Genomic DNA, 144,179 nt, shown 5'->3' on the forward strand with positions numbered 1-144,179 from the left:
CTGGTAAACTCAGCCCGTCGCCTATTATATTTCAGTAGGGATGGGCGCTAATAATAATATTTAAAGGGCTTCACCTGAGGCTTCCTAAAAAACCCCTAAAATAAATGAATGGGGGGGGTTAATTTTTTCAAACCTTATTTTTTGGGCATGTTTACACATATCCCAACTTACACCTAACTGGATTCAGCCAAATTCATTGTGTTTTTAGGACAACAGAGCAAGTTTGAATAAAATTATAGGCGACTTTCTCCATAGCAGCTGAGAGCTTTCTTTCATTCAGACCTGTTTCATTTGGCTTAGTGTCCTGACATTAATAATACTTCGCAAAAAAATATACGGGGGGGGGGTCATAAATTGGAGCATGGTTTTGGAGAGAAAAATCAGAAAAATAGGGGGTCATAAATTTTTGATGACCACAGATAGGCCTAGTGTTTATTTTGTTCAAAAAGACTGATTTCAATACAATTTTAGCCTGTTTAAGGGGTAATTGTGTTTCGGTGGGGGGAAGTCATAAATAATTTGTTGTCGAAATAGGGGGTCGCAATTTAAATGACGCCAACTTTCTGTAAATTTGCCCCACCCCCTTTCAAAGAAAATGATAGCCCCCTAAATTGATCTTTCAAGTGACTATTTGTGCTGAAATTTTTTGACTCTCACCGCTTGGAGGGGGTGCCAAATTAATTGTTTTGTATCCTCCATCATTTTGGCGCCCCTAAATGTGGCGCCCAGGGCATGTGCCCCCCCCCCCTTGCTACGCCACTGGGCTTGGGTCACGGTAATCTATGTTTTTCAGTTTATGCTTTCAAGCAATGGTTAGGGACCATTCACAAACACTTGTTTTGTGAGGGGGGGCTGATGCAAAAGGAGGACCCAGAATTTTTTATCCCTCTGAAGGGGGGGGGCCTTTAAAAATATCACCTAAATTTTTCTCATAGAACATGAGTTTACACTAATTTCTATGGGGTTGATGTTCAATTTTCATGGCCAAAGGGAAGGGGGGGGGGGGGGAGGCAGCTGAAAATAATTTTAGGTCCTCAAGGGGGCCCCTGAAAAAATAGGCCTATGTGAAATTTTCTTTTTTCATCTGAAGGTCCCCTGTTACTTAAATTACATCCATAAAATTGAAAGGTAATATCATTCATCTCAAAATTCAGCTATGAAAACAGTATGTCATTTAAAGGGTCCCAACCAGGCTCGTAGCCAGGAGGATCGACACCCCCAAAAAAAAAAAGATTTAGCAAAAGTATACAAAAAGTCCCAAAATTTAAGAATTTGTGAGCGTAGCGAGCAAAAAAATCAGATTTTTTAACACATTTTTGGTCAAAAAAGGTCCAAATTGGGGGAAGAAAGTCAATTTTTCACAAAATTGCCCCCCCCCCCTTGGAAAAAAGTCCATATTTTTCAAAATCAGCCTGGCTACGGGCCTGGTCCCAACTTGTGACATACAGCCATATATTTAAAAGCCACATTTATAAAGCCAAAATAGGACAATTTACATAAAATTGTAAATCTCTAATAGCTAAAACATTTGAATGGGGGCTTCTACTTTGTCGATATTGTTCTCCCTGTTTTTGCCCAAGTTTTCATTTCAAAAATATCTTGATTTTAGCCACATTGATTATTAATGTGAAATAATATTAGTAAGAACAGTCAGGAAGGGTTTCTGTCCATTTTAAGCAGAAATAATAAGGTAAAGAAACCCCATTTCGCTATTTTTTGGGCCATTTAATAACGTCTTTAAATAATGACATTATGTCAAAATCGCTCTGTTTACCTGACAAAGGCACAGCAAATTTATCTAAATTCCATTTAGGGGTAGGTTATAATTATACATATGTGTAAACATTGCAAATGCCAAAAAATTCAGGTTAAAAAAAAAAATATTAATTTCAGATTATAAGACCGTACATCATATAATACACAATTTTATCTTCTTTTTGTTTTTACACTTACCGCTGGTATCACTAAATGGGCCCTTTGTTTATTTCTTTGAAAACACAATTAAGGCAAAAAAAAAAAAAAAGGTTTGTCTCAAAGCTCACGAGAAATTTAAAAACAAATGCGAAATGCGATTAATTTTTTTATTTTATTTTATTTTTCCGACTTTTTTTCATGGTATTTTGAGAAAAAAGTCTGATTTTTGCCGATTTTTTCTGGAAAAAACTTTTAAAAATTATTTTTTTGAAATAAAAAAATTCGCAGATTTGTTTTTTTGTCAAATCATGGATTTTACAAACGCATGCACGCAAGCTTTGAGATTTAATCTTTTTTTTTTTTTTTTTTTTTGGCCTAATCATCTGTTACTCCTTGGGAGACACAGAAATATTACAGAAGATCCAAAAAGTAATTATTTATTCATTGTTTATTGAAGAAATTCCATCAATACAAATGTACTGATCTCCCTGGAAGACACGATAATAATACAAACATAATAACATGATAATATGAAATACTGAAATACTTCTTTCAGATGCAAAATTTCACAGAATCTATTATAGTGAAACATGAAAATAAAGTTTGGGCTTGGCACCTCAAGTTTGAGGGAGTAAATGTAGTGATGAGGTTGTTGATCAGACCACTGTCCTTTAAACAGGGGCATAGCCAGCTTTCGTATGTGGCCCATACACAATCAATTTGATTGATCAATATTGGGGACCCTAGATACAGGACTGAATACAAAATATTATTTCTCTTCAATATTATTGTAGAAATCTACTCTAGTTTGATTTATACTCGATTCATTTTACCTCGACAGTCGCGGGGGTCCTTTCGAATGTTCCAATGAGTTAAATATATAGGGCCCAAACATACGCTAGAGTGCACACAATTTTCTTACAAAATATGGCCAATTCAGAGAGAAAATCTTGTTTGTCGTATAGGACCTACTAATAGACAATTACTTTTTGTTGATTGCTGAGCTATATCTTTTCACTAATAGATACCTCATAATGTTTTCCCATGTTGAAAGCTGACAAGCTATTTTAAGTTGCTTTAAAGAGATCACAAATATGCACACAGTATAGACAATTGAATGAAGACGATTTATTTTTGCTAGGATTTCATTTAATATAACTATTTTTTATTTTAATATATACAGCTCAACTGATCATACTTTTCCTACATTCGACCTTGCATGATTTTTGAGTTGACACAGTCATGAAAATAACTATAGATACTTGACAGACCATTAGTAGCCCAGTTCTGAACCTTTTCATTGATCATTCATAACAATAGGTATCTGATGGATCAGTGAAGATAAGAAGGGATTATAATATATCCGTAACCTTGATATTATAGTACATCTCGAGGAAAAAGTGCAATGGACATGTTTTCATTTTATGTTTCAAATATCCTGCGCATGAAAATTGAGTATTTAACCCAAAATGGAAAATGGAACAATTTATTGGAAATCTGTTTTAACAGATTTTTTTGACATCTTTTTCTGCACTGTATTATACCTAAATTAAGAAATTTGATAAATATTCAAAGAAAATATAGGTCATCCAAAAATGTTGATTTTTACACATTTTGGGGCAAAAAAGGAAAAATAAGCAAAAATACCAAAATCTGTTTTAACAGCTTCATTCATCAAGTCATAACAAACGGCCTACATGCTTAATTTCTAATAAAATATTGAAATTGTGAAAAATATAGGTATTTATTGATTTTCATGTTTTTTCTTGCAAATATGCTAATAATATGCAAATTATGAAATTGCAAAATAAAGTTTCTACATAGTATACATCTTTCAAATGTGATGTTCAAAATGACAGACATCAAAAAGAGATTCGATGAAATGTAAAGGTGTAGTAACAATTTTGGCATGGACTGTCTGGTTAGGAAAAGTACGGTAAGTTGAGCTGTACCTCATACCTAAATCAAGAACATATGAAAATTTTGTAAAGGCCATAAATATATGCACTCATGCATATGGAAACAAACATGATAAAGTTAATCTGTTATTTTCATTCTCGATCATTAACCTTTGGAACATTTCACATGCATGCTGTTTGTCTCAATCTTGGGCCATCGTGAAACTGTAGAACGAGTGGTCAGCGTAGATATTGAATGAAATTGATTCCCATCACATCAATTTAAAGCTGCAACCTTTTTTTTAAATACTGGTTACCAGCGACTTAAAATGTATAATGTATAACAAATAATTGATGGTTGGACAATAAAGTCACTATTGATGTTCGTGTGTACAGTGCACAATGAGAGATTTTGTATCCACTCTTGTATCTAGGGTCTTTGATATTGATCAATCAAATTGATCATGTATAGGCCGCATTAGGATTGAGGTGGGGAATAAAATTTTGGGGCAATTCCCGTTTGCATCATTTTTTTTATATTAAGAGACTGTGCATGTTAAGCCTTCAAGCTCCCAAAAAAGGCTTTATTGGGACTGTGTCGTATGTAGCCTGCACAAATTTGGTATTTCACACTATGTTTGCCCATGATTAGGGTGAATTTTGGTGGGAAATGGGCTCCTTTCCCCTTTTCTTTCAATTTACAAAATTATTACACCTACACCAAAAAGCCCCCCCAGGTTTTTTTTTTAAATAGTGATAACCCTTTAGCTTTCCTCTTCTCTATTAAGGCATGTCGGAGTCTTCACACCATATATTTCCAGATTTGGTAATTTTGCATTTTATTTTTGCAGTGTAATACATTGAACTTGAAATGAGTCACGGAAGCTACTGGTCACATTTATATTTCCATGATGTATTGCAGTTCTTTAGCCTTTTTACCAAGGCTAAATAACTTCAATATGCCAGGCTGTTTTTCTTTCTCAAGCTCGCTCACTTACTTCTTTAAATGTATGCACATATGTGATGCAATCAAGCAAAATCAGTCGGAACTTGGAAATATTTTAATATTTCCAAGAAACTGAAAATCTATAAGAAACTGAAAATTAAAAAATTTTCAGTTTCTTATAGGATAGTAAAAAGCATTTACAAAGCTGCATTTTGCAGAAAACCCCATTGAAATTGAACAACCAGTTCCAAAGATTTGAGCAATTAAAGAGTTTCCAAAACAAGAAACCAAAGGAAATTTTCCTTTGTTTGGCTACAATGTTTATCTCAGTCAAAATCAATATTTCCGAGTTCCGACTGATTTTGCTTGATGGCTTCACATACTCAGCATGCAGATCCCTTGCCTCAATCAAATACACCCACAAAAAACATAATGTGTATAGTACTGCAGACAGAGTATTCTAACTACGTACACCATTACTAGTTTGCAGTTTGCCTAGAAGCCTTGACAAGTTCATAATTAGATTATATCTGCTCTGTGTTAGTCTATGAAACATTTTGGAATTTCCTCCAAATTGGAGGGGCCAATCAGAAACAGTTGCTGTGTTAATCTGGAAAGAAAGGTAAGAATTTAGTTGAAATGAAAACTGAAATGATTTCCAAGGGAAATTTAGTGTCCTTCCTGATTTGGTGGTAGCACCAGTTCTGTCTGGTGTAAATCAAGTGAGTCATTATGTAAAAGTAGTATACACTTGTTCAGCGACAAAAAACCCAAAAAAACCCTGTTTTACGGGCAGTAGGGTCAGTCGGCCTGAATTTTTTTCTAGAGGCTAAAATGACCCTAAAATATCACCAAAAGCTTGAAAATTTGGCATAAATTTGATCATTTGATGATATTTATAAAATGCTCTGAATTCTTATCAAAAATTTTCAATAAAAATCAATACGTACATTTTGGCCCCAAAACAGCATGTAGTTTAATTAACACCCATAAAATAATGGAATGATCCTGTTTTTGAAACAGATTGACTGCACTCCCATGGTATGTTACATAATCAATTAACAACTTAAAAAAGTTACAATTTGAAATTACTTGGTACTCTAGGTCGGTAAACATGAGTAAAATTTAATCTTTCCCTAGAGAAGTCCTTTCCAGAGGGCTGAGCTTTTGAAATTCTAGTGAGTGCCATCTTCAGAGCAACTAAATAAACATGATGATGCACCTTATATACACTAGGGGAACTGTCAGTAGGACATGTCAAAGTGATTGACATAAAGTGTCAAGAGGAGGGATGTCAAAATGATGGACAGTTCCCCTAGTGTATATAAGGCGCATCATCATGTTTATTTAGTTGCTCTGAAGATGGCACTCGATAGTTCCGAAAGCTCAGCCCTCTGAAAAGGACTTTTTGCCATGCATAGGTTAGTTCTGAGGCACGCATTTGTCTGAGATATTTGGCAGTACATTTTTTGCTAAATTTAAAAAAAAACATATCACTAAAAGTATGTTTTAAAAGACATATTTCATTACATGTAGTGTAAGATTTCACAGTGCTATGCATTGGATTATAAAATCTTTGCAGATTTTGAGACAGATATATTTTTCTTGTTTTATCACAGTGCATTGTGGGATTGGTGCATTTTTTTTATGTTATTGGTTAATTTAGTCCTCCTTCCTCTGTTCAAGTTTTACTTCTTCACTATCAAAGAGTCTTTTTTGTTTTTACAAGCCGACGACGGAACGTCGGCTTGTTCTGTCTTCTTCCAATTCTTCTTACAAGCCGACGACGGATGTCGGCTTGTTCTGTCTCTTCTCAATTCTTCTTCTTTCTTCTGGCAACTCGTGACATTTTGCGTGACTTGCCACGTTTCGCCCTAGCTCTCTTATGCTTCGACAGATTTCAACCATACTTGAACCAAATGACCACTGGACTAGGCCGAACCTTCCATTTCACTTTGACCTTGCTGTGACCTTTGACCTAGCTATAATGGTACAAAATGTGATTTCACAAAAATGCTACTCCTTCCACAAATTTCATGCAATGATCATGTGACTCATGCATATGAATCAACATGTGGCAGTGCTTAAAACTTCCTAAAAAGAATTGAGGTCAAAGGTCATTAAGGGGTCATTTCCGGTCTGAAAGCTAAAAATATTCAAAAAATCACTGTCTTCACAAATTAAATAGCAGAGAGTCGCCATTAGCACACATGCATTGCTACTAGCCAGGGTCTTTAGGATGCCTACAGTTTTGGGGTCAAAGGTCATTAAGGGGTTACTTCCGGTCAAAAACCAAAAAGTTCAAAAATTTTTTATCTCAAAATGTAAACAGACCAGAGTAATATAACCATCATACATGAATCAGTGTTACCTGATGTATGCATAGTATTTTTATTTTGGGGGTCAAAGGTCATTAAGGGGTCACTTCCTGTTTTTAACTAAATAACTTCAAGAATTTTTATCTCGACAACTAAACATAGTAGAATTTTTTTTTAAAATTGGAACAATGCATTTTGTCTGTGTACATAGGTTTTTTTTTTTTCATTGAGGTCAAAGGTCATTAAGGGGTCAAAAGGTCAATCAAAATTAAAAAAATCAAAATCCATGTTTAAGTTCGATTAAGCTGAAATTCACCAGGAATATTTCTTATGACATCCTAAGCACAATGTAAGAGCAGTTGACCCCATCCGTAACCCAGGGGTCAAGTTATAGGGTCAAATTGCGGCTTGTATTCAGCGTCCTGTTGACTCTAGTTTCTTTCTTTCTTACCTAGCCGGGACACCGGCTAGGTCTTGTGATGCTATCGGATCTTTCTTCGTCTTCTTTCTTCTGGCAACAAATTTCAAAATGCTTCTTCTCCTACATGTTACATCCTACAATGACGTCACTTGCACATATGCATCAGCTATATCCAGTGTCTATAGGATATTCACAAATTTGGGGTCAAAGGTCATGAAGGGTTCATTTCCGTATAAAACCAAATATCTTCAAAATGCTTCTTCTGCCACAAATTACATAGTACGATGATGTCACTTACACATATGCATCGGCTATTACAGGTACACAAAAGTTATTCTCCGATTTTGGGTCAAAGGTCATTAAGGGGTCATTTCCGGTCTGAAAGCTAAAAATATTCAAAAATCACTGTTGTTACAAATTACATAGCAGAGTGTTGTCATTAGCACACATGCATTGTTACTAACCAGGGTCTTTGGGGTGTCTACAGTTTTGGGGTCAAAGGTCATTAAGGGGTCGCTTCCGGTCAAAAACCAAAAATCATCAAATATTTTCATTTTTTTTTATCTCAAAACGTAACCAGACCAGAGTGACATAAACTTCATATATGCATTAGTGTTACCCGATGTATGTACGGTATTTTTATTTTTTTTTTTTTTTTTTTTTTATTTGTTATTTCCGGTTTTAAGCTAAATAACTTTAAGAATTTTTATCTCCATAACTAAGCATAGTAGATTTTTTTAATTTAAACTGTAACAATGCATTTTCTTGGTGTATATGAGGGTTTTTTTATATTGGGGTCAAAGGTCATTAAGGAGGTCAAAACGTCAAATTTGCAATTTTTTTTAATTACGGAAAAGTAGCTGTATCTCAGCCTATATGGAACACAGATAAAGCCCCTACATGCTACAGTGATGCACCATTGGTGTGAGATGTCCATAATAGCCGGTCAAAGGTCAAACTTTAAGTTAAGACTGGCATTTCCGGACCCGGCTAGGTCCAGATCTGTAACCAGATCTAGTTTCTTCTTTCTTCTGGCAACCAATCAACTGCATCTAGCTCCGCAAGGGATTGACAGATTTCAACCAAACTTAACCCAAAAGATCACTGGGCTAGGCCAAACCTTCCATTTGACTTTGACCTTGCTGTGACCTTTGACCTAGCTATAATGGTCAAAAATGTGATTTCACAAAAAATGCTACTCCTTCCACAAATTTCATGCGATGAGGACATGGTTATATCATGTGACTCGACTTTAGTCGGTGTCTATAGGGTGTGCTCAGATAAGGGGTCAAAGGTCATTAAGGGGTCATTTCCGGTCAAAATCTAAAAATATTCAACAAATCACTGTCTTTACAAATTACATAGCAGAAAGTCGCCATTAGCACACATGCATTGCTACTAGCCAGGGTCTTTAGGATGCCTACAGTTTTGGGGTCAAAGGTCATTAAGGGGTTACTTCCGGTCAAAAACCAAAATGTTCAAAAAAATTTTATCTCAAAATGTAAACAAACCAGAGTAATATAACCATCATACATGAATCAGTGTTACCTGATGTATGCACGGTATTTTTATTTTGGGGGTCAAAGGTCATTAAGGGGTCACTTCCTGTTTTTAGCTAAATAACTTCAAGAATTTTTATCTCAACAACTAAACATAGTAGAATTTTTTAATTAAAAATGGAACAATGCATTTTGTTGGTGTACATAAGGTGTTTTTTTTTCATTGATGTCAAAGGTCACTAAGGGGTCAAAAGGTCAATCAAAAATTTAAAAAAAATCAAAATCCATGTATAAGTTCCGATTAAGCTAAAATTCACCCGGAATATTTCTTATGACATCCTAAGCACAATGCACGAGCAGTTGACCCCATCCGTGACCCAGGGGTCAGGTTATAGGGGTCAAATTCAAGAGTCGGCTTGTACCCGTTCTATGGAACGGCGGTTTCTAGTCTTCCTTTTCTTCTTCCCCGATCTGACATTTTCACCTTCAGCTGGTCTCTTTGTCTTCTTCTCTACATTGGTATCAGGCCTTTGACCTTTGACACAGTGATCCCATGCATCCAAGAAGTGAGTGGGTGCAGGCGATCCTGCCCACAATTCTCGCATCAGTAAGGATGTCAGCTGGCACGAAACTGGAAATATAAATAAAATATAAACTTTATATAATATTAACAGAGAACTTTTCCTGGTGGGTCATGGCTCTAGAGTGCAATTCAAGACATGAGACCCTAGTTTGTAACATTTACATTGTTTGACCTTGAGTTTATTAGGGACGTAGGTGCGTCTTTCATTGGTCATAGTATCGAATGATGCATGCTAATCTAATCATTATCTCCAGAGACTCGGAATTATGATATGCCATAGACTTTGTATTGTGATCATTTCGATCATTGGTTCATAACAAAGAAAGCGTGAGCAGGGGCAGTTATTCGCTGACGTAGTGCACGTTAGTATCCATTGGTTGCTGGTTCAAGCCTTGGCTCATACACCTATTCCGAATTATGATATGCCATAGGCTTTGTGTTGTGATCATTTCGATCAGTGGTTCATAACAAAGAAGGCGTAAGCCAGTTGACCTAGCAACGGTCATATTATAACATGTACTACGCCAGCGAATAGCACCCTCAACACCCATTATCTCCAGGGAATTATGCATAAAAACTTTTTCACAAAAAAAAAGCCACAACTAAATGCAATGCTAACAGGCCAAAGTGCCCATTTCATTTGGGCCAGACTTCTCCGAATGAACTTGTTGTGAGGGGGGGGGGGGGTGCTCAACACACAGTGAGACTATACTTTTCCATTTTTCAATGGAAAGGGCTCTGTTCTTCCATAACTTCTGTAAGTGTGTAATTTTTCAAATGTTTTACAAAATAACTTTTAAATTTCGAGTGAAAAAAGGGTATAACATGTTAACAACATTCATGAAAATATTTAATGCAAAAATCTTGATGCAAAACATGTTAGTGTTGACAAAATATTTTGAAAAAATGTTTGCCCAAAAATTTTTACAATAACATCATTATGATAACATTTCAAAAAAAATTATAGTGCTTTTTTATTACAAAACATTTAAAATGTTTTCATGACCTTTATAATAACCAGGCATTTAAAATGTTAAAACATTTTGATCAAAACCAAATCGCGCTTATATGACATATTTATAACATTTTAAAAACATTTTTATGTTTCATGGGCCTGCATGCAATCTCAATTTTTGTACCAATAAATTCAAACTCTTCAAACTACCACCATACCTGAATTACTTATGCCACCATCTTCTTCATGCACCAATTCTCTACACATCCTAAGAGGTTCTTTGTAAACCGTTTTCACAGCCTGTTCCAGACCAGACCTCTTCTGTTCGCTGGATGATACTAGGTTTGGTTCATGTTCTATCCAACTTACTAACTTCAGGAAAATCTGATTCACTATGTGCTTCTCACTCACTTTAAGGGACCTGTGAATGGGTGTATGAATACATATAGAGTAACTTACTTTTGTTATTGTAATTTCAGTTAATTAGTACTATCTACACTTCACTGAAGATTCATATCGCGGCCACCTGTTCAGGTACACATTCACCATCGCCATCACCAATGTTGCTACTGAACAGGATCCACCAGCAGTGGTACTGTACTGGTACTTCACTGCTACTCCCCTGGTATTGCACTGTAAGAACCTTGTCAATGGTGTACCTGTGTAGGCAGCCACAATAAAAATCTGTGCCCCCATGCATGAACCTGATATCCACAATTTTACACTTTTTGAGTTATAGTCATGGACGCGTAGAGTACACTATATCTGTCTTTGCTAAAAAAAAAATCAACATCTTGGATAACCAAACTTTTTATCTACAGAAGGCAGTATTATTTTTCTCACATATGCACTGTGTAAAAACTTCAAACCGATTTTCTCAGTTTAGTGTCTGTGTGGCATGCATGGGGCCACAGAAATCTGGTAATGTACTACATTGCTGGTTGCTAACTACATAACCACATACTGGTAACCTTATGAGGAAGTACCCAAATATACCAAACCAAGTAAAAATGCTGTATATACCAGGGCTCAAGTTTCAGGGAGGCCACCAAGGACATTGCCTGCCCTTTTTCAGTTTTGGCTTTGGTGCCCCAGATCTTTGTCAACTGATCAAGGCATTCTTCATCACTTGTTGGCCATGGTGCCCTTCTTTGTCTTTGCCCAGTATCCTTGAAAATGGGTGCCCCAATAAATTAAAATTCGAGGCCTGCTATATACAAAGACAGGTTTTTTGAATCAGTCTGCTCACAAAGTCAAAATGTTGTATCTACCAACATGTTATAAAATGGATACTGCTTTCTTACTTGGAGACAGGTGTATTTAAATCAGTCTGCTCACAAGTTAAAATGTTGTATCTACATGTAAATAACATAGCAGATACTACACTTTGATTTGGGAGACTAAAATTTAAAATAATTCTGCCCCAAAGTAAAAGAAAGTATATGCTGGCACTAAGCAAAGCAGATACTGTATTTGTACATGAGTAGAGCAGCAAAACAAATACATGATCAAGACGCATTAACAGGGTCAAATATTGAGCTGTTGGAAACTGCTTATCCACAAAAATAGCCTGTTTAGTACAATTCTAAAGCTTTTAGGGGCCTGAGCTTTCGATTCTAGTAAGATTTTTATCACAGAGATTCTGATTGGATCAAAAACTCTGGCCTCTAAAAACTTGGGATTTTAAAAAAAACATACAGCTCAAGACCCTTCCTTCTGTTATAGGTGCCAAAACCTGAATAATGATAATTTTTACAATTTTCCAAATGAGAAATCACTGAATAGGCCTTTAAGTATTCTTTTGTTGGGACTTTGACACACGCAGTAACAAAAAACAAATAATTTGTGTATATTACAAGCTGATGTGATGATGAAAAAAAAATCCTACCTGTGAAATCTACCGCTTGTATATAATGCAAGAAGCATCCTAACCACCTCTCTGCTCATCTCTTCATCAGCCTCAATCAAACGCTGCTGGATAGTAGCATTGTTATCCACTATCTCTTTCACAAATTGAAGAGAATCTTTCTTGTCATCGTCCGTCATCGTCACCTCGCCCAGAGTCGTGAGAATCCACTTTATTGTCAGCATGACAAACTGATTGTTGCTGGATACCAATTTGTCTGTTTTATGTTTGTCTGCTTCAGAGTTCGCTCTTGTGTCAATTGCTCTGTCATTGATATGATCACCAGAACTTACTTCTCCACTAGTTCTCAATTTACTGCCTGCTTTGATTTGATCAATTTCCATAGGGCAGCTTTCATCAATGACTCTATTTGCTTGCCGACTCTTGCCCCCTTCCTTGGTTACATCCAAAGCTCCTTGATGTGCTTTCTTCCCCTCAGTTCTTGCAGAACCATTCCCTTCGTAACTACCATCCTTACACTGGCTATACTCTGTCCTATCTGAAAACGGCCTCCAGCAGGTGACGATACTCACTGTAGCCTGATGACATCTCTCATACAGATGACCTCCTCGTTGATAAACGTAGTCCAATGCACCATCATTTTCTCCATTAGTACCCTTCATTTTTGATCCCGCTTCGGTCATCGTGCTTGCATCCCTCGCAACAGATGTGAGATCTTCAAGAAGCTGTTTTTTCCTTAGCACCCTGGCCAGGACAAAGAGCAGTTGCCTAATATGGTGTGCTCTTAGAGGAATCCCTTGTTGGTGGGCATGTGATGACAACTTTGGGTCTGTTGTTAGGTTCTTCTGGTACCGACAAGCACGACTGAGTGTTTCTAGATACACACGCAAAATAGCTGGTTTCACTACGGCCCTGAAGATAGAATTATTAGAAGAATAAAATGAGGAAGTTTCATACTACAGACAAGATTGATGAGTTCACTAATTAGTCTTTTCTGTCAGAATCACAACTAAGGCCAAAAAAAAAGAAGAAAAAAAAAAAAGAGGTTTGTCTCATGTCCCCTGCGCGAATTGGATTTCTGATGTTGAAAACGTTCAAAAATACAATTTTATTTCACAATTTTTATTTTATTTTCAAAAAAGGAAGACACATTGCTATTGGCAAAACATGCTGGGCCAAAACCGGTGACTTTTCAAGGGGGTAACCCCCCAACATCTGATTTATTGATCAAATAAAAAATAAAAACCTGCATACTGCATTGGATTTGTAATTGCTCAGGGACATGAGACAAACCTTTTTTTTGGCCTAAGCACTCAAACTTATACAGGGTGAAAGGTACATAACACAGCATTTTTTTCAAAGTATCTTTATAGTATCATTTTCTAAAATTCAACACACACTACATGTCATGCATATTACTTACATTTTTGTGAACCAATCTAGCAGCCTCATGCAGATGCTGAAGACTAGCTGGCATGATCCAGGCGGTAGCTTGCCTCGCCCATGACCCTTCTCCGTATCCTGTACATCAGTCCCATCTTCTCCGTTAGTAGCAACTGTTTCCGGGTTAGTTACTGTTTTTGTCTTTTTGCTCTGCAGTATGTCACTAATGGGGCTCTCTGAAGTGAATATTGACATTGTCAAAGTGCCTAATAGTGTGACAATAGACTCTATGATGGCAGTGTCACTAAAAAATAAAAGAGAGATAATTGGTATTAATCATGGGGTTATTTCATTCATATCCAATTCTTGCAATTTAGTTGAAAGGGGGGTGTATGAGAGGGATTTTGAGACAGCAATTGGTCTTTGTTAAAAAGACATTTCTTGTAAATCATTTGATATATCAGATCCACAGATTCTGTAGGGACTGTTATTTTTCGAATCTGAATATATCTTACACTTCCCATAATGCATGTCTCCCATTTCAATTTTCTGTACTGATATGCTAACTAGCGTAACATGGGATGCAAGTGACGAAATGTACCTTTAGCTAGGAACAGAGCACATCCAGAATCCTGCAAAATATGTTCATATCTTGACTATCCACCCATGTTGAACCAGTCTACTATCAAAATGAAAACAAAGGGAAGCTGGATCAAATGTAATATGTGAGTGTCATTAGATAAAATGAAGGGATGTATCATGTTGCAAAGGATTCTGGGAAGGGTAAGATATCTTCTCTGGTTTCCCACATGCTAATATTTGTTCTCACCTCATTTCCATGACATACATATCATTTGGTTGATTCTACCTGTTTCAGTAAGTGGGTCAGCCTACCACAGACGGTAAGGTAAGTATGCCATACATATACTTCCTATAATGGGCCATTCCAGTTGAAATCCATACACCCCATATGGAAGACATGTCCTTAATCTTCCACACAGGGTGTGTGAATTTCAAATGGGGTTATCTGAATGGGTGACTCCATTTGAAATCTACACCGTGTGTGTGGGAGATTAAGGTCATGACATCCATAGGGGTACGGGTGAATGGATTTCAACTGGAATAGCCCAATATAACACCTCATCTTTGCACATGTGTGCTTAGCTAAATTAAGCGTTGCATTAAATACCCCACATTGGTTTGAACTTTTTAACCTTCCCAAAACCAATGCATGAACTTTGACCTACCTATCAGTATTGATATGGGCATCTATCCATGTGAGTAAGCTATGCTGTCTAACAAGCTGATACGCAGCCTCCGGTATTGCACATGCTTTCCCTAGCAAGTCAAATATCTGGTTCTATATGTAAGCACAACAAAGAAGGTTGGTTCATTAACATATCATCAATAACACTATTGGGCTATTCCACTTGAAATCCATACACCCTGTATGGAAAACATGACCTTGAGCTTCAACACACGAGTGTGAATTTCAAATCTGGTTACATGAAGGCCCGCATGAATGGATGACTTCATTTGAAATCTACACCCCCTGTGCAGGAGATTAAGGTCATGTCTTCCATAGGGGGTGTATGGAATTCAACTTGAATAGCCAATTTCAACTCTTATTTGTTCCAATACCAAACACAATTAATAGACATATAAATTGAAAATCAAAATATCGTACTGGTATGGTGATTAATGCAAAAACATACTACATTCCCAAATTCCTGATGCGTCACAAGAAGTTTGCACTTACGATATAATTTTCATCTATTTTTATAGTTGTAAAGCACTTTAAACACTGTTTTTGAACTTACACAGCAAAATGACTATCTGTGTAATATCACTTGTCTGGCAGTAGTTTTTATCGATTTAGGCCAAAAAAAGATGTTTGTTTCTGGTCTCCCAGGAATGGAATTGATGATTTTGCTGGATATTTTCTTTAAACGAAAACCTGACGAACACCAAAAACAAAAAGAGCAAAAAAATAAGTTTTTTTCTTCACAATTTTATGAATGCATGCTTGTGACCAGAGACAAGCATTTTTTATGGCCTAATCAAACACCCGGCATACCACTTTCTACAAAATGCATCGTTATTGGGCAGGAAAAACCTTGTATGTACCTGTGGCCCCTGAATATGTTTAAAACAAAACTGTCAAGAGATTACATAGGAAGTTTTGCTTTAATCATGTTCAGGGGCCAGTGACACATAGGTTTTTCCTGCCCAACGATGACATATAACAACACAACTGACTTACATTCAAAGGTTCAGCACAGAGTACTGAGAGCTGGAATGCCAACAGAGTCTTGAAGATGCCTGTCTTGTCATACACCTGGAAGTCTTCTGCATCTCGGAAGCCATCTTGTAGAAGCTGCAGAAGCCAGTCTCTCTCTTTGCCATGCTAAAAAGAAATCATTAAATTACATTACATTGAAGTTAATTTCTTTAAAAACTTTTGTTTTCAAGTGCTTATGTTTCACTTCTTTGGTTTATAATAACTCATACAATAATGTTGTTCATCCATGCATGCTGCAGGTCTCCATTTTAACCAAGTAAAGTTTACCATTTTCCAGGCATAATATTTACAAGTGATTTTGCAATTTGCTTTGGCTTGATGGTTGGAAGCTGAAAACCTGATATTTCCCGGTAAAAACCGATATTACCTGGTCTGTTATTTACAGTCCAATCCTGCCCTACCTGGATAATAAGGCCAAAAAAAAAAAAAAAGGTTCGTCTCAAAGCTTATGCTGCAGCGTTTGTAAAATCCCACGATTTGACAAAAAACAAATGCGGAAATTTTTTTATTTCAAAATTTTTTTTTATAGTTTTTCCAGAATAAATCGGTGAAAATCAGACTTTTTTCTCAAAATACCATGAAAAAAGTCGGGAATAATAATAAAAAAAAAAAATCGCATTTCGCATTTCTTTTTAAATTTCTTGTGAGCTTTGAGACAAACCTTTTTTTTTTTTTTGACCTAAGTGAATGGTACCAACATTTTCCAGTAGATTTGTGTTATAAAACAATCAGAACATTGGCACAGCTGTTATCTGTATCTTGGGCTTGATGGTTAGAAACTGAAAACCTGAAATTTCCCAGTAAACACCGGTATTAACCGGTCTATTATTTACAGTCCAATCCTACCCTACCTGGATAATAAGTGAATGGCCCAACATTTACCTGTAGATTTGCACTATAAAACAGTCTGTAGAACATTGGCACAGCCGTCATCTGTATCTTGGGCCTGGATGGTTAGAAACTGAATACCTGATATTTCCCGGTAAACACCGGTATTACCCCGTGTGTCTTTTAGACTCCAATCCTACCCTACCTGGATAATAAGTGAATGGCCCAACATTTACCTGTAGATTTGCGCTATAAAACAGTCTGTAGAACATTGGCATGGCCGTCATCTGTATCTTGGGCTTGATGGTTAGAAACTGAATACCTGATATTTCCCGGTAAACACCGGTATTACCCGGTCTATTATTTACAGTCCAATCCTACCCTACCTGGATAATAAGTGAATGGCCCAACATTTACCTGTAGATTTGCGCTATAAAACAGTCTGTAGAACATTGGCATGGCCGTCATCTGTATCTTGGGCTTGATGGTTAGAAACTGAATACCTGATATTTCCCGGTAAACACCGGTATTACCTGGTCTGTTATTTACAGTCCAATCCTACCCTACCTGGAATGGCCTAACATCTTACCTGTAGATTTGCGCTATAAAACAGTCTGTAGAACATTGGCACAGCCGTCATCTGTATCTTGGGCTTGATGGTTAGAAACTGAACCAAAACCGGATAGATATGATGGGCTGGACTCATCATCACGTTAGCCAGGCGACCAACGAACAGCGCCACAATGTTGGGAAGTCTGCAGTTTGGTTCCGTAATCGAGTTGCGCAGGCATTCTATTATGTACATCAGCTTTTAGAAAACAAAGTGAACACACATGCATGAATACATGAGAAATCTGGAGTGAATTAAAATAAATATGTATCAAGATTCCACCAATGGGCTATTCTAGTTGAAATCCATACTTCCCCTATGGAAGACATAACCTTAATATCCCACACAGGGGGTGTAAATTTCAAAAGAAGTCACCCATTCAGGTAATCCTTCACACAAACTTGTTTTTTTTTGTTCTTAATTTGAAAGCTGTCTGCAATGGTTGGGTATAAATCTAGATATTACAAAATCGATAACATCATTATGAATTTGCAACAATATCCTCCTACATTATTACTATCACTTCATATCATCTTCCTATTGAGTAAGAGCTAGAGCATTAAGGGGGCACTACACCCCTGGCCAATTTTGTGCCGATTTTTGCATTTTTCTCAAAATAGTGCATTGGTGACAAGTAAGATATGTATATTATAGGGGCAAGGACTGCAACTACTGCACTGAAAATTCAGCAAATAAAGGCAAGTAGTTATGATTTATTGATCAAATATTGGTTTTCCCTCATTTTTGCATGTAACTCCACAACTGTTGTCTGTGTTGAAATAAAACTTCCGGTGCAGTAGTTGTAGTCTTTGCCCCTATAATATACATATCTTACTTGTCACCAATGCACTATAATTTTTGAGAAAAATGCAAAAATAGGCACAAAATTGGCCAGGGGTGTAGTACCCCCGTAAGTTACTGCGCCATGTATATGCATGTCATGCATACAATGTGCTGTGTTTGCTGCACAGAGTTATAACCTACTGCGCGGAACAAGTGTCATTGACAGGCAACAACCATCACATAATATTGTTTGAAAATACAAATACTCAATGGTAATCAACCAATGAAACAACTCAAATATTAGGTATGACTCACCTCCCGTTTCCCCATAAGCCTAGCTCCCATAAGGTGTTGATGATAGGCAGCTAATACATGATAAGCGGCAGTACGCATCTGTGCATTGTGACTTCCTAGGGCTGCAATGGTGTACTCCAAAGCATGACATTCAGCAAACTTCTTGCAGTCCACTACAGCTTCTACAAAAGACATATTAAAAGGTAAAAGTCACTAGACTAATTACATCACTCGTCTACACTGCGCATGTATTGTGTTGATGATAGGCAGCTAATACAAGATATGCGGCAGCACGCATCTACCCTAAAGCTAGTATCACCCAACTCTAATTGAAGCATGGTATTCCAGCTATTCATGATAGCTCACAATGATTGTTTTTATGGCATTGGTATTGGAAAGTATCAGTGATACTTTTAGGTATCGGCATTGGTTATCGCTACCCTAAAGCTAGTATCACCCAACCTAGCTAGTGCTCTAGCTACTCATGGTAGCTCATCACAATGATTGTTTTTATGGCATTGGTATTGGAAAGTATCAGTGATACTTTTGGGTATTGATATTGGTTATCACTACCCTAAAGCTAGTATTGCCCAACTCTAGTTGAAACACCGTATTCCAGCTACACATGATAGCTCACAATGATTGTTTTTATGGCATTGGTATTGGAAAGTATCAGTAATACTTTTAGGTATCTGCATTGGTTTTCGCTACCCTAAAGCTAGTATCTCCCAATTCTAGTTGAAACATGGTATTCCAGCTACTCATCAAAGCTCACAATGATTAATTTTTATGGTGACAATGTTTATACAAAAGTTTTGTTAACCCCATGAGAACTACCTGCCGATTTGCCAAAAAAAAAAGTTTCCATTATCAATTGGACCAACCAGCAACATTGTTAGAATAATTTTACCACACAAAAAAAATTGGGTGAATTATTTGCAAAGCTCCATTCTGATTGGTGATTAAAGTACAGATATCATGTAATTAACAAATCAGTGGCAATGTTAGATCGGCAGGTAGTGCTCAGGGGGTTAAGCTTACCTGGAGTCAACAAATGACTAAAGAGTGGAAGTAAAAAGCTTGGATCGTAACATTTTGCCATCTCCCTCACATACCAGGTATCATCATCATCACCATACTGTAAGAGGACAAAATATAAATCCACATGAAAAGTACAATAACTTGAATAAATTGAACTGGCCCATATTTTAAACTATGACAAAAATATTGGCCAGCCCATCCATTATGACACAATACTAGATCTAGGCAAATGACAAAAGAAAAAATCTTATCTTTTATTCTCATTCTTATTCAGTTTAAGTGTATTTTTTATAAGTTGTTTGCATCCAGACATTGTGTATCTGGGTAAACGTAGCTTTCACTATAGAGGAACTAAGTTATGGAATAACCTTCCAGTTGGTGTGCGTTTAGATTATGACTCTTTGAGTCTATTGTTTACAGTGGCGTAACTAGGGTCGGTAGCGCCCGGGGCAAGAAACAAAATTGGCGCCCTACCACCCCCAGAATTTCAGTTAATTCTTGAAAGAATTGCACGCGGAGCGCGCGAAATTTTGGACAAATAACTACCACTAATTAATTTTGGTTACTAGAATTTTGACTTTCGTCACTTGGAGGGGCGCAGAATCGATGCTGGCCCTGGCTGAATTGGTCAATTTGGCGCCTCCCTAACGGTAGCGCCCGGGCATGTTGCCCCCCTGCCCCCCTAGTTACGCCACTGATTGTTTAAGTAAGATTCATAATCGCATGATTGTTTTTCAATTTGTTATATTTATTATTTGTAATTTTGTATACTTATTTTGTTAACATTTTGTATGTAACAGTTATCTGGACCTCTTGGGAGACCAGTACATATGTATTGAAAGAGCTATCCAGAATAAAGAAAGATAAATAAATAAATAAGATAAATAAATAAATAAATATGAGCAAGCAACCTATCGATGTCCTCAAAGACAAGGGACTGGTATATGTCGATATGCTTGAGTGAACCCCATGCAACCACTACACTGTTCAATAGCCTTATTGTGATGTGACAGGAGATTTAAAAACACTAGCCCTGAACAAAATAAGTCCTGAACAAAAACAATGGAAATTGTGATGATGCGTGCACATACTGCCAGGCATTGACATCAGAGGTCAACTCATCTATATAAATGTAGCTCAACATGGGCAGATATACCACTATGTCCACAAATTATATACGAACAGTAGCTGGGATTACTTTACTGAAATTTTATCTCATTTTTAGGCCCATGAAAGTCAATTCCGAGTTTATCGTCCCTTTTTTTCCCAGGTTGGTGAGGTGACTTTTTCATTTTTCATTTTTCATTATTTCATCAGATTTCATTATTGACCTAAAGTGCATGTTGATTTAAAGCCACACTCATACATGTTATTTATAAACATGTTTTTATATGGGTAGGGACTAGAAAAGTTAGAAAAGAGCCTGGTTTTGGTTCCGAGTTATAAATTTATATGTTTTACAAACAAAAATATATGTTTCCAATTGCTAAAACTGGTGAAAACCCTGATACTTTGAAAATAATGAATTATTTTGGCATTTTTGAAAATTTGACGCGGGTGTTTTTGGTGTCCAAAAAGTGACGCGGGCGGGGGACGATAAACTCGGAATCAACTTTCACGCGCCTTATCTATAAAACCTGATATTACTGGAACAGAGATGCAACTCAGTTCAAAAACTAAAACTGGTGAGAAAACCTAAATAAACATGTGACTTTGGGCTAAAAAGTTCAAAACATACTGAAAATAAATGAAAATAAATGAAATTGTTACTAACACCATTTAAATAAAAACTGTTAATTCGAGGCATCTCTGTGATAATTTATTTATTTTAAATTCTTATTTAACCTAGGCTAACCAATCAATGCATTGGCACTGTTCTCCTTTGGTTCCCAGACAAAGGCATAGCTAGAGGTTGTGGCGCCCAGCGACAAGGATACAGAATGGTGCCACACAATTCCTGAAACAAGTGCCCACAGAGCGTGCACAGACTTACACAAATACCACTAATTTGCCTATATTCAAGTTGAATTTTGGTCATAATACAGTAATCGATTCACTGGCACTGTTCTCCGTTGCTTTACAGGCAGTGGTGTAGCTAGGGGGTTGTGGAGCTCTGGGACAAGGATACAGAATTCCTGAAACAAGTGCCCACAGAGCGTGCACATACTTACACAAATACCACTAATTTTAATCAAGTTGAATTTTGGTCATAAAACAGTAATCGATTCACTGGCACTGTTCTCCTTTGCTTCCCAGGCAGTGGGGTAGCTAGGGGGTTGTGGAGCTCTGGGACAAGGATACAGAATTCCTGAAACAAGTGCCCACAGAGCGTGCACATACTTACACAAATACCACTAATTTTAATCAAGTTGAATTTTGGTCATAAAACAGTAATCGATTCACTGGCACTGTTCTCCTTTGCTTCCCAGGCAGTGGGGTAGCTAGGGGGTTGTGGAGCTCTGGGACAAGGATACAGAATTCCTGAAACAAGTGCCCACAGAGCGTGCACATACTTACACAAATACCACTAATTTTAATCAAGTTGAATTTTGGTCATAATACAGTAATCGATTCACTGGCACTGTTCTCCTTTGCTTCCCAGGCAGTGGGGTAGCTAGGGGGTTGTGGAGCTCAAGGACAAGGATACAGAATGGTGCCTCACTATTCCTGAAACAAGTGGCTGCACAGCGTGCACAGACCTACACAAATAGAACTACAAATACCACTAATTTGGTTATAATCAAGTTGAATTTTGGTCATAAAACAGTCTTTGAAATGACTATTCAGGTTGATATGGGTGTGAAGCACCCAAACAGTTAAGATTTTTACCACATGGAAGGGGTGCCGAATCAATCTAGCGGGCACTGAATTGATCGATTCGTTGCCCCACTAAGAGGACACCCAGGGCACATGCCCTCCCATGCCCCCTTGCACTGTTTCCAGGTAAATAGCAACATGTCCCTGCATACCTCCATCAGATTCTTGTCCAGTGGGAAATTGAGAGCAGACTTATGAAGCCTCACAGGATCCAACAACTCCAACACCTCCCTCATAGTAGGCTGCTGCCACAGGTTCTGACCCAGAGCTTTACGTGATGCATGTTGGGTAATAGCAACTGGTCCCCACATGTATGGCCTGATGGACAATTACAAGTTTTAATAACAATGAAAAAGTGAGAATTTGTTCATTCTTTTCTAGCTCAATGGGCTCTTCCATTTAAAATCCACACTACCCCTGTGTAAGATTTTGGAAATATCTTCCACAGGGGGAGTATGAATTTCAAATAGAATTAGTACATTAGGCAGTTCCATTTGAATTTTATACACCCTCTGAGAAAGATTCAATCTTCCACAGAAGGAGGGTGAGTTTCAAAAAAAAAGTTGATTAATGCGCTTATTCCATTAGAAATTTATACTCCCCCTGTGAAGATATTTTAGTGTGGATTTTAAATGGAACGGCCCAATGCTGCTGTCACAAAAATAAAAACACATGAATACACTCTTTAATGTATAGGTATATTAAATGTAAAACTCAAAATCTTGAAATTAAAAACAATTCAAGCGACATATTAGACTATGCCATAGTCGATTTTTGATAAATAAACATATGTTATTAATCATGAGGAACGCATTCAGTTGAACTCGAAATAATACTTATATCTATGACATCAAAATACTAATAAATGGTTATGAAAAGGTTTATTATAATTATATTAGTGACAGTAACAGTAAACTACACGTAGGCTTATATTATTTAATGCAACATATTATAATGGCATAATTATAATGGCACTTCAAAACTGAACAATTCTGATTTTAGAATCTATCAGGTTATTTATCGCAAAAGCCCGAGTTAAAAATCGACTATGTCCATTGCCTTTTTAACAGGACTTTGACCGGGGACTTAGTCCTTAACACACACTGTCAATCATACTTGTTTATCAATCCAATTTAACCGCAAAGCACAAAACCTGTACGTACAAGACGCGCTCATGCACCTAGTACACAAAGCGCCGCTTAGTTGTGTACGATGTAGTCATCAATGGTAATGGTATGTGCTCGGAGGATTTAAACCATAATGAGATCTGGGCGACCAATCACAAGCCAGATCCATTTAAAGATGCATTACATCATGGCCAATTTTAGTTACAAGTCAAAGTAAGTAGTCCACTTGGGAAGCTAGTAAACAGAGGGAGTACGGTGACTGAAAAGATCAGATGTGAAATTCTATCAATTGCACACAATTAATACAAATCAGAGTTTTATGCTTAAATGTAATAGCCAAAGTATACAAAATGGGCAAGTGGACTACGGAGAAGTCTAGCGACCTAGTTCAAAATCAGCAAAGCACAAATATGACTAATATTTTTACAGTAGGTGTGTAAAAAAGGTTATTCCTTGATCAAACAATAATCAACACCCATCATACTGGCAGATCATTTCAAGAAATGTTTTAAATTTTGATAAGCACTTGTTTCCAACAAAGCAGTTACACAAATGTTCTGCTACATCTAGAGTTTTTTTACCAGATTCGCACACAGATTGTTCTTTTACCATTCATTTTATGGAGAAAACAGTACAGACAACATGCATTTATCTTGGTTCTACACAAATATTTGTAACAGTTTGTTCAGTGTCAAAGACATGGCTTTTGTGGGTGACTTTCCCAACCAGCACAAAAACAAAATGAGGAAAACAGAGGAAGAGGGAGAAAAATAACAGTGGTAAAAAGAGGGGGGATAAAAGAATGTAAAAACTGTTTTAAGCTTTCCTTGAGAAGTTTAAATATTTTTATTAAAAAAGTTCAATTCTTATGTTGGCAGACTGTTGTTTCAAAATAAAATTTAAAACAAATAATATTTACTTTATGTCAAGCATCAGAGGCAAGCTAAACAGAGACGGGGCCGGGATCTTCCAAGAATTTACTACGGTCTTTTAGAAACACCAAAATCATCCAAGTGTGAAGAAAACAGTCAGACAGTCATTACTGCCTGAGGATTGTAACAGTTAGGCACCAGAAACATATTTGTTCGATCTTTTCTTCGACCTTCGATGCTGCTTTGATGCTTGTTATTAATAAACTAACAACTAATTAATCAAACTTAATGCTAAATTTATATTGGTCAGTATCAATACAGGCAAAGATTCATATGTTATCACAATTAACAATAGTCATTTAATTGATTTCATAAATAAAAAGGATCGTCCAAGCATTGATGGTTGATCAAAAGATCAAACTAATTTGTTTCTATTGCCTTAGTTACTAAAAATATTAGCAGATAAATATTTATTTATTTCTTGGTTAAACGATTATACCTGTAATCCCACATGACTGCATTGTTTTTCTCATAGACATTCATCAAGGCCAGCAGGCGCCGGTCACAGTCACTCAAAGAAGCAGAATATGCACCCAAGAATACAGCAAAATGTGCCGTCTGGCAACAGGACGGCTCCAACTCGGCAATGATTAGCAACAGACGTGACAAGCATGCTGAAATTGATCACAGAATTCAAGATGTGACTAAAGATAACATAACGATACAGATTGAGGGTTTTAATAGGACAAGCATAAAGCTGTCTAGCTTCCACCAGCTAAAGGTAACATACAGTATACAAATTGAGGGTTTTTACGGGTATACCCCTCAGACAAGTATATAATAACTGTCAAGCTTCTGTCAGGATATGCCCTGACTTATTCAGAACAAAACTATTGGGAATTCTGCATGTAGACTTCCCCTAACCAAGTATCATTATAGGCTTCCTCTTGCCCAATGATATAGTACTGAAAATGGTGGCTCTGAAAAATAGTAGGTGCCTCTTTCATACTGGAGATTTGGTGGCTCTGAAAAGAGCCATTCAATCAGACTGCCCCTTGTCCACTAAAAGGTTGGTGGCTCTAAAAAGAGTTGTTCATATACAGAAGAATAAAAGAGCCATTCAAGTGAAATGCCCCTTTTTCACTGAAAGCTTTGTGACCCTGAAAAGATACAGATATTGTCTGATCATGAGGGAAATGATGCAAACTTTTTCCCTGAGGTGAACTGGAGAGTGTATAGGCCACTTGACATCATTGTTTATCAACAAAGGTGAGGGACTGGTCTATCGATATGCTTTAACAAACCACTACACTGTTTAATAGCTATATGAAATGTGATGGGTGATTTAAAATGCACATGACCTGAGCAAACTACAATGCGTACGCACATTGCAGGGCAAAGAACAATGGAAATTGCCATAATTTGCTCGCATACTGCCGGGCAATGCTGTCACATGCCAAGTGTTCTATAGGCCTACTGTAGGCCAGAGTAACTAAGAGGGGAGGGGGAATTTTTATTTTCAATATTTAGTTTCATATAATGTATACAAATATTCCCACACTGTAAACCACGCTAATAAACCACAAGCCAAGTGATATCTGCCAATGAGTGGAAGCAGTGTCACCTACATGACCAACATGACCAGGTCGCAATATCGCCCATGTTGGGACAAAAGTTGCTATAAAAATAACAAATGCCCTGTGGTGACATCTCCACAGGGCAATAGCCACCTTTTTAATTTTCCCTGCTGTGAAATATTGGGGAAATATATTTCATGTCATGTGATGTAGTATCCACCAATCAACTGAAAGAAATATTTTTATGCATTACATAATCAAAACACAATGGACCGATTTTTCGAAGCATGGCTAGTGGTCAGGCTTCTTATAAGCAGGCTTAAAGCCAATTAGTCCTATATACCAGTGGTTACAAATTCACATTGTATATCAGTTATCACCAAGAAAGATAAGTCAATAAAACATAAGAATGAGTTATTTCTGGTGCTAAAAGTTTAGGTTATGTATGTTGCTGGTTTTTTTTTACATAAGGTATTTAGCCATTTTATTATAAAATATTTCATGCATTATTGTTCACAGTTGGGATATGTGTTTTAAATTGGATTTTAGTGACAGTACTCAAAGTTGTTCTTTTTTTCAAAAAATTCCAGCTTCCACCCCTGGACATGTAATGGTGTATCATTTAACATCACAAAGACATCACAAACAAACAGAACTATCCTTACGTTTCACACTGAGAGCAGCCTCTTCTCCCTCGCTTTCCTCTGTTAGCATGGTTGGTAAGAACTTAGAATGACTGACTATCATCTGGTACAATCTCTCCAACGAGAACAACTTCTTTGCTTTCTGAGGATTGTCATAAAGCTTAATCACAAGTGATCCCAGTAGGTTGAGGAAGAGATGGCGGTCATACTCGTCTTTCAGGACGTATCTGATGAAGTCTTTCCATATTTGGGGAAACTCTGGACAAGAGGACAAGGAAATTGTGTCCTTAGTCTGAAAAATAAAATCATAGTTTTTGAAAACATTCATTAGGTTATTAAAAAGTATCAACTACTGTATAAATGGTGATTTTTGCGAGGGTTTCATTACCTCGAATTTCGCGAATGGAGTGCCAAGCGCAAAATTTACAACTCGCGAATGTATGTAATAATGTATTGTAGGTAAAAGGCAGGACCGAGTCATCGCAAAAATAACATTCATGAAAATATTTATGCAGTACGAGCTGCTGTCATCAATAAATGAGTACTACACCAGGCACAAAAAGAAACTCGTCAGTTATATTCATCCTTGCTGTTCAATAACTTGATAATTATGGATTATTCTGAAATATACATTTTGTTAATTGGACTTTTCTTTCTCATTCGACACCCTGTTCGTGAACATTGAGCAAAAATTGACCAAGATATGCGCCTCCAAACTCTCAAACCCCAAAATGAAAAGTTGCAATTTTAATGATTCAATTGTGCCTGTTACACTGTGTGCTTTATTGATTGGCCCGTAGTGCTTGTGTGCAATACAACGATGCGTTCCCATTGAAAATTGTTGAAAATGCAACTTTTGATTTTGGGGTTTGAGGCTTTGGAGGTGCATATCTTGGTCAATTTTTGTTCGTTTTTCACGAACAGGGTGTCAAATGAGAAAGCAAAGTCCAATTAACAAAATGTATATTTCAGAATAATCCAAAATTATCAAGTTATTGAACAGCAAGGATGAATATAACTGACGAGTTTCTTTTTGTGCCGATTGTATATAGTTTGGTTCAACTCAAGTTCGGTAGTGACTTACATGTAGGTGCGCATTTTGCTGGTCGCAGTTTCAAATCACATGCATTAAGTTAATCGCGCAGAGCATTTATACAGTATATATGCGTACAAGGCTGCCCCTAAACTTAAATGATGATAACATTTTAATTGGGGACCGAAAAAATTCAAAAGGACTCAAAATAAGTTTAAAATGTGCACAAGAAGTCCAGTATATCTTGTGCAATATTTTAAGCCATTTTAGCTTTTTGAGTCCCCCTATTAAAATGTTATCTTCTCCACTGGTGCCCCAATAGCTTGGATGCAAATTAGAGAATAAATGATCTATAGGATTTTGTCTTTTGCCTATCCAATATCGTGTCATAATGGATGGGCTGGCCAATATTTTTGAGTAGTGGATGCGGCGCAGCGTATCCACTACGATAAAAATATTGGCCAGCCCATCCATTATGACATGATATTGATAGGCAAAAGACAAAATCCTATCTTTTATTCTCATTCTTATTCAGTTTTAATGTAATTTTTGCGAGAAAAACTGCATTTTTCAGAAAAAATAAAGTTACTTTTGTGAGGACATCCCGTTGTTTTAAATGAACGAAACCATCACGAACATCTAAGCCGCCGAATCGCGTTCTTAGTTCTCGCAGACGTGTATTACGCTTAACGCATTATCGCGCGATCATTGAGGAGCAACAAGCGTGCCGCCGTTATGCGATGGCGAAGCGCCTGACTAATATCACTATCAACTATTGTGAGATATTATACACCAGAAAACCAATCAAATTATGTGAATTCTTTACAAGACGCACCCATTGAATAAGAATGGATGTTCCACCTTAACCTCCTACATGAATGATATTAGCTCAATCGGTAAGGCACTCAACTATTGTGTGAGAGGTGACAGGTTCAAATCCTGATGGTGCTAAGCACGCTCACATGTCTTAAAAAATAGTTAGCTTGAAATTTCCCTGGACAAGAGACTTACTGCTAATTGTCAGGGTTCGGTTTTTGCCGGCAAAAACAGGTTTTTGCCGTTGCCGGTGGCAAAAACTGGCAAAAACCTGTTTTTGCCAGTTTTTGCCTGGTTTAAACCGGCAAAAATGGCAAAAAATTGGCAAAAACTCAAATATAGTCACTCAAACATTAAAAAATAACACAGAAAGCTCATAAACAGCAGCACACAACTTTTAATGAATCATTCAACATAATTTTATGTCTCATCAAGTCCTTAAAATGAAAAAGTTTTGAATCTGATATATGCCACATTTCGGTTAAATGCACTTGAGCAACGAAAACGTATGCCTTTTATTTCTTAATAATAATATGTTATTTATAATTACAAAATCTGGCTTTGTTACACTCAGGAAATTATTTTTGTGACTTAATAATTTGTTTTGAGATGAAAACTAGAAACGTCGCGGTTTTCGATGCAATGCGTCGAATGGGATGCCTCCACCATGCGGCAATTTAAATGTGTACAAATCCATTTTTAGTAATTTGACCTCAGATGACCCCTGATGACCCCAAAATGACATGCCAAAAATTTGGCTCTAAATGTTGAATGTACCCACCAAGTTTCATGCCCATACGACCAATTTTATTCATTTGACCTTGGATGACCTCTGGGTGACCCCGAATGACCCCAAAATGACCTTCCAAAAATTGACTCTTAATGTTGACTGTACCCACCAAGTTTCATGCCCATACAACAGTTTTTAGTAATTTGACCTCAAATGACCTTTGACCTCAGTATATAACCTTGAACCCCACCCAAAAAAAAGTAGCCAGAGTTTTTGACCATGACCCACCTATCCTGAAAATCTGAAGTCAATCTGCCCATCCATGCTCGAGATACAGCATCCGGACGGAAGCTCGGATTTGACCTCAAATGACCTTTGACCTCAGTATATGACCTTGAAGCCCACCAAAAAAAAAGTAGCCAGAGTTTTTGACCATGACCCACCTATCCTGAAAATATGAAGTCAATCCGCCCATCCATGCCCGAGATACAGCATCCGGACGGACGGACGGAAGCTCGGACATTGCAAAAACAGTATGCCTCGCGGTGGAGGCATAAAAATGAACTATAGATCACTTTTTTAGTTTTTGCCATTTTTGCCGGCAAAAACCTGCGAACCCTGCTAATTGTATTATTGTAACCCGTACGAAATTAATCCTGGCTGCGAAGGTCAATTGTGGAATGTCTAGGGTGTGCGCTTCTTAGCTTCTTTCCTGTGTTTTTGTTTAATAGTTTGTAGAATGATATGGGGCCTTAGCGGTCAGCAACAACCTGTAAAGTGTGCTGAGGCTTGTGGATCAACGTTTCCCCAACATATCTACTGGCATATTTGATACTACTTTAATCAGTATGTCAAATTCCTTTGATATCCTTGAAAGTGACATAACAGATCCAAATATATCGTACAATGCTGAAAATCAATCTTTCAACCCACCCCAAACTTCTACACCAGTTAAAAATAAACATCCAAAGAAAAAGGACACAAACAAGAGAGAGAAAAGAAAGAATAAAAGCCAACCGCTCAAAGCCATGATAATAAACTGTGATGGCGTCCACTGGCCAAAAAGAAAAGCAGCTTTCCATGCTGCCATAAATGAACTAAATCCAGACGTTATCTTTGGATGCGAGTCCAAATTAAATCCGGATATGCCCACTTACTCAATCTTTCCTGATCACTTTAATGTTACAAGGAAAGATAGAAACTCCCATGGAGGAGGAGTGTTCTTGGCAACTCAAGACAACTTAATCGTTACTGATAGACATGAATTTGATACTTCGTGTGAAATTCTGTGGTCCACAATAGAAGTAAGTGGTGCCGGATGTTTACAGCTGGGAAGCTATTATCGCCCGCCAGACTCTGGCATTGAACCACTTGAAATCCTTCATGATAGTGTTGACAAAATTCGTTCATCAGAAAAGATAAAGAACTCAAACAACATAGTGCTCTGTGGAGACTTCAACCTTCCCGACATAAATTGGGAAAACGAGTCCGTCAAAGAGTTAAGTAAACGGAAAGGTTTCCACAATAAAGCCCTAGAGATAATAGGAGACATGGGCTTGACCCAACTTGTTACTCTGATCACAAGACCAGTGTCAAAAAATACTCTTGACTTGATATGTACGAACAATCCAAACATTATCACTAACATCAAAACATACCCTGGCATATGTGACCATGATATTGTTGTCTGTAACATCGATGTGTCTCCAAAACTCAGACACAAGCCTCCCAGAAAAATATATATGTATCAGAAAGCTGACACAGTCGCTCTTGAGGATATCCTCACAAAAGAAGCCACCATCTTCTTAAATGGTGAACCTGAAAAGTGTAGTGTTGATGAAAACTGGCTGAAGTTTAAACAAATAGTCCATACCAACATGGAAAAGTATATACCATATAAAATGTCAAAATCAAAACCATCATATCCATGGATAAATAGTCACATTGTAAGACAGATGAGAAAACGAGACAGCCTGTATCGCAAGGCAAAGAGAGCTGTTCCCCATTTAAAAGGCAAGATATGGAACTCATACAAAAAACAAAGAAATCTAGTTACCAAGCTTATCAGAGATAGCCACGATCAATATAAGTTAACTGTGCTGGGACCTAGTCTTGACTCGGACCCTAAAAGGTTCTGGTCCTACGTCCGTTCCCTCAGGAGAGAGTCTCTTGGTATACCACCACTGACTGTTGACAACAAAACCTTCTCCACTGATAATGGTATTGCAGAGACCTTAAACAATCAATTTACATCTGTATTCACAAGTGAATCCAAAAGCAACATTCCTGATAAAGGTCCATCCCCATACAGTGATATTCCAGATCTGAAAATTGAACTTGAAGGTGTCGTTAAACAACTTAAAGAACTAAACAGCAATAAAGCTGGTGGACCTGACAACATCCCAGCGCGTTTCTTACAAACCTATGTGGAACAACTTGGCCCCATTCTTCATTTCGTCTTCATGCAATCCTATGATTCTGGTTCCCTCCCATCTGAGTGGAAGAAAGCCCTTGTGAGTGGTGTCTTCAAGAAAGGAAATAAGTCATCCCCAGAAAACTATAGACCCATAAGTCTTACAAGTTACATGCATATCATGCAAAATTATGGAACATGTAATCTTGTCCCACACAGCCAAACACTTGGCTAAGCACAAGATAATCATAGATGAACAGCACGGTTTCCGTGAAAAGTTGTCCTGTGAAACACAACTAATCCAAGCCACTCAAGACTGGTCTGAGGTACTAAATCGGGGCAGCCAAGTCGATGTCTTGCTACTTGATTTTAGCAAGGCATTTGACAAGGTGCCCCACCTTCGTCTGCAAACAAAACTCCATCATTATGGCATCACGGGCAAGACATTGGGTTGGATCCAAGACTTCTTGACAGGGAGAGAGCAGAGTGTTGTAGTGAACGGTTGTCAATCAAAATGGAGCCCGGTCCGGTCTGGAGTCCCTCAAGGCTCAGTACTTGGGCCGACTCTCTTCCTTGTTTATATAAACGACATTGTGGCTGACGTAAATTCAACACTGCGGCTTTTTGCTGACGACAGCATACTATATAGGGAGATCAAAAGCACCAAGGACCAATCTATTCTTCAAGATGATCGGAGTAAAGTTTTTCAATGGGCCGACACATGGAAGATGTCCTTTAACGCAACCAAATGCCAGTCACTTTCCATAACACGCAAGACAAAGCCATTTTCCTACACATACCAGGTTGATGGGCACCACATTGAGGAAACAAACAGCCATAAATACCTTGGAGTCACCATCACCAAAACCCTTGACTGGAAGCAGCACATTAATACCGTTTCTGCCAGCGCACGTAGCACCCTTGGCGTATTGAGACTAAATCTCTCATCATGCCCGGCAGATGTTAAATCTCGTGCATACCAAGCCCTTGTAAGACCAAAGCTTGAGTACTCCTCTGCCGCATGGAATCCCTTCTCATCTGACCAGATAAATAAGATCGAAGCAGTGCAGCGTCAAGCGGCGAGATTTGTTCTAAATAATTACAACAGAACGGCTAGTGTTTCTGACATGCTTCTCAAACTGGAATGGGACTCACTTGCCACACGGAGACTATTACATCAATGCTCCATGTTTTACAAAATCCATCATGGCCTGGTGAATATTACCTTCCCCCTTGTGTAATACCATCCATTCGGCAAGGAAGAGCCAGTAACAGCCTGAGCTACCAGAATATCCACTCCAGAGTAAACGTATACCGCTACTCCTATTATGTCCGCACCATTCCTATATGGAATAGACTTCCAACCATGGCAGTTTCAGCACCCTCAGTTCGCCAGTTTCAAAGCTTGGCTCTACCAGTCCTGAGAGAGATGCTACCAACAGCCACCCTCCAGAAGTTGTAGATGTCCAGTTTTTTACTCGCACCCGTTGTATATATTGTGAGCACCAAGTGAGCACCTACGCACAGCACAGATTCCTCCTACGTCAAGCTTCTGCTTTATTGGAGTGTATCATATCAAGCATCAAGCATCAAGCATCTAGGTGTTGTACCCGTGTGTAGCACACTATAAATCACTGCGCTTTTGCTTTTTGTACTTACCCTTCTCCAACGTGAATGAACCCTTTCTACCAACTGTTCCATCATCCACGGCTTCTTAATCTCAAGCTTACATAGTGTGGTCATCTGCTGTAATTGCAGAGCCAAAAATATCACTTCATCATTGGGGTACAACTGAGTTATACATGATAGGTGGAAAAGACCATAGCTGAAAAGTAAATTTTCAAAATATTATTTCAAAGTTTTCATGGTTATTCCCAAGTAGAAGTACTGATGTAACTGCAATGGGTTTACACTATTTTTGAATGTATTGCTCTGCACTATAATCAGGATACACTCATCACCTGTGTATGTGTGTAATGATAGATTGACTACGACACCTCTCTTTTCAAAGCAGCCGATCTTACAGGTGCAGGTGATCAGCATAATGTGAAAATTCTATAGAATTACAACCACGACATTATCCCCATACAGCATAATGTAGAGTGCAGGGCAATACATTCAAAAATAGTGTAAACCCATTGCTATGGTAATTAATCCTGTTACATCACTACTTCTACATTGAATTGTGGTGACAATACAACACACCATACACTTCCTCTCATGCATAAATGGGTTATTCCAGTTGCAATCCATACACCTCCTATGGAAGACATGTCCTTAATCTCCCACACAGGGAGTGTAGATTTCAAATGGAGCCACCCATTCAGGTAACCCCGTTTGAAATTTATACTCCCTGTATGGAAGATTAAGGTCATGTCTTCCATATGGGATGTAAGGATTTTAACTGGAATAACCCTACGTGACATGATCTGATCCACACAGACTAAAAAGCAATATAAAAACTTCTACCATGTACATGTACAGCTTATTTTACTCTATGAACAGTTATTTCATTTTGTTTTTCAAATTTTCATCGAAAACCAAAATTATGCATCATAAAGTAATATTCAGATTTCCTTTTACAAATTAAGCGTACTGCTAATAGTCCAGCACGTATTATTTTTCACAAGGACCAATGCACGCGCTTGACGTCGCGCGCGTATACGCGATGGTTGTGCTGTCAAAGGAAATCTGAATATTACTTTATCAGTGCAAATTATGAAACTCTTTAAATTTTAGCTATCCAAATGTAAAATGTAGGTCAAATTAAAAAAAAATATATATATAAAAGCCCTCCTAGAACTTCAAATCTACATGTAGTAGTTTTTTAAGAGCTGAACTAATACTGAACAAATATGTTGTTACTTTGGTCCAAAAAATGGGTCAAATTTTTCAAGATTTTCTCAAAAACTGTCAGAGCATTTTTACATAAATCTGACATCACAGCTGGATTTATCAGGTGCTTTTCATTCTAATTATGTATACATTTATATAGTTTAGATTGACCCCTAAAATTCCTCATAATTCACTGACTTACACTCTTTGTTGACATTTAATAGCACAAGTTTTCAGACAGTGAAAGGTGGTGATAAACCCAAGTCGCAGGAATATGGCATACAAAATGCCATGCAATAATATGTTCAAGTTTGAAATATCACTGACATCACTCTCTCTTAACCCTGCCCCTCATCAGAAACCTTAACCATAACAGTAACTGTAATTTTATAGTCCTGTATGTCTAACAGCATGGGATATTGACAGCAGTGGCAGCACCAGGGAGTGGGGCCTGGGAGAACGTCTCTATCCTTACCCCTAGTCATTTAGTCAAAAATAAGAAAAAATTAAAATTTCTGAATTAAAAACATTGAAACTCATCGTCTGCTGGTATGATTACCCCTAACAGCTCCCCATTGTCTGCAGTAGACACCTATGTGGAGAGTTAAAAGAGTAGCCCATTCCAAGCTCAATTAGAATTGAAAATACTCACAATATGGTTCCATGTTCCAGACAGTTAGTCAATATTCTTCTTAGCAATCCTACCACAACCTTTGTTGTTGTCTTATGCATCCTGAACAGATAGGAGAACATAATCTTCATCCGAACCTGAACTCCAGATGACCTAAAATTGTCCTTATCCTCCATCTTGTCTGTAACAAATTGCTCTGATAACCATGGCCAGTACACATCCCATATTTGATTCAATGTGGCAACACCTACAAAAAGAGAAATCAAGTTTGGCTCCATATGGTAAAAGCTTACATGTATCTTATATTTACATGGGAGCACAGTGGCCTAATCGAATAGGGCGTTTGACTCATGGGACAACATGTTGTTTCCCTGGGAGAGACACCTTTTTTCACTTGTTCCACTCCACCCAGGAGTATAATGGGGAGTTGTTAGGGGTAATAATATCGACACTGTTGTTGTTAGCAGCCACATGGTGTAGTATATCCTACTGGCAGCAGAATAAATGTTAAGTGCTTTGAACAAATGTTACAGAAGTGCAGACCTGCCAACCTACTTAAGTCAAGAATGAGGGACATTGAGGCCAAAACCTTGCATAAGTACACAAACCAGATACCACCAAATTCAAAGACTTGAGGTGTGCAATAATTTCAGAATTCAGGGAAGGTTTTGCAGGTCTAAATTTATCACAATTGACTAAACAGAATGCTATAGCAAAATTTTAAAGTGAAATTTGCATCATTTCTGCTGTTCTTACATTTAAATTTGCCATCACTGAAATTTTCAGAAAACAGGATTGTCCCTCTTTTTCACTTTGGAAACCCCCAAATGAGGGACAGTCCCTCAAAATGAAGGACAGTTGGCAGGTCTGGAAGTGCTGTCATTTATTTAATTATTTACTTCACTACCATTTTATTTCCTTTTAGCATAATTTTGGTTAAACAAGAAGCCCCGTCTGGTCAGTTCTCCACAGAAGAACTAACTTACACCTGTTACTTTGATGACAGACAGAACAGAATTTACATGGATAAATTTTAATTGACTAATTCCCTAAGGAACTTGAACCAAAAGTGGGGCTTCCACTTTAATTTGGTACATTTTATGTAGTACAAGCACAATAGAAGTATATTGCATTATTAATTAGGGTTAATTTCTTGAAAAATTAAAATGAACTCTAATAGCCTCTATTTAATTATGCAGATTAAAATTAGCAAAATGCTAAATGTAATATTCTTCTATTGTACTTGTACTACATTATGTACCAAGTCTTATCTAGATAGTCCTTATAGGTAATTGTCAAATTAACTTTGCATAATTGGGAGTATAGAATTTACATCTTTGGCTTTGCTTTCAGTTTTCTGCTTAGCTAACTCTGGCATGATTGGATTTAGCAGAGCCAAACACCACCAACGGCAGCGAAGTGGCCAATTACGAAAAATTCGAAAAACATATACATATTTATGAGCTAATGGTGGCAATTGATTGGTCAGTCGTGTGTGACACAACAAAAATAAATTCAGCGCACTGATCTACATAAATAGACTATTGCCCGGCTAATATTTCTGCTATTCCCTAGAACCTCACTGCCAGCATCAAAGTTTGGCGTCAGAATTAAATTGCACGTCAGACCCCAATTGAACGTAATATTTTCACTGCAGTGTTTGCTTTCTAAAAGAAACCTTTTTAAGCTCAGTGGAGGGACAAAAATGTTTTAGGGGTGCAGAGAGTGAAATTTAGGAGGGGGGGGGGGGAAAATCAGAGAAATTTTCTGTGATTTTTCCTGATGGGGGGAAAATTGGGGAAACTAAATGGGGGTAAATGCCCTCCTTTTTATCCCCATTGGCACCACCACTGTTTAAGCTTACCGATATTGAAGAATTCATCTTCAAAATAGATACAAAAACATATCCGGGAAAATTTACCACCGCAGTACTGGCTACGGGCCTACCTGTAGCCAGTACCCTTGGTACAATAGTTTTCCCATGTTTCCGCTTTACCTGTAGATTTACTTGTGTTTTCCATCTCGGCATATTTCCGCACCACATGCAGTAGGACCACTTTGTTCTCGGTAAGTGACCTTTGACCTTCTTTGGTCAGACACCAGCTTTCAAAATTGCACTTTTGGGCAAAGCTGTATTCAATTAACCATGCTGCTACTTTAGCTCTGACCTGAAATTAAAAAATAAAGACACATATACATGTAGGTCAAATAAACTTTAAAGGGGTTATCAGTGATCTGCCAAACCAGACCTAGGGTTGCCAATTCGGCCAATATCGTGGGTCAAATAATCGACAAGTTGTCGAATTATTCTCTTAACCAAATATTTCTATGGGACAGGAAACTACTGGAAGTCGCGGGAGCTAATTTTGTAAAGTGGCCCAATTTTGTTCTTTAACCATTGGTTTCTTATGGGACAGGAAATTATTAAACGTTGCAGAAAAATCTTCAAAGGTCATCCAAATGGGCTACCAAATCAAGGGTTTGGCAACCCTGACCAACCCATGAAATTCATAAAATGTCAAATTTTTTGCATTTTTTTAAACAGGCATATAGATGTGCAAATAAAGCAGACAGATGGAAAAGGTGAAACCCATCTGGTAAAGACAAAATCTGATATCAAAATGAAGCTAAAATAAAAGTACTCCTGTACTTATTCATCATTTTTCTTTCTGCTTATATTAGTACTACATGAATGTATGAAAGAGGGTGGGGGTGTTTGTATGTATGTGATTGTATTTTATTAGATAAATTAGGAAACTTAGGCGAAGGTTAAGGGGGTGTTTGAGCATCTCTTCATTCAAATGTGTATGTTTTACTGTTATTGTATTGTATTTTTGAATGAGCTCTATTTTGATTGGTTACTCAGATGAGCAGCTCATGTAATCAACCAATCAGGGGCTCTGTACAATAATAGGGTTAACATACCTCTGTAGGGTTGTTCAGCAACTCACACAGCATCTCCTTGGTGGTAAATAAGACCTCCTCTTTACTGTTGTACAACATCATACTCTGAAGCGCCCTCCCAAACTCCTCACACCCAGTAGACTTCAATAGCTCTGCCAACAGACCTCCAATCCTTGGCTCAGTTTTACAATTGGAAGCTAATGCACAGATGACTCTTGTGAACAAATTCACATCCTTTGAATCAGTAGTGGAATTTGCATCTTTTGAATTGGTTCTGACGTCTGGTACGAGTAGTTTGGGTTGTTTCAGATACCGGCAGATGATGTCACTGATGTTACTTTGCTTGGCAAATGTTGACAGGCAAGTGAAGATCTTAACATCTGAGGCCCATGCATCAAATAAATCTTGGTCAAATGAGCTTACGGTATCAATGCTATCATCATCATCATCATCATTTTTGCTTTCATGCTGGGTGTCAGATTTGCGTTTACTCTCCTCTTCTGTACCAACTTGCGACTCATCTACTCCTAGTGGTGATAACCTATCATATGCATCAACAGCTTTCTTCAGATCGAAAAAAGTCATAACTGCATACGGATTGATATACTTCCCCAAATCCTCAACTGTAACCTCTCCTTGAAGCTTTGATAGAAACTTCAGTACATAGCCTGTTATGATCACTGCAATCTCATCTGGTTCCTCCACAGGGCATGGCGTATTCCTTTGTTCGCTCCACTGGTACCAGTATAGGCACATTGGATGTGTGAGCAAGATCGTGGCTAACTTTTGTAATGTGGGATCACTACCCTTGGGGATAAGTAATGAGATAATTCCTTTGGAGTCCTGGTCATGAGCTGATACTTCTGTTTTCAATTTGATGGTATGGTTGATGACTGTCAATATTAGAGTCATGTACTTGTGAACCACAGCTGTCAGAGTCCCACTGCGCATCTGGAAAAATATAAATCACCATGTGATTATTAACCCCATGAGAACTACCTGCCGATTGGCCAAAAAAAAGTTTTCATTATCAATTGGACCAATCAGCAACATTGTTAGGATAATTTCACCACACAAAAAATTGGGGTGAATTATTTACAAAGCTCCATTCTGACTGGTGATTAAAATGAAGATATCATGTAATTGACCAATCATAGAGAATGTTACATCGGCAGGTAGTGTTCAGGGGGTTAAAGCTTTAATACAACTGATGTTATTGACCCCTTTCAATCATCTCAAAACTACATTCAACCACCAAAGTGTGTGTTGCTTGACCGTACACCTAATAAGCGATGAAGCGCTTTCTTAATTACAGCCTACACTTTGTAAAATCCTTCTGGTGCATTGCTAGAAAAGTGTGTAAAATTTTTTTTAAATTTTTTCTCCTTGCTACAACCTACCTTAGACTTGTTCGGCATGTCCAATAATGTGTGAAGATACAACAAAATATGTCTTATAACAGGTACGACTTGTTCCTTGCTTAGCTGGGCTACTTTTTCCATTACACCAGACCAGATGTCTTCATTGAGCAGTGCCTGTGGACCACATTCAAAACAGGCTTGTAGTAAGGTGCTTAGTGTAGTGGCACTCTCCTTCAAGAGCTTCTTGACATGGACATCCGAGGGGTGTTTCTGAAGGAGATCAAATAAAATATTCATTAATCCTTACTACACCACATGCTATAAAATACTACAGCTGATAGCCACTGCACTTGTATGCAGCTCAAGTGATGTGATATGACACAATCACCGTACGTCTTATAGTTGTATATGCACGGATTCGTTGGCTGGGCTAGCAAAACACCAACACTGGTGGGCGACCTAGTGCTTGTCATGAGAGGGGTCTCTGGTTCGAATCCCACCCCAAGTAAACTTCTTTGTTCATCTTCTCTCTTTATTCCTCCATTCTTTCCCTTCCATTCGCCAAAGAGCACTTAGAGAATTAGGGTTAGAAGAGGCCATCCAACTTTTGGTTCAAGTTCCTCCTTAGGGAATTAGTCCAGGTTAAAATATATCCATGTATATTCTGTTCTGTCTGTCTGTCATCAAAGTAACAGGTGTAAGTCAGTTCATCTGTGGCAAACTGGCAAAGTTGGATGCCCCTTTAAAATATCCTGCTTAGGCAACAGAAACAAATGTTCTACAGGTCCAACTGACCCAGATTTTGGGATATATTTTATTTCATTTTGCTCATGAGTTGTCTGGGGGAAAATGGATTGATTTTGACTGAAAATATTGCACATTTTTCAAGCCTTGCCATCTAGAACTTAAAGGCGAGTGGTCACTCACTCGCTAGCATGATGCTAGTAGTATGTAGTGGTCGAATCACTCTCTATGTCAGAAAGATCATTCATACCAATATGAAACACTAAATAAAACAAACGAAGACGGGAAACAGTTGTACAGCAAATTTTAGGTACTGGGCGTACCTTCTTCAGGCTTTATTACATAATATTACAATATTACACACTTACGCGCTGTAGACACCCTCTCTTTCACTTTCAGGGATTAAGGCTAATTTATTACAATAAATCAAAAACTTTGAAAGTGCTGAAACTTGAATGTAAATTTGTTTCAATTTTGCATGATTCGCAGACAGCGATATTTAGTGTCTATGGTAGGTGGAAAATTGCTCACTAGAAAGTAAGTTTGGGCGAGTAGTGGCGAACAAAAGTGATCGATCGCCTCAAATGATGAGGCCTGATTTTTAAATCAGTCTTGTTACCAAAGTAAAAGACAGTATCTGCTGTGAGTTAACCACATGAGAACTACCTGCTGATTGGCCAAAATGGAGATTGTGTCCAATTTTGAACCAATCAAGGAGGGTATTAATAAGATCATCTGCAAATGCAAGTTTGACCACAAATAGTTTAAAGCCAATTGGCAATTGAAATGAGCATTTCAAGTTATCAACCAACCAGAAATGCTGTTTGATGACCAGTAGTGTCCAGGGGTTAACATAGCAGATACTGAGCTTTAACTTGGTTTTTACTTGATATTCACCTTGGGTGATTTCTTTCTCTTCTCTTCCAGCCATTTGCCAGTGTATCTCAACATCATCTTCCACTTCTCATTGGCTGGTTTCCCTTCAATCTCAGCATACTGTTGTACTAACAGACAAAGTGGCAGGGGATCTACTTGTTGGTGTAGTATGGTGGTCGTCACATTACTAATATATGCAGATATCGCTTCTGTAAAATCGATGAATTATTGCAAATATATAATATTACTATATGCAATAGCATTATGGCAACACAATCTTTTGTTGGTCGAAGCAACAAAAAAAATTGATTTACATTGTCTAAATCAATATAGTATTGAAAAATAACACTTTAATGTTTTGCAAAATTCTTTTCTAGACTTTCCCTTTTCTACTGAAATCTGCTGAATTCTTCACAAGCAATATCTCACCTGAGGATTGTATAGAAGTTTCTTGAGTAAATCGCTCCAAGGCCACAGGCAGCAAGGCACTACATGGTAAGGTGGGGTCTGGCCATAAGGTTCTCCAATCTGACTCCGATTCTGTCGATTCCATGCATTCAGTTTCCATGGTTGGCTCTATGTTGATGTCATGTACCTCTGGAATACCTGAAAAGTTGAAGATTATGATGATTTCTGAAGGTCACAATGTCTTGATTTTCAGGGCTTCAAATTTGGCAAGGATCAGATAATTGATTTACATACATATACATACATATAATATTTCTATAGCGCTTTTTCACAGTTCAAAGCGCTGCACAGTACAAATAAAAACAAATTAAATTACAACAATTCAAAAAGGTGGGTTTTAAGATGCCTTTTAAAGATCTGCAGTGACGGGGCCTCTCTGATGGAAGTGGGCAGTGAATTCCAGTGGCGAGGACCGTACACTGAAAAACCACGGTCACCTGCAGATCTTTTGGTCCTGGGAATAGCTAGTCTGGTAGCGTCCTTGGATGAGCGAAGATTACGTTTGCTGGAATGGGTGTTGTACATAGAAATTAGCTCAGACAAGTAGGTAGGGGCACTGTTATTGATACACTGATACATGAAAACAAGGATTTTGAAGTTAACTCGCTGCATGACTGGGAGCCAGTGAAGACGGGTGAGGTAAGGTGATATATGATCGCGCCTACGAATACCGAAAATCAAGCGAGCAGCTTTGTTTTGAATGCGTTGAATTTTCGCGAGTTGGGCTTCGTGATACCAGCAAGCAGCGAGTTACCATAATCGAGGCGGGAGCTCACAAGGGCTCGAATAACATGATGACAGTTTTCTTCATTGAGGTACCGCCTTATACGAGAAATATTTCGAGTTGAAAATTAAGAGTACGGCATAACCCATTTACATGATCTGACATAGACATAGTACTGACAAAAATAATACCAAGATTACGGACCTTATTAATAGATTTAACGGTAGTTGTACTTACTTTAAGACTAAGAGCATGAATAGATTTAAGGTTATGAGGTGAGCCTACAACAAAGAACTCTGTTTTCTCCATGTTTAACTTCAACTTAGCATGAGTCATCCAGCACTGAATATCAAGGATGCAGTTCTGAAGCCGATTTATAGCATCAATTTGATCAATGGGTTGTTTAGGGTTAAAAGCGTGTATAACTGAGTATCATCAGCGTAAATATGGTAAGAAAGTTTGTGCTACGAATGATCATGCCAAGAGGTAAAGTATAAATTGAAAAAGACAATGGTCCCATGACAGATCCTTGAGCCAGCCCACAGTCAAGGGAGACAGCAGCAGAAAAAGTGTCGTCGATGTTGACACGACTGTGTCTGTTAGACATGTATGATTGAAACCACTCTAGGGGTGGTCCAGAGACACCCATAGTACGAAGTCTGTGGATGAGGGTGGCATGATCGATGGTGTCAAAAGCTGCGGTGAGGTCTAACATGACCAGCAGCACAACGTTACTCCCTCATCCAGCTCATGCATAAAATCATTTTTAACTTTGAGCAAAGCAGTTTCTGTGCTGTGCCCTTGCCTGTAGGCTGACTGAAGGGGCTCACTGAGTTTGTTTGATGACAAATAATCTTTATATCTAGCTGCAACAATGTTCTCAATTACTTTGGATATGAATTGGATGTTAGAAATAGGCCTATAATTTTTCAACACATTAGGATCAAGAGACGGTTTTTTAAGAATGGGGGTGACAATAGCATTCTTGAGAGTAGTTGGAAAACTACCGGTGCACATAGAGACATTTACAATTTTGGTGATAATGGGCACAACAAGAGACAGGTTCTGTTTCAAGAGCCATGTAGGAAGCGGATCAATAGAACAGGTCTTGTTAGGAAGTTTGACCAAGACCTTTTCAACTTCCTCCAGAGACGTAGGTTCGAAAACATTCAACCTCTGCCCTGCTTGCTCATCACCTTCAATCTTGTAATCAATGTCATAATTGGGCATAACAACGGCATCTAAGTCCCTACGGATCTTGTCCGTTTTACTCTTGAAAAAGTTGGAAAAATGTTCACTCATGATATCTGAAGAGCTATAGACAGGCAATTGTTTGTTAGAATTGTTGAGCAAAGTATTAATGGTACGAAACAGATCTTTGTCATCCCCACTGGCTATTTTGTTTTTGAAAAACTCAGTTTTAGCACTCGTGATCATGTCGCTCACCAAGTGCAATTGATCAAGATAACATGTGCGATCGTGTTCTGACTGAGACTTTCTCCATTTTCTTTCAAGCCTTCTGCGAACTCGCCTAGCACAAGCAATGTCTTCATTAAACCATGGTAGCCGAGTGCGGGTGGACAAAGTAATTTGGTACAAACGACAGAAAAGTGGTTGACCAATTCATCCGCTGATTTTCGCACTGATTCTCCTAAACTTAACTGGCAAGAATCACTAGCCCACTAGCCCTGGCCAGTAGTTTTCTCCTCAGGCCAAGAGATTTTCCACCTGGATGGCTTAGTGGGCCAGTTGGGATTTTGGCACAATTATGAAATTATGTTGAAATATTAGAAACACAATGAGGTAGATAAATAATATTCTGCTACTTTTTATTTTCTAATTCATGAAACATTTCACAAATTTTCATGATCAAAATTTAGCCTAATCGATCATGATTGTTGCTTCAGTGACATTCTACGTTAACACGTTCAGGGACTTATTACTGCTTCGTATGTCTACCTCTGTACAAGTCGAATCATAGCGAATGAGTTTGTGAGAATCAATTTTGATGCACACAAAATACGGCAAAATTGAGCCCCTCATTTTGATTGCCAAGAAATAGACAAGAACATCATATAACTACGGCAATGTCAACAGACATACAAAATCTGTTAATTCAATTTCGGCGTTTTGACAATTTAAGAAATTTATAAGACTTGAAATGTATGTTAAACATTAATTAATTAGTTATTCAAATTGCTTCAACATTTTCTCTTTTTAATTGACATAATATTTAAGGCACTGGCATTGGAACAAAATAAATAAAAGGGACAAGATAATAAAAGATCAAAAGTCCTATTTTGATTTAAACAAGGCACTATGAAGGGTACCTTGTTCAAAACAACAGAACACTGTTAAACTGCCGGTTCTAACAGGGTGCCCGTCAGTCGACCAGCAGTTGGATTTTAAAGCCATCCCTAACCTACAGGGGCACGATGGTGACGCGGTACAGGCTCTACCTCGCAATCTGAGGTTAGCGAGTTTGAGCACCAGCGGCGCCATCGTGTTGTGCACTTAGTCAAAACTCTTTACCTCACTTGCCTCCCTCTCCGCAGGAGTGAAATGGGAAGCTGTTATGAATATTGCCCATTGAGCGCTGCCCAAAGGTATGAGCATGCCTTGGGCATTGTATGGCAGCTGACACATTCTAATGACAGCGGAATAAATGTAAAGCGCTTTGATATATGTGAAAGGCGCTATATAAATGTCAACATTTTTAACCAACCTCCTATGCTGAAAGCTTTAGTTGCTGCGGTGTCTCTTTGGATGCTTTGTTGCCGTGACGACTGACCCTCGGCCACACAGTCAGCTACTTTGTCATTATATGGATGTGGGTTCCTGATGGTCTTCGTTAGGCAGCTTTGTAAAAACTTCACAACCTCTGGCCTTTTGCTGGGGTCAAGGGTCATGATGTTTTGCAACCATAGGGTGACTTCTGATGGTGAATGCTCAAACAGACAAGTTTCCAATAAGATCTGATAAAATTGTAAAAAGGGAAATAATTAATGGTAAATGTGATTAGTTAAGATTTCTAATAAAATAAATATGATGAATGTATCTTGTAAAAGTGATATTTCAAAAACGCTTTTGAGCTGATCAATATTGCTATACAGGTACTATTGTGTACTTGAGCGCAGTGAGTCTTGCATGTATACACCAAAACTTTTCATGGCTAATCCCACATACATGTAGATGCTAAAAATATAACTAAATAGCATGGCCATGTTCATTACTCATATTGTTATTTGTCAGCATATAAAAACATTATTAAACAATCTTTTAACAAAAGGATTAAGGGGTGGGGTATGAACCTTTGGACAGTATTTATTGTGGGACATTAGAGCACATCAGACATATCGAATTGCATTCTGAATACGAAGAATGGCCTTCTGATATCAAATAATTTTGATCGCAATGTAATACACATTTTATGGCAAATCATTAAAAATTGATATTTTTGATATTTAACAGTACTTGAAGTAAACTTTATAAATCTGATGATTTCTACTTAAAGTGTATCTAGGTGGGATGAAAAGCCGACGATCAATTGAAAATTTTGACCTTTCGTATTGAAGATATGGATTTTTTTTCCAAAACACCAAAAAAACATTAGGTCTTTTGGGAAAAAAATCCATATCTTCAATATGAAAGGTCAAAATTTTCAATTGATCGTCGGCTTTTCCTCCCAGCTACATACACTTTAAGACTATATCATTAAATTTATAAAATTTATTTCGAGGACTGTTATATCTCCAAATGTGAAAAATATCAAATTTTAATAATTTGTCATAAAATTTGTATTATATCGTGAATTTCATAAAATGAAAATTATTTGATATCAGAAAGACAGTCTTCGTATTCAGAATGCAATTCGATAGTTCTGATGTGCTCTCATGTCCCACAAAAAATGCTGTAGAAACGCTCAAAACGCTCATTCCAGTTCCCTTAGTGGTACCTTTATAGCATTTGTATCATCCCAAAGAGAGGATAAAACACTTCCTATATTCTCTTGGTCAGGGTTGTTCCATCTATTGCACTTACCCACTTCTCACATCTGTCAAAGTTCTAAGCACAGAAAATACCAATTTGCCTTGTCTTGGTAATTATTTAAAGTTGATTTCCTGATAAGAAGCCAAACTTTTGGTTTTATCAAGAGGCATTTATTTTGTGGCACGTTTTGTGATTTCCCCCATTGAGTGCAACGGTAAGTGTCCCTTTCATGTCCGAGTGGGCAAGATTGAATAGCCAAATCTCAGCAAAAGCAACCAATGGGAAGAAGTGATCTATCGGAAGTGACGTCATGCCAGAGAGAGAGCGTGGCGCAATGGTTAGGGTACATTTGCCTTTAGTGCATGAGGTCCCGGTTCAATTCCTGGCGGTGGCGATTTGCTGGGATATTGACTTGGAAAAAGGGTTAATTGGCAACTTCTGTAGATTAAATTCAGACTGCCACTCTCCCCATAGGTCATTTAGAATTGGGTAAATGAATCATGAAAGTACTCCGTCCTTCGGAGGGGACGCTAAGCCATTGGTCCCGTGTGCAGAGAGCCACACCTGTACATGTATTTTGCAGCCAGTTTCGAAAAGAGTAGGGTGTTAACCCCTGACTGTTCCCAACCCGCCTTGGTGTTCAAATGGACCCCAATGGAAATAAGCTTCAATAGAGGCTTTCTTGGGTTATCCAGGGTTGTCAAAAACCCGAACAAATCAAATAAAGAAAATGTCGACCAACAGAATATGTATACTTACTTTCTCTACCAGCTTAGTGATATGTTCGTGCAATTCTGGTTGGTCGTGTGATGCAATCAATTCAGACAATAATCTGAACATCACTGTGCCTTCACCTCTGACCTGCAATAAATGGCAAAATCAATACTATTAAAATGGCTAGAATTGATTTTGAACTGGGGCAATGTGGAAGCCTGAAGTGAATACCAAGGATTCTAGAGTAATAATATACTATAGGATAAGCCAAACTCACACACTCAATGCGTAATCATGCTTGTGGTGGTATGTCTTGTGTAAGAGATTGGCCTTTGGAAGAGGTGATGCATATCTTTTTGCTCTGTAAAAAAAATCTAAATGGCGAAAAATGATGAACATTTGGTTGTATCATTCCATTACTATCATATTTTGAAAAACCAAGAAGCTGAGGTGTTAGCTCAATATGCTAGGAAAATATTCAAACCGATGCCCCTATGTTGACTTTGGCTAAATACACTGTATTTTTGCCGGAAAGGGTCCAAAATAATGGCAGTAGATGTGCACCGTCTTGGCAACATTTGGTGTACCAAACACCCCAGCAACTGTCAATCAAAATGTGGGATAAGTCTGTTTGACTATTTACGTAGTATGCACAACGTTGTCGTGCACACACATACTTAAATTTTAAGCTAACATTACTAGGTGTACCAAACTCCCTAGCAACTGTCACTCAAACTGCCGTGAAGTGACTTCACTTTTTATACAGAGATTGAATACGAGTGTCACAGCCCTAGCAGAGCTTTTCTGTAGAAAATTGATTATAACATTAAAATTGTCACCAATCTAGGTTACCTCTTTAAACCACCTGAATCTTCCAGCAGGAAACCCAGTAAGAAACCTCAAACAATGACACTGAAGCTGTAACAAGTCTGCTGATGATGACACTTCCCCCTCTCCTTTCAATACATTTTCGTTGCCTTTGAAGCGCCCGAATACACTGTGAACCATCAGGGTGAAGTCATGAGAGGTTTCTTCTACGGATGATGGCAGAACTTGCTGGTATGCGCATAATACCTCCATGAGCTTGGAGAGTATGTGAAGGTTGGATGGGGGTGGTAACTCTACAAAATGAAAATCAATACCAAAACAATTAAAGTCATATTGTAACAATGGGCAGTTCCATTTAAAATCCACACTACACCTGTGGAAGATTTTGGAAACACCTTCCACAGAGGGATTAGGAGTTTCAAATAGGATAGACAGTTGAGTAACTTCCATTTGAATTACTCACTCCAGTTGTGGAAGATATAGGTAAAGTCATAATAGAGGGGGAGTATGGGTTTCAAAATGATTAGCCTTGACTAATTACATTTCAAAACATACTCCCCCTGTGGAAGATATTTCCAAAATCTTCCATAGGGGTAGTGTGGATTTTAAATGGAATAATAGACCAATTGCTGAGGAGGACGCCCTCAAGCTTTGTCAAAATTCTGATTTTTACATAATTGTAATGTAAACTATGCACAAAAAGTATCCAAACACTTAAAACAAACACAATTTTTAAGGGATCGGATAGCAATGTTTGCACAGTATTTTTGTGGGACATGAGAGCACATCAGACATATCAAATTGCATTCTGAATACAAGGAGTGTCCTTCTGATATCAAATAATTTTGCATTTTTTTACTTTGGAAAATAATACACATTATTATTAAAAATTGATATTTTTGACATTTGACAGTCCTTGAAGTAAACTTTTTAAATCTAATAATAATTTATAACAATGATATGTACTTAAAGTGTATGTAGCTGGGAGGAAAGGCTGTCCATCATTTTGAAAGTTTTGACCTTATGTATTGAAGATGTACATTTTTCCCCAAAAGACTCTTTCTTCAGTAAAATTGTTCAAGAAGATTTTTTTAGGAATTATAAGAGTTAACAACACATCTAGGTGTTAAACAAGCTCAACATTTTATGGCAAAACATAATCCATGATACTAAAATTGTCCAACTCATCAAGGTCCTGACCATCTGAAAGAACATAGTAATATGTAAGGACAAGGTTACTTGCCCAAATCCTACTATAAACATTTAGTAATTGTTGGTATCTAGTTACTGCACAAACCTGCCCAGTTGGCAAAAATTTTAAAAAGCATGTGAATTCAGTCCAAAAAGCCCCCAAATGGGCTGAAAATAAATAAAAACACAGGAAATTGGACTCACAAAAAACCTGAATTTAGGTTAAAACCTGAAAAGTAGCATCTCTGAGGTCTACTTTTTCCGGAAAAGGACCACATTTTTGAAATCTCGCATCCTGCCCAAAATCCTGGCTGTATAGGCCTGATTGAAATTGATTTGCTAATACATAAGTGATAATCTTCATGTACAGTTATTGTCATGATTTGTAATGAGACACATTTAGGAATTTTTTTTTATTTTTGCAACTATCTAATCCTCGCGAAAATTACCACTTTGCGTATTTCTTCGAATAAACACCCCTGGGGGCATTGCATTTTCTAAACAGGGGGCGTTTATTAGAGGTAATTTTTATAATGATAATTCCAGTTAAAATCATTATGTAAGCTTAAAACTCATGCGGAAATGACAAACTATGAACTAGAAACACTGACTTCTGGTTCACTTCCGGGTTTCCTACCAGATTTTCGCCGATTATTGATGTTATTATCGACCATGTGTGCAACTTGGTAAGCTTACTACACAAGATAGCATGGAAATATCGGCATTTTTTAAACATCTTGGTTGAAAAAAGTGGTGGGGGACGTTTATTTGAGGGGGCGACTATTCGAGGAAATACGGTATGCATGTAGTAAATGCCTTACTGTTCTGATTTTCATCTGTTTCTTGCTTTGATGATCCTGCCAATTCTTCCTTCCATTTCCCCAATGCTCTCTGCCAGGTCGGCAACAGTGTGTTTACATCAGGAAGAACCTGTATTGACAAATCAAATACTAATAATTATTTTATTCGTATTCATATTTTATTTCCATCAAATTCAAATTTGAACAAATGCAGATGGTGTAAGTACAAGAAAAGATGCATGGGAATAGGGCTATTCCATATGAAATCCACGCTCCCCCTGTAGAAGAGGGAGTATAGGTTTCAAATAGAATATAGACAATTGGAATAATCACTCCAGTCATGGAAGATATTGGTAACGCCATACATATAATACAAGGGAGTATAATTAACCCTAGCCTACTAATTTGAAAAACATACTCCTTCTGTGGAAGATTTTTTTCTCAATCTTTCACAGGTGTATGGCAGATTTAAATTCAATATCAAATAACAAAAGCAACAGAACAATTACACTCACATCCATGTAACACAGAATACACAACAAGTATTCTATTCTAACCTTGCTTAAACAGGAAGCCCCGCTTGGCCAGTTCTCCACAGAAGAACTGACTTACACCTGTTACTTTGATGACAGACTGAACAGATTTTACATGGATAAATTTCAACTTTGACTAATTCCCTAAGGAACATGAACCAAAAGTGGGGCTTCCACTTTAAACTTCAAAATACTCTACATTTACAAAATACTGCACATTTACAACTCCACTAATTTGCTCACCATTTATAGGTTAATGAACGTGTATCACTTGTTGGGAGTGAAATTGTAGAAACTATTGAACCAGACTGAGATGATGATGCATGTAATCAACGAGCCCCGAAATGAATCAATCCTACGCGACGATAATGCGAGCGAAAGCACTGCACGTAGTACACAGAGTGCTATTATACACAATCAATGCACTACGCATACATTTCTAACTGTTTTTCTGATTGGCTGCTTTGATATAGGCATGTATGAAAATGTTGACTCCGATAATGACATATGTGATCCATCAGTGCATCACCTGTGCCCCTACATATAATTTCCAAGAGAATATCTGCGCACTGGTGTGCAAAGAATAAATAGTCAAAAAGTATGTGCATTATCACAGAAAAACCCCTTTCCTTATATAGCTTTTATTTCTGTGCTATATAGGTGCAGACTGCAGAGGGTCATCTATTGTCATAGTGCATCTGAGAACCTTGTTTTGGTAGCAAGATGGCGGATCCATGCAATGCGTCAGTATGGTTTTCCTGCCTTTGTAAACTTACTCTTTGAATGGCTGCATGATAGCTAGATGTTAAGTCCTGTCTGTCTGGACTGTTCCATTTGTTAAAGGCATCTGTGATCTTCTGGGCTTGAATCAACACAACCAGGATCGATTCCAGCAGTGTCAGGGCAACATTACCTCCTTGCTGCAAACAAAAGGTGAAAAAAAGTGATAAAAGTAGGTTTACAGTAAGAAAAACACATTCAGTCCATTTCAAGAACATTCTTAATCAAACCTTATCCAAAGGCCCTAAATTGAAGTATATATGTGACATGATCTATAGGGGAATGAGTCGGATGTCGCTAATATTGTTTTTGAGATATTGGCAAAAACAGTAGTCAAATTCTTTTGTTTTATATTGTTTTCAGCCATTGATAAATTTCTCATAACTCGGTAACCAGATGTCCAATTTTGATGAGGTTTGCATCAAAATGTAGCATTCATAAACTGCCAATTAAATGATGTAGAAAACTTAAAATTGAAAATTGCCGACATGTGACTCATTCCTCTTGATCCTGTCACATATTTGCATTTAAATTCTGGATAGATTTAAATTAATAAAATTATAACTTCCAAGATTGTAAATAAAATAATAAGAAGCTTTCTTGATTTTCCAGGGTCAAACCTGAACAAATCAAATGAAATATAAATAAATAATCAACCATTTCATTTGATTTGTTCAGGTTTGACCCTGGAAAATCCAAGACAGCCTCTCTTATGAAGCTTATTTCTGATGGGATCCACTTAAACACTGGGACAGGTTCGGAACAATTAGGTGTTGATACCCTACTCTTTTTGAATCTGACTGCCAGATACACACAGGTATGACTAGCTGTACACAGGACACACAGCTTAACGTCCCCCACAAAGTATGGAGTAATTTCATGATTCATTTAACCAATTTTAAATGAACCATGGAAAAGACCGGAGGTCTTACTTTTGTTTATATAATTGGCTAGGGTTAATTATACTCCCTTGTATTATGTATGGCCAGTATACAATGCGCCAGCTATAGAAACAGACTTGTTTAAAAAATATTGGTGGCCATAGTTGTAGATAGGGGGAGTATGGGTTTCAAAATAATTAACCATAGCTATATATGTGACACAATCTAGTCCATCGAGGCCAAAGGGGCCTTTTTTTAAATTGAGTTTCTGTAAGTTATTACCTTATATAAACATTAGGGTATCATATACTGAAAACATCAATGGTGTAGCATACTTGGTTCAAAAGTAATGGAGTCTTGTGATGTCTATTTTCTTTGGTAATTTATTGTTTTTTACTCCATATTTTTGCCATTATCTCAATTTCAAATTCTCTGCCTTTGGCCTCCATGGACCAGAATGTGTTCCAGGATCTGTGGCCACATATAGCAGTTCTTACCTTCAACCCTTGTGTAATCATGGTCTGTGTAAGGAATGCGGGTACTGTCGCCACCATCGCCATGGAAACCATCTTGGTGCTTGAGGGACTTTCCCTTATGTTGGTTACAATGGCACTTACTTGGATAGAGGAATACACCTAAACAAACAACAAAATATTGTTTTAGCATATTCATAAAAATTTAATCGTTTTCATTGAAAAGAGAATTATTTAATTTTAAACATAAGGGTTCAATTATGTCTGTAGGCCAACAATTGCCAATGTTATTTATATGAGCATGAATATGTTACATGAATTGTCGCATGTTTTGTGACTCGGCATTATCAATAGCTTCCTATGTCTTAACATGGATGTATAAAACATTCTAGACACTGTAAAAATGGAAATTTTTGTATGGTTCATTTTTCGTGCTTTGAATTGTTTCCCTCGTTTTTAAATCCGCGATTCTGAGTTTCCTTACATTGACGTAAACACAAAAGGAATATATTTGTGTGATGTTATTTTCGTGTTAGCAGCTTGGAACGTGGAAAGTGCAAAAAAAATATAGCACGAAAATTTTGACTTTTACATACCGAACCTGATACTGAAATCCTGCGTATGTGGTGAGTTGCGCCGCCCACTAGGAACTGCGACATAGCATCAAAGTCATACAGAAATCCTAGGGAAATAGTACTTCCAATAGTACCCCATTCCCTCATGAATCAGCTTTTTGACTGATTTGCAAAATAGTTACAATTATTTTTGGTCACATGATACTCCTTTAACCCTCTCCACGCGGGTGCCGACTGCAGACGACAAGTTTCAAAAATTTTAAAACTATTTCAAAAATTTCAGAATTGTAAAATTTCATGCCCATATTTAGAATCAGCATGTAAAATGCAATAAAATGAGTACAAACAAGCCTAGTATTGGTTCAGTGGTTCTTGAGATAGCTCTTGATATTATGAGAAAATGTCTCAAAACTTGAACTTTTTATGTCGGAGCCTGTGGCTAGCACGCAGAGCATTAACCAATTAATGAACGAGACTAATTAATAAAGGATATAATAACAGTCTCCATACCTTCATAATTATTGCCATATTCTTCTGCCAAACCACAGAGTTCCTTGGTGCAAAAGACAAACTAGATTTGCTGAGGTATGCTGCCAAGACATCAGGACATGTCTGCAAGATCTTTGTCACCAACTCTTCCACAAGACTATCCCTGTTCACTGTTTTCTTTTTAAGAGCAAACTTCAGCAAAGCAGCATTGTTTGATCTGAAAAAAGAATATGAGATGGTAAGCCTAAGCGTTTTTTTTTTATTATTATTTATAACAAAAAAATGCGCAGTAATTTATTAGTGCACTAGGCACAGGAACAATGCCTAGACGTTGATCCACAAGCCTCAGCACACTTTACAGGTTGTTGCTGACCACTATGGCTCCATATCATTCTATAAACCATTTAACAACAACTCGGGGATACAGGCCTTCACAGCCAGGTTCAGCTCCCCGAGTTTTGTACGGGTTACAACATGACAATAAGCAATAAGTTCCTTGTCCAGGGGAATTTCAAGCTAACAAGAGTGTACTAAACCACCGCCAGGGTTTGAACCCACAACCAGGGATTCAAATTCAACCGAATAAAAACCTCAGATCTTTTATTAATTTTTTTTAATAGCAGTTTTTCTCAACAAGCAAGGTTAGGGTCTACATAACTTAAAAAACATTTTTTTTAATTAAATTGTTTTTTCTTAATTTTAATACGGGTATCAGGTTACCCACCCGAAATTTACCTTGGGTACCCTAATACGTCATTACCCAATAGGTCACTGCCTTACTACTTACTTGCCGGATGTTCCCATAGTCTTATCATGGAAATTGATCCCGTGCTTCAGGTTACAAGTCACTTCCAGCAGGAATCCATGAACTAGCTGCCTCACTACCGCTTTACCATCATCTGCAGCCTGAAATGGAGAGTATGCCAAAGAATTGAACAGAAATCAAATTGGAACTGATCAGTGGGGGAAAAGGGGCAAGGGGAGCATTTGCCAAAACCCTCCAATTTTTTCTTTGCCCCCTCCAGTCGGGACAAAAAATCACAGAAAATCAAATATGTTGGGTCCATGCCCCTACAAGCACCGACCCAGGATCATTACTACACATGATTCTCCATCATTATGTGCAGGATCCAACTTCACATCATTGCAAACATGGACATTGTGTCGGACTTTTGAAAATATTAGCTGTGACTTAAATTGTGCGCTATAGCGCGACTGACCAGTATCCTGTGTACCCCGTCACTGTACTAATATGATCAAATTAAGCTCTGAAGTTCTAAAACAATCTCGATCAAAAGTTTGATTTGGACGTAACTGCGCAGTCTCAGTGCAACCAGAATGTGGTTGCAAAAGTCTGTCACTTTTTTCCATATAGTTTTCTCAGTCGTCAACCCAGATGGTTAACGAATGAGGGCAGCAGTCTATGTTGCAGACAATTTACCATTGCATCATGGGTAATATAAGGATGTGCTTACCTCCATGTCATTAACGCCCTGCCAATCATACAGTGATGCAATCTGGGGAAGTGTGTAGTCATTAAACAACTTCAGTTTCTGAGTCTTAGACACAGAAGAATTGCAGACTATATACTGTTGCATTGTGGGTATAATGAGATGCAAAGTTGACATCCTATCCTGACGGAGGCCCTTCAATATAGTCTTCATCAACTCTGAAAAGAGAAAAAAAGTTGTGTGAAGTTTTTGCATTTTCCTATGTGATTTTGGTAATTCAGAACAAAGGGAATAAACAGCATGGAAAGCATACATCAATATGGGGTGAACTTCACGCTTTGAACTTCACGCTTTGAACTTGTGTTTTGCAGTTTGATTTCAATATATGCATAAAGTATTGGTTGACTCTGGTAATTAATAATCCCAATGAATCCTAGTTCATTTACATATAGCAGAATGGAGGTGGATTGTTTATTCCTCTGGTATTATTATTATTATTTATTATTATTATAAAACAATTATATGACGCTCCACAAAGTACAGAGCGCCTTACAAGAAAACATATACAAAATCAATTCAAGCAAATGATTATACAAAGCAATTCCAACAATTGAAGCAATAACATACAAAAACAAGCAGCAAAACTAATCTGGATAAAGATGATTTTTGAGCATGCGCTTGAACCCAGACACCGACTCCATCTCTCTGTTTCCAGTAGGGAGCTCATTCCATATTTTGGGAGCACCTATGGCAAATGAAGCATCCCCAGCCTTTCTAAAAGAGCTGGGAGTATTACTCACTATGTACTTTTTTTCTGAATTATCAATGAGGCCTATATCAAAAAAGTCTCCAGTCATTTGCATACATGTTTTCATTACAAACTTGGTAGAAATAACATAAGAATACAAAATTCTTTAATATGACACCCTTTACCCTAGGGCTGCTAAGAATACTTAATTACGTTATTTTGCGCCATAATTTGCATATTTTGGCTCCAATTATTTTTTGACATTTTGAAAAAATCTAAAAAGTTTGTAACTTGTGTTCACTTCAAAATCTATCTAAGATATAGACTTGTGTACAAAACCAATGCATTTTTATATCTTCAATAGACTATGCAGTGAACACAAGTTACAAATCGGTCCCATTTGGATACAAACTTGTAATTTTTTAAAATCTTTTTTTCCAATTTTTTAAAAATCAACCACAAATGATTGCAGTACTTCACTCTAGGTCAAGGGACTCTCTAAACGCAAAATATTTTTAAAAAACACAATTTTTTATTTTTTTTTATTTTTTTATTTTCTTAATTTTTAATTTTTTTAATTTTTAAAAAAAAATTTTAAATGATGGTAGCACTTGTGATGTTAGGCCCAGAGACTCTCCAAATCCGCGGGAAAAAAAATTAAAAATCACAAAAAAAAAAATTAGATTTTATGCGTTTTTGGAAATCACAGATTTTTATGTTTTTGGAAAATCGGGGTGCGTTTTTTTTGGCCTCCAAAATCGCGTATTCTTAGCAGGTCTACTTTACCCCAAGAAAAGTTCATCTTTTGTCTCAAAGCTCCTGTATGCATTCGCTGAGAAGGGTTAGGGCTCTTGTATAATTGAGAACCCTAGGTTAGGGTTATGGCGAGGGTTAGTGTTTGGGTTAGGGTTACATCTTTGGGTACATAACAATCTTTGTTGGTTTTTTTGACTAATAACCCTTCGGACTAACAAGCCATAACCAACAGATTAGCCACAACATGACTACAGTCAGCTATAATAGCACTCTTTCTACTTACCTCTGTGTGTCAGGAGTTGTTCTATAATATGGCTATCCTTTGTAATCAAGAATGCCATGAGAAATCGCACCATGCACACACGGACATCCTCCTGCACCTGTAAATAAGCAAAATATATTGGTACGAACAAGTGGTTATGAATGAATCATATTTAGAAAACAGCTTTCATTTTTGCAAGAAATTTACAAACCATCTGTCGTCAGGATACTAATGATTTCAAATCCAAAGTTCAAACTATACCTTTTATCCGTTCTATTCAAGAGCAACAACAATCCCTCGTGGTCCATCCTAAACAGCGCCATCACCTCTTTTGCAGTAGCGGTACTATGCGTCACCATGGCAGCGAGAAGCTTTAAGGCAGACATGATGATCTTGGCAGTGTTGCTAGAATTTAACGCCCGGTAGATGTGCCGAATGTGCGCACGCAGGAGGAGGTTGACGATATGGACTGCTGTAGTGGCATGGTGGGGTAGATCATCTGTGATGCGCAGAAGGATCTGAGTAATCACATCAAAGATCTGTTTGTTCTGTTTAAAAAAATTTAAAAAAATACAAAATAACACAAGTTTATATTTAAATGTATTGAAGTTGCAAGTTTTATCATTTAAATGTATGATAGTGACTATTTGCTTTTAATCAGGACACGCTGTTTGATTTTGTGGTCCTCAAATGAGGAAAGTACACCTGAAAAGAAATAGCACTCCAAAACTAATGACACCACATGTTCATTATTTTGTAACACCATGTATAGTGTATAACATATCGTCTGGTACATTCTGAATAATTAGACTTCAGGTTTGGGTCATTGTAATCTGTTCTTTAAATGCTTTCCAGCAATATACTTTTAAAAGTACATACCTAAGATATATAACCCTGGTAACCATTCATCTCAAAATTGATGTTTTCAGTATGAAAACAGTTTGCCACGAAAGAGGGTCTCAACTTGTTATTCACAAATAAAGGGTTTGTCTTATGCTGGTTTCATAATACTGCTGCTTGCCTCTTTGACAACTAGTTTGCTTCACTGCGCAGTCACACCAGAAACTCTAGTGGTGACATGCAGCAAGCTGATATATCGATCACTCCACCGCTTTGACCAAAGTGACAGATCACTTGGAGTTGAATTCAAGTCAACTCGGGAGTGGTGCCGCTCTGACGTATGAAAACAAGATAAGATTTTTAGTGGCACTGAGCAAAAACATTGGCTTTCATAGTCATGCAGCTGCCACCCAAGCGCCGCTCTGCTTGCACAAAATAACAAGTAGTATGATAAAGCATCATGCCGCTCAGCGGCAGAAAGTATGAAACCAGCAATAGGGTGATCTTTTCCTTTATACACCCTCAGGACTAAATTATTACTTTTGCATCAAGGTTTACTTTTGAATCAAGGTTAAACAGCTGCCATACACTTTGAAGTCACGGTTTAATGTATTGGGAAGGAGGGCAGGGCTTCGATAAATGAGGGAAATTATAGGGTAAAAAACAAGGTTAAAACAACTTTTTGAAAAAACGGCTATTCTGCTAGGAAGTTTTTGTCTCAAAAAACAATTTAAAAATTATCGGAAAAGCAAGAAACCTTCATAAAATCGGCATCACTTCCGTCACCTAAAAAGATGATCAGATGACTGGAAAGTGGCAAAGAATTTGTGAAATGAGGGATTTTTTTAAAGCAAAATACATCATGTGTTTTGAGAAAACATGCCATCTTGAACAAATGCCAAATTGCATCATGCAGTAAAATACTGTCAAACATGCTTGACAATGCTTGATACGTGAGCGTAAATCACCGTCAAAACGAGCGTACATCAAGCGCTCGTGCTACGCGAAAGTTTGGGAGTTTGCATTACCGGTTTTATATTCAGCTATTTTACGTCAAAAAACAAACATTTCTTCTCCTACCTCACTAGGTGGTCGTTTTTCTGCATCCAGTAAACTCAAGATCTCTGCACACTGTGGTGACATTTGCAAGTATTCCCTGACGACATCTTGCTCACTTGAATCATCCTCATACTTGTGGCAGTATATAAGGAAATTCTTTAATGCTGAAAAACAAATAAAAAATGAAATATGCGATAAAATTACTCACTAACTCAGGTCTATTAAATAGGTATGCTAGGTGACTTTAAATTTGCCATCAAACTGATCATTTTATATATCAAATTAAAGCTCTTGAGTAAACAAAGCCAAAACTGAAAACCTTTTTTTCATAGCACTTTCCGTAGCAAAGTTACATCTTGTCAAAGTCAGATTGACTTTCATCAAAAAGATTCAGCTAGCAAAATTCCCCAAAACGGCATTTCGGGGGTGTTTCTAGATCTCAGTCTCATTATGATAGCAGCTTTTTTTAATGGAACTGCTATCAAAATCCCTCTAAAATTCCATGTGCGATTGTCTTATCACCATAAAAAATCATTTATTTGGGTCAAGTGAAGTATAGAAAACATATTTATGTAGGTTTCCTTCTTCGGCCAGTTGTTTTAAATTTCTATGTAAATTATGCATTGACATTTATCGGCAAATTTGACTGACTAGCAAATGTGTTAACTAAGGTTTGCCTGGGATACCTATATTAAATTTGACTGAATATTTGTGACAATTTGACTAGTTCCAAGCGGCAGATACATTGTAGGACTTTTGACAGATAGGAAGTCCTTTTCTTGCGTTCGGTGATGATCGAGTAGGCCGGGGCGTAGCTGGCACAGTAAACCGGTTATAATGAAAGACAAAGATAAAGAGAATTTATCGCGTCTGACGTCATCTGTCAATCAAACTCGAGCACGATTTGTTTACAAGTGTCGTGATGATGACTTGCTGAACACAGATTTATAACCGGGCGCCTTATTGTTAATTTTGCGCCTTTCGACATGCAAACCATCTCAAAAGTTAGGTCTTAATATAGTAGGAAACTTTCATAACCGAAGGCACCATGTCCTTGTAAAAGTACGGAATTTTTCGCCATTTGCTGCTATTCCTTTTCTCCGATCAGCACCAGATAGATCGGTCTTCCTTTTACGCGCTGATTAACCTGTGAAAACCAATCAAGGATCGTAATTGACAGTGACATCAGACGCGATAAATTCTTTTTATCTCGGTCTTTAATTATAACACTAATAACACTACATGTACAGTCAAGACTAGTCGGTATTATGCACTTTCAGTTTCTCACGCGTTTGAACGGGAATTGGATTGCGTACTTTTTCTATGTCTAGTGAGCAAATTTCTTCAATATTTTGAGAAAATGATGTCAAATTTTCTATTCTATATTGTTTGATAATAATGTCTTTTGCCAATAGTATGTTTAAAGTCGTAATTTTGTGTTTTTGATCGCAAAGATCGGATATTTTCGTTCCCGATTTGAATTCTGAACCCTTCGCAAGGGTGCCGATTTCGGCAGAACTTTGACGATAATTTTAGTCTAGATTTTTGGTTTTCCCTATAGCCGTGTACTCAATGCGCAGTCCCTAGCCGCCTAGTGAGTAGATTTTCTTGCAATATTTGGCCTATTTACCTTCAAATTTGATCCTTACATGTACTTTGATTCCAGAACAATATCCAGCGTAGTAAAAAAAAATTTTTGGCGTTTCTGATCGTCACGATGAAGCATTTTTCAGGACAAAAATGGTTGCTCAGTTCTTCGTCTCATTTGTTTTTGTCGTAGGCAGGTGGTAGGTTAGTCTCGGCACACACTGTATGTGTCTATAGGAAAGACGAGCGTTAGGACCGACGCAAATTGGCTGTGCAGAGACTATCGCTTGATGGTGATCAATGACGTATTTTCACGTAACTTAATCAACCAGTCCTTCAACTACTTACGCACGGTCATCGGGTTGTGCTTGTTCCGCCATGTTTATTGTTTTGAGATCGGGGCCTTGAGATTTAGGCTATTTTATTGGAACCAAAACAACAGCGGGAATCGTGTGTTAAATTGACATTGAAAAGAACAGGAGGGATCAGCGAAATTAACCTTTGTGCGCACGCGCAGTGAAATTTGTCATTTTTCATTCGTGATCATTTTTGTCGAACACGGGGAGAGAGGCGGCTTCTTAAATCATCTTTATTCGCCAAAATTCCAAATGATATTGCGTTTCAAGAATTTGGTAAGAATCCTAGTTAAGTTTCTGATTCTTATATGAGTACAGTTTTACATGCATCGTCCAAATTTCAAAGAAATTTTTTTAAATGCCACAGCGGCGCAAAGTCTTAAGCGTGTAAATCACATTCACACACAAAATGGGAAAAACGAGTCTCAGTGGACGAACGGCGTCCATGAGACTCAGCGAGTCTAGATAATTTTGCCTTTTTGGACACTAAAATGCATTCGATCCTTAATTTTGTTTCAACCGAGTCTTAAATTAGCAAGCACAATAAGGTTGGTACCACTTTTATAAACGGTACATTGATAAAATTTTTAAGATTTTTTTCGAGTTTCTAACCGGCGCAAATCGTTAAGTGTGTATTTCCCATTGACATCCAAAATGGCGTAAGCCAGTCCTTAATACATGAATATTAAATAATCATAGGTACGGCGTATATAGGACTGGCAATAGACTGCGGAACTCAGTCCTCAATGATAGTCAGTCATTTATCTTTTGGTCGTTATATGACTATCATTTGAGGGACTGAGTTGTTATAATATATCTTCCGAGGTGCAATTTCAGACAATAGCTGGGGATTAGTGGGGCAGAGGTTATCTATTGAATCCTTTCATGACCACTGAAGCATAGTCAAGTCTGCCAAGGACACTCGGTACAAATTGAAAGACCATCACAAAAGAATGCATGCATGTCAGGTCATCGACACCAATTTGGTGTTTGTTATGACACAAATTTGGTGTCTGTTATGCACCTCGAAATATGTACCTTAAAGTCTGTATCTCATGATCTAGACTTAGTACAAGGAACTTATACGATGTCCTCATTCACAAACTGATACTATCTGTCCATCGTATAAGACTGTTACCGCACGGCAACTGGTTGAAGGAATATTACACAGTCAAGAATAGGCTCCGTCATTTTTTTGTTCTGATCCCTCCCAGTCTCCCAAAACATCAAAACATCAAAAGCGTTGCACATTTACTTACTTAAGACTGTCCTTTTTCATATAACGCAGACAAAGTAGGTCTAAGCTACCCAGAAATGGTCAAATTTTGGCAAGAAATATCTCTGTGTAATCCTATGTAAGTCCCATAATCACATCGTTATCGGCGATCGTGATTTTTTTTTTCTGAAGTTTTGCTGGTACCCACTAGCGTCATGCATGTGACGTGACACAGCTAAAATAATCGACCGGAAATCGGGGATCATTAAAACGTCAACAAATTTCAAAACACACAAAGCAGTAAACTTAATGGCGAGCGGTCCGAATTTTGAGCCATACAAGTTTACGTGGTGAACTAATCTAGACTGGCAAGCAAGTCTAGTCAAGACTGTTATCAGCCAATTATCAGTGTCATGTCAGTGACAGTGTGATTGTTTATTCCCTGTGTGTTTACGCTCGTGTACGCGATATGCACAGCTCCGACCACGGAAGAAATAAAATATTAACTTTCTTTCGATAAATGCATGAATCATTGAACTTGAAATGAATGAAAATTTAAGCTTACCTGTAAACGCTTCTGCCCCTTCATTCAATTGCTTCCTGAACTCGTCACTCGAGAATTGAAGCTCTGCCATCTTAGTTGATTTTTCCGCATGTTGATCGCCTTTATTTGACGTTTTCAAAGCTATAGAATTCGTTAATTTCGACTTTTTTGTGTATTGATTTCCCTTCACATGGCCCTCACTGGGAGTCGCCATGTTTTTTAGTATTGGGCGGTATCTATAGCTATGGATGAGCGGTATCATATTCCCTGACTTTATAATTTTAAGCCGGGCTCTGGTTGCAACGTTTGGACAGTATTTTTTGTGGGATATAAGAACACATTAGGGGGATGTCATTTTCTTCGGTGGGGAGGGGGGGGAGGGTCATGAATATGTCGGTGACCGGAGTAAATTTTTTATGACCCCCCTCCCTATCGCAGGCAAATTTTTTTTACGACCCCCAAGTATCTTGGATCAAAATTTTATGACCCCCCTTCACAGACTCAAGACAAAATAATTATTCATTGCCGGAACGAGGAGCGCACCAAAACTTTAGAGCGAAGAAAGTGTGGGCCGTGTGCGTTAAAATTTAATTGTGTATGTAAAGAAGGCGTGTGGAGCGCACAAAAATTTTGCATTAGGCCTAGGCCTATATGACAAAAGATTGTGTGCACATTTTGATTGTTAAATTAAAAGAATGCGCACGGCAGAGTGCGAAAATTTTGAGTCACCAGCCCTTAATAATTCTATAACCCCCCTATTTTGGGTGTTAAAAAGTATAACCACCCTATATTTGGTCTAAAATTATATAACCCCCCCAGTATATTCATGCCCCCCCCCCCTTCCGAAGAAAATGACAGCCCCTTAGACATATTGAATTGCATAATACGAAGAATGTCCTTTTGATATCAAATAAATTTGATTTTTTTGAAATGCGCGATATAGGCTGCCCAAATGCCCCACCCCTGGCCCCGTTTTTTTTCGACAAAAATATATCAATTTTTCTAATTTGCCTGTTGCCATTAAAATAATGTAATAAAATAAAATAATGCGAATTTCAAAAAATAAAAATTATTTGATATCAGGAGGACATTCTTGATTGAAATTGAAAAAAAAAAAAACCTTCGTATTCAGCAGAATGCAATTTCATGTCTGATGTGCTCGTATGCATGTCCCACAAAAATACTGTGCAAACGTTGCCGAGCCCTTAAGGGAACTGGAATGAGCGTTTATTGCGTTTCGACAGCATTTTTTGTGGGACATGACTGAGAGCACATCAGACCTATCGAATTGTATTCTGAATACGAAGAATGTCTTTCTGATAGGCCTATCAAATAATTTTCATTTCATGAAATTTACGATATAATACAAATTTTATGACATAGGCTATTATTAACATTTGACATTTTCACATTTTGGAGATATAACAGTCCTCGAGGTAAATTTTATAAATTTAATGATATATAGTCTTAAAGTGTATGTAGCTGGGAGGAAAAGCCGACGATCAATTAAAAATTTTGACCTTTCATATTGAAGATATGGATTTTTTTCCCAAAAAGACCTAATTTTGTTTGGTGTTTTGGGAAAAAATCCATATATTCAATACGAAAGGTCCAAATTTTCAATTGATCGTCGGCTTTTCATCCCACCTACATACACTTTAAGTATAAATCATCAGATTTGTAAAGTTTACTTCGAGTAATGTTAAATATCAAAAATATCAATTTTTAATGATTTGCCATAAAAAGTGTATTAAATTGCGAATTTCAAAAAATCAAAATTATTTGATATCAGAAGGCCATTCTTCGTATACAGAATGCAATTCGATATGTCTGATGTGCTCTAATGTCCCACAATAAATAGGCCTACTGTCCAAACGTTCATACCCCTTCCCTTAAGCTGCTATCTACTGCTAGATAGCTTTTGTCAGATCATGTTTATATTGCTAGGCCTATATCAACTGAAGATCTAATTTCTGTCAGATCATAATGTTGCAAATCTACTGACGATAGCTTGTCAGATTGTATAAATGTTGTTAGGCCTATCTAGCCCTACTGAAGATAGCTTTTGTCAGATCATGTTAATGTTGCTATCTACTGAAGATAACTTTTGTCAGATCTTGTTAATGTTGCTATCTACTGAAGATAGCTTCTGCCACATCATGTCAATGTTGCTATCTACTGAAGATAGCTTCTGTCAGATTATGTTAATGTTGCTAATGAAGATAGCTTCTGTCAAATAATGTTAATGTTGCTATCTACTGAAGATAGCTTCTGTCAGATCACGTTAATATTGCTATCTACTGAAGATAGCTTCTGTCAGATCATGTTAATATTGCTATCTACTGAAGATAGCTTCTGTCAGATCATGTTAATATTGCTATCTACTGAAGATAGCTTCTGTCAGATCATATTAATGTTGCTATCTACTGAAATGAAGATAGCTTCTGTCAAATAATGTTAATGTTGCTATCTACTGAAGATAGCTTCTGTCAGATCATGTTAATGTTGTTACCTACTGAAGATAGCTTTTGTCAAATCATGTTAATGTTGCTATCTACTGAAGATAGCTTCTGTCAAATGTTAATGTTGCTATCTACTGAAGATAGCTTCTGTCAGATCATGTTAATATTGCTATCTACTGAAGATAGCTTCTGTCAGATCATGTTAATATTGCTATCTACTGAAGATAGCTTTTGTCAGATCATGTAAATGTTGCTATCTACTGAAGATAGCTTTTGTCAGACCATGTTAATGTTGCTATCTACTGAAGCTTCTGTCAGATCATGTTAATGTTGCTATCTACTGAAGATAGCTTTTGTCAAATCATGTTAATGTTGCTATCTACTGAAGATAGCTTCTGTCAAATGTTAATGTTGCTATCTACTGAAGATAGCTTCTGCCAGATCATGTTAATATTGCTATCTACTGAAGATAGCTTCTGTCAGATCATGTTAATATTGCTATCTACTGAAGATAGCTTTTGTCAGATCATGTAAATGTTGCTATCTACTGAAGATAGCTTTTGTCAGACCATGTTAATGTTGCTATCTACTGAAGATAGCTTTGTCAGACCATGTTAATGTTGCTATCTACTGAAGATAGCTTTTTCAGATTATGTTAATGTTGTTATCTACTGAAGATAGCTTCTGTCAAATAATGTTTATGTTGTTATCTACTGAAGATAGCTTTTGTCAGATTATGTTAATGTTGCTATCTACTGAAGATAGCTTTTTCAGATTATGTTAATGTTGCTATCTACTGAAGATAGCTTTTTCAGATTATGTTAATGTTGTTATCTACTGAAGATAGCTTTTTCAGATTATGTTAATGTTGCTATCTACTGAAGATAGCTTTTTCAGATTATGTTAATGTTGCTATCTACTGAAGATACTTTGAGGTTGAATTTTTCTCTGAGGGTGTATGAAATTTAAATTCACATGGAGCTGCCTAATAATGTTCATTCCATTTGAAATTCATACTCCCCCTGTGGAAGATATTTCCAAAATATTCAACAGGGGTAGTGTGGATTTTAAATAGAATAGCCCATTAACTCTTGTTACTTGCAGGGTGGATTTCACACAGTATGAAGACAACACATTATTTGACCACATCCAATTCTGATTACATCATTGTTACATTTATTATCCATCTACATAGAGCTCAGCGTTCAACAGTGCATGACAATATAGGTTATACTTTGAGTTGAATTACGTTTTACATCATGCTATCTACTGAAGATAGCTTCTGTAAAATGTTAATGTTGCTATCTACTGAAGATAGCTTCTGTCAGATCATGTTAATATTGCTATCTACTGAAGATAGCTTCTGTCAGATCATGTTAATATTGCTATCTACTGAAGATAGCTTTTGTCAGATCATGTAAATGTTGCTATCTACTGAAGATAGCTTTTGTCAGACCATGTTAATGTTGCTATCTACTGAAGCTTCTGTCAGATCATGTTAATGTTGCTATCTACTGAAGATAGCTTTTGTCAAATCATGTTAATGTTGCTATCTACTGAAGATAGCTTCTGTCAAATGTTAATGTTGCTATCTACTGAAGATAGCTTCTGCCAGATCATGTTAATATTGCTATCTACTGAAGATAGCTTCTGTCAGATCATGTTAATATTGCTATCTACTGAAGATAGCTTTTGTCAGATCATGTAAATGTTGCTATCTACTGAAGATAGCTTTTGTCAGACATGTTAATGTTGCTATCTACTGAAGCTTCTGTCAGATCATGTTAATGTTGCTATCTACTGAAGATAGCTTTTGTCAAATCATGTTAATGTTGCTATCTACTGAAGATAGCTTCTGTCAAATGTTAATGTTGCTATCTACTGAAGATAGCTTCTGCCAGATCATGTTAATATTGCTATCTACTGAAGATAGCTTCTGTCAGATCATGTTAATATTGCTATCTACTGAAGATAGCTTTTGTCAGATCATGTAAATGTTGCTATCTACTGAAGATAGCTTTTGTCAGACCATGTTAATGTTGCTATCTACTGAAGATAGCTTTGTCAGACCATGTTAATGTTGCTATCTACTGAAGATAGCTTTTTCAGATTATGTTAATGTTGTTATCTACTGAAGATAGCTTCTGTCAAATAATGTTTATGTTGTTATCTACTGAAGATAGCTTTTGTCAGATTATGTTAATGTTGCTATCTACTGAAGATAGCTTTTTCAGATTATGTTAATGTTGCTATCTACTGAAGATAGCTTTTTCAGATTATGTTAATGTTGTTATCTACTGAAGATAGCTTTTTCAGATTATGTTAATGTTGCTATCTACTGAAGATAGCTTTTTCAGATTATGTTAATGTTGCTATCTACTGAAGATAGCTTTTTCAGATTATGTTAATTGAAGATAGCTTCTGTCAAATAATGTTAATGTTGCTATCTACTGAAGATAGCTTCTGTCAGATCATGTTAATGTTGCTATCTACTGAAGATAGCTTTTCTCAGATCATGTTAATGTTGCTATCTACTGAAGATAGCTTGTCAAATAATGTTAATGTTGCTATCTACTGAAGATAGCTTCTGTCAAATAATGTTAATGTTGATACCTACTGAAGATAGCTTCTGTCAGATCATGTTAATGTCTTGCTATCTACTAAAGATAGCTTTTGTCAAATAATGTTAATGTTGCTATCTACTGAAGATAGCTTGTCAGATCATATTAATGTTGCTATCTACCGAAGATAGCTTCTGTCAAATAATGTTAATGTTGCTATCTACTGAAGATAGCTTCTGTCAGATTATGTTAATGTTGCTATCTACTGAAGATAGCTTCTGTAAGATCATATTAATGTTGCTATCTACTGAAGATAGCTTCTGTCAAATAATGTTAATGTTGCTATCTACTGAAGATAGCTTCTGTCAAATAATGTTAAATGTTGCTATCTACTGAAGATAGCCCTTGTCAGTTGCTGTTTACTGAAGATAATGTTGCTGTCTACTGAAGATAACTTGTCGGATTATATAAATATTGTTATCTACTGAGGATAGCTTCTAATATTACTAATTACTGTCGGGAAGAGTTTCTGTTTATTTTAAACTGAAATAACAAGTTAAAGTGAAAGAAATCCCACTGGTTATTTTGGCTGATTAACATGGAGTTCTATGGGGGACTTACAGACATTTAGGGTGAATATGGAGCATGTATAAACATTACAAATATGCCAGAAAATCAGGTTTGAATAGAATATAACCAATTTCATATTATAAGATCATACATTATGGCTTTAAACTGAGGATGCTTGAATCACAAAAAATTCCATTTAAAATCCACGCTACCCCTGTGGAAGATTTTGGAAATATCTTCCACAGGGGGGAGTATGAATTTCAAATGGAATGAACACATTCGCAGCTCCATTTGAAATTCACCTCCCTCAGTAGAAGATTCAGGTTGAATTTTTCTCTGAGGGTGTATGAAATTTAAATTCACATGGAGCTGCCTAATAATGTTCATTCCATTTGAAATTCATACTCCCCCTGTGGAAGATATTTCCAAAATATTCAACAGGGGTAGTGTGGATTTTAAATAGAATAGCCCATTAACTCTTGTTACTTGCAGGGTGGATTTCACACAGTATGAAGACAACACATTATTTGACCACATCCAATTCTGATTACATCATTGTTACATTTATTATCCATCTACATAGAGCTCAGCGTTCAACAGTGCATGACAATATAGGTTATACTTTGAGTTGAATTACGTTTTACATCAAGTTTGAGATTTTATCATGAAAAAAATAGCAGAGAAGCAATTTCAGTGTCATGGAATAACATCTTTTAAATCAAAAATCGATTCAAATTACATCATGGGGAAAGTGTTTGAAAGAGGGAAATGTTCACAGAATCAAAATTAAAAAAGATTCCGATTATGTTAAAACCCTTGCCCCCTCGCAAAGAATTTTCCCCATGGTTGATTTTGGATGTATGTTGTTCTATGAGATATTGTGCTTCCAATGACACCAACATATCTTCTGTACCTTTTTTTCCTGAACATCTTATTTTCTTTCAAGGTTATACACAGGTGTATAGCCAGTGACATAGCAATGATTTTAGGGTGGGAGTGGGGGGAGGAGGGTATCGCAACTTTCAAGGGGTAATTTTTTAATGACAAATATGGGTTAAAAAAGCTGACAAATATAAAATATCAAAATGGCCAGCACCGCACAGGATGAGGCAAGATGACCTGTGCAACACTAGATTTCTGTCCCAGAATGTTCAATAAAGCCCTTAAATATTACCAGTCTGCACCCTTTGAACTCCCTGGTTATACAACTAGATCCCAGCTGCAATACAGGGCTGTTGCTTTCCCTGATTTAATGTCTGACTAAATGAGATGACTTTCATTATTCATTATTTTGTTAACATTAATTATTTAACAAATACCAATAAAATATCGAAGGCAAGAAAATATATGTTTCCACACGATGCTATCAAAGTTGAAAAGAAGTTTTTCAGTAAATTGCAAAACTTTCGGATGTGGCATAAAAAAAGGTAATGTGGTGGGTGACGGGAAACTCACAATCACCTTTCAATGGCCTAACACATTTCCACTAAGAACCTTCCCTCCTCTGGGTGCAGAATGTATTGATGCAGGGCATTAGCACTCAGAAAGCTACTTGCTATTGCATGTTATCCAAGACCCATTTTGCCATTAATGTGCAGGTATCGATCGTTATGTGTTGAAATCAATAGCATAAATAGCTTATAGAGAACAGCAATATTATACATCTTGAAACTATAAAACACTATTGATGACATTAACACTGACACATCCATTTATTTGTGCAGAATATTACCCGTAACATCACCATAATACAATGGCTCCAGAACCGGAGGTACCCGCCGTACCCGGTACCCCCGAAAAAATTGTTGGTGCCTGTGGGCCAATTACAATAGGACCCCCATAATTTTGGCCTTTTTATTCTTCCAGAGCCTAGTATCATGATAATACTACAAAATACAGAGCCTTCATGGGTGCCTCCCCTTCAGCTAGGCACCTCTGACCAAACCACCTTGAAGGATGTTCAGAGTTATACTGTGACAGATTGATTACTGTATTAAATACACACACACTATATAGGTGAAAATTAAAACAGAGAGTAAATATTGAGTTGAAATTCACACTCCCTATGTAGAAGATTCAGGTCATGTCTGCCATAGAGGGTGTGTGGATTTCAACTGGAATAGCCCATTTTGTAAATTTTTACTCAAAGTTTCACTCCCATTAATTTAAACAGACACAAAGTGTACTATTCTTCATATTGTAAGTTTCTACTGCAAAGGCTGCTTTCAGCACAACATATGTGACCATGCACCACGAACCCAGTGTAAAGTCGCCAGTGCATATTCAGAGATATAGAACAATAAACCTTACAGAAATTAATAGAAAAAAAAGAAATTTCAAGAGAAAAATAGATATTTGAGGACCTAATTCCCAAACAAGACAAGTGATATATCATTTTAAAGCTTGTTTTTGGAGATTTCAACTGTTTAGTAAGAGAAGATACTAAGAATTGTGACTTTACATTGGGTTTGTCATAGATGGTCACATATAGCCACTGTGCAGAATTAATGGGGATATACACCACCCTCTGAGCTAAGCAATATCTAAATGTTTATGCTTGCATACCTGGCACAAAAACTAAGTACTCATAAACTTATGAACAATGGCAGCTTATAAAAACTCAGTATTTACTTTTGTGTTTAGGTGTATATTATTAGGTTAGGGAAGGAATCAAAATTCGACCTGCGGTTGACCACAGGTTCCATCCGGTTTCCATTGTTTAGAACAATAGAAACCGGACGGAACCAGAGGTGGGTCGAGTTTTGATTTCATCCCTTAGAATAGACTTTTTTTTTCAAATATTCAACTATCCCTTGGGGCTTTCTTTTTTTAAACAGTCTAGATACAATAAACAACATGATTGCAAATACATTTCTAGCTTGCCATAAATTGGCTAAGTCAATAAATTTCAGTTTCATACTTAATCATCTAGGCCCTATACACCACCATCTTGATAAATGACAATTGAATATATGAATACAAAAGCCACCCAAGTCCATACTAAAGTGTTGCTATACATAGGCCTGTCATATGTTTGAAAGAACAACTCAAATTAATCCTCTGTGTGTATTGAGCATGTGAAAAATAGCATGTATGAAAGAATCAACCCAAGTCCATGATTTGAGTCTTTTAACACATTGATTGAAATCCAGTATGTATAAAAGTCCACTTGTAACATCTTCATTGCTGGAGAGTGACTTTTGAAAAAAAAATGGGTTTAATCAAGGAAAGTGTGTGGTTTATATTACATGGCAGAATGCTTATCAACATTATACATAACTGTGTGCTTTATTTTGTATTATATTACTAGTGGTAATATCATTCCAACATTATTGTCTTTGTATATGATTCAAAAAACCACCCAAGTCCAGAATTTAAAATGAACCCCACGAAGTCCCTGAAATGCTAATCGTCATACCTAATACAGTTTAACCCACCCATTTGCATTTACAACTTACCATATTGACCAGGTAAATCTAACTGAAGGAATTAAAATGATACACAGGTTTTTTTCTCAAAATCACTTCCCATGGACTTGGGTGGGTTTTGGATTCATGTATTCAATTGTCTAATTTGCTGCCGTAGTGCACGTCAATAACCATTGGTTACTGGTTCAAGTAACTTCATACTTGTGGCTTCATACACCTGTTCCTATTATTTTATGATATGCCATAGGCTTTGTGTTGTGATCATTTCGATCAGTGGTTCGAAAGAAAGCATGAGCCAGTTGACCTAGCAACGGTCATATTCTAACATGCACTACGCCAGCGAATAGTTTGATCAGCTCGTAATTGTCGGGTCTTGTGACATCGAGGATTAATATCAATATATTTTATTTCAAGAATTGTCTTGTGACATCTCGCAATATAAGCATCACAAATTATAATTTAAGTCCTATACTTTGTCTACTTCCTGTAACACACAACATGTAGACCAGACAGGTCAACTATATCACTCCTTAATGTGGGTCTACTTTCTGGCATAGTGGTAAAAGCTAACAATTCTGACCAATTACGAGCTGATCAAACAATAAATGTTTAACCAATTTCAGGTGTCCCCATCAAAATATACATCTACCCAAGTCAATTCAAAAAAGTTATTTGAGTTACAAATACATGTGACTAATATGAGTGACTAATCACTTGTACAAGTAACTAATCACCTATACAAGTGACTAATATGAGTGACTAATCACCTATACAAGTGACTAATATGAGTGACTAATCACCTATACAAGTGACTAATATGAGTGACTAATCACCTATAAGTGACTAATCCCCTATACAAGTGAATAATATGAGTGACTAATCACCTTTACAAGTGACTAATCACCCATACAAGTGACTCATTTCCTATACAAATGACTAATCACCTATACAAGTGACTAATATGAGTGACTAATCACCTATACAAGTGACTAATATGAGTGACCAATCACCTATACAAGTGACTAATCACCTATACAAGTGACTAATATGAGTGACTAATCACCTATACAAGTGACTAATCATATTTCATAAATTATAACTGCTGAGTTTTTTCTTTGTTTTTGTAATTGTTGCCCTGAATTGTATGTATTTCAGCAGTGAAATCATTATAAATAAATTAAATAAAAATCATGTTTCATAATGTGTACATCCATATCAAACGGATGCACTTCAGCTGCTACATGTATCTCTTTTTATATAATAGCTAAGAATAAATACCAGACTCATCTCAAGTGGAGGTCACTTCAAATCATCCCTTAGTCATGTGGTTTAGGAATATTCTCTGTATTCCTTAACCATGTGAAGGGACCTCCACTTGAGATGAGTCTGGTATTTATTCCAAGTTATAGAGGCACATGTAGCAGCTGACAAGTGCATCCTTGTAAAGAACAGTGAATTAGCCCTAAAGGCACTACTGCCTTTCTTACAGTGCCTCTAATTGATTGATTACATTATATAATCATCTGAGTAACCAATCAAAACAGAGCTTTTAGATCACTTTGCAATTTTAAACTTACTCCAATTCAGCCTTACAAAATAGTGTACCTCAGGCTCTTATTGACAAAGGGCCTGAAATGGAACGATAATTTGCGCCTTTAAGCTTGAGGGTTACAAAAGTTTGCTCATGCAGTGTTTGGGGTACAACATGTTACGTAGGGATGCAATCATGTTTCACCGTTGTTCATCACCGTTCTGCATGGTTTATTTCGCGAGGGCAGCTCTAGTTGCCCTACATGTTTTAACAACGAAAACAAGCTAAAGACAGAAAATTTGACACTGGCGCATGCAAAATACATCCAGAGGTACACTATTCTGACTCCATGAGCGACATGCAAACATGGTGGGCTTGGTAAACATTATATTTTAATATCTCGCTTTAATTTGAAGGTGGTTCTCATTTTTATAAGTTACTCTTCTTAGATACCCCTGGTGCATTCCCAGTCACCGGCATGCCAGATTTAGCTACCAGATCTAGAACCTGCTCCGACGCTTCAATATGTCTGTTCTCGGTGTACATGCGGCTATTTTGGATGGTTGTGTCTAGGAAGTATCTAAAGTTACACATGATGCCACACGACTGCGTCATGCCACGTGGTGAAGTATCCGCAAGCCAATTCATACGCCACATTACTGCTCCATTGTGAAGGTGAAAATTAGCTGGAAGAGAAATTGGTTTGACAAAAAATGGTCATTGATTCTGATGTGCAACTCAGTGGTGTAGCCAAGGGGAGTAGATTCCCCTGTCGGATGTCTAGCCCCTTTTCCCTTCCCCTTCTTAAAAAAAAAAAAAAAAGGGTAATTAGTGGTGTAGCCAAGAGGGGTGCTTATCCATGTGGGACATTTGTGACGTGTCATATCAAAAGGAGACACTTTTGGGCAGGATAGTAAATGGAGAAATAGCCAAAAATCTGCCTGGGTGTGATATTTTCAAAATCTAGGTTTGTTGCGAATTTGTGATGTTTAATATTAATGTTTAAAATATTGTCTGATAGTTTCAGACCGGAATATGACTGGAATCTGGTATTTTTTGAGACATTTTTCAAGGTAATTCCTACTCTCAACATTGTCAATAATATTTCTAAAGGCCATTATCTCAATTTCCATTTATATAATACCATAACTTACGAACTCAATATCTTTGCTTAGGAATGTCCGATTTCATTGGGGAAAACGGCGTTGTGGAGTAAAATATCTCTATATTTAAGATATGTAAAAACCTCAAAATTGTTAACCCGCCCAAAAGTGTCTCCTTTTGACATGACACGTCACATTTTTCCTCATGTGGGATGCTGACTGCCATGAATTTTAGATTATTAGGCTTTTTTGCTCATATTCATCAAATGTTGCCCTCCAAGAAAGTTGCCTTGCTCCCTTTAAACCTCCCCCACCCCACGCAAAAACCTGGCTATGACACTGGTGTGACTTACAAAACAAACAAGACTGACAATTTTAAGCACTATATCAAGTTCAATAAGGCAGTTCTTGAACTACAAGTGTTGCCTGCTTTCCAGATTACCCTCCAAGTTGACCTTGAATGACCTTTTACTTCAGTTTGTGACCTTGAACTCTGTCATATTGCAGCTATAAGTATAACTCAAGTTTGGTTGCAACATCATGTGCGGCCATTTTTTAAAATTTTCGACCTATTTTACAATTTGATGTTAAACCTCATTATGTGACCTCGAAAACCATCATCACGTGAAAGTTTCCATAGTTACTTGCAGCCTGTTTGAATGTAGGGTATCACACTTATCTATGTCCCAATTGTTTGTTTTATGTTCAATTCCAGTTGAACACTGTTGAAATTGATAAATCCAGTTTAATTTTAAGCCTTAATGTACGATCTTTTTTCAGAATATACCTTTATTTTTTTCAAAACTGATGTTTTGGCATATTTGTAATACTTACACATGTTCCAACTTAAAATCTATGAGCAAACTGTCAAATTTGCCCGATTTATAGTACAACAGGATGATTTTCTGTTGGTCCAACATATTATCATAATTTTTAGATTATGATAATATCTCAGAATGACTCGCAAATCGTAGTCTCCTACGAAACCAGTTTGATTACGCTTCCTCCACATGTGGAGGGAGCGTAACCAAACTGGCTGCGTAGGAGACTAACTCTGAGGCTGCACTCGCCATCCTAATCCAAATAGTGCGAGATATTTCGAGTGATAGAGGTGAAGTTTATGATGTTGTTTCTTTGCAAATTCTCAATGTTTTTCGCGTCCAAATGTATTTGGAACTTTCATAATGATTGCATAGTATCATTTTGGAAGAAAAAAAGAAAAATCTAAAAATTTAAAAAGATCGTACATTAAGGCTTTAATACAATTTGGTCTAAAATTAGACAATTTTGTTTTCAAAATTGTCCACACACTTTCAACTTTTTAAAGATGGAAATGGTTGGATCTGGAATAATATAAACTGCTGAACTTGGGTTGGAATTCTGAAATCTTCCACAAGGGGGTGTGGTTTTTAAATGGCATAGTCCATTGTGAATTACATTGATTGCATGGAAATTTAAAGCTTGAAATGACTACACTGGTTGCTTCAAATGCCGTAGACATTACAACCACTGACATGCATACTGACATGAATAGAGGTAGTGGGTGGTAATGTAATTTGGTGCACTAGGCTATCGGTCGGAAGGTTGTAAGATCATGAGCGTTCTCATTTCTCATCTATCCCACTCATTGTGGCCCTAAACATAGTGCAGAGCATATAATGGTGATCCAGTGTACCAGATAAGCAATATCTGGACATGTTAAAGTTGCAGGACTTTTTGTAAAGAGCAGCACATCAGCCCAGGCCTGTTGTCTGTCACATTCAGCATTGAGGTCAACTTGCGCTGCTCTTAGGGGTTTGGCAGCATATTGGCCTGTGGCGCAGTTTGAGGGATGTCACCATCCAGAAAGCGTGGATAAATGCCGTTTTATTATTTAGTAATATTCTTCACTTACCAACTGGATCCAATGCATGTCCTCTATGTTTCTCAGCATATAAATACCTTTAAAATAAAAGATTAAAATAAGCAAGTTGAAATGTTGTTAATCTTTCTTAAATGTATTATATTTGGCCTATAATAAATGCCACAAGCATTTAAGTAATCAAATTTCTGGGGCACTCCTTACAATATAGTTAATGTAGATATCATATTCCAAAAACAACAAATCCTGAAGTTTATGAAGGCTAGTTTTGTGAATAAAATTCACAGAAAATGAAACAATTTTGCTATAAAATTAGATCGATTGAGCCCACTGGTCTAGCTATGAGTTTTAAAATATTGGATGAGACATAGTTGAGTCTAATATTTTAAACCTCATAGCGAGACCATTAAATACTGGGCGCAATGCATCCAATTTGATCATTATTATGTTTTGGATTGAATATTTTCACACACTTGAATTTATCAAAACAAAATACCGTCTCAAAATTTATTCATGACAATTTGATTGGCACAACATTTCAAATATTCTGTTATGCTTGTATGCATGACCGAAAAAACTTGGCGTTCATATCGTGAAAATCGTGTGGTGGTAGTGAAAAATATGTGTTGGCAAACAAACACTGTCAAAAGGTTAATTTGTATGCAACTGCGTAGTCTTGGACACAACTGAGCAGTCTCAGACCACCGGATTCTGGTGGATAGTCCCAACACTTTTTAACACATATGAATTTGTCAGTTGTGAATCTAGACTATTGAAAAACGAGGGCATCATTCATGCGTGTATTATTTTTTGGGGGGCTTTGGGGGTGCCCCTGGGGTAAACGAAGGGGCGGCAGAAGAATAAGGGGTCGCAAAAAGAATAAGGAAAGAAAAAATGGCGGAAAAAATTAGAAGAAGTATAAAAATTTGTGAAAAAATGGTACTATACATCAAAATGTGTTCTTTTAGGATGCTAGCGTCTATAATTTTTTTTTCTCTTTACTTTTCAAACCACCAAAAAAAAACTGAGTCAACCTTTTCGGGCTGTTGAGGAAGGGGCGGCAAAATTGAATTTTCTTCAGCCCCCCGGGGTAGGAGCGGCCACGGTACACCACTGTCATTCTATGTCAAGTATAAACCTACCTTGCACATAACCTCATCATTGGCTCCTTTAAGAACTCTACCAATTTATCTGAGTGTAACCAGTGACTTGTTACCAATAAGCGCTTCAACGTCTGCAAAGGAAGCTCCGATGGTTTGCCGGCTAATTCGTGAAGTGTTTCCAATTCTTTCTTCGTTAATAGCGGGTAGACCATATGACTCCCTAGGAAAGAGAGAAAAGAGAGAGAGAGAAAGAGAGGAAAGAGAAAACCCATGGCAAAGAACCAATATTAGATAAGTGTTTTTGCAAGAATACAGTAGAAACTGGATGTATTGGGATACTCCATTTGATAACCACAACCCTGTTGAAGAAGATTTTATAATTCGACAAAATTTAAAATTTTAACTACTCCAAATCCAACATTATTCATCCACAAATAGTGGAAAGGCATGCAAGATTTTGGAAGTCCAAATACAATTTACCAAATAAGGGCCAAATTTTGCTAAAATCCAACTTGATTTAATCATTTTTCAGCTAGATTGAACATAAAATGCCCAAAAATGTCCATGTGGATTGATCGGAATATAACATTGATTGTAAGATTACATTGTCATCTCCCACAGGGGGTGCAGTTGCTGAAATCTTTTAAAACAATTTTACTGGCACCAGGTTTGTTTACCTATATGTACTAAGCATTATATAAGAGGATGTTTTTAATCATACTTCTACCTTGGATGACCCCAAAATGACCTTGACATTTTTAATCCTTCCAATGTGACATTTCACCTTGTAAACAGATCCTTCACCAATGGGCAAAGTCCAGCATCATCAGTCAATGAAGGCCAATCATTCCATGAAGTGCAAGGTAGAGAGTAATTGCTTTAATTTGGCCACTTTGCACCTGTTACGGCATGTTTTTCAAAGTGCAGTCTTGATATCTTTTTCTTTTGAGTAAACTCAATAGCACCCACACTGTGTAATTTGTTAGACACACAGGTTCTAGAACGACGTGAGAATTCTCATTGCATACAAAACACAATGACCAGTGAGGGATCTGGTTTTGTAATCATCTGTGGCCTACACTGTCTCTTGACCTTTGACCCCAATGACCCTTACCTCTGAGGTGTTTGGCAATCTCCTGTGATAACCAGTCCTTGAATCCAGGAATAGGTGACATACTAGAGAATACAGTCAAGTGAGGGAAATCCCTCTGTAAGCATTGACCTTTGACCCACAATGACCCTTACCTCTGAGGTGTTTGGCAATCTCCTGTGTTAACCAGTCCTTGAATCCAGGAATAGGTGACATACTAGAGAATACAGTCAAGTGCGGGAAATCCCTCTGTAAGCGTTGTACCACACTTTTGATTAGATAGTTGCCGAGATCTACACCCTTTAGACCTGTATGGGAGTGAAGATAGATAATTTATTACATATTATAGTAATTTAGGCTAGGAAAAAAAACAAATTATTGGCGTAACCTGGCCTACCCTGATAAGCGAGGACCAAAATTATGCACGGTTGGGAAAACACCAACATTTTTCATTTGAGTGCCAAAATTACAGGTAAATTAAGTAATTTTTGGCCAAGCTGGAACATGTGTGTTGAGTACAAATTTCCAGCTTGAACAAAAGCTTAATAAAATATACATAAATAAATTTTGGATTTATATAGCGCCTTTTTCCAGATCTTAGAGGATTCAAAGCGCTGTAATTTCGCTGCCATGTTGAATCATCACAATCAGATCGCATCAATTAGGCTACGGCCGGTTGCAGCGCAAACCTATACGCACTTACATTGTAACATCCATCAATTTCCTGTGCAGCTCCCCGAATTCCATTGGGTGAAGGAAGCTTTGTTTGATAACCAAACAACTAATCACCAATTTTGAAAGCAGGAGGAAACCGGAGATCCCGGGAAAAAACTGCAAGAGCGAGCATGGAATCGGGATAAAACCAAGTGCACACAGTCCTTGGGCACGGCTGGGGACTGAACCTGGTACCACAGTGGTGCAAGGCGAGGAAACTACCGCTGCGCCAACCCGCTCTCCCACGACAGGTTCAACTGAAATTGAGATGTAAGTGTAATCTTCTACATGGGGGTGTGTGGATTGTGAATGGAATAGCCTCATGTATTTACCTGCTTGAGTTGAGCTAATAGAATAGAAGATTGCTGCCTGTGTGTTGTCTAATTCTTCTTGCTGTTGAGTTGGTTCTATTTCATCACCCATCTTCCCTAACCTGTTGCCTATTATTTCCTGTAAGTAAAATATTTTAAAGCAATAATGTGTGATTTGCATAAAGAATAGAATCCTACTTAAATGTTAGTTTTCACTGATCACATTGTCCTCTTTCAATTTTGAGCCAAACAAATGAGGTAAAATGAAGAAAATTGCTATTTCATTACAGTGCATACAATACATGTATTAGCTTGCCGATGATATTATTATCATGATTATTGGCGGAGATTCACATAGCTGGGACGTACAAACATGACAATAGAGATATGTACAAATTTTATATGTCAAGACGTAAGACGAATGGTGATATGCAAACAGTTTATACGTCACTGCTTCACTGATTCAATGATACACATGCACGCAATGTTTTTAAGGAAACAGATGCCAGTATACACCTTATCTTTCAGGTCAGCCAGTGCTTAGCGTGTTTTTGTCTAGATTTTTGTACACGGATTGCAAGCGAGAAACCATGAGATTCTTCGAGATCCTCATTTCACAACTAGCCAATTGAGCTCATTAGCGACCATGCTCACGACTGACCGTACACAGGCATTATTTTGTACAATTTCACTCCCAACAAGTTATACAAGTTTATTAACATATAAATATAACATGGTTCAGCGCGTGCGCATTGATGTGACACTTGTACATGTTAGTTGAACCAATCGGAGGTGCATAGAAACAATCGGACTGATTGATTCTAAGCCCTGGGTAATTCCTTGTTAAACGTAGAATTCAATTTGATTAAAATTTGGCATACTTATGATTAATATTTTTATTTGAATTGAAGTGTTTAAGAATGAGAATAAAGGTATTATTTTTAGCCACTGCCGTGCATCTATCGTCTCATATAACAAGGGCGACATCATTGTCAAAGACAATAACAAATCTATCTATATCTATCATTATCATCAAAACAACCTTTAATCTCTAAATAATACTCGCCTGTAAGTTGTTTGGTATATCTTTCATCAATGCACTGTGTAACACAATGATTGGCTCTGTCGGCATAGCACTGTGAGTAAACACAAAACATCTCCTATAGGGACCAACCCTCTGCTTCAGATCAAGCCAGCTACGGACTGGTACTACTGCCTCATACTCACTTATCTGTGCAGAAAAGCATGGTAAAATTTAGCGGGGGCACAAAGGTGGGAGTGGGGGATGAGAAAATGAGGACAGAAATCAGAACATTATATTAACCTAAAATTTGGCATTTTTAGCATAAAAGTGGGAATTTTCCCAATTTAAAAAATCATTTTAAATCCAGACTTAGTTTAGTTTTGGTCTGGTTTTTGTATTTGTTGAATGTGGTATTTAAAATAAAAATCAAGAATTCTCCCCTTCCCCGCAAGCCTGCCAATGCAACATAATAAATCAGCCATCAGTCTTATGTCTGGAAAGATTGAAATTATTGATAAAGACATAAACAAAATAATAATATTAGTCAGAAATTCCCAACCTTCACCTAATAATAATATTAGCTAGAGGCTTCACTTGGCTATTCCAGCTGAAATCCATACACCCCCTTAATCTTTCACACAGGTAGTGTGAATTTCAAATGGGGGGTTACCTGATATGGGTGATGCCATTTGAAATCTACACCCCCCACCCTGTGTGGGAGATTAAGGTCATGCTTTCCATAGGGGCTGATTCAAGTGGAATAGCCCATTACCTTTTGTAGCATGTCACATGAAGACTGCCATGTAATCTGTTGCATGTTGAGCAGACCAGCACAGAACCAATGCGATAACATCTCCTTCAACGTCTGGTTAAGCGCCCTCAAGTAATGATCATTACGAGGAGAATCTTGAAGAAGTTCCTACACAGTGAGAGATATATATGATCATGGATTATGGAGTGCTTAACATACTATGGGATAAGATATTTGTTTGAACAAATGGATTTTTCATTAAAAATCAAGAACAGGCGCTAATTTTTCATTGTTATCTATAATTTTTTCAAAATATTGCAAACACGGTTGTTTGATATGATCATTTATTAACATTTCTAACATAACATTATTATAATGTTCAATTCTAGACCTGAATAATACCAACAGCTATCACACTAATAAACTGTATATACACGTCATATATTTTGCAGCATTTTTAACATAGAATTTCGGTTCTATATCAAATTATTCATCTTTTCTGCTTTTTTATAGTAATTTTAATTCTATAAACTGTGTGCTTTTCTGTCCAAATTGAGGGTAGCATATATTTTAAATCTAAATTATCCAAATAATATGAGTTCTACCTTACATATCATGATGAAATTTTTTTGAAATTCCCCTGTCATTTGTTAGTCTGTTTGCTGATGTTATAATACCATTTTACTAGTGTCTACCCCTTTTAAAGATACAAACAAGATTTTAGATAAATAGAGCCATCATTGTACAACTTTTCTTTAAAATGACTCGGTTTTACATGCCATCAAACAACCGTGCAAAAAGTTGCCTTCTTTCAAACAAAATAATTTCAAAATTTCAAATTTTCAGAATTTAAGTCCCACATCCTCACAAAATACAACATAAATACCCCTCCAACCCCGGATAAAGCACACTTACCATGATATCAGCCCTGAGATCCATCAGAAATTTGACACCATCAAATGTCCTGCTGACTTGCTGGAATAAGAGGCTATAATGTGGTATCAGTGACTGATGTAGTTTAGCTTCAGCCTGCAACAGAGCTCCGTCACCCTTCTCCTGAAATATATTGAGTAAAAATATGCAAAAACAAAATAATGCAGTTATATAGATGGCTCTTTCAAAATTGTCACAAATTTATTGGGCAACAGTGGCACCACCACATGGGAGCCGGGGGAAAAATGCCCCCCCCCCCCCCCCCCCCCCCCCCCCATCAGAACCCTTGCCCTCCTCCCTAGTAAACACCCAAAACATTTCCACTTTTTGCAGCAATTTTGCGCAAAATTGGTTGATTTGGTTGGCCCTCCTTGAAATTCAATATGCCCCCATCAAAAAAAATTCCTTGTTGTGAATCTTCAGCCAAATTTAACTAAAATATTTGTGTTCTACATGTTCTACTAACATTGTTGATGTCAAGGGAAAAATAGCAGGGTTTAAAAGGGCTTGCAAGTCATAATTCTTACAAAGTGTCACAAACTGTGGACCAGTGTGACATTAACCCTATGAGAACTACCTGCAGAAGTTTCATTATCAATTGGCCCAATCAGCAACATTGTTAGAATAATTTCCTCATGCAAAAAAATTGAGGTGAATTATTTGCAAAGCTCCATTCTGATTGGTGATTAAAGTGAAAATATCATGTAATTGACCAATCATAGGCAATATTAGATCAGCAGGTAGTGCTCAGGTGGTTAAAATATAATTTATAATTTGAGTTTGGGCTGCAAAAATTGACAAGAGCCCATCGATTAACAAAGAAAGTGCTTGAAGAGTTTGGCGGTACTGAGTCTACATCACATTTAGCCGATGTTAGGATTTGGATTTCAGCTGGAAATCAAATCTTCCATGGTGCAATACAAAGAATATGAGCTAAATCACACAATGGGCCTTGCTATTCTTGACTTTGCTTTATTGTGGGTGGTCTTTACTACAGAACATGATACATACCCTCAATAACCTCATGAATATACATGATACGTGTAATCCAATCATATTTTATTATTTGTAAAAACGTAATCGCAAATGGAGAATATCAATATCTTAACTCACCGCAAATTGCGTAATTGTTGGTTAATCTCCAATCTCCAAAAAATTAACCCAACAAATAACTTGACAAATGTTAAACTCTTGAGGCACTGGGTTTTGGTATTGTTATTAAAGATGCTCCTGGTTGCACCTTAAGTGTCATTACCCTCGACTTGACACCAGAACAGTGCTACACATTTTAGAAGATAGGTTATCATTACCTGCTGCTGCTTCATATTCTTGCATATCCTAAGCACTGCATTGTGGTCTACACCACATTTCTGTCCTATGGCCTGCAGAAACTCCATCTTAGCATCCTTCTCTAAGTGTTTGTAGTGTGAGCATAATTCTATAATTTCAGGCTGTAGGTATAAAAATATCAAATATCAAAGTAGCTTAGAGCATTAAACACACCAAGCAACTGATATGGTGATTGCACCTTTTATGCAGTTGTACCTAGGTTGTAATTGCCTTTTGAACTTTGTAGCTAACATTGTACATGTAGCTGCACATCCACTCTTAAGCTTCACCTGTCAAAAATTGCTTATTATTGTAATTTGTAACTTTTTTTAATGCAAATTTTATTTGGTAAATTCAGTTCATTCATGATGTTGCTTGGAATAGGATTTCCCTATTCTATTTCAATGTAAACCGTTGATGCGAGTGTACTTCTGTGATGTTGACAAAGTCCCTTATTAATTTCATCATGTATGCATCATACGCATTGTAAGTTCTGCCTTGTCAACGTCGCAGAAGTATGCTCTCGTTAATGATTTACCGCAAATAACTATACATGTAGGTAGATGCTTAATTATAAATGCTTGTTGCTGATGATGATGATGATGATGCATTTATGTTGATGATAATAATAATACATCTCACCTCAGATATTTTTGGTGGTCTTGTTAGCCCTCCTCTTTGTGACTCATGCACCTCAGATGACACCAAAAACTCCTCCAACATCCTGGTCACCATCAGTGTTTGTTGGTTGGCAGCATAGCTCATCTTTTCTCCAGTAATGTGCATTGCCCTCAGTTGACATAGATGAAGATTCACTGGTGCATAAAATGATTGGGCCACCCTCTGTGGGAGCTAAGAAAAAATAACAATATGCCGGTATTGGTAATAGGCTTTACTGCTTCTGTTAGCATCTCACCTAGCATCATACTGTAGAGTGTTATGATCATTCATTTAGCATAATGCTATAGACGAATCCAACGAGCCAAGTCATGGTCAGGATTTGGTCAGCCATATTTGGGTTCCCGCATGCACCAAACAGTTGTTGTGAGTACCCAATTGGGTGTATTAAACCCGCTTAAAATTTGATGTTAGATTCTTTGTGTATTAAACTGTCATCATTCTTTTGTCTATGTGTTACACGGGTGATAGAATGCAGTTTATAATACCCTTCAAGGCCGCACCATCCCACATTTTAGGTGGGATAGTTGGATACCCGTCGCGGCTAATGGCTGCCATCAGGAGCAGGAATGCATGAAATTGGATTCGTCTTTACAGTGACTGACCACACACCTTTGAAATCTAGATGCAAAATCAAAGTGTGTAATTCTGAAGTCCATCTGTATCAATTTTTAGCTAAATATTGAAATCTGCCAGTTAAATGATGAAATTGTTTACATTTGTATGTAAACATAATTGTCATAAAATTTGTTTACACAGCTTAGAAACGAGATCTGATTGCGTTCGCCTGCGACCGCGAGCATGCACAGCCAGCAGTGACAAATGTGAGAACCGGAAGTGATCCCTTAATTACCTTTGACCCCGCGAAAATATTACATAGTGCTTAGGATGTCATAAGGAATATTCCTGGTGAATTTCAGCTTAATCGGAACTTATACATGGATTTTGATTTTTTGTCAAATTTATGATTGACCTTTTTGACTCCCTTAATGACCTTTGACCTCAAAAAAAAAAAAACCTTATGTACACCGACAAAATGCATTGTTTCAATTTTATTAAAAAAATTCTACTATGGTTAGTTGTTGAGATAAAAATTCTTGAAGTTATTTAGCTAAAAACAGGAAGTGATTGACCCCCAAAATAAAAATACCATGCATACATCAGGTAACACTGATTCATGTATGATGATTATATTACTCTGGTCTGTTTTCATTTTGAGATAAAAAAATTTCAAAATTTTTTCATAATTTTGGTTTTTGACCGGAAGTAACCCCTTAATGACCTTTGACCCCAAAACTGTAGACACCCTAAATACCCTAGCTAGTAGTGATGCATGTGTGCTAATGGCGACTCTCTGCTATGTAATTTGTAAAGACAGTGATTTTTGAATATTTTTACAAATTTTTCAGACTTTTACCGAAGTGACCCCTTAATGACCTTTGATCCCAATTCTGTGAGGAAGTTTTAGACACTGGCTATAGATGATGCATGTGTGTAAGTGACGTCACGGTGCTATGTAATATGTGGGAGGAGTAGCATTTTTAGTGAAAATCCAAGTTTTGGCCATTGACCGGAAGTGGATGACATTTGACAGGAAGTTGGTCATGTGACATCTGTGGCACCACCAAATGGTTCTACTGACCAAGTATGGTCAACATGGCTGAAAGCATGTGGCTACGATGGTTGATTTAATGATGTTGACATGATGTTGACAGAAAGAAGAAGAAGAAAGAAGAACGCGGTAAAAAGAATGCACAGCGCCGATGGCGGCTGTGCAAAGAGTGTCTTGTTGATGTTGTATCGCCCTTCCAAAATGGCGACAGACCAAGTTGGTTGCAAGTTTATGCTCCGTAGGTAGGATGTTTTCAATTTGACCAATTAAACAGCATTAAATGCAAACAAATATTATGGTTGAACAGATACATCATTTTTATTTCCAAATATGTTTTCATTTTCACTTTTGCACAACAGGTAAAATCAGAGCATGTTTTTACTTTAAGTAAATTTTACACACAATCACATACAGGTATACAAATCTGAAAATTGACATTTCATCGGATTCGCTACTTACAATCATAATAACAGACCGATAATCTGATTGACTGATTACGTTGGTCGGCGCAGATTGGCATGCTTGAAGGGAAAACAAAGCTTCACATATGTTGCTAATTAACAGGGAACTTGCATCAATCTGTGCAAGGGACTGCCATGGTTTGCAGGTTCTGAAACATCCAAGTGTCAGGGTTCGCAGGTTATTGCAGTGGCAAAAACAGGTGTTTGCCGGCAAAAACCGAACCCTGCCAAGTGTAAGTCTGAGACGAATATACATACAGGGATAGGAAGCGAGCCTATTTGTGTGTACTTTAGATGCTGCTATGTGTGTTCCATCTCTGTTATGGCATCTATTTGGAATCACCAATCCACTTTATTGGCCTGTAAACAACTATAGATCATCGTAGGTTTACTAAATTACATCATCAAGTCAAATATTTAACATGGCTAAAAAATAAATAATTGTGAAAAATTGACAATTTTCATGCAAAGAAGTGGAAATTTTGTTAAAATCAGCTAAAATTGCCCCAAAATGCTCATTTTGTGTGTTAATTCAGAAAAATATGGTGAACTTTTGAGATTTTAAAATGCATACACGTCCCTGTTTAAATATGTCTCCAGGTTTTGTACCTGTAGGTATATTCGTCTCAGGTGTAAGTCCCTTCGTCTTACCTTGCTTAGTGCAATCCTTCTTAACATCTGGAATGCAGATACGGTACTTAGAAAAGCTAATAGATACTTGTTTTCACACTGTCCTTTTTGAGCGCCACAACTTTATCTACATGAAATAAAAGGATCGCAAAATACATTATCTTTCATTTCCGCATTTATGCTTGTGTTACAGATCACTAATATCCTACTTGAAAATTTTGTGATCATCCATATAATCATACTAACTTTAGGTATGAAAGATGAATTCAAATTTGCCATCAAACTGCATCATTTTATCAAATTAAAGCCCTCGAGTAAAGAAAGCCAACACTAAAAACCATTTTGTCATAGCCCTTTCCGCAGCAAAGTTAAATCTTGTCAAAGATTGACTTTCATCAAAAATATTCAGCCAACATTTCATGCATCAATTAAAAAACAAAACAGCATAGTCTAGGCCTGGCATTTTCGGGTAATTTTGTACCCGGTACCAAGCGCATTTTTCGGCGGGTAACGGCACCAAATTAAAAAAAAAAAAAAAAAATTTTTTTTTTAAAGTTTTTTATTTTTTCGGTTTTGTAGTGTCCCTGGACCTAGACCTAAATGCTAGGATCATTCATGGTTGACCTAAAAAAAAAAAAAAAAAAAAAAAAAATTTCAAGATATTTTTTTATTTTTTTTATGAATATTTTTAATTTTTATTCTTGTCATGTTCTATTAATGATTTCAAAATGCATTCAAATTCAATGCATTTTGAAATCATTAATAGACTATGACATGAATACAAATGATCAATTTTTATATTAAAAATACAAAATATCTTGAATTTTTTATTTTTTTTTGATTGGCAGTACCCGGTAGGGTATTTCCTACCCGGTAATGTAATCTCGGCGGGGTACCCGTTTACCCGACCGAAAATGCCAGCCTTAGCATAGTCTCATGATAGTGCAGATTTTCTATGTGGAACTGCTATCACAATCTAGTTGTAGTAACTACAAATTTCGAACATTTGAGGACTTGTTCTCAAGTTGTAGGTAGGCTGTATAGGGTGCCTCCAGGGTTTTATTTTGGCAAGTTTGCACTAGTAAAATACTCACTTTAGAAACCTATGTCACTGATGCATGTCATCTGTGATTGCTCAACTTATTCTACGCATCAGCTTTTGTCCAAAGAAATATTTAAAAAGATGATTTTTCAGCGATTTTTATGAGCAGCCACTCCACGACTATGTACATGTGAATATGGTGATGAATGCACGCTAAATCGCGGCGACACATACATTTGGCTGACTAGCAAATGTGTTAACTAAGGTTTGCCTCTCATTATTACCTATTAACTTCCTGAACTTCTTCAGGTTCTTGTTACTTTTCTACAACATTGCTAGGTAGGTCCACATGATTATAGAGGGCGACGTTCAATTCAAAAAGCTCAAAAAGTTGCAACCACAGTAAATGGCTTAACTGTGTAATCCCCATAGGAAAATGGAAACTTGGAGACGTAGTCTAAAAAGTGCTGGTCTTTTATCCTTGATACACAAATCGCCTTTGTGTAAAACGGATCATCGTGGTGAAAAATGATGCATTACTGGCTCTTTTGTACAGTAAGTCATGACATTGTAAGGCATTGTCAATGATTTGATCAAGAAATCTATCTACTATCCACGACGACACAATAGTTAATGTGTGGATAGAAGATCTAGAGATTGCTAGTATAACAGGGTCAGTCATCGTAGCGTCTTCAGTTTTAAAACGCAGCAAAACAATTTTTTAGATTTTCCAGTTTGGATTCAATTTAGCTTGGTTAACATTTATGTATCTTAGCTGAAGTGTTTGCTTACTTTTAACTGGAAACACAGGCGCTGAAGTACAAATTCCGACCATATTATGAGTCCGTTTAATTCTGCAACCTTGCTTGATCAAAGATGTTTTGACAACTGCCTACTGCGTCAGTGATTAAAGATTTGAGAAAATCCAGTGCTGGGCAAATCAATCCATCTCCCGATTTGCAAAGATTGACTTGTCATTGCAAACTGATGGTGATACCCTTCCGGTTCTTGAACATGTGAGCCCAGCACTACACGTGTTGATCACCTATTTACAATGGGGACTGTGCGATGTCTGGCAATCACTCGAGAAAAATTTGCACAAAATGACGTTTGATGAATTGATGAAGGAATATAGCACAATATATAGTCGGATTCGCTGAAGCATGACACCGTATAAAGCAATGGAAGTAAACACAGCCAATCACGACAGGCGATCGCATCAAAAATGTTGCTAAAATTACACTTCAGCAAAATTTTAAACTGTCCAAATTAGGCAAATCTTGCTCAAAAGATACAGTTGACTCATCGAAATTACTTTTCCTAATTTCAACATTAAAAGAATAAATAACCTCCGGTGCAAAGATGTGCACCACTGTCCGACTGAAAAACGATAGCAACGTACTCTAGCATCAAATGCGTAACTATCGTGTGCAAATTCGAAGCTAGAGTTCTGGAGCAAATAATATCCTCATATTTTTGAGACAATAATTAACTTGAGGAAGAAGTTTTTATTCATATGCATGATATTGGGACCAGGGCTGTCAACTCTCACGCATTGGCCGTGAGTCTCACGCATTGGGCCACTTTCTCACGGTCTCACGCCAAGGCCAGGGAGTATAATCTCACGCCTTGGTAGTAAATCTCACGCAAAAAGCTGTAAACAGAATAAATCTCACGCATCGACATGACTAATTTTTGCTCCTACCCCCCGCTTTTCACATTCTCGAGCTACCGTGGTTCAAATAATCATGGTACAAAATGAACATTGGAGTCGGTAAATCCCAGTAAGCCTCTGTCTCACGCCAAGCAATTCCAAAAAGTTGACAGCCCTGATTGGGACCTGTATGCCAACCGTGTACATGTACCAAACAAGGTATGTTACATGAGCACAAATCCTTCCACGTTCTAACTTTCATATCACAAGCTATCGGTTGTTCATACGAAAGTTAGAAATTTTCGAACAATCAATGATGGCCGCAGAAAAATGAAAAATTTTAAAAACAGACATTTGCCCTTAACTTTGTTGATATTTGAGGTACAGACATGGTTGACCCCTCATTTTTTAAGTTAAATGATCACCTTTTTAAACAAAATAATTTCCATGTGAAAAAAACCTGCTTGAAAATTTTGTGATCATGCCTAAACATTGCAGTGAACATGGTGAACAACACAACTGCCTCAATTATGATTGATGGCATACGTAACAAAACGAATTTACGATATCCACTTACCTATAAAATCTACAAGAGGAGTTGCTCATGATTACATCACCGTGGGTTTTCTGATGCTTTATTTGTTCATAAGATAAGGTTTGACAATCCGAAATCACAACAAATTCGGCAAATGAACGCAACAATTTCCCAGGGACAACGAGTGACGAGTTTTCGATAACGGTCAAAAGGTTAATAGATTGTACTAATATTATTATAGGGGAGAGAAGACATGTTGCTTACCGGGGTTGCTTTACCTGCTTTTTTATCATGAAAAAACAAAAAACAAAAAAGGCAGTAAAACACACTTTAAAACTAATATCAAAATTGAAATAATACTTTTTATTTCTAGTTTTGTTTATTGTATTTATTTATATTTTTTAGTACTGATTTTTAGTAGTTGATCCCTTAAGTACAATATGCGCTATCAATTAGGTAAATGGACTACGAGCTAAATTTAGTTATTTGCCCAGCCATGCAACATTTTTCGTGTGAAGAAATCATGAAATGCGACTCTTAAACGTTGTAAATTCGATGTTTTGAATGAATGAGCAGTGTAAGTTAAACTCCCTGCTAAAGTTGTCAGATTTCTCGATTTCTGGATGACGTTGTTAAGCATTTAACCTCAGTAGTCGGGCGGCGGCGGTAAGCTTATAATTAAGTAGATCTGAGTCTGAGATTATATAAATACATGCCCGGGGGGGAGGGAGGAGTATGTGATTTTTTTTCAGATACATGATGTTGTCATGTACAAGTATAAACAAGGAATGCCTTACTTAGCAAAATAAGCAAATGGTACTACTGGAAAGAGTAGGTATGCCAGGTGAATTCAAATTTGCCATCAAACTGCATCATTTTATATATCAAATTAAAGCCCTCCTTGAGTAAAGAAAGCCAACACTGAAAACCTTTTTGTCATAGCACTTTCCGTAGCAAAGTTACATCTTGTCATGAAGATTGACTTTCATCAAAAAGATTCTGCTAGCAAAATTCCCCAAAACAGCATTACGGGGGTGTTTCTAGATCTTAATTAGGTATGTGAGCATTCCTTACCTGAGCATGCGCAATATTCAGCATAGGGAAATCGCGCACCCGGCGCCATTTTGAAAATTTATTACCGGTAGTAAATTTTACGGCGATGTTTTTGAAAAAAAAATTTGGGGGAATTAGATCGAGTTAAAAACAGTTCCAAAGCTTACAAGGTCAAGTCAAAAGGTTGAACTTGATCATAACCCGGAAGAGGTCAGATGATTCGCACATGGTCGCGGCAAATTTTGGCGACTTTCTAGTGGGTTTGAAAGTGACGATTTTGATCTAATTTTTTTCGGAAATTACTCTCCAAATATCTAAATAACGGAGTTGAGCGGTAAGTTAAATGGAGCACGCGGTGAATAAAGGTAGTTTTTGTACAGAAAATGTTTGGTTTGATGAGATTGGATGGATGCCTTGCGCAAAAAGTGAGTGAACTGGGGACTTTGTGTAGTACGACCGGCGACTTTTGCCAGTGAGTGAACATGTTTAACCCGGCATGGTTTATATACTAATTGAATGGGCTCATGCTGTGGATGCTGGGATAGATTCTCATTCTGTGCCGACTATGAGTCGGGGGAAGAAGCAAATTTGGACCTTTCCTATTCCTATCCCATCATGCATAGCGCTAGCAGATTTTTGCTATGATAGATGATGAATGACTGTGCGCACATCGGGTATGATGGGGGGGCGGACACATGCCGCTTTTTTTGGCCATTTTCCTATTTGATTTTCTAAATATTCAAATTGATGGGGGGACGTACTCCTATGACGCCACGTCATGTGGGGGGGTAACTTGAGCAGGAGTGACCCCATTCTGATGATCAAGTGAACTGGCCCTCGAGTTTCCGCAATGATCTTCGGAATAGGGAGCATGCGCCAGCCAGTGCTCCAAAGGGTGCCTGCTCAAAGACAAAACTTAAGTTGGGGGAAGGGGGTGGGGGGGTTCATACTTGAGCAGGAGTGACCCCATTCTGATGATCAAGTGAACTGGCCCTCGAGTTTCATAATGATCTTCGGAATAGGGAGCATGCGCCAGCCAGTGCTCCAAAGGGTGCCTGCTCAAAACATTTTCCTGGGGAGGGGGTGAACGCATCAGCTAGTGCTTATAATAATTAAACATTTTAAAGGGTGCCCCCCCCCCCCTTTTGTATCAGTGAAAAGGTGTACTCGGGTGGGTAGTATCAAAACCGTGAGTTTTTCAATGACAAAAAAAAAAAAATAAGACACTTCAACACAAATTTAATCTTTTTGAGTACCGTAAGTTTTTCTTTATTTTTGCATAATTTGCTGTTGGTCCTCACTGTGGTTTCCCAGGGACTGCCTTTTGAGGAGAGCGAGAGCAATCGCTCTCTACTGCTCTCCTTATATCGGATATAGGAGAGTGATTTTTAGCTTTCCTTAGTTGACCATTCTCTCATTACATTTTATTGTAAATGTTCTAAACAGCTCTTGAAGGCTCTAGAAGAGCTATTTAATGCCCGGGTTTAATGCTCTCCTGCAAATTCCAAAAGACAGTCCCTGGTTTCCATCCTCTGTCAAAGCTGGAATCTGCATCAGAAAACAGAAATAAAACAAAATGTTACTCATACATGTTCATTTGTATATTAGGGGCTATCATTTTCATGGGCTTCCAAATTTACAAAAGTCAGCATCAATAAAATTGCGACCCCCCTATTTGGCAACAAAATTTTATGACCCCCTCCCCCACCACCCACTGATACACCTTACATGTACCCCCTGAAGAGGCTAAAATTGTATTCAGTCTTTTTGAATAAGATAAACACACTATCTGTGGTCATCTTGCGACTCCCTACATTTTGGTCATCAGCAATTTTATGACCCCCCCTACTTTTCTTTCCAAAAAATTATGACCCCCCTGTATATTGGACCCCCCCTTCCAAAGAAAATGATAGGCCCTTATGTTCACATCAATGCAAATTCAATCAATCTAGGATTACATTTACAGTTCAGTAACAGTAAATAGCAAGACAGTGCTTGTTTCTTAAAATTGTGTACTCACAATGCACAGTATAGGCCTATTTAAGCATTTTAATATGTGCATGCACAAAAAGTTTGTACTGGAAATTGGCTGAAAAATTGAGACATTCAAATTAGCATATCTCCGCAACCACATGTCGTATGACATTCATTTATGCCTCATCAGTTTTCTTTCATTTAGCTCTTTAATATGAGATTACTTTGATGAGAATCCAAAAAAGTTCTTTTTTTTTTTGTATTATACATGTACCTATCTTAATCTTATGACGATAGCACCTTTTTTTTAATGGAACTGCTATCAAAATCTCTCTGAAATTCCATGTGCGAGTCTCTCATCACCAAAAAAAATCATATATTTGGGTCAAGTGAAGTATAGACAACATATTTATGAAGGTTTCCTTCTTAAAAAGGTTCTTTTTAATTTCAATGTAAATTTGTATTGCCGGTTTAGGCCATTTTGACTGACTAACAAATGTGTTAACCGAGGTTTCCCTGTCATACCTAGAAAGAGCCGCTTTCCTCTAACACACTCGTCACGTATGTCACGACGCGGCGCGGCACGTCATGTTGGTCGGGTTCAAAAGGTTCAAATTGTGATATCCCAGGTGGCTCAAATATGCTATGATAATGATTTTTAAAGCTTAAACACATAAATTGTTCATAAAATCTTCGAAGCTGTTGTATCTTTTTGTCCTTAATATACCGCAATTACGGAACTCATTTATTATGCGATTACGGAGGTCATAATGTACGATCTTATAATATGAATTTGGTGGTGTTTTTTTTTCAAACTTGATTTTTGGCATATTTGTAATGTTTACACATGTCATACAACTTGCACCTAAATGGAATCAGCCAAATTTGTTGTGTTTGTAGGTAAACAGAGCAAAGTTCGACATAAAGTCATAATTCAAGAATTATGACTTTATGTCTTCCTATAGAACTGCGTGTTAAACGGCCAAAATAACAAGCAGTGTTTACCTCGTTATTTCAGCTCAAAATGGACAGAAACTATTCCCGATAATTATTACTAGTATTATTTCAGCACTTTGAGTATAAAGACAAATTTAAAATTTGAAGGAAATTGTACATTAGGCCTAAGCCCGTCTCCCAAATGGACACACCAACAAATCTCTACATTCACTATAATGTTATGTAATTTGACCTTTACCAAATTCACTGGTAAGGTAAAATAAGCTTGTTAACTAGTGCAAACTTCTGTCTAAATCCGGCTATGCGACACTCAGATTAGGCCCTTCGCACTTGATTATTAGTTTCCTGTTTAAGATTTTGAAAAAGGGATGAGGTTACTTTTAATTATTAATTATTAATTGTCTCGAGACATCAGGAAAACACAACACCAAAGCAATGATTAGACTCCGCATTGCCCTCCCGATCATGAGGACCATTTATTAAGCTATTTATGACCATTCAACAATTTTATATTCATATACATAAATATAATTGAGATAAATAATGATAAATAATGATAGATTTCATAATATAATAATAATATAATAATCATAGCACTTTCATAGCAGTTAAGACATAATATAAATAGTTATTTATCTTCCAATAAATATTATTAATAACACAATACAAGAATTATTGGAAAAATGTGTACAACAAGCCAACCATATAGGCTGGACATGCAAGAATTGACTTCTGTATCACATTTAACCAAATTTCATCTTAAGCAAATACAGATACCTCTTTGGATCAAACAGAGGATTGAATTGGAAAACAATATTTATAACGCAATTATTAAATAAACAGAAATCTCCAAAAGAAGAAACAATGCCAACTCTATCAATGAATTAAATCTTTAAATCCCTATATAAGCTGGTAATTATTGAAAAGTGAGCCAAAATTTACTATAAAATAATATTAATAAATGAAATAATCCACTGACAAAAACAATCAAGCCAAAAAGATACTTCAAATAAGCATAAATTACTCTTACATAAAGCGTAGTAGAAAGTGGAGACAATCTACTGATGAGATTCTTCAGGATTTGAAGAAACTCCAGACAAAGCAGCATAGTAGAAAGTGGAGACAATCTACTGACGAGATTCCTCAGGATTTGAAGAAACTCCAGACAACGCAGCGTAGTAGAAAGTGGAGACAATCTACTGACGAGATTCCTCTCAGGATTTGAAGAAACTCCAGACAAAGCAGCATAGTAGAAAGTGGAGACAATCTACTGACGAGATTCTTCAGGATTTGAAGAAACTCCATACAAAGCATTTATTAAGCCAGCACAAAGCGTAGTAGAAAGTGGAAACAATCTACAGACGAGATTCTTCAGGATTTGAAGAACTCCATACAAAGCATTCATTAAGCCAGCACAAAGCGTAGTAGAAAGTGGAGACAATCTACAGACGAGATTCTTCAGGATTTGAAGAACTCCATACAAAGCATTCATTAAGCCAGCACAAAGCGTAGTAGAAAGTGGAGACAATCTACAGACGAGATTCTTCAGGATTTGAAGAACTCCATACAAAGCATTCATTAAGCCAGCACAAAGCGTAGTAGAAAGTGGAGACAATCTACAGACGAGATTCTTCAGGATTTGAAGAACTCCATACAAAGCATTCATTAAGCCAGCACAAAGCGTAGTAGAAAGTGGAGACAATCTACAGACGAGATTCTTCAGGATTTGAAGAACTCCATACAAAGCATTCATTAAGCCAGCACAAAGCGTAGTAGAAAGTGGAGACAATCTACAGACGAGATTCTTCAGGATTTGAAGAACTCCATACAAAGCATTCATTAAGCCAGCACAAAGCGTAGTAGAAAGTGGAGACAATCTACAGACGAGATTCCTCAGGATTTGAAGAAACTCCAGACAAAGCAGCGTAGTAGAAAGTGGAGACAATCTACTGACGAGATTCCTCAGGATTTGAAGAAACTCCAGACAAAGCAGCATAGTAGAAAGTGGAGACAATCTACTGACGAGATTCCTCAGGATTTGAAGAAACTCCCAACAACGCAGCGTAGTAGAAAGTGGAGACAATCTACTGACGAGATTCCTCAGGATTTGAAGAAACTCCAGACAAAGCAGCATAGTAGAAAGTGGAGACAATCTACTGACGAGATTCCTCAGGATTTGAAGAAACTCCAGACAACGCAGCGTAGTAGAAAGTGGAGACAATCTACTGACGAGATTCTTCAGGATTTGAAGAAACTCCAGACAAAGCGGAGAGTAGCATAATTTGACATACTTTTATTGAAGCATCTTTGACAAATGAGATAACTGATTTACCCTTCCAGCTACTGGGAGGGTGGGTGGGATTTTTTGGTCCAGCATGATCGAGGGAGCAAATGCAAGTGGCTTACAAAGAAAGGTGTGAACACAACAAAAGAAATGGAATTAAAGCAGAGACCTGATTGGCTGCACCCCACTAAAGTGCCATCTGAATGGCCAAGAATCTGGGATTGTTGCTATAACAACACAACAACTCCTACATCATTCCAATACCATGACCCAAATCAATAGCATAAACTTTCAAGAGGACTTGATATGGCTCAAGTGGAACTGATAGGATAATTGTCCAGACTTGGCTGCACATGAATGCCCAAGTTTCCCTGATGCTGAGACAATCTGGTTTTTAAAAGATTTTCAACTTTGAAAAACGTCATTATCTTTTATTTTCTTTATTTGGTTTGAACTATTAAAAGCAACTATCGACTCGTTTTGACTAGGGCAGGCATTTAATTATTTCGTTATTGTTATTTTGACGAGTGTGTTAGAGGAAAGCCCTAAAAACAGCTTTAAAATGACACCAAAACCCAGGGTCGAAAAAGTGGGGGAATGGGAATGGCATGGTCCATGGATGATGAATGATGAACACCCTGCTGTATCTCAGTTAGGAAACATAACTCATCCTTTCATGTAGTTTTTTTGAAAGCCTACATTTGTACAATTAATGAATTCATTACCTGCAGTAGTTAAGGTCAAGCCCAAAGTTGAAACCGGAAGTTACACATTTCTAATTTTGAGCATAACTTGTTTTTACCTCAATTCATGGAGCATAACTGATTAAGAATGTTTGGATGATGGGCCTCAATCACACGATGTAAGGTAGAAAAATGATGTGCAAAAGAGACTAAAGGAACACCGGAAACCACACAAACTTGTTTGCCGGGAAAGTGGATCAGATGACCATATCAGTCATACAGCATCAGGTCTGATGAAATCCTCCGATATGTACGATGAAATATTGTAGGGAGTAAAAAATTGGTTTCATCAAACAAAACCCAAAATGTTTAAGGTGGTACTACACCCCTGACCAATTTTGTGCCTATTTTTGCATTTTTCTCACAATTATAGCGCATTGGTGACAAGTAATAGGGGCAAGGACTACAATTACTGCACTAGAAATTTTATTTCAGCACAGACAATAGTTGTGGAGTTACAGTCAAAAATGAGGGAAACCAATATTTGATCAACTACTATTTGAGTCACTGAAATTCCAGTGTAGTAACTGGATTCCTTGCTCCTATACATAACTTTTGTTACCAGTGTGTTACTAGTTTTTGAGAAAAATACAAAAATAGTCACAAATTTATCAAGGGGTGTAGTACGCCTTTAAGAAAATGTTTTACATACAACAGACCACACACCTTTAAAATACTGGTATTCTGTTTTCTCTTTTCAGCTTTTTACAAGTTTTAAGCAGACTGAGATTCACACACAACTTAATATTGAGAATGAATGTCAAGACATTGACGCAGAGATGCATGACTTTATCCAAGTCAAGAATGAAAAGTTTGGCAAACCATCGGAGACTAGACTCTATCTGTCATAATGTGTGTATATCAGTAAGGACTGTCAGTACAGAAAGTCGTTGTACTGTGCGAAAGAGGACACACTCTATACAGCAATGTATTACCGCCCAGTCACAGCTGAGAACTTTCTATTCATGCCAACATGTGCCTATCATAGGCACTTCCAAACTTGCAACTTTTGAATCGAAAACTCCATCAAAACCTGCTCATCAAGATACTACATACCAAACATGCAGACTCTTTCACAAGTCACCAAGTCATCAACTTAACCTTTTTGGTGGATCATCAGAGAGCACCTGGTCTAGCGCTATATCAGAGGCTGAGAAGCTTGTTGGTTATCCAGCTTCTTTCATGAGTCTACGGTACTTGCTGAGCGACGAGTTAGCTAATGTTGCCCTTCAAGCCAGAAAACTGGTGGGAACCAAACATCCACTTTTGAAAATGGCAAGGTAGGTCGCCCATATATGGTGAAAGGTAGACTATGGAACTCAGTCTTCAGTGATATTCAGTGTTTTATCTGTTGACCTTTTGATGACTATCATGTGAAGACTGATACATGTACATCCTCCATGTAGCAGTTTCAGAAAAAAGGTAGTATTTACTGGGCCAGAAGCTATCTTTTGAGTCTTTTCAAGACCACTGAAGCATGGTCAAGGTCAATGCTTATTAAGCAGGCACCCATGCTTTTTTACCCTGTGGTTGTCCAGTTTTGGCTCATTTTAGCTCCTGATCCAGGCACACTTAATATAAGGCCTGGTCAAGGACACTCGTCATGCAAATTGAAAGACTTGTGGATTGAGGCCAATATAATGTCAAAGGGTTATGATACACACATTTTTTTGTGCTTCTGCTACCTGCTTTATGCCACTTCAGACTTCAGAGCAATGACTGGATTAAAGGGTGTGTCTTTTACTTTCTTTACTGCCATTAGTGCTGTCATTGAAATGTTTTTTGTCTTGTCGACATGTTGGACAATTTATTGACATGTCAACAACATTGCAACATAATTAATTATGCTGAATGTACTCCTAATTGAACTAATTGTTTGCTAAGTACTACTCTTCCTTTGTCCCTCTTTATTACTCCAGGAACTTTGTATATGATGGCAAACACAGTCTTCAAACTCGTGGTTTGATTGTGTTGTTAATATCTAAAGCAGCAGGCCCATCTGAAGAAGAACCTAATAACACTCAGGAGATGGTCAGCGGAATATACCCAAGGTAAGAACCTACATGTAATAACACCGACAAGGAATGGTCAGCGGAATATACCATAACCACTCGGGTATAAGCCCACCCCCTAGATATGCAGATTTCACTTCAAAAATGGGGGTGGACTTATAACCGGGGAGGAGCTAGTACTTGAATTTAAAAAAATAATATCAATCATCCCCATTTGTATATGCCTGAAGTACCCGTATTTTGTATCATCTATGTCAATTTTTAAAAATTTTAAGTATGGAATGTTAATTATCAACTGATATTTTTTATACTTGTTCTTAAATGTGAGAGAAAAGCATTGATTTGATTTAAGAACTTGGCCAAAATTACAAATGGGCTTATACCCGAGTGCACCCTTGTTCCCAGAATGTTTTGAAAAATAGGGGGCGGGCTTATAGCCGAAGGTGGGCTTATACCCGAGTGGTTACAGTACCCAAGGTAAGAACCTAATAACACTGACAAGGAATGGTAAGTGGAATATACCTAAGGTAAGAACATAATAACACTCAGTGAACAGTCAGCGGAGTATATCCAAGATAAGTGGCACGTGCTTTTGTAAATTTTGCAAGTGTGAAGAGGGACTTTGTTGACCCACACATAAACATACATGTAAACCAAATAATTTTTGTTGCTATATGTTGAAAGTATAATTGCAGGTGACAGATGTATTAATGTATTTCTCTCTTTTTCTTTATCTTCTCCTCTTAACCAGTCAGAGAGCATTAGCAGAGATCTCTGAGATGATACATACAGCTTTCTTGGTTCACAAAGGTGTCGTGAACCTCAAAGATATCCTGCCATCTGACGGACCATTTAAAGTCATGGAATTTGGAAACAAAATGGCCGTTCTGGGCGGAGACTTCCTATTGGCCAATGCCTGCACTGGGCTGGCACAGTTACGCAACACCAAGGTCGTCGATCTCATTTCACAGGCTATTGGTCATCTCACAGAGGCAGCCTTCATGGCGGGATTCGCAGAAGACAACGGAGGGAGTCGTCCAAAGCGCAGGTTGCCGTACGGTGTCGACATGTCCGATTGGAGCAAATACGCATATCTGTCGTCTGGGAGTTTGATTGCACAGAGTTGTAAAGGGGCGCTGGCATTGGCAGGACATGGGACTGAGATGCAAGAGATGGCGTTTGATTATGGAAAAAACATGGCAATAGCACAGAAGGTAGGGAAATAGTCATCTGAGCATTATGGGTAAAATTAACTAGGGTTGGTAGCGGCCGGGGCAAGAAACAAAATTGGTGCCCCTACCCGCCCAAACCCCACCCAAGAATTTTCAATTCTTGAAACAATTGCGGACACAAATTTTGGACAAATAAGGCCTGCACTAATTAATTTTGGTTACTAGAAGTTGAATATTGGTCTTAAAATGTTCTTTCAATTGATTCTGTGCTGAAATACGCGTGAAGCAAATCAACACTTTGATTCCTCTGGGAAATGCACTATAACATCCAAAATTTATTTATTATATTATTTAAAGTGTTTGCCTACAAGCTTCTATGTATAAATATTTAAAGATAACATTATCTGCTTTTTGTTGGAACTTGATGTTGGTGGCGCTGTTTTGGAGTTGGTCGTAAGTGTGCAGTAGAAAGGGATATCTGTTGAATGTGTTGGCCCCCCTTTTTCCAAATACAGATTATGCTTGGTTTGTTTTCATTGTTTACATAATGATTTGACTACTGTTGATTTCAGCTCCATAGTGAGATTCAGCCTTTCACAGCACGTGGTTCAAGTGAGTTTGGTCTGATGTCAGCACCAGTATTACTACACATGGAATATCACAGGGATACACAAGCATCAGGGTATGATGATGAGACATGGAAACACAGCAGGGTAGATGTAAAAAAGGTGGGTACATTGCCCAGTCGTCTTAGGGTATTTAAATAAAGGCACTTAATTTAATGCCCACGTGACCAGATGGGTGCTGACATAACAGCGTCTAGACAGGATGTCTGGAAAAGTGACCTTTGGCACAGCGGGTGGTCTTCCTGTGTATTTCAATTGGAAACGCGGGATGCATGTCCAAATTTTCTAGCAAATTTGTCATTTTTTTGCAACTTTTGTTGTATTATTGTAAGAGTTTCCATCGATAACTTTTTTTTTAGTCCGAAACAGAATCCCCCAATGTATAATTAAATTTTCAGCAATTTTAATGATAATTGTCTGACAAATATCTCTTAGCATTGTAGCACAACTACTGATCACTTGGTGGTCTTGGTATGGTGCCGCCCATGGGTCACGTGGGCATTAAATTTAGTGCGTTTTATTTAATACCCTATGGTAACTGTTGCCCTTGTGGGGTTCTTGATTTTGGATTTGGTGAGGATGCATTGCTGAGATTACAAAAATTGATCCCACAATTTGACAAAAAAAGAAATCAAACTTACTAATTTTCTGGGCTCAAAGAAATCCACAATAATGTGTATAAATTACAAAAGGGAAGAATTCTGTAGCATGAATTACAGCAGTACAAACAAAACTGTGTTGAGAACGCCATCCTGGGAACAAAACAACCTGGATAACAACCAGATTTATGTGGCCAGGTTTGTCCATTTTACAAACCTTATTTGTGAATCCATCTTAAATATGGACTATGTAAGGCGAAATAAAAAAATAAACATGTTTCACGTCCCCTCCCGCTTCCTTTTTGGAGCTTTCTTCAATTTTTTTTTTTTTTGAAATTCAGTTATAACTTTTCATAAAATATGTCTAGGAAGTAGAGATGCTTTCTATAGCCCTGCTAATATACAAGAAACACTTTTGGAAGGTTTTGAGATAATTAGAGGGGGCCTACCTTTCAGAACAACAAATAAAAAGAGGCCTCCTCCTTTTTCCAGGCATTACTGTGTATGCTAAAGCATCTCTAATTATGGGTATTTACACCGATTTTGAGATAAAAAATAAAAAATAAAAAGCCCCCTCCTCCTCCTTTTTTGCAAAAATCCGGACGTGAAACATGTTTTTTATTTTACTTGGCCTAATTTTGAGAAACCTGGATGCAATGTTCATCATCATCATCATCATCAGTCGGCTTTCTCCAACTATTGCGATCTTGGGCAAGCAAAACAATTTTGTTTGGCTGCAGCATCACTTCAGTATCTCTCAGGAGGTGCTGGACATACTGTAAGTGCAGTGTGCACAGCCATCCCGATTTCCTCTTCACATGTGATGGAATATAAAGGGCATATTCTTTTACAGGCTCTTAATGTGTGAGATAAATTGAATCTATTTTGTGTGTTTTATATTTCAGCTCTACCAGGAGATATGCAGCAGTCCAGCCATGGAAAGAGCTCAAGAACTATGTAGTGATTATGCTCAAAAGGCAATGAATGCAATAGCCTCTTTTCCTAGTTCAAAAGCCAAACAGGCTCTTATAAACATGGTTAAAGCGGTCAGTAGGTAACAATCAGTTAATTAAACATGGTTAAAGCGGTCAGTAGGTAACAAACAATCAGCTTGGACATGATTAAGTAGTCAGTAGGGAGCAAACAATCAGCTTGAACATGGTTAAGTAGTCAGTAGGAAGTAAACAGTCAGCTTAAACATGGTTAAAGTGGTCAGTAGGTAACAATCAGTTTAATTAAACATGGTTAAAGCAGTCAGTAGGAAGTAAACAATCAGCTTAAACATGGTTAAAGTGGTCAGTAGGAAGTAAACAATCAGTTTAAACATGGTAAAGTGGTCAGTAGGTAAAAACAATCAACTTAAACATGGTTAAAGTGGTAGGAAGCAAACAATCAGCTTAAACATGGTTAAAGTGGTCAGTAGGTAGCAAACAATCAGCTTAAACCTAGTTATAGCAGTAAGTAGGTAAACAGTTTGGAATCCAAGAAGTTCATTCCAGGTTAATGTTGGAATATGAAAAGAAATATGTGACCAGCTCCAACAAAACCCGGAACAAGTCACCAGACATGTTTTTGCTTTCTAGGCCTTTAAAGATGACATTCCCATAGAAAATCAAATTTTTGAATTCTTACTTTCATGGTATTTGACTGTGGGTGTAAGTGGCCTTTCAAATCCTTGAAAGTACTAAAGCAGTATTCAGACTTTTTTATTATCGTACAATATTGTATGCAACATATCTCGTTGTTTAATCTATTGCCATTCTATTTCCAGTAATGTTTAAGTTCTAACGAATGTTTGATGACGTAAAATCGATAATATATTTCTACTAGATATTACATGTAACTTATTATCGATTTTTCATCATTAAACATTCGTTATAACTTAAACATTACTGGAAATAGAATGGCAATAGATTAAATAACGTAGATATGTTGCATACAATATTGTACGTACAATACTCGGAGTCTGTGGAGCGCTTTACTAAAAAGAGGTTTATTTAATCAATAAATAACAGTTTAACCATGATAATCCATATTCAATCGTGTGTAAGGCATGAAACTAATTGGCCCATTATTCAGAATAGCAGATTGGCAAAAATAACAATAAAAATTATCCATATACATGTATAATGAAAAGTATTGATGCTATTTATAAAATGTTGGTATCAATTTAAAAGCTTATTGTCTAATGATTATATTCTTATTCAAATCATGAAATGTCATAAATGCGACTTGGTCTTGTCAGAGTGGGTCACATATATGGGAAATGTTGATACCATGGAGTACAATTGTGACACGATCTGGTCCATGGGGGCCAAAGGTGGCAAATTTGAAAATGAGATAAAGGTAAAAATATGGAGTAAAAAAATGATAAAACACATAAGAAAATAGACATCAAAAAACTTCATAACTTTAGAACCAAGTATGCTAGACCTTTAGTGTTTTCAGTATGATAGCATAATGTTTGTATAAGCTAATTTAATTATAGTAACTCAATTTTCAAAAATGCCTCCTTTGGCCTCCATGGACCAGATTGTGTCACAATTAAGGTTTAACTTCTGGGAAAATAAATCAATTTCCTAGCCCTGTTCATCAGATGCAATTTGCTATCTTATTCCTCAGGAGGAGATGGGGAAGCACCCAAGGTCAGCAAAAAATGAACAAAAAAAGAGAAAGTTCCTGCAATCTTGGTTCTTTGCCATGTGATGAGACGATATAACATGTGTGGGTAGACACAGTACGTGTATGTGCTGGCATTTAGCAACAACGGGACTGATCAATTCATAGGTCATAGGAAATTCTTATGAAATATAGGATTTAATTTATATATGATTAATATTTTTATTTGAATTGAAGTGTTTAAGAATAAAGGTATTGTTATTAACTGCAGCCGTGCATCTATCGTCTAGTATAACACAAGGGACACCATTATTTTTTGCGTAAAACAACTCAGCTTCGGGAGTCCCCCCCCCCCCCACACACACATTTTGGCAAAATGATCCATTTTTGTTCTCTTCAGCCCGCTCTTCAGCCACTTTTTGACTGCAATTCAGGCTGAATGTCCCCCTCCCCCACACACAGATTTCAAGAATGAAAATACTCACCCATACACATTGATACCAGGATTTTCTGTAAGCATTTTGCTGAAGAGGTATTTTCAGATTTTTTGGACTGAGTGAATTTGGACTATGAATTATGAATTTTTCTCCTGTCAGGGGTTTCAAAATATTGCCCAATGTATTTGGATTTTAAACAACATTTTTGACAATGTGTGTGTTTTTGGAGTACCCGATCTCATCTGTGCACCCAAGGGCATCCCCACTTTGAAGTGACGTGTATGTAGGGCCGTTAAGATCCCTTTTTTCAACATTGCTGTCACTCAAAGACCACATATTTTGTTTAGCACATGGTCCGTCACCGAAAGACCTGTTCTTTTTCCTTTCGATCCGTCACCCAAAGACCCTTAATTTTCCATTTGAACAGCAAATGAGTCACCAATCACTGACTTTTTAAAGCCATTTAGAACTAGAAATTCAATTTTCAAGGCTTCTTTTGGTAACCCATTTGCTCTCCATGAGAGCCAAAAATCACCTAATGACTCCCATATTTTTTAGTTCAATTTGCAAGCAAATTAAGGCTACAGGTATGATCCGGATTTCTCTGTTTTTTACTTTCTCTTGCTACATCGTTTGAGTAATGGAGCTGGTAATTTGAGGTAGCGATCTTTGCATGATTGTTCATGATCGTTACTTATTTAGCTAGAAAAATTCGGACCGGAAGTGTGATTTTTGGAACATTTTGTTATGAAAATTTGTATAAAATTTCAGAGAATAGTCTCCTTTGCAGACTGTTTGTCATGCTGATCATATTACAAACACTGTACAAACTCCTTGATCTGGCGATGCTGTTGCATTTTGTAAAAAAGATGTTGAATTTTGTTGCTTCAATGTTTGCTTTTCAGGGTTGTTTTGCCTTACATTCGGCAAGTCCATAAATATCGCACCAAGGCCAACTAATAACTCAATGGTTCTACTATATGTGCTAATATGTGTAATGTTTCCAATTGGGAGGTTTTTTTGGGGACCAGTAAACAACTATAAAGGCTTAGCAGTCATAAAATACTGAGTAAATAAACTGAGAGCTAATTAAATATACCTAATTAGGCCAGGCAAACGTGTTGCGAAAGTTGTAATGATATCGAGAAGGTCGTATCTGCAATAGCTTCCTTATAGACATTTGACCATTTTTGCATTCTATATTGTACATAAAGCACCTGACAGCTATTGCATAAACCCTAGATATGTGTTTTTACAATTTTGTATATAAGAGATTTAAAGTACACGTTAGGGGTTTAGGGCAAGAAATACCTATCTGCAATAGCTGCCAGGTGTAAAATTTGTACAATATAGAATGCAGAAATTACCCAAATGTCTATGGAGCAGCTATCACTGCAAACCCAGAATGACTAAATTCAGCAAAACTTCTAGTATCGGAGATTAAATATGAATAGAGTATTAGCCTTTGTTAAACTGTTACTGGACATGGAAACAATTATAGACACATTCATGGTCGGCTAGCTCCCAATGTTTTCTTTAAATACATTTTTTCTGAAGATCACTAACTATTATTCAATGTTGATTGTTGTACAACTGTATGTAAAATTACTGTTCAAATAATACTATTAATAACATCACCATTGAAATCCATGTTTGCTTCTTATTCTAGAGCCACCCATGTGTAAAATGCACCCTATGCTGTTTTGGGCTTATAGTGTCTAATTTTGAGTCTATTTATCAACTACATTTGAGGTCTGACCTTCTCTGGATTTGAGGTATACTCCCCAAATAGTGGTCTAAATTTGTGCCTATATTTAATAATCAATCCCTCATTCTTACTGCCAAACCAATTCTAGTCGATTTGCTGAAATATAGGCACTATGGGTTTGCAGTGTATGGTCCTAAACCCTCAATATAATTATTTCTAGTTTTCCTTTTCACCCAGATGTTTGTCTTCAAGATTAGTACTTAATGGTCCAATTAACATTATTGTTATCTTATTGACTATGCAGCTCGTAAAAATTTGGCCCTGCTTTATATTAAGGTGAGACAGGTGTAATCGGGTTTTGTGTGAAGATCATAGAAATTCTAAACTTGGTACAAAGTAACTGATATAAATAAAAAAATACTTTAACTCAAGTGTTAAGCATATTAATTAGCTAATTTGCATATTTATTTAGGGAAAATTCTGTAAACTAATAAAATGTAGCTCCACTACATAATGTCTTATTAAGATACATGAGGTGTCAAATTAAAGAACTTGCGAAGATATCATGGACCTTTGCTAACATCAGGGTTTTGTGTTTTTGTAATAATGTAGGTACCAAATTGTGTAAATTAATTTGACTAAATATTTCTATAAACATGATCAATGTCCCAGTTCAATTTGATTGTAGGTCAAAGACTAGGAAAAAGTCTAAAAAATGTGTTTGAAAATAAAGAAGAAAAAAAAACAAAAAAAACAACAACACATTGTTAAAATCCAATTTGCATAAACATAATTTGTAATTGCTTATATGTATTATCTAAAGTACATGTATGTACTAATTATAAAAAAAACACATTTTGATATAATGATGATTTCTGGGTTTCTATTAGACGCCTGTACCACCTTAATTGGAAATGGTCACAGTTGATGAACATAATTATATTCTATAAAGGTATTAAATATGTAAAAAGGCATGTTCAGACGCTTAAATGTGGGTACTAGTTGGCGTAAATTTACACCAGAATTTACTTCACACGCACACATTCACACATGCTTAGAAAGTGTTCATAAATACTTTGGTGGGAGGGGTTGGAAAAGTTGGAACCTTGGACGTTAAAAATTTTTGATTCCCCCTAAAAAAGGGTGGATTTTTTTATCCCCCCTTTTATGGTCTTTTTTTGATCCTCCCCCTTCATGTCCTAATAAAGAAACCAAAAATATACATCATTGACAGTGGCATAGATTTCTTTTTGACATTGGGGTTGGAGAACATTTCTTGAAGTCCAGTGAATCCAGCACCTTTTGGTGACAAAATAAGTTTATAGTACAAATTCTTGTTATTCATTATTTCTATCGAGGTAAATGCGCAGTCCATAATAATAATGCTGAATATGGTAACCGACAATAAGGTGTGATATTATGCACATACAATACCATGATGCCAGTAACATAATTATATATTAGTTCCAATGACATGCCTATATATCCAGAAACAATTGAGCTACAGCACCATTGGTGCTCTTGTTTATATTTTGCTCTCATCGAATGCTTTATGAAAGTGCCACCTCTACACATCCATTTCATATTGAAGTACCCCTTTCCGGACTGCGTACTCTGCATCATGAGGTTTATTGACATTTTCATTGGCACCTTCGTTAGTTTCTCCGATTATGGTTTCAGAAAACTAAAAAAGTGCTATTATACTTTAAGCACTCGATCCCGCAAGGGGGCACTCGCATATATTTGTATGAGTCATATGTGCCTGTCATTAGACCCCATTTCTTCAGCAAATATGCCACCTAATGACCCCTTTTACACCAAATCAGCAATTTGTTTGTTTGCATTTTGAACAAATTTTACATTATTTTGTAGCAATTGCACAATTTTGTCCAGAATCAAGTCCCCCCTCTCGGGACTTGATACAACAATGAAGTCACATAACTCTTTGCTGCTGTCTAGGCCTACAGACCACCTATAGTACTAACAGTGATATCATCAGCTATCTGAACTCCACCACCTTGTCACTTGAGATGTGTAATGCTCTTGGTCTAATACAATTTGTTAAAGAACCTACCTGGGAAGATCAGATTCTTGACTTGGTCATCGCTGATCTTGATGCCACCTGCACAGTACATGCGCAAGACTAGGTACTTCACACCCGGGTTCACACCACGGTCCAGTTCATTTTAAACTGAACGTTCCGCTGTACAGAGACAAACCCTACAAGCGCAAAGTGTGGCAGTATGATATGGCTGACTACCGTTTGAATGAGTGGTTTTCTTGCATCTGCAGACTGGTCTCTTGCGCTCCAATCTGATGACGCAGAAGAAGCTTGCAGCAACATCTCCACTATAATCAGTGATGCAATGGAGATTATCATACCAGCAAAGCTCGTTATCAAAAGACTGGAGACAAGGTATGGTTTGATGACCACTGAAAACGAGCGAGCAGCAACCAAGAAATGCCGATTATTCAGGAAGCTGAAAAAGAATAACACCAAGGAATATAAGGATAAGTTTACAAAAGCTAGAAAAGGGTATGCGCGCAGAGAAGGTAGCCAGAAAGAGCTATAACAGAAGTTGAGGAAAGAACTCTCAGATGGCAGCCTCCGCAGCAAGAAATGGTAGAACACTGTTAACACCTTAGCTAGTAAGTCCACTAGAGTTGATATACCAGTACTTAAGGATGGCCGTCAAGCCATCTACATTACATCAAAAGACAAAGCTGAAAAATTCTACCAAACCTTTCCGGTCCGCTAAATGTCAGTTTGCCAGCGCAGAAGAATCTGCTCCTGAAGTTCACCATTCAGCAATGTGCTCACTGGAAATGATAGCCTTCAAGGTCAAAGATGTTAGCAAGTTTCTCAGGAATCTGTAACAAGATAAAGCTACTGGTCATGACGAAATCCATGCAACCGTCATGAAGGAGTGCAGCGCAGAAATTGCAAGACCACTCAGCTTGCTGTTTGAGCTTTGCTTCTCCAAGGGAGTTTTCCCAAGCCAACGGAAGACTGCATCTGTCATCCCTATTCACAAGAGAGATTCGAAGTCGAATCCATCTATGCACCGCCCCATCTCTCTGCTCTGCATCATCAGCAAGGTCGTGGAGGCTGTTGTACAGAACCAACTTTAGAAGTACCTCCTTGGAAACCAACTGATTTCAGATAGACAGTTTGGATATAGGCCAGACCACAGCACAGCTGACACCCTCACCATTCTGACTCAAGGGTGGTTTAACTCACTGGACAGAGACAACGAAGTGCGCCTGATTGCCCTGGACATCAAAGGAGCATTGGACAAGGTCTGGCATAGTGGCCTTTGCTCGAAACTCATGGCAAATAGAGTATCCGGCAAGCTGCTCACCTGGATTAGGAGCAACCCGACAGATCGTTCCATCAAAGTTGTCCTATCTGGCCAGTCATCAAGTACTTCCTCCATCAATGCATCAGTTCCCCCAGGGGTCAATATTGGGGCCACTTTTATTCTATATCTTCATTGATGACCTGGGCAAAGCACATCTCCAACGTCTCATCCAGAGATAGAGCAGGACAGAAGCTCTAAGGAGAGTTGCAAACAAACTTGATGTGAGAAGCAGAGCAACCTCTTACAAGGCCCAAGTTCGCAGTGTGATGGAATACGCCTCACTCTCTTGGATGAGTGCCAGCGCCAAAACTCTAGGATTATTAGACTCTATCCAGAGGAGTCCCTTCGAATCATAGATGTGAAGAGGAAGCGATTACAGAGCTGAACATCACATCTCTTTATCAAAGACATCAAGTTGCTGCAGCAACAGTCCTCTACAAAAATGCACACCAGCTTGTGCCCACCAGATTTGAAGGCACTGCTGCCAAAGCCATTTGTAGTCAGAAGAGCATGTCCATGCCTTGCAGTACCAGTTTCTAGAACCATATCTACTGGCAGGACCTTAAGCCACACTGCAGTTCACGTTTTGAATAGCCTACATTTTTGTACCAGATGGAGTATTTATTTGGAGACGTAACAGCTGACAACAGCGCACCATCTTTCAAGAACAGAGTGCATAAGATACAAGATACAAGATAATTTTATTTCCCAAAATTCACAACAAATCAAACAAGTATAAATTTTAAAAACAAATAAACAAACTAAGCAATGTCAAACAAACGAATTATGGAGGGGATGACCAGAAGGCCAGTAAGGCCAGAGGAAGCTACCCCCTTAAACAAAGAAATGTCACCATCAAAAGAAGTAAAAAACAAACAAACGAGAAACATAATGCTTAGGAATTAATCATATTTTGAGATCAAGTCACGTTTATATATTATTTTTCGGAAGGAAATGTTTCACTGAATTGACTGTTTTTATTGAGTTTGGCAATGAATTCTAATATTGGACCAGCAGTACGAATCGCATGGTCAGAATGTTTTAATGTTCTTCATCAAGTTGAATTTACTAGCGTTTCTCGTTTGATAATTATTATGAATATTGGAACGCAGTGTAAAGAAGTAATTCATTATTAATGTACTTGTACATAAATACCCCCAATTCAAGCTTGTAGGAGTCGGCAAGAGTTAATAATTGTATTTGGAAAATAAGGGAGGTAGTATGCAGTAGCGGTACCAGGATTTTTTTTCGAGGGCGGGGGGGGGGGGCAGTGAATTTCAATTTTGCGCAAAATTGCCGCAAAAAGTGGACATTTACGTAATTTTGGGGTTTTGCCTCAAAAGTGGGGGGGACTAGAGGAAAGAAAAATATTGGGGAATGTCCCCCGTAGCGCCGCCACTGGCAGTATGGCTTGTATAATGACTATTTGCTATTGTTCTCACAGCCGTTTGTATAATTTCATCTGCGAATAATTGAAAGTCTAATACATCAGATGTGTTGATAATAGTCACTTACCATCTTCGTAACATAACACGTATACGCCGGTTCTTAGACAGAGACACATGCCACCACATCGTTAGGTCGTTAATTCTTTCTCGTCTCGACTATGCAAATGCAGTTCTACTTGGAGCAAATGCAACTGACATCGCGAGACTTCAGAGACTGCAAAATTGGGCGGCAAAACTAATTTTCTGTGCAAAGAAGCGTGATCATGCAACACCGTTCATCAAAGAGCTCCACTGGCTTACTATCAAGAACAGAATAACATTCAAAATCCTTGTCATTGTTTTCAAGTGCCTAAATGGCTTTGCTCCATCATACCTTGCCTGTAACTTGTCTCTGTACTCACCTGCACGAACTGGCTTACGATCTTCAACTGACACTACCAGACTCACTGAACAAACTTACACACCTCGCACTCTTCAATCTGCTGCCGACAGATCATTCACATATGTTGCTCCTCGGTTGTGGAACACTTTACCACCTGCTCTGCGCTCTGTGGCATCACTTCAAATGTTTAAGAAAGGACTTAAAACACACCTTTTCACACAATGATTTTCTTTTGTTCCATAATATTTGCTTGCTTTTATTTTTGTTTTGTTATTTATTATATAGTGTATCATCACACACGCTGTGATATCTATGAAACAGCGTATCATAAATAATTTGTATGTATGTATGTATGTATGTATATCGTTTACATAAAGAATGAATAATAAGGGCCCCAGTATAGAACCTTGAGGAACACTGCAAATAATCATTTAAGTTCTGATTCACACGAGTTGTAAAATACATGTTGTTTTCTGTTGCTTAAATAATTAGTGAACCACTCAAGTACGACACCAAGAAAACCATGGTTTCCCAATTTATGAATTAATATGTTATGGTCAACAGTGTCAAAGGCTTTGAAAAAGTCAAAAAATATTCCGATTGTGTTTCATTTCTTTCAGCGGCATTATTAATTTGATTAACTAGTGTGTTATGGTCATGTATGTAGAATGGTTGTTTCGGAAACCAACCTACTTATTATTCAGGGATTTTTTAAATTTACGCAATACCGTAAAACCCCGTCTACAAGCATATAGTGTGTTTCTGATGAAAGCTACATTAATCCAGTCGCCATTATGGAGTTTGAGCAAATAAATTACGTATCCAAGCATATACAAACAAGTATTATTTTAAGACCGATCAATTGTATTGGTATATTAACGCTTGCTTCGAATTAAATTAAGCTTTTATAAAAAACACTATATATGCTTGTAGACGGGGTTTTATGGTACATCTGTTAAACACTACTCTTTCAAGTATCTTCGAAAAACAAAAGAAAAACAAAAACTGTTCAGAATGATTTGTACCTAGTTTTCAAAAATGTTTTTGGAATGTTATCAAAACGTTTTTATACCCTTTATATAACCCGACATTTAAACGTTTTCTGACAACCCTTTATAACCTTTTGCGAATGATGTCGAAAACGTTTTGTGTTTGCTGGGGTAGTACCGAAATTGTGCCGTAACTAGAAAATTAATACTTCAGAATCTCCTTTTTTATAGATTGGTATTAGCTTAGATATTTTTACTTTTTGTGGCACAACACCGGTTGTAATAGAGAGACTAAAGATTAAGGCAAGCGGCTGAACAATTCCCTTTGCAGCCCTTTTTTTTTATAATAAAATGTCCAATATTATCATGACCAGCACTTTTATTTTGATTAAATTTATCAATAATTTTAACAATTTCCATTTCAACATCTGGCTTCATATAGGCTACATACTGCTAGATATTGAATTACCACTGATTGGCCCATGTGGTTGTCTTTTATTGTGCCAAGGTGCTAAGTTCTTGACTTGAACCACTCCTCATGGGCTATTGTTCACTCTAGCATTTTATAAAAAAATGTGTCTAGCATGGAGCTGAAGCAGTAATCTCTGACTTTCATCATGTTGATATGCCAGTATGCCAGTAAACAAATGCACCGTTATAATTATTTTTGGAACCTTTTGCAGTATAAAATCGCAAGTACCAAGTTTATTTATTGTTAGCTATCTCACATAAATTATTCTGGTTATAAATCGGCAGGCTATCGGCGCATATGCGCTTTGCTTGTAAATCGATTGATTACTAACAGTAACAGGCAGAAATCAGAAATAATTGTATATAATCCCCGGGGGTGGGGGCACATCAAAAACATTTGGTGGTATGTTCCCCCAGAATTTTGAGGTGGTTGGTCTTTGGGAGCTGACAGCGTATCGGTAAAAGGGGAGCTGCGAAAAAAGTAAAATGGGGACTTTTGGAGCTGCGAACAGTCGAAATCAAGGGTCTTTCTTGGCTTTCTGGTTGCAAATCGCCTGAAAGAACCAGAAATACGAGGAATGAGCAATTTTGGGGTGTTTTAGAGCTGAAATAACCAAAATCAAGGGTTTTTTCGGAGCTCTAAGGGGCTCTTTCGGAGCTGCGAAATTCAAAAAGGGTGTCTTTCCGGGGGAACATACCCGTATGGTCATTTGTGTTAAGTGCTCAGGCCTCCGGGGTATAATCGATGCTATGACATATGGGACTTCGGGTTTGGCGTGTAAGGACGTGTATAGATGAAACGCAGGTAAGCCATGTTATATCTTCTTTGGAGAATGAGATTCTTGATTGTTACTATGAGTGAATGAATAAGTATAATTATATGAATTGCTTTTTCTTAAAAATATTTGTTTAGTTGTATAATATATCATAAATATATCATATAATTGGTCGCAATAGTGGCACGGTAGAGTGATTTTTCAAACCTTCAGTTTCACATAGTGGCGTACAGGTTTAGAGTTAGCTATTATCCTCAGTGGCTCCGGAACCGCCGGGGCCTGGGGGGGGGCCCGGCCCCCTCAATAATTTTGGTGGGGGGGGGGCCAAGTACCCTAGAGCCCCCCCAATAATCTGAGGTAAAATTCATAATTTTAGGGTAAAATTCATAATTTTAGGGTAAAATTCATAATTTTAGGGTAAAATTCATAAATTTTCGGGTAAAATTCATAATTTTAGGGTCAAATTCATAAATTTTCAGGTAAAATTCATAATTTTAGGGACAGATTCATAATTTTAAGGTAAAATTCATTATTTTAGGGTATAATACAAAATGTAAGGTACAATTCATGTAAAAATGTATGCATGTCAAAAGCTTCCGCGCTTCGCGCACCCCCTTCAGCGTTTCGCGCCTCGGAGAAGGCCACAAATTTTGCCCTCCCCCCCCCTAATATTCAAAATCTTCCGGAGCCTCTGATCCTATAATAGTTATTTCTTGTTTACTATTAACGATGCAGTGTTATAGTTTGAACCTTAAACTTGGACGAGAATCGACTCAGTTACTAGTAGCATATCCTTCAAATGTTTTGCTCGGAGACGTCCTTCACGTCGGGCTTCACGTACGCCACTATGTGTTGCGACCGACGAATTGTTTTGAAAGTGCGCAATGTATTACTGCGATATGTATTTTTTAAAAACCCATAGGAAAGTGCCGGAAATGGCATGCCCCCCCAAAAAAAATCAGGCTCGGTGCCCCCCCCTGGTTGGTGCCCCTCACTCCCCTCATTAGGGATGACTCAGGCTACGCCACTGACTCCGCACTCTTAGCACCACTACTTTTTGTGTAAATTCAAGTTATTTGATCACGGTTTCAAATATTGCCTAGAGAGACCCCGTTTATATTTGCTACGGTATTGTTGGTAATATCCCCGTGTATATCAAAATGTTTATAGAAAGAAAGATATCGTTAATGTTTTTGTCAAAAAATTACTTGACCACACATAAAAAATAAAATCTTTCCAGCTTGACAAAGGTTGTTTTATGAACTATATGTTTCTATTCCGACTGTTCCAAAAGGCAGCACTCCCCATACTTTAATCCCGAGAAAATCTAGAATATACAACAATACCTCATTTCAGCCTCTTATTTCCCTTAATAAATCATTTTCAGCCAGTGACTGTAGACCACAGATTTTATTCTAATGCTGTTACGTAATGAAAATGGGGTCACAAATTAACTCTCATTGAATACTGACCGACCCGCGTATGTGCACAGAACAGCTATTTTTTTGTATCCATAAGCAGTGGTTGGCTGAGGGAGGATGTGGCCCAGAGGATGATTTAAGCACTTCCCACCACGCCACTGTGTTGACTTGCGGTTAGCACAGCTGTGTGAGTGAACATGACACCACTGCTCGCACATTGCATTGACGGGCATGGTTAAATTTGAATTTGGACTGATATATTTACAATAAAAACGCATTCAAAATGCTAGTCGATTTCACATTTTATGTTACCTACAGAAGGTGTGAATTATCCTTTATGCATGTACATCACGTTAGATCTGAAATCAACCAAGTAATAATGACACACGCAGAATTCTTAAACAACATCTTTTGCACAGAATTCAATGGGATTGGAAAAGTAAAGTGGCAGTTGAAACTCTAGTGATGACACGTTTGCAGTGCATGATGAGGCTTCCTTAACTCATCCTCTGGGTGTGGCCGCTGAGCCCTGGAACAGTTAGGATGAAGAAGACTCAAATAAGGTCATTTGGTGCACTTACACTTTCATAAATATTATTGCTCGACAAAAAGTGTACGGATGTCCAAAAAGGGACAACTTTGGGTGGGTAACCACATGTTTCCTCTTTCAAATGAATGATTCCTCTTTCAAATGAATGAATGAACGAATGAATAGGTACAAGCATTTAAGAAAGGAAGACATATTTGTTTAATCAGGACATTTTCAGGATGTATAAAATCGCCAATGCAAAATAAGTAAATATATAAATAAATAAAAACAGAATCAAGCTGAAGGTTTCAGTCGCAACGTCGGTTCGTCCGTCAAAAATAGGTATGTCTGGTTGACCAGATTTAAATTAAATCTTAATTCCTGATTCATAAATAAAAACAGAATAAGCTGAAGGTTTCAGTCGCAACTTCGCAACGACACGTCGGTTCGTCCGTCAAAAATAAAGTGTCTGGTTGACCAGATTTAAATTAAATCTTAATTCCTGATTCATAAACATGTTTAATTTTAATACAAAAGGTATCAGCGCTCATCAATGTACAAATATTTAAGCCATACCAGACCAAATATCTAAACAAACCAGAAATACGTCACTTTTCTCATTATTCCATAACCTCCTTTCTTTCTTAACATATTCTTCACCACTTTCGTCAACTTGACAAAGCCAAGAATGTTGACTCAAAACTAATAAAGGAAATGGGTAGCAAAGTACAAAAGCAAGGAACAAAAGTTCCAGAAAGAAGAGCATGAAAAAAACAAAAGCTAATAAACCAGCAAACAAAGATACAAAACCAAGATAGAAAAAAAGAGAGAAAGAAAATAAATAGCAGGAACAAGAAACAAACAAGTAAGAAATATAAAAATGAATATAATTCGAAGAAAGAAGCACTGAATAAAGAATACCGGAAGTGAGAAAGAAAATATGTATGAGGAAGTGAAAGAATGAAGAGTAAAAAATCTTAATTACAATGAAAGACAATGCATGGTAAAATAAAAGAGGTATGAGGAAAAGAAATGAAGCGAAAGTTGCATTATTGTTAATGGTATCGTATCATTTTTTCCCTTCAGACAAAAAAGATACACTCATAGAAATGACTTGGTTGCCTTGTTGGCGTAATTCAAAAGGAGTAAGTTTGGACAACTCAAAAATAGTGTAAAAGTTGCCAAAACAAAATTCATTTTAGTTATCCGAACTTAAAAATGCTGAAAAAGCTCAAAAAGTTCCGTCAACTGATCAACTTTGTTGGCATTACTTAAAAAGTTGATGCAAGTCGTTGCGTCAACTTTTTAAGTAATGCCAACTTCTGAATTCAAGTTCAGGGAACTTAGAAAATAAACAAGGTTCAAAGAACCAATTAGTTGAGTTATTGTAACTCAACATGTAAGTTGATGTAACTCGTTCATATTAAGTTACTGGTACTTATTGTTTTGGGTTATTCCAATTTGGTACTTTGTTACTTAATTCACGTAATTGGATCATTTGCTGCACAATTAGCAGTATTCAAATATTTATTTTTGTAATCAGTGCAACATTTTGGATACTATAGCACACCTCTAGAAAATTATGCTAACCTAGTTTCATTTTCTGAGTTGTAACAACTCAATAAAGTAAGTGCAAATGAGTGCGACCAACATAATGATATCGAGTCAGCGTTACTCAAAATTGTACGCGTTGGCATTGCTCGGAAAGTTGACGCAACGACTTACATCAACTTACTGAGTAATGCCAACGAACAATTTCTATGAGTGTATACATTAAGGCAGTCCACTTTCTGCATTAATGTTTATATTATCTTTTATATTGAAGTTTTGGCCTGTAAAATAAGATAAGAAATGAAAAAGTACGGCACAAATATCAATCAATGCGGACGACGAGCAATAATTCTATTTCGTAGCAGGTTAGCCAAGTTTTACGTGAATTTTCTATTGTAGCAGGTCTGAAGCTTAATTCAATAAAAACTGAAGCCACGTGGATTGGATCGTGTAAAATAGCTTAAAATCAATCAAAGAAGTTGCGCGATTTAAAATTGCACGAAAATTTAAAGTTGTATCCAAATAATACTGCTAAACCCAGTGGGTTCAGTTTGTATTTAAAGGTAGGACGTAAGCTGACGTATGACCGTTCCAGGATTTGAAAATGACCCCCTATTTCACGGGGAATCGAGAACATTTGCACAATTTTACCCCCTATTTTGCACAAAATCAAGGAAAATTTGCCCCCAAATATGCCCCCTATTTTGATCATTTTGAGGATGCATTTTCATTTCACCCCTTATCACAGGGAATCAAGGAAATTTTTTCCCGAAAAAATACCCCTATTTTTACCATTTCAAGGACGCTTTTGAATTTTTTCCCCCTATTTCACAGGGAAATGAGGACAATTTTTTTCAAAAAAAATACCCTATCAATTTTTGTGTGGAACTACTAAAAAACGGACAGAAAAATACAAAAAAAAAGCAAACTGTAGTGGTAAAACGCGGACGAAAATATTTTGAAATACACCCTATTTTTCATTTCAAGGACAATTTTGCTCCAAAACATCCCTAATTTGGACAATCGCAAACAATTTTGCCCTCGAAAATTCCGCGGATATTTCTTGAAAAGTACCCCTAATTGGAACCATCATGCGTATGTTACCAACGGATTGGCTCAACGCAAACGTGTCCCCCATTTATAAGAAGGGAGACAGGTCCTGTCCTTCAAATTACAGGCCAGTCTCTTTGACCTGCATATCCTGCAAATTGTTAGAACACATTATTCATCGTCATATTATGGACCATGTCGACAAGTACCATCTGCTTACTGACCTCCAACACGGTTTCCGCAAAGAAATATCATGCGAGACTCAGCTGGCAGCGTTAACTGAAGACCTTGCGCAAATTCTTGATAGAAGAAGTCAAGTTGATCTCATCATAATGGATTTCAGCAAAGCGTTCGACATGGTCCCTCACAAACGCTTACTCGCTAAGTTACATCATATCGGCATCAGAAATAACATTAAAGACTGGATTGATAGTTTCCTCACACAACGTCAGCAGACAGTCATCATAGATGATGAAAAGTCTGCCAATTCCCCCGTTACTTCTGGAGTTCCCCCAAGGAACAGTATTAGGCCCGTTATTGTTCCTTATGTACATTAACGACCTCCCGGATTCTGTAAACTCTCAAGTACGCTTATTTGCGGATGATTGCATACTCTATCGCGAAGTTTCATCCCAAAGTGATTGTGACATTTTACAAAAAGATATTGATTCATTGTGCAACTGGGAACACACTTGGCAAATGTAATGCGATCAAGCAAAATCAGTCGGAACTCGGAAATATTGATTTTGAGATATAGCCAAACAAAGGCAATATTTCCTTTTGTTTCCTATTGTTTTGGAAGCGCTTTAATTGCTCATATCTTTGGAACTGGTTGTTCAATTTTAATGGGGGTTTCTGCAAAATCCAGCTTTGTAAATCCTTTTTACTATCCTATAAGAAACTGAAAATTTATTATTGCCGAGTTCCGACTGATTTTGCTTGATCGCATCACAAATGAGCTTCAATACTTCAAAATGCTTCACCATGCATATGTCACACAAGAAGAAACCAGTCATCCAACAATACAAAATGGGAAATTCCATCTTACAAGAAACTGATCACCATCCTTACTTAGGAGTGGAATTGTCAAAAGATCTCTCTTGGTCCAAGCACATCAATCAAGTTACTGCCGGGGCAAATAAGATCCTTGGCCTTCTGAAGAGAAACCTGAGATGCTGCGACGAAAAGACCAAAGCCACTGCCTATAAGACATTAGTTCGTCCCAAACTTGAGTACTGTAGCAGTATTTGGGACCCCCACAAACACACCCACATTGAAACAGTTGAAAAGGTACAGCGCAGAGCGGCACGCTTTGTCTGTAATGCCTACAAGCGTGAAACCAGTGTCACTCATCTCCTCCGTGAACTAAAATGTGAAAACCTGGCTACAAGACGCCAAAAAGCTCGTCTCACCATCATCTTCAAAGAATTCAACTCATTGGCACCATCAAATATTACCAACCGCAAGTTCACACCTAAAGACCAAATTGGCAGATCAACCAGAAATAATCACCCAAATAATCTCAAAAGAATCAATGTCAACAAAGACTGTTATAAACATGCACTCTACCCATACACCATTCCGGAGTGGAACCTCTTACCCGCTGACGTGAAGACAACAGAAAACCTGAAGTATTTCAGATCTCAACTTAACAATATTGACCTCGAAGAACTCTCTAGGAAGGCTCACTTTAGTTAGTCAGCTGCATGCATGACAACGCTGCATGTTTAGATAGCCACACCAGGCGTTTTCGTGCAGGATAAGCATTCTGAAGGTTGAAGGTACCCACTGTCAGTGAAGACTGAACCCACCGGGCTGCTAAATCACTTGGTGCACATATAGGGTGAGTCAAAAATACTGCAATAGAGCAAAGAATCGATATTTATGTAAGAGCCAAGTCGAACTTTCCCAATATTGAAAGATTCTATAAATGCTACACTGAATGGCCACCTTCTGTGAAAATATGAAGTGAATCGCAACTACCGTTTAATTTTTATGAGTCCTTTTGTTGCGATACCCAATTTCGTTATTTGTCCACGAGGTACCATATATTTTGAATGAGAGCACATAGTGCATGGTAAAGGCGCCAGATCTGAAACTGACTTTAACTTAAATAAGGTTGATTTTTGCATTATTTTAATTGCTTTTTTTCTGTTCAAACAAACTTTCTAACATTACTTTAAGTCCTTCATACCTCACTCGACTCCAACTCCAGTTTTTTTAATCCAAATATGTCCAACTTAATGGATATTTTGTAATTCACTCCACTTCAATTTGCGCGCATTTCATTTGACATTTGAAAAACCCGCCTACAAACTTGTATGTTTTTGATAGAGTATAAACATCTTTAAAATAAAGGTAAAATGAAAATAACAACAAATAATGTTTCTTCTCCTTAAACAAGACCAAGGGCTATAACACTTTGGGTGCTCCATTTTATTTCAATGCCAATGAGGTTAAGAAAATGGCAGTTGTTCCAAATCAACCTTACACATTTGGGCTGACATTCAAAATTTAGATGTCTCTTGGACAAACATTAAAATTGGGTAGCGCTATAAAATGTGTTATAAAAACAAAACGGTAAATGCTAATTCCTTAATATTTTCACACAAGGTCACTAATCGATATACCATATATAAAATGTTTTAAAACCTAAAAGGTTCAACTCGGTTCTTAAATAAAAATGAATTCTTTTCTCTGTTGCACTTTTTTTGACTCACCCTGTATTAGTAGTACCAAGACAAATGGGGTAACTGAAAGGTACCGAAGATTAATATAATAATAGTATCATTATTATGTATTCCTAAAAAAGAGAGAACTGAAAATGGTCGGCAAAATTATTCTTACAAAGAGCTTATTCTCTATCATATATATAATGCGGCCAATACATGTTCAATTTATTGATCAATATCAAAGACACTTGATACAAGAGTGGATACAAGATCTACCATTGTACAAGCACAATGGTGGATTTTGTATCCACTTCTGCATCTAGGGTCCGCAATATTTATCAATAACATCGATTGTGTATGGGCCGCATAACATCTATAGACGAATCCAATTGCACGCATTCCTACTCCTCAATGGCAGCCATAGCCGCGACGGGGACCCAGCTATTTCACCTAAAATGTGAAATGATGCGGCCTTGAAGGGTATTTTAAACTGCATTCTATCACCGTGTTAGACGTAGACAAAAGAATGATGCCAGTTTACAACACGAAAGAATCTAACATCGAATTTTACGCGATTAATCCACCCAATTGGGCACTCACTACACCTGTTTGGTGCATGCGGGGAACCAAATACGGCCGACCAAATCCTGACCATGACTTGGCTCGTTGGAATCGTCTATAACAATAATAATAATAATAATAATAATAATAATAATAATAATAATAATAATAATAATAATAATAATACTTGAACAGCACATGGTTATTTTGTGGGTTTTTTTTTTATAAGTGTTTGGTATCATCTGATGTGTAAGGATTAAAATGCAAAGGGGCCATAAGCGTAGATCGGGGAATGGGGGGGATAAAACCCCAATATTTTGCCAGGGGATGGTCCATACAATCATCCCCAATGTTGACGCCTGTATGTGGGTTTCAGACCAACCAAATTAACCTCATGCATTTTTGGCCATTTTAGCCCCCAAGTGCCCATTTTTGGGCGCTTCACGCGAATTTATTCCACTTTTGCATCACATTTCATCAGTTTAGCCTCAATATGGCGCATTTGGACCATAAATTTATGCTGGATTCACTATAGGCCCTACTTCTAGAATTTTTCCACCAATATCAAAAAGAAATCTACGCCACTGACAGGGGCCCGAAGGCCAAGTTACCACAGGGACCCTGTCAGCAAGTGCTGATTTGCTGACAGCTAAAATCATCCACTATTCCCTCAGAGGTTGAAAATGTTTTGAAAATTAAGGCATAATTTGAACCAATTATGTGCAACACATTGAGTAAGTTGAAAAATTATTAACAATTTAAAATGTTTTATTCTGTCTCTTCCAGTACCGACGTATAGTTGTCGGATTTCCGGACAATATAGTACGTGGATGTGTGATATTGTTAGCTATTGTTGATTGGAAGGATTTGAGAAAAAAAGTAAAAAAAACAGCTATACCATGAGTGGATGGGGTAAGTATTCAATTCGCTACTACATTGGGGTGTGTAAGTGTGTGTCAAATCACTATGTGACCCGTTCCTCCCAAATTTATTTTTGGGGCGCCCATTACGGCGGGGCCCATTATTTGGCTTGACTTTGCAAAAATCATCTAGATTTACTTCGCAACTGTTTCGCTTAAAAGTATGCACAGCTTAAAGCAGATGGTGGCCTGCGCCTGCGTCATTAAACATTTTTGCAAAACATTGTTTGCAAAATATATTCTCAAAAGTTAAGGGGTGGTGCAATAATTATGTGTACCCCCGGGGGTGAATTCTCAAAATGGTCTGCCAAAAATCGCTTGCCCCCCCCCTTTGGCCGTGCCAAATAACCTTTGCCCCCCTTTCGACGTGCCAAAAACCTTTGCCCCCCTTTGACGTGCCAAAAATCTTTGCCCCCCCTTTCACATGCAAGATTTTGGGGAACCCGAATTTAAAACCTTAAATTGTCTTAACATATAATGCGAGCGCAGCGAGCAGGAAATTTTGCATATTTGAACGTGTTCGTAACGTTTTCCTACGCCTTTTTAGGGCATAATATAGAAACGGTGCCCAAAATATCTGTGCCAAAAATTGCTTGCCCCCCATTTCGACCTGCCAAAAATCGCTTGACCCCCCTTTCGACCTGCCAAAAATGCTTGCCCCCCCTTTTGGCCTGCCAAAAATCTTTGCCCCCCCTATAATTCACCCCTGGGGTACACATAATTATTGCACCACCCCTAAATAACATTATGGTAGAATATTTGGCAGCAAGTTTTCAAAAAATGTTTTTGTATGCATGAAAACGTTTTATACCCTTTATGCACCATTTATATAACCCGACATTAGAGTTTTCTGTCAACCTTTTCTAACCTTTTGCGAATAGTGTGAAAAAAATGTGTTATACTGGGTATGGCTAGGGGTCGCGCACTATGTTATATGGTAGTTATGCTTTCAGAACTGAATCAAGCCGGTAACCGGGGCCAGTAAAAGCTGTCTTCTGAAATTTTGTATATTCCATCCTTTTTAAATTAGAATTAATATCTCTCTGCTCTATCACAAGACTTCTTCACCTGGTCAATAACGCTGAATTTATACTCGATCGCCGAGCGATTGCGATGCACCGCTTTTGGAAAGCAATGGGTAATCGGCGAATTTTGCGATGCATCGCTCGTCGCTCTTGCATTTATGTCTTATCACGGCGACAGCGATTGCAGAAGACAATTGAAATATTCTACATGCCACAAAATACATCTTAAGAGCATCCATTACTGTAAATAATTATCGCTTTAAATTAATTCATCACCAAAAGTTAATAATCGAGAAAAGTAAATTAATAAACAAAATAATAGCTAATATAAACATAACAGATCCAGTTGGTTGTGTCAACTTAAGGAAAATGTCCAAATATTCTAGTACCTTTTGATGTTTCCTTTTTATAAACTGTAAATCTGCCAAATAACCACACTACCATAAATGCTTTTATCTTTAGATGTACTAGACAACGTCCCAGGCGTTGGACATATCAAAGGGATAGTTCACTATTCACTTGGAGATAGAGAACACGGCGCCAAAGCAATGAAAGGAGCTAGTAGAGCCACTGCACAAATGGGTAAGCAATATTATTTTCCCCAACTTATCATGAAAGAAAATAAACATACATACAACATACATAAAAAGGGGATTTGTAAGGCGCCTATTCAATTAGATCTAGGCGCTTAACAAAAAGAGCAAACCACAAACAAGCAAGAAGAAACAAACAAAATGAGCAATGCAAAAAAAACCCCAATTAATAAGGATACAAATGTGATTTTAACAATGTTTTGAAAGTGTTGGTGGTTGGTGCTTCTTGGATGGATATGGGCAGTGTGTTGCAAGTGCGTGGACAAGTTATTTACGAGTTGTAACGATGTAGCCGTCGACATTGTCGGTGTGCAAGAACAAGTCAGGGAGGTGTTGGACTTCTGATGTCAAAGCACATCCATAGATGTCTTCAGAGTGTGCAATCCATCAATCAGAGAATACTAACAGCTTCATTTAACGGGAACCCCCAGCTTACGGTTACAATAATGCCCCAACTGAATCAGCAACCTCAGGAGAAAAGGGCGTTTTCTACAATCTACTAGAAGACCATCTTAAAAAGGTGAAGAGGCACAACATCCACCTCGTTATTGGTGATTTCAATGCCAGAATTGGCCAAGACAGCCATTTATCTTGTCCATCTGTGGTTGGTCCTCATTGTTTTTACGACACAACAAATGACCATGGAGAGATACTTGTGAATTTATACCAGGAATTCATGCTCCGTTCTTCACAATCAAGATTTCCCCAAACCAAAAGTCGTCTGGACATGGATTCACAAAACGGGCTCAAAACACCAACTGGACCACATCCTTGTCAAGAGTAAGTGGGTATGATTACTGCGCAATTGCAGAGCTTATAACTCTGTAGGGCTGGATTCAGACCACCGAATACCGTAAAACCCCGTCTACAAGCATACATAGTGTTTTTTATGAAAGCTAAATTAATTCGAAGCCATCGTAAATATACCAATACAATAGATTGGTCTTTAAATAATACATGTTTGTATATGCTTGGATCCGTAATTTATTTGCTCATACTCCATAATGGCGCCTGGATTAATGTAGCTTTCATCAGAAACGCTCTATATGCTTGTAGACGGGGTTTTACGGTATATGATTGCACACGAGTTTCCGAACTACCAAAGGTAAATCTTGTAAGTACAACTGAAAAAGCTGCAGCATGCTCAGATTCCATTCCCAGATTGAATTTTCGAACAGATTCCAGGTCCTCCAGTGTGACAACAACAAGACACCAATTTCTAAGAGGTACGAAATGTTCGAGAAAGCAGTAGAAGAAGTCGCAGAAAAGGTCGTTGGAAAATATAGCCCTTGTGGAATGCCAAGCTGGGGGAGGTGACAGACAAGACCCTCAAGTTGAGATCAGAAAGAGATGCAACTAAGAAGACATACCAACTAGTTAGAACTCGTCGTCACACCAAAGAAGTGTGGAGAAGGCTCAATATCCAGCTCAACGAATCATACAGGGCTGACGAACTTGCCTCTATACACAGGCAGCTTTTATGGCAGTTATAACACCACATGGGAAATAATCCATGGCATCTCAGGGAAGAAGAAGAGATCAAATCCCAAAATGAAGAAGAGATGTGGGACAGTCCCCGCAAGTGACAAAGAACTACTTGCTGAGTGGAAAGACTGCATCTGTGCTTTGCTGAGCAATATTGTGAGTCTGCGACAAAGTTCAGCAACTTGTTAGTCTAAACATAGTCTGATCAAAAAATATCCCAAGATTGCGAACATTGGAAACTGGGTCAATTCTTGTGGTGTCGACCTACAGCTGGAGAGGAGCAGATTTTTGAGATGGCGTGATGATCAAATTATCAAAAATTCTGTTTTGTTCATATTAAGCTTGAGTTTATTGACCGTCATCCATGAGTTGATGCCCTTAATTGCATCAAAAGAAATATACAATTGGGTATCGTCAGCGTAGTAGTGGTATTTAAGCTTGTAATGGGAGATAATTCTTCAGGGCGGATGAGTGTAAAAACAAGTGGTCCCAGTATGAAACCCCGAGGCACACCACAGTCAAGAAGCATCTCATCCGAATAAATATGTTTACTGGTATAATTTGTGAGTTTATTGTCGTTGGTTCATGATTATTTCAATGATTATTTAATGTGAAAAGTATTAGGATATCATTAGGATGCTACTAAAGCGCTGGCGTGAGAAACATGTAATAATGACTTAGGCAGTTTTGTTATGAGGGTGACGAAATGATACAACATGGCTTTAACAAACACGGAATCATGCCTTTCACTATAATGAAAGACAGAGATAGAAAAGACTAGTTCGCGTCTGACCATTATGCAGTCATGTCTACAGCAGAATTCACCACGACCTTTGCAGGACTTAAACCCCGTTAAACCAAGATAAACCTCATTAAAAACAGCTCAACTATGTTAAATCAGGGATGTGTCTCATATCCATGGTTTCTGATTTACCTGTGCGATATTGCAATGGGCTGTGGTGAAATAGGTATCATGATTTCAGTTGGATGCACCATTACAAAGCAAACGCACAGTAACAATACTGTGCGTGGCCTTTGTTTCCCAAATGAGAACAATAGTATGCATATTGTTAACCAGGCTTGTTGATGGTACAACTCATGTCAAACTTGTCAGAGTAATTGTGACTGTATCACACAAGTAAATGAGAAACATGTGATTTTAGACTTAACACGGTTTGGAAATAAGTTTTTTAGCTCTCTATCGGGTAGTCAGAACTCCATATTTGGGAGGGCTCGACAACAATCTTCCCAAAATCGCATTTTAATAATATTTAGATGACCATAGAGGGAAATTAAGAATTGAAGTTTATTTACAGCTTCTATGGCGAAAATTGATCAAACCGATCACCCGACGGTGCCCCTTCGAAGTTGGAGCTATCACAAGTCAGCTGTTGAGCACGATTTGCCATTGAAATTACACGTCCGACTGCTATGAAATTTTGAATTCTCTCTTCGGAAAAATAGCTCGACAACAGCTTTCTCGTGATATTTTTTACTTCAAATTGTAGTATATCGATATATATGTTAAGGATGAATATTATAATTATTCACATGTGAGTCTCTATGGCTAATTTAGGGTGAAGGGTTTTCCCCACCAGCTCACTAACTAGTTTATTGCCTATACCGACAATACAGTGAGTGAGCTAGAGGTCAATCATCAATTGGAGCGCTGTGTGTGCACTGAATAAGAAAAACGGACAGTAACTGCATAATGCGTCAGGGCAAACGCGTGCCGTGATGGTTGCCGACCTGCGCAGTACGGCATTTTCTGTCTAGTTGTTAGAATTTCAGACGCAAGCTAGTCTTTTTATCTTTGACTTTCATTATATCTTTTGTATGCAGCTGGTGCTACAGGTGGTTTTATTGTTGGCGGTCCTGTCGGTGCCGTAGCAGGAACATATGCCGCTACAGCTGCAATTGATGGAATAACTACGGGAATTGATTCGGCCATTCATAGGGAATATAGACCAGCTGGGTACATTTCAATGGGTACGAATATCGTGAAAGACCCAACAAACAAAGACGTGTGGATTGATGGTGTAGCCGAAGTTGCACTTGACGGAGTTAGCGCCTATTCTGGTGGAGTTGGAAAGGTTGCTAAAGTCGCTGCAAAGGCTGGAAAGGTTGCAAAGGCTGGAAAGGCTGTAAAGAATGTAAAAAGATTGAAACATGTTGAAAAAGCATTAGAATCAAAAGACATCCTTAAAGATCCTACAAACCCAGGGAATTATTTACAGGTGGGCGGGGATTCGGCATTTTACCAGTTTAAACAGTTAGGCGGAAAGGGTGCTAAACAGTATATTGCAAAGAAAGGTGTTAAACAGGGTGCTAAACAGGGGATTAAACCCGTCATGAAGGGTGCTAAACAGGGTGCTACACAGGGGAATAAACTTATCAAGAAGGGTGTTGAACAGCGTAAGCCGATAACACATGTCAAGAAGGGTGCTAAACATGGTGCTACACGGGAGATTAAACATGTCAAGAAGGGTGCTAAACAGGGTGCTAAACAGCATATTAAAAATGTCAAGAAGGGTGCTAAACAGGGTGCTGGACAGGATATTAAATATGCAAAGAAGGGCCGTGCTAAACAGGTTGCAGGACCGCATATCAAACATGTAAGGAAGGGTGCTGAACAGGGAATTAAACATGTCAAGATGGGACAGGTTGCTGGACAGGGCGTTTATCATCTCCAGAAGGGTGCTAAACGGGGTGTTCAAAGGGGTAAAACAAACACATGCTGTACGATTTTATAGGGACAGAAACCTTTGGTGTGTTTTCGAACACAGCATGAATACAGCACTAAAACACAGCAGATCGCCTTCATCGTATGATATACGCATTGTTTTTTATAGCATGGATTTCTTACATTTTTATGTTTTATATTAAAGTACTATATTTTCCTGTGTTTTGAAAATATAGCATAGATTTTTGATTTTTTATGTTATATATTAGAGCGCATAATACAGCACTTTTTCATTTCCTTATCGGCTCTCGAGCTAAATGCAATAACTCCACGGCGCGTGCGATTATCTTGACTAATGCATTGCACTCAGTTCATTATCCTTATCCTAATACTATTATGATACTAAATGAACAATCAGCTTGGACAGTTCGCACTAGGCCCTACATCTCATAGGACAATGAGCGCCCTGATCGATTCTTCCTGCATATCAATATGCTTCATTTACATTACATTACAGAGATCGGACACTAATCCCAACCATAACAAACCATGTAAACAATGATCACCTATATTACAGGTGATATTACAGGTCTATGTAATACAGGATTAGATTAGTTAACTATGGATCTATTTGCAAGTATTATTTTGATTGAGCAGGAAGTATGTGATACTATTTTTTTATAGTAGTCTAGTTGCCGGCGTCAGGTATACATAGAATTTTTTTTAATGATGATGACATGGACGTACACGGTTGTTTGATGGGATCATTTATTAGTTTTTCAAACAAAACATCATGTACACCCAAATTTTAGGCTTAAACAGAAGGGCGATATCATGCTAATATTTTTAGATGCTTTTGAGTCATTCTCAACTTTAATTTTCCCTCTTTTACAAAATTATTCAATTTTGTAAAAGAGGGAAAATTAAAGTTGAGAATGACTCAAAAGCATCTAAAAATATTAGCATGATATCGCCCTTCAGATTATTTACATAAATGTGACCGTACAGCACGAATGAGCCGTAAATGGCCTCACTTGTCTTCTGAGTTACAGTGTAAAATGGGCATGAAGGTCGTATTCATAGGTACCTCAATTTGGTGCTACGTGTACCTCATTTAATGAGATACACGTAGCACCAAATTGAAATACCTATGAATATGACCTTCATGCCCATTTTACACTGTAACTCAGAATACAATTGAGGACATTTACGGCTCATTCGTGCTGTACGGTCACAAATAAACAAAAATAAATAAATAAATAAATAAATAAAAATAAATAAATAAATAAATAAATAAATAAATAAATAAATAAATAAATAAATAAATAAATAAATAAATTAATAAATAAATAAATAAACAAAAATAAATTTAACACATTTTAGCGTAGCATTAAAATCATAAATATAACCATTGCTGGCAGGAGGACTCGAACCAACGATATTGATATCAGCAGTCTGATGCTCTACCATTGCGCTATGACAGCATCTAGTGATGAGGGTCGAGTTTTTAGCTTATACAGTGTTTGTCTGTGATAATGCCGCCTCGTGAAAGAAATAAATATAAAATCTCAATTTTTAATTTAAATTTATTTGATAATTTTCTAACCTATATTTTCTTTAGAGCAGGGACAAATATTTCCCCTTTTATCCAATTTGACCGCTATATAAGAATCTACTTCTTTTATTACTGATTTAATTCCGCGATTTGTTCCATTAAGCAATATCAAAGATTAATGTCACACATCTCACAACAGATATTTAGTTGGCTTAGTGGTCTTGCACAGTGCTGTTTAATCGGGAGGTACCGAGATCGATTCCCACCTCTGCCTGCAATTTTTTTAAAGACTGGGAAATAATAACCTTACATTCGCCGCTGACATTCGTACTGCAGAAGCGGAGTTATAACTTGTTAAACTTTGTTCCTTCCGTAGAATGGTACATTATTTGGGCACTACATATTTCTTTCTTTTTTCACATTGCTGGTATTAAATATCAAATGGTCATAATTGGCGGTCACTTCAAATCATCCCCAACTGAACGAGGTTCAGGAATGTCCTCTCATTGTTAATTGTTGGTTAACCCAAAGAGCTTTTAAATAGAAATAGAGTCGCAATAGATTATATAATATTTTGTTCGTTTGATGCCGATTAGAAGTTGCGACAGGCTATTCATAAAAGTGGTATCATTGTTTCGAATAAAGGTGTTTCGCCATTAAATTGGTCACTGATCCGGCATCATATTAACGCTCTACACAACAGGCGAGTATCAATAAGTGAACACACTACAGTCATGTGTAAGAGCAGTCATGTGTAAAGTGGTACCATTGTACTCACGTACCCCAATTGTGTGCTTGTGTGGGTCTGAAATCTATAAGGAGGCTTTAGCTGTCGATGCAATCATCTTTACCACCCACCTGACGTTAGGCGTTTCATTTAAATAAATTGAATGCTCTTGCTGATCGATAAACACATTAGAATGTATGAAGGCTGCCATGTCCAGTCCATATATCTATATTACACTATAATGGTAATCGCTATACGTATACATGTAAGTATAAGTATAGGCCTATAAACTTAAGGTTGTTTTTAAGAAATTTCCATTTAATTTTATTTTAAGAAGGAGATTGGTATAGAAATAGTGGCGTACCCAAAGAGGGGAGGGGTTGGGGAGGGGCAGATTCACCTCTGTGAGAAGTCTTGGGAGGGGCGGAGGGAGGACGAGGCGAGGAGGGGATATGCAGAATGAGAGGGCTGGAGGAAGGAGAAATAAAAAAGATATAATAAAGACAAGTAGATAAATAGAAATATAAGAAAATGATGGGAATGAGAGAGGGAGGGTGAGAGGGGACAATGAGAGCGAGGGAGTGATAAAGTGTAGGCCTAGGAAAGAATACGTACAGAGAAAGGAAAAGAAAGGAATGATGAATATATTTAATAATAATACACGACAGCACTGGGCAGCCATTCGATGATGCCAATGCCTTTATTCGTAATTAAAACGCCCAGTCAGATGTATTTCACACCTACCAAACACAACTCACCCAATTTCGCAAACTGGACGTTGAATGTACACTCTCATGAATATTGAGTGGTAACATTTTCCAATATGTCAGCGCTCTAATCGGAAACAATAGAACAATAGACCCTGCAGAGCGTTGGGTTAACCCACCACTTGAGAATAAAGGACTATGAATAGGTGCAACAGGATTACCTACGGGATTATCTCAAGGATATAATTCTGTTCTCTCTCCTTTTCTTACATATTCTCTGATATGTGCTAGTGTCAATGGTTATTGTTAAAAGGCAATAAGGTGTGTAATTGCAATATTTCCTCTGAATAGGAAAGACTCTCTACATCGAGTTATTTATGCTGGTGGTTCGCAATACTGTTATTTAAGAGAAGGTATCTTCCAAATCCAAATCGAAATGTCGGCGACAGCCAAAACATCTGGATTCTCCATGTCAATGAGGGTGTGTAATTCTTGCTGCTTATTACCTAAGCTTCTCGAGTTAAAAAATATTGACGAAATGTTATTTTGTGGTCGAAGATCAGTTGAACTAGTATATGAAGAGCATGAAGAGTTCATAGACGATGAGTTGAACGAGTTCTCATTCATAAGGGATTCTGAAAGGGGGAAAATGTCATTATATTGTCAGGACCGGGGTTTTCTTCAACATCATTTGATAAGTTAACAACTCTCTCTAGATGATAGCAAGCAGAGCTGTTGTTGTAGTAAGAAACTGGAGCAGAAAAGTAAGCACGGCGATGAGATTTGACATTGTGAACAATGTGACCAGTCAATAACAAAGGGGGAGATGAGTTGACGTGTAAGCTTACACATGTCCAAATAGTAATGTTTTGTAGAAATATCGAAGCAGCCAAAAGCAGAATATACATCACAGCCATTTGTATAAAGAAACAGTTTTCAATGTAAACCTTCAAAGTCACAATCAGTAAGCTTAAGCTTAATAGCCCTGCAAGGTTGCAGAATTCTGCAGCTTTAGATCAACAGTCAAGAAGCTTACCCGGATATGAAGTTATAAAAACATGAAGAATCAACCGCAGACATTCCAAATTGCACACAGATCATATAAAAACACATTAAAACAGCATATAATAGGGAAACATAGTTCACCTAGTCCAAAAAGAAGAGATTTGGCCATGAAAAGTTAGACATGATGTTGAGTGTGTTCATCATGTCATGGCTCCTTCAAAAAAAGATATCATTTAAAATAAATGCCTCTAAAAGATGCACACTGTAAATATATGTCAATTTAAGAGGATTTTTTTACGAAATAAATATTGATTGCTGTTAATCCCTATCCAGTGCTGTGTATTTCGCTATTGACAGTAGCCTGCTAGGTAAAGCGTTAATACACTGTCGGGTCAGCTTACCGATTTAATGGCGGAAGCCCTTTGTCCCAGACAAAAGGTACCTTTCGATGAATAGCTTGTCAGATTTCAAATCGGCACAAGGTTTCAATGCGTTACGTAATCTATTTCTTCTCCATCTTTAATAGCTCCATGGGCACCACCGTGTACTGGCAATAGGTGGCTATTTATGTATATTGTAACACCAGTCAATTGTATTGACATAATAACGAATGAGCGTGTTTATAGTGAGACAATCTTTCCGTTATTTAGCTAAACTACCGCGTAGTCTAGATTTGCAATGGTTAGTAAAACATAAAGAAATATAGACTGCGTGGCAGTCCAGCTAAATACCGCATAATCTGGCTCACTATAAACACGCTCAATGTTTCATATATCAGGATCATATAGCTCAATTGGTAGAGCGTCAGACTTTGGCAGTAAAGAGAGCATGGTCTGGGGACTGGTTCCGTTTTATGCTCGTTTTGATTAAACTTTTTGACATGTTCTTTTTATCTATCTTCAAATCTACCTTTCTTCTTTTAGGGTTTCATTTCAGTTTTTTTTTCTTCAGTTTATTTAAATTTACTTTTATATATATATATATAGAGAGAGAGAGTCGTAGATAAGAAGTAAAAACAGTACCAGTTTGTTGTATAAAACAGACAATGGTTTAATATAAACACACGACGTTTCGGACCAATGGTCCTTGACTATTCTTCAGTGGTCATGAAAGAATTCAAAAGATAACCTCTGCCCCAATAATCTCAAGCTTTTGTCTGAAACTGCTCATCTCCGGAATAATATTGAATGAAAGACTTGTGATGACATTTAAAAAAAATATTATTTTGTTGCCACAACTGCAGGAATAATAATTATTCCATGTTTGAATCTATTATCCCATCATGAATAGAATGTCTTCCAAAACTTCAATCATTTCATCTTACAAAGACAACTATTTACCTCATTCAACTACAAAGGCAACTCTTTTTTATAGAGTTTGTGAGTGAAATTATTGATTGGCTCAAAACAAAAGATTTGAACCGGTGTCCTTCATGGCTCAGTGCATTCCATTTAGTCAAATGATGTCATCAACCTATTGATCATAGTGTATTCATATGATTGGGAGACGAACTGTCGCGGTAGTCTGATTGCAATCATGCTTTTTTTTTAATGCATTTGAGTAATCCGCCATATTTACGGTGTGATTTACGTCATATGCACAACCTTTATTCACCGAAGTAGTGATGTTACACCAAGGGGGCGACACTAACTCCACGGTTCTTCTATTATCAACGCAAACCTATGACAAATCCCGCTGGTTTGCTAGTTAGAAAATGAGGCCAGTTATCGATCGGTTATGAATAATTAATTTCGATCCCTTTTAGGGTTGGCAAATAACGACGCCGTTAGTTTTGCGAACTCTGCCTGTTCAATGCGAGTAGCAAGCTTGAAAGTGCGCCAGCTAGCAGAGCAGGGAGCAATCCGGTGATGGCGCACTAGTATTTCCCATCAGGCACCAGTGATTTGTTTTTACAGAAAGTCTACTAATTTGATAATGGAATAACCTTTCGCAATAGTAATGTCGAAATTAGGAATTGGTGTCAATAATACGACGGTAGTGTATCACTTGAATTTGATACGATATTCAGCCAGTGATTTAGCGATGAAAACCCTTTGACCACTGACCTGACCTGAAGCACGTGAGGCGCCATATTCGTTTGTTTTATTTCCTCGTGTGATAATAAATATCATTCAAACTATAGTTGTCGGCCGTGAACGTAGTTTATTACTGGCCTAAGAAGTTTGTTTTTAAAAAGAAGTAAATAATCATCACTCACCGTTCTATTTGATCTTGTGGATTTCCCAACACGTAATAAATTGAAACGCCACTACCGGATTGCTCTCAGGTAGTAAAGCGGGCGCACTTTCAACATTCGAAGCTTGCTATTCACTACCGCTGGTAATATTAATTAAGTGATGTCACTGATGTGCAGCGTTTCTGGAATAGCACTTGTATCGTGCAGGTATAATTTGAATGTAGCTTGCTGTATTTAATATGTGCATGCATATTACAGGAGTTTAGGCCCATCGAAAAAACAATTGAATAATTTAGGAAATTATCAGGGGCTATGCTATAATTATGAGCCCGGGGGAGGGTAAAATTGGGGTGAGAGGGGTGCGATTTTGGCCTTAAAACGCTTTAAAAGGCTTGGGATAACCGGGGGGTGTACTTGGATTATTTTTCGACGGAGATGTGCGGCCCGAGCTTCCGAACCAATAACCATTTCTAAGGGTCACGATGTTACCGAAAATAGCACGGAAAATCTAAAAGGGAGACCCATGTCAAAGGATTTTCGTGGAAAACCTTGTACGTGAGTACCCCCCCGGGGGACAGGGGCTATTTTAGGAGAAAAAGTCACTGCACGTTGGCGAAGATCAACCAACTGTCCTGACTGCATGTGTGACGAGATTGCGGGCAGGCGGTAATGGAAGGGCTATTTTAGGAGAAAAAGTCACTGCACGTTGGCGAAGATCAACCAACTGTCGTGACTGTGACGAGATTGCGCAGGCGTTGATGGAAGCGATATCGCTAATTTTGAGGTCGCCATTGGATTAACACATAATCATGAAATCTTCACAAACAATTCTAAATTTGTTATGTGGTGTCAAAGCAAAATTATCTTACTCTAAACCGTCAGGGTTCGACAAAGTACCCACTGCAAGTATGTTACTTTTCCATTTGTAATTGCTAACCGTGTATTTTGAATGGGGCTGTCAACCCTGTATCTTCGCCAGCCTCGTACGTCACGTGTTGCGCTTCCTATGCCGCCTGATTGCGGGGATGGGTGAAGGGAGGTTCCCCCTCATGTTTGGAGAGTTTGAGTGAGTCATTTTTGACTTAAGTTATCTGATTGAACACTTGACACTCTTGAATTATATAGCAAACAAACGTGCAAAATAGCTCTGAATAAAAATTGAATAAAAAAAGGAATTTGGCCGAAGGTCTAACATATTGATTTTAGAGGGGAAATTACTGCAGTCAAACGCTTTTCTCACTTGTAGAGATTAGGTCTAATTTTACTGACAAGTTATCAAAGTTGTGAGCTCAAACTATTGGGGTCCAGGGATTCGCCTTAGATCCCCTGGTGGAGTCCAGAGTCAACACCCTTGCTGGGGAAGGGGTCTCAAGCTCACGAGTTTTTTAAAGACCTTTAAAGAATCCATATTAAGTTTTCATGAATAACTTGGAAAGAGTATTCTTGAAGTCATTTAATAACGTCTCGAGATTTCCAAGTTGATCATATTATACGATATTTACTTCTTTTTTGGTGAGTGTAGCCAATTGCATTTTATCATAATTTGGTTTAATTCATTGTGTAAAAATCATTTTATTTTATGACCACTCAAACAGTAAGAACTCTCTTCTGTTGAGGCGTTTATTACTGACAACATAATCCCCAATATTCTGTTTCAAAACCATGCATGCATAGTCACATCTGAAAAGAATACATGGATTTATGCACAAAAGATCTAGATCCTGAAAAGAAACGACAGGTAACCTACTTTTAGCCTTGGTTCAAGGCGTTAGGCTGTTTCTCTCTCATTTTTTTTCATTAGACAGTGTCGGATAATCAGGACCAACAAAGGAATTAATTGCAATGATACTATAGTGATCATAGCCTTTTTTAAATCAAAATAAACGATTACACATTTTGGATTTTGTTTACCAATTTTTGGCCCTAAAATGATTCTCATAAGCGTTTTAATGTTGATGAATGATAGCTACTGCCTACTGGGAATATATATTCAAAGTAGCATATGCCGAAAAAGTAACAAATACAACCATCTTCAATTGAGTAGGCCCGCTAAAAGCACGGTGGCAGTGACGGTGGTAATGAACCTCGTGTTGCATTTTGTCATTAAAAGAGCTTGCCCAGGAATGCGCGAAATGCGGGCTAAATACACAAGTTGTGAAATTGACATTCTCAGGGTACTAGTAGAGGGTAGATAGATTATGTCATGAAAAGAACTTTTATATTTGTTAACATTAACTTAGATTATTAGCAAATATCTACATGTAACCTTTATGGGACACCCGGTATTTCTCAATGATGACAAAGTAGCCGAAGCTCAAAACTTCATCAGGATACGCCAGTGAGTCAAAAACAATACAAAATTGCTACTATAATCTAGTAAGAAATTATTAGTATACATTTTGGGTACTTTTGACCAAATTTTAGCTCTAAAATGAGTTTCCTAAGCAGGCACTTAAGGGAGGTGTAATGAGCTTGAACCTGGTTTGGATGCAGAGGAGTGTGCCTGTAACAGACACAGCCACCAGAAAAGGACCAGCTCAGATCGCGCGCCAAATAAGTTTGCAGTCCAGAAATTTCATTTTTTCTCAGCCTTACAAAAAATAGGCAGAGGTGGGAATCGAACCCGGGACCTCGGTGTTGTAAAACCTACTGCGTTACCACTGAGCCAACTGACAATTAGCTATGAGAAGTTTGATAGTAATCCTTGATATTGCTGAATAGAATAAATCAATACTGATAGGTCTATTTATCTAATGTACGATGCTATTCAAATTGGCCTATAAACTAGGAATATAATGTGAAATGACTATCAATCGATCAATCAATCAAGTTGTCAAGTTATCAACAATCAATAATAAACCGACGTAGCCTATCATGGAATATTACTAACTAGGCCTACTAACTAATATACCAAATAAATAAAATAAATAAATAAGTCAGTATATAAATAAATAGGCATAGGCCTAAATAAATAAATAAATACATAATGCAGAATGCAGTTAGTATTTTAGTTGCAAAATTCCAAACATTCTATTCACACATTCTATTATAATTTTCTGCTATACACGCAAAGGACCTGTGCCTTTAATATGTCCGCGCCTAATCAATAATGAGTCTTTCACCATGCTCACACACCATGTTAAACTATTGTATCCCTGCAAGTATTATACTGACCAAGTCCTAACACTCAATGAAATGGATGCTATAACGTACCCAATCAAGCGAACATATCAAGGTCATATCAGGGCGTTATACAAAGAATGGTCAAAGGTCAACGTTTCCAAAGAAGTATAGTAATAGATGTAGACACAAGCTTTCGTGCGGGAAACATAAACACATAGTCGTCAGTCGTGTGGTTTTTATGAGATTTGATACGGCGCTGAAGTCTATTGGCTGTCCCAAAATCAGTACCAGACCCGGTTTCCAGACGGCAATGTGTGTGTTGTTACAAGGAATGCAAACTCATTTTATCAATGAGTGAACCACATAGAGGAATACGACATCTATCGTGAGCCAATCTGCATTCTGTTGCCTGCAAAAGCCGACGATCAGGTAAAAATTCTAAAAGCAGCGTGACTAGATATTTGCGTTAATTTCATGATACGTGTAAAACGCATTGAAAACGCCAAATTGCAGTCATAAAATATATAATATTAGTAAATCACCCAATCGAATGTTAACGTAGGTATGTGGAAAAGAACTGCAATAACAATAACAAACTATGTGCCCAAAGAGTTGTCTTTGGCATGTCGCTTTTTCAAATATCACCAAAAATATCAAATTTTGGAAAAACGCCCCAAAATTTAAAACAAACACGAACCTTCCAAAATAAATATATATTAGCACTCGGCGGCCCAGTCACTACCTGCCGCTGTGATTTGGGGTAACTCATTGCTTCCCCTCTCCAGATACCGGTACTTCAAGGTCGCTCATACCCCAGCCCTTAATAGAAACCAATTACCATTTCTCAATTTTGGGTCAACCATTGTAGTCATATTTTAAGTATATAGCTCAGTGATGACAAAGCCTCATTTCAAATATATAGTTTTAGTTTTGGTTTTGGTTTTGGTCACGTGGTTTCCTATTGTCCTGCCTAACCACTTGAATCACAAGATATCGAACTCTTTGTTTCTACCTTTTGTTTAAAACTAAACATTTGTGACAGGTAGTTTCGGTTTTGGTTTCAGTTTCTTATAAGTGGTGTGACGAATAAAATTACAGGATTTTCGAGTTACCTGATCTAAGTATACAAAAGAAATGTTTAAATTTCGCAGTGCAATATTCACGAGCAGAGAAGTCGAACAAAACAGTCTACATTTGAAAGCATTGATTTAGTCTGAAAGCATTGGCTTGAGACTACGAAATAGCCTAAGCTGATTTCACTGTGAAAATATATAGACCATCGAAATATTTGCATTCGACATTACAAAAGGGGTCACTACTGTAATTGTATAGGTGCTATAAACAAAATCGATTCATGTCCTTAATCCCATGTACCAGAATCGATGGAAGGCCATTATATGACCTCTAATAACCTAATGACTTTAACTGAAGCAATTTTTACTGCAAAAAGTAAAAGATAGAGGGGAGAAGATTGGGGGGGTGTGGGGGGGGGTTGGAGGGCAAGGGGATATGGGCCGGGAGAGAGAAACATATGAGAGAGAGCATTGGAAATGAAAGAGAAGGGGGAGGAGAGCTCGAGATGAAGATATCGAATGTAGGGGAGGAGGAGGGGGAAAGGGGTAATTTAGGAAAGAGGTGGTTATATAGGGAGGGGAACCCCCTCTTAAAGAGGTATGGGTTGTGCTTCCGGGGATAATAAACTAATTCATAATCAAATCATCTCCATGCATCGTTTATGTTTCATACAAACAAACAAATTCCCCACCCCACCCCATCCTTCAGTATACGCGCATGTATATGATTTCTAGGCCTAGAACTCGTGAGTGTAATATGCCACCTACCTTCGACAGAGAGCATCAACTGTCGTCCGCGGGATAGATTTCCGATATCAATCATGATAATAATTATGTTAGCACAATAATAGGCTATTGTATACTTCTGGTTATATACCCTATACTGTGTCCTCCCAGCATAATAGTGTTATGATTGCAGATCAGATCAGCTCTACTTTTTAATCCCTTGATTTTTGGTTTCTGAACAAAAGAGAAACCAAAACTATATATTTGAAATGAGGGAAAGTGGCATCAGTCGGATTATACGTCAGGACATGTCATGTCAAAAATTTGAACTATACCGCAATTCCACGTTCATCCAAATATACCTCGACTATGGGGTTGGAAAGTGTCTTGAAGTACAGTGAATCCCGCACCTTTTGACGACATAATAAGTTTAATGTATAAATGCGCACGAAGCGCGCGAACATTTTGCTATATTGAAGCTAAAATGGTGAAATATGGTGCAAAAGTGGAATAATTCGCATGAAGAGCGCACAAATAGGCACTTTTTAGGATAAAAATGACCAAATGAGGTTAATTTGGCCAGAAAACAACATACAAGCGCACGTCAACGTGGGGTATGATTGTATGTACCGTGCCCCTCAATTTGTTTGGTAAATTCATCCCTCCTCCTCCAAGGAATCTTTGCCTATTCCTTTTTGTTGCGATCGCCTGGAGTTGCCGCACCAACCCCATTAACCACGCTCTATGACAAATGGAAAGTTGCCAGAATTGTTTTGATTGTAAACACTATCATGACTATCGTGAGCAAGGCGTAAGGGGAGGGGGGAGTTGATGATTCAAGAGTTTTCTAGAAACATGAGGAAAGCGGTAATGATGTGTTAAGAGCGGTCAGAGCAAACCTTTTGACATTTTATCTGAATATCACCTTGAGGTACATGTTATATTTAAAGCATCCCTATTGAGTTTGTCGACTGGCATAGAAACATTTTAAGCACGGATTTTTAAATTCTCACTGCACGGATTTTTAATCTCACTGCACAAACGTGCCAGGAGGCACGTTAAAATAGCCCCTGCCGGGGGAGGATAACAGTAAAGGTCCGGAAACGCTTATGATATGGAAATTTTATTTTGAACAAAAAAGTTTTTAAAAAAAAGTTTTCTTACTGTAGGCCTACATCTACAAATCTGATGTATTTAATCATTATTTGGGATCCCAATAATTTGAATGTCCAACAGGGGGGGTCACAATATTTTTGGCAGGCTGAGAGGGGAAAGCGATTAATTTAATTAATTAATTATTAATTAATTAATTAATTAATTAATTAATTAATTAATTAATTAATTAATTAATTAATTTATTTATTTATTTATGCTTGTTCAAGTAACGCACCTCTAACATTTCACGCACTCATTTGCACCGGCTCAACAAATCAATCAATCAGTTAATGAATCAATCAATCAATTCACAAACAATGAATATGAATAAATTATATGTTATTCAATTTCGATCAATAGACATATCAAACCATCAAACAATGAATAAATGAACTGATCGACCAAGAGCCCTTTTTTCTAAAGAGTGAGTGAGTGATTTAAATACATGCATAATTATTTATAAATAAACAAATAAATAAATAAAAATAAATAAAAATAAATAAATAAATAAATAAATAAGAAAAATTTGAACAAATGGTATCGTATCATTGCATTCCCAAAAATAAACATTGCTGACAGGAGAACTCGAACCAACAATCTTTGCATCACTAGTCTGAAGCTCTAGCTACGATGGCGTCTGGTGGTGCGGATCTAGTTTTAGCCTATACAGTGTCCGTCTGTGACAATGCCGTCTCGTGAAATAAATATAAGTTATTTTGATATCAATCTTTTTTTTCTCAATAGAGCCGTAAAATTTTGTTTAAAGATCTCAATTTTTATTTTCTTTAGAGCAAAGACAAATATTTCCCCTTTTCTACAATTTGAGCCCAAAATAAGAATCTACTTCTTTTATTACTGATTTAATGTTACACGTCTTACAACTGATATTTAGCTGGCTTAGTGGTCTTGTACTGTGCTTTTTAACCGAGAGGTACCGAGATCGATTCCCACCTCTGCCTGTAATTTTTTTCAAGCCTGGGAAATAATAACTTTATTTGGCTTCACAACGCTAAATTATTCATGACTTGCCCAACCTGGTGGTGTAAAGTGCTCCCCATAACATATGAATATTAAGCAACAACACAATGGCTAATTAATGCGTCACATGCAAATGAGGGATTGCCCTCTCCAGGAATTGCTTCATGGTTACACTTACAGGATTAATTACCATAACAATAACTTGAACCCATACTCCCATGCACAGTTTATCCCTTACATAACCTATGTCTTGAATATACGCTGGCGAAGTTATGCAATAATCGGATTTACTATCATAGCAAATTGAAAACAATTTTTGAATATACCGCACTGGTACGTTCAAGCGGTACCTCTGCGTTGAACCATATCATGCTGATATTGACGAAGTCGAAGCCACATTCAAATACATGTAGCTAATTTTAACTGCCAGTAAAGATATTGTGCATATGACGTATCATACAGTGGATATGGCGGACTACTAAAATGCATTCAACAAAAGCATGATTGCAATATACCGTGACAGTTTTTCTCACAAACATAACAAATACACTACGATCAAATAGGTTGATGACAACAATTGATTGAATGGACTGCACTGCGACTGCACTACGGTGAAGGACACCGGTTCAAATCCTTTGTTTGGAGTCAATCGATAAAAAGCATGCAGGGTCTCTATATAAATTACAGATTCACGTGAATGCATTATATGCGGTTTTCGGCTGAACCACTAGCCACTAGCAGGCTATGTTAGCACATCTATGACAATGACAAAAGTACAAAATCTGAATTTTGATGATTTTTACGATTGTCCGGATGAGTAAATCACTGAATGGGCCTTTAGTTCACCAGGCTCTCCCTGGCAATATGAATCAAAGAAAAATAAAGAAAAATAAAACAAAAACAATGAAAAAAACCAAAACAACAAAAACAAGAAAAAAAAAGCCAAATAAAACAAAGAAAAGAAACAATAGAAGAAAAACAATTTATATAGAAACAATTAAACACATATGAAAAGAGAGAACACGAAAAGAGTATTAATAGAAGAATGTAAGAAATATAAAATACAACACCAAAATATAAATGAAAAGTTCGAAAAATATTTGGTTTATAAAATTCATGTGACCGTGATGAGGCTCGAACTCACCATCTTTCGATCTATAGACTAAAGCGCTCATGTACCAAAGTCCTATGCCTTACCAAGTGAGCTATGCTCGTGAGATGCGAAATAAAGTTAATAATACATTGTATACCTGCTTGTGTCGGTAAATGATTTGCTCAAATTCCATAATGATATAATATTGTGGAGGGCGCTAGCGTGAAATTTGCTATCATCACAGTCGCTACTATATGCTTGTAGACGGGTTTATACGGTATGTACCTGGTACAAAAACAAATACATTTCATGCCATTTCAAAAGTTAGATATTATACAAACAGTACAATTTTATATGTATCGAGTTTTGTGGGAAGCTGTCACAAATACCGTATTTCGTCAAATAGTCGCCCCCCCCCCCTCAAATAAACGCCCCCACCACTTTTTTCAACCAGGATATTTCAAAAATTCCGATATTTCCATGCTATCTTGTGTAGTAAGCTTACCAAGTTGCTCACATGGTCGGTAATAGCAGCAATAAATGGCGAAAATCTGCATCAGAAACCCGGAAGTGAACCAAAAGTCAGTAGAGACCTTGCGAAATGGAGTTAGAAACCACAACTTTAACGTCTAGAGGATTATAGAGGATTATGTATTCAAAACCACTCTGCCATTAAAGCCGCTTGAAGTTAAAGTTAACGCGAGAATCTATAGTGTGCCGTAAATTATGATGAAATACATCATAATTTAGAACAATAGTTTGCCTATTTCCTCATAGCCTACATAATTACCACTTATGTATTATCCAGTTAATAGACCAATTATTGAGAATCTAATTTGGTTGGGTAAAAAACATGCTACATGTTGCTGAAACTTATTAATTGAATTAGATCAAAATAATTTTTGTTCCAAACGTCACACTTGATATATAGTTTTGTGTGTGCTCATGGCGTACACCAAATCAGTTTGCGGAACCAAGTTTTAGCTTGACTTCAACGCCAAGGGATTAAGTTCCCGTAAAATGGTCTGGTTTTACTTGAGCCAGCAGTATACGATACTTCTGGAAGAGTAAAGCAGGTGCATAACATTTCTATATATAACATGTCATAGGTTGTGCCTGGTAAGAGGGGGGGTAGGGAGGAGGTAGCCAACGGGGGGAGGGGGGCTCCCCCGTGGGACATCTTGTCTTCTTTCTTGTCCCTCGTCTTTTGGATGCTGGCCGCCGTGATATTTTACGCTTTTAGGCCCTTTTCTGCCATTTTAAGCCCATTTTTGTAAAAAACGTTTCCCTTTGAGAATCGGCCCATGCCCTCCTAACAGAAAAACCCTGACAAAATCACTGGGGAGGGGGAAACAGGAGTGCGAGTGGGTAATTATAGGAGGGCCAAGTTTGAGAGATCTAGTACAGATGGAGGGAGAAGGAGGGGGAAATAAGGAGAATGTAGGGAAGGGGAAATAGGGGGGAAGGGGGAGAGAGATTCAGAAGGAGGCAAAAGAAATAAAGAATATGTATTTCATTAGGCTTTGCGAAGTAAATTGGAATATAAAATTGACAAAGCTGACGAGCCTTTATTAAATAATATATATATATAGGCCTATAACTATCGTAAGAATATTAATTGAATCGTTTAGGGCCAAGCTAGTTTCAAAATAATATGATAAGGAGATTAACGCTGGGTCCCGACATAATCCATGTTGAGTGGTATCGCGAGTTCATTCATGTTTACTCAAACGAAGCTCTTAAGGTAGAGTCTTTTGTCTTGAAGTGGGACTAATAACCACTTGACTAAACAAAAGAGAGACATTTGGATGTAGTCGGTTACAAGCTCTTACACATGCCCTTCTTTGAACGCACATTGATACACATGTCCCGAGTTTAAGCGACAAGACGCTGTTGTTGCAGTAACCAACCATACGTTCGCGTTGGAGTAAATTTGAGCAAGAAATCCAATCGATATTTCTGAAGTTGCCGTTCCAGTTAAAGTAACTTCATTCCGCAAGGTCTAAGTTCATAGTTCTTCATTTTAGCGTGGCTTTTAAGCTTACCTAAGGGTCACTCCATATGAAAT

At 37.4% G+C, this 144,179-nt stretch overlaps 5 protein-coding genes across 9 annotated transcripts in view; 2 read left to right on the forward strand and 3 right to left on the reverse strand.

Annotated features, from left to right (window-relative positions):
- Positions 1-9,385: 9,385 nt before the first annotated feature.
- LOC140140918 (nucleolar pre-ribosomal-associated protein 1-like) lies at positions 9,386-62,494 on the reverse strand. The gene is made up of 32 exons (XM_072162674.1): positions 62,309-62,494; positions 58,606-58,748; positions 56,948-57,233; positions 56,707-56,805; positions 54,944-55,137; positions 54,256-54,374; positions 53,490-53,685; positions 52,429-52,566; positions 51,047-51,190; positions 49,759-49,867; positions 47,771-48,039; positions 46,964-47,065; positions 44,940-45,189; positions 41,452-41,628; positions 41,044-41,231; positions 39,442-39,672; positions 38,063-38,992; positions 37,134-37,305; positions 35,159-35,384; positions 33,331-33,496; positions 26,701-26,971; positions 24,958-25,132; positions 22,612-22,777; positions 19,643-19,739; positions 18,623-18,783; positions 17,504-17,722; positions 16,048-16,191; positions 15,032-15,144; positions 13,825-14,088; positions 12,423-13,313; positions 10,753-10,955; positions 9,386-9,627 (listed from the first exon to the last, which is right to left on the reverse strand). The coding sequence occupies exons 1-32, from the start codon at positions 62,376-62,378 to the stop codon at positions 9,401-9,403; spliced, it is 7,140 nt and encodes a 2,379-aa protein (XP_072018775.1). The 5' UTR covers positions 62,379-62,494; the 3' UTR covers positions 9,386-9,400.
- An 8,399-nt stretch (positions 62,495-70,893) lies between these two features.
- LOC140140919 (malonyl-CoA decarboxylase, mitochondrial-like) lies at positions 70,894-89,863 on the reverse strand. The gene is made up of 12 exons (XM_072162675.1): positions 89,713-89,863; positions 86,461-86,566; positions 83,701-83,910; positions 83,040-83,180; positions 81,712-81,852; positions 80,818-80,964; positions 80,088-80,252; positions 79,043-79,160; positions 78,152-78,304; positions 76,946-77,126; positions 75,837-75,883; positions 70,894-73,525 (listed from the first exon to the last, which is right to left on the reverse strand). The coding sequence occupies exons 2-12, from the start codon at positions 86,485-86,487 to the stop codon at positions 73,269-73,271; spliced, it is 1,587 nt and encodes a 528-aa protein (XP_072018776.1). The 5' UTR covers positions 86,488-86,566; positions 89,713-89,863; the 3' UTR covers positions 70,894-73,268.
- Positions 89,864-90,141: 278 nt separating this feature from the next.
- LOC140140920 (all trans-polyprenyl-diphosphate synthase PDSS2-like) lies at positions 90,142-102,791 on the forward strand. Of its 5 annotated transcripts, none has more exons than XM_072162678.1 (7): positions 90,142-90,336; positions 97,383-97,961; positions 98,601-98,732; positions 99,445-99,907; positions 100,438-100,593; positions 101,996-102,144; positions 102,186-102,791. In XM_072162678.1, the coding sequence occupies exons 2-7, from the start codon at positions 97,435-97,437 to the stop codon at positions 102,187-102,189; spliced, it is 1,431 nt and encodes a 476-aa protein (XP_072018779.1). In that variant the 5' UTR covers positions 90,142-90,336; positions 97,383-97,434; the 3' UTR covers positions 102,190-102,791. The 5 variants fall into 5 exon arrangements, 4 of the variants coding, with proteins under 4 accessions (XP_072018779.1, XP_072018780.1, XP_072018778.1 ...); XM_072162679.1 differs by having other exon boundaries at positions 102,310-102,791; XR_011857333.1 differs by having other exon boundaries at positions 90,143-90,336; positions 101,996-102,434; positions 102,472-102,791.
- A 15,230-nt stretch (positions 102,792-118,021) lies between these two features.
- On the forward strand, positions 118,022-118,390 carry LOC140140381 (uncharacterized). The gene has a single exon (XM_072162141.1). The coding sequence runs from the start codon at positions 118,022-118,024 to the stop codon at positions 118,388-118,390; it is 369 nt and encodes a 122-aa protein (XP_072018242.1).
- Positions 118,391-126,939: 8,549 nt separating this feature from the next.
- Positions 126,940-144,179, reverse strand: part of LOC140140921 (uncharacterized) — a 113,423-nt gene continuing 96,183 nt past the window's right edge. The window contains exon 14 of the mRNA XM_072162680.1: positions 126,940-127,231. Coding sequence (XP_072018781.1) covers positions 127,161-127,231 — 71 coding nt within the window. The 3' untranslated portion in view covers positions 126,940-127,160. The remainder of the gene's footprint in view (positions 127,232-144,179) is intronic.

The sequence above is a fragment of the Amphiura filiformis genome, chromosome 19, assembly GCF_039555335.1.
Source record: "Amphiura filiformis chromosome 19, Afil_fr2py, whole genome shotgun sequence".
In the NCBI taxonomy this organism is placed as follows: Eukaryota; Metazoa; Echinodermata; class Ophiuroidea; order Amphilepidida; family Amphiuridae; genus Amphiura; species Amphiura filiformis.

Excerpts from the sequence above, each read along its gene's own strand:
- LOC140140918 (XM_072162674.1), bottom strand. The coding sequence starts at position 62,378 with ATGGCAGAGCTTCAATTCTCGAGTGACGAGTTCAGGAAGCAATTGAAT. Across the intron at positions 57,234-58,605 it reads AAAAACGACCACCTAGTGAG|AACAAACAGATCTTTGATGT; the intron begins GTAGGAGAAGAA and ends TTTTTTAAACAG. Across the intron at positions 53,686-54,255 it reads ACTATGGGAACATCCGGCAA|ATCAAACAATGCTGCTTTGC; the intron begins GTAAGTAGTAAG and ends TTCTTTTTTCAG.
- LOC140140920 (XM_072162678.1), top strand. The coding sequence starts at position 97,435 with ATGAATGTCAAGACATTGACGCAGAGATGCATGACTTTATCCAAGTCA. Across the intron at positions 97,962-98,600 it reads CCACTTTTGAAAATGGCAAG|GAACTTTGTATATGATGGCA; the intron begins GTAGGTCGCCCA and ends TTATTACTCCAG. Across the intron at positions 100,594-101,995 it reads GCAGGGTAGATGTAAAAAAG|CTCTACCAGGAGATATGCAG; the intron begins GTGGGTACATTG and ends TTTATATTTCAG.
- LOC140140919 (XM_072162675.1), bottom strand. The coding sequence starts at position 86,487 with ATGTTAAGAAGGATTGCACTAAGCAAG. Across the intron at positions 81,853-83,039 it reads AGAATATGAAGCAGCAGCAG|GAGAAGGGTGACGGAGCTCT; the intron begins GTAATGATAACC and ends AATATATTTCAG. Across the intron at positions 80,253-80,817 it reads CATGTGACATGCTACAAAAG|ATAAGTGAGTATGAGGCAGT; the intron begins GTAATGGGCTAT and ends TTTTCTGCACAG.
- LOC140140381 (XM_072162141.1), top strand. The coding sequence starts at position 118,022 with ATGGACCATGTCGACAAGTACCATCTGCTTACTGACCTCCAACACGGT.